Source organism: Syzygium oleosum, unplaced genomic scaffold, assembly GCF_021117445.2.
Source record: "Syzygium oleosum isolate NSW1041296 unplaced genomic scaffold, Sole_v2.1 Sole_v2.14, whole genome shotgun sequence".
NCBI classification, from domain to species: Eukaryota; Viridiplantae; Streptophyta; class Magnoliopsida; order Myrtales; family Myrtaceae; genus Syzygium; species Syzygium oleosum.
Window position 1 is genome coordinate 2,094,154 of NW_026607498.1, and position 142,194 is coordinate 2,236,347.

The following is a 142,194-nucleotide window of genomic DNA, read 5'->3' on the forward strand; positions in this document are numbered from 1 at the left end:
CACCTTCCCTTCTCTCCCAACCCGCAGTATACTAAGGCCTGCCTTGGATCCTTGGTGATAATTATTGAGGATACCTCACCAAAACAGGGGAAGCTATTGCTTCCGACTGGGGCCGCTTCGCTTATCCAGGTTTATATACCTAGCGGGCTGACAGAACTGTATTCCTTATTTTAACATGTCAGTGTCCGCACGGCCAGCCCCCCTAGTTTTCTATATGTTTCTTGAGCCTAGGACCCGGCTCTACCCTCTCTGTGTTTTACGTCCAAGGGGTGTCGACATCCATATGAATCCTCAGATGAAGCAATTTAAGTTCATACTCAAGGACCAAAACAAAATATAAATGTGTATACATACAAGCTTACTTAAGTTATTTGTGAAGAAATTCTAACGAATCAAGATGGTCTGTCTCTACCTCACTGGGATGACATCGTCTTACACATTAATTATGAAAAGTCTAGTCCTTTTTTATGTTCTTATTTTCCAATTACATATGGGTAAATTTTACTATTCGTGTGTAAATTTCGAATAGATTTTCCCTTCGTAGGTTAAATTTCTAAATTTTACACTTATGACCTTGGGACAAAAACTTATCTTCTATTTTTTCTGTTTGGAAAAGTTTGTTTGTTGTCATCAACATCATGTTGTGTCAATCCCGGAAATCATCCTGATTGCTTAAGTATCACGTAACTTAGCTAGGTTCTTATTTTACAAAACGTTTCGCGGCAAATGAATGATTTGGAACATTTTCTTTTAAAATGTCGTTTGAAATAATTAGTCAATAGAAACGATCTCCATTATTGACAACAATATATACGATATAAATATTTTTCGTTTATTCATGTTTGTAAGCGATACAAACGATCATTTTTAGAAAAATATTTCTCAAATTATTCATTTTTTGCAAAACAAACGGAACCTAAATGGTACGAAATTTATATATATAAACTTTTTCAAAACAATATAAGGTCTATTAACTTGCTGGTTTTAAGATGTGTAGCTTATTTGATCTACACTAGAACCGATCTAGTAGGCACTGACTTCAAAAAAATGAAAGTTCTTTTTTGGTCTCACTCCGATCTTCTTTGTATATGTGTGTGCGGTGCTCAAGGCAATCGAATCCTGAACTTGATAATCTCCGACCCCACCCCCTCAGTCCTCTTGCTAACAGGGCCGCGTGCCTATTGACAAGAAAGTTCAATCTTTAGCCCTTGAAAGGAAGGACGAAACCCTAATGCCTAGAGGTTGATTGTGCCTTTATAGTGATATATCCGTCCTTCTGAAGAAGGTGAAACTTGAGTTTTAGTCGTCTTTTCCTATGTTGGATACATTGAAAGCAGAATGACTCGACAGTACATCCAATTAATAAGACAAATTTAGCTACAAATCATATATATGACTTTATCTATCGGGAAACGTTGACTAGACAACTAAATGATGTCGATCCAGTCAGACCAAGTTCATGTAATATTTTTCCAGTTGCTCCATATCGTACCTAATTGAGCGAAAATTGGCGACTCGCTTTGCTAGTTGCCAAAATTAGAGTACGTGGACAAGATAATAGCGACGAAAAATGGAAAGTACAATATAGGGGGATTGAACATTGACTAAAAAGACTTAAGAATCAATATGTTTTTATCATGATGCGCACCATTCATGATGCTCACGTCCGTGTATGAAGACAAGGTGCCTCCTCATAAGTTGATCTCGATGGCTAAGCGTGATCAGCAAGTCTTAATTACTTTCAAATATAAGTAAGCAGATAATTAAACTCTGAAAAATAAATAATTTAAAAAATATTTTTCTAAGAACGAATGTTTGTAGCGATTGAAATAATTGATCGATGGAAAATATTTCCATTATCGATAACAATTTATATCTAACAACATGCACCCTCTTTGCACATATAATGCCCATGATAATTTTTGCTTTCAATCTATATAACAAAAAAAATCTACATGGTTTTCGCTTTCTTCATCTCATTCTCGAAATTCATTTTTTTTCTACAATTTGTTAAACTCCGCGCCACTAGTCCGATGCTAGTGTCGGGTTTGATCCTCTAATTCCTTTGTCACCTGATTTTTTTGCTTGTAATTTTTCAAAGAAAAGAAAACTAGATTATATGTAAGAAAACTGAAGAGGGAAATTTTCCTATATTGATAGACAACATGAGAAGTATAAAAGCATAGTAAATCACCAAAAAAGATTCTTGTATCTAATTTGAGAAAAAAGAAGAAGAAGATGAACGTGTACGGCACTCCAAAATTAAGAGAAGTTATTATTTTCTCTTGTTAATTTACCTATTCCTCGCATATTGGGCTCCACACAATTAACATGTTATAAGGAGTGAAAATTGTATAAACTTTAGTAATCTGGCCAAACTTACTGAACTTATACCTTATTGAAATTAGGTATTTTAGTACAACTTGAGCATTTATGCGATCCGTGATTGATTGGGTAGATTGGCACACGGCTTGAAATTTCCCCCTCCGACTGGAAGATTGGAAGGTTAGCTATACCAACCTGTCGTGCTAATGGAGTGAGAGCTCTGAAATACATCAGCATACCAAAGCTCCGTTTGTTTCGCAAAAAATGAATGATTTGAAAAATATTTTTCTAAAAGTGATCACTTAAAATAATTAGTCAATGAAATATATTTTAATTATCAATAATAATTTATGTCTGGATATTTTCTTGGACAATGAAATTTTTTTCCTTTGTTCAATTTTACATTCATTTTTAGGAAAATATTTTTCAAATTATTCATTTTCCACAAAACAAACGAAGCCCAAGTTAACAAGCACCCAAGCACAATAGTTTCTCATCGCCTAAGTATTTTGAAAGCAATTGTCAATAAAATCATTTTAACTTTTTAACTCTAATAACGTAACAATTTCACTCATTACCAAAAACATTTTAAGAAAAAGAACATGTGAAATGCTTGGTAATGATTTTTTTTTTTTTTTTTTGTGTTTCCAAGTGAAGGTAGCGTGTAAAGTTATAGTGGCATTACTACGTGGAAAAGCATTTTTGTGTTATGCCTACTTTTGGGTCGGAAAGCACTATGTATTCAAATGGAAATGTTTGGTTTGACACGTCTCGAGGCAGCCCTATTTTTCTTTTGTTTTCTTTCGGCCTTCTCTAGGTTTTCCCGTTTGACTCGATCATGTAATGGGAGAGACATAATACGAGAAAACAATGACTTTGAGGCGGCCGAATGAAGAAGTTTGGGTTGATATGATGCTATCAGCATGACGCCTCATCTCATTCATCATTCTAGGGTTTCCCCAGCTAATGTTTTTTTTTTTTTGGTAAGTTAAGTATTGTATAAACTTTTCAAATCCATGCTTACAGGGATGGTAACCGAACACAAAAACCCCGCACATATAGCGACACCTTTATGTGTCCCAACAGGTGCAAAGGTGTTACGGTTAGACAAGGTATGAAAGCAGTACAAGAAGGCTTAAACATCAGCCAACTAACTAAAGAAGTTACAAACAAGGACGCATAAGCAAGTTACGCGAATATGGACGATGAAATGCCCCAATTAGTTTGGATCTTCCTGTTGCGGCGAGTGTCTTGAACAGGTTACATGGATAACTCTCTGTCCCGAACAACCTTTACAAGGTGATTGCACATGGCTGGTAAAAACAGGGGTTGGTTCCTAAAAAAGATATGATTTCGTTCGGACCAAATAATATGACATAAGGCGCCAAGAGAGAACCGAGCAATCCGATGTTGGAAGTTATCACCACTAATGAACTTGCTTGCCCATCGTAGATTATCTATCCATGGTTTATTCCGCCAGGAGAGATTCCAAGAGTTTGCCCAAAACAATGCAAGGGAACCCGTGCATTGGCACCCAAAAAACAAATGATCTATAGAATCCGGTCTACATTTACAGAATGCACAAAGTCCTTCCGGGATTCTGTTGTAGCTGAGTAAGACAACCTGAGTTGGGAGTCTATTTTTCGAGATGAGCCATAGTAAAAAGGCATACCTTGGTGCAATGCTACGGTCCCAGATAAAGGAACTCCAGAACACTTTTGGACTCTTGGTTCTGATCAACTCCCAAGCCGTTGCTGTGGAGAATATCCCAGAAGAATGGCCTTGCCAAACGAACATATCAGGACTATCGGCAATCGTGGGGAGCGGGTCTGTCCATGAATTGAAAATTTCCATGAAAGAGGATTCATCCCATGTAGAGCATAGGAAATCATGGACAGATGCATTTCTCGGGATGTCAGAGGAATAGATTTCTCTATTAGAGAAAAAGTCAGAGAGAGGGCCCTTAGGGTGCCAATTATCAAACCAAAACGATACGGATGAGCCATCACCTATACGCCAACGAAATTGTATTCGAAATTGCATACGGATATCCAGTATTTTCTTCCAAACCCATGAGCAGACAGTGGGCTTCGGCACCAACCAGAAGTTTTTGTTCTTGAGGAAGGTAGAATGGATCCACTTGCACCATAGGGACTCCTTATCTGTGAATAGTATTTTCTTCCCCAGCTAATGTTCTTGCCTTCATTTCTAGGAAACAATGGTTGATCGTGATATGATACTCGTGCTATGTCGTTTAGTGCGCATATATGTCGTGTACCAAACTCATATTTCCCAAAGAGATATGCCGATTTCGTTGTCAAAAATGCACGTTGCATGAAGCATATAATTTGCATATTAGTAATACAACAGTTAAACGAAGGGGCCTAAGAAAGGAATTGAGAAAAGCTGTGCTAGACCCGTTTGGCAATAAGAACGAGTAGAGGCAATACCTTCTCTTGATGGGTTATTCATTTCTTTTCTTAGAGAGTGTGTATCTGCACATGCGCACATATGTGGGCATGTGTGTGCATTCATAAGACAGGTATTGGGTGGCGGATAGCAGACATTGCCGGCCACCTCGGCCGGCATCATCTCAAGCAAGGTCAAAGCAGGCCAAAGTCAAAGAAGTTGATGTGGGGTGCGAAAGTCCTTGTATTATATTCTTCACATTGATTAAGTTTGCATGTGCGTGCATCTGTCTGAGTTATGTCCTTCTCTAGAAATTCTATCACTACACAGTATTGACATGATGCCTTCAATCCCAAAAAAGCAAATACTTTGCTTGGACTTAGCTCACATGATCAGATCAAGAGATCGGGGTCCGAACTAGAAATTAGAAGTTGATCAATAATCGCACGAATCAAGTCAAGGGATGGGGTTACCTAAAAATTGATCAATAATGATAAGAAATGACAAATAGAGGTTAGGTTGGATTACTAGTACAAAAGCATTCGATTCATTTTTCAATTATTGAGCTAGATTGAAGATTTAGTCAAAAGTATGCTTCATTAAGCAAAGTAAACTATATGATGGGAAAAGAAAGAAAGAACTACATTTACTTGGCAGATAAGTCAAGGGAGAGAGAGAGCGGGGACCATAATACGTTGACATATAATATGGTTTTTCCACAAACAATACAATGTGGCTCTAGTCTAGCTGCTTCTGTTAGAGATAGAGATCGATGACGGCGTTGCGACAACTTAGGTAAATAAATTGAAGCTATTTAATAGTGGTAAATATAAAATGTCCATAAAGTTGAGAAGAAAATACAAACAGATCGCGTAAATAGCAGTTAGGCTGGCATACTTGTCCAAACAAATATTTTTTTGACAATATGTAAATAAATAAGCTAAAAATTAAGGTAAAAAAGAAAAGAAAGTATGATTGAAGTAATGCTCGCGCTTTCTTCTATTAAAAAAATTAATGAATATATGTTTTTAATGTGGAGATCAGATTTTTTTTTTTGTCGTTAACGGCGATGTGTTAAGACAAAAATACATTAAAGTTCTGACTATGAAGACAAGGTGTCTCCTCATAAGTTAATCTTGATGGCTAAACGTGATCAGCAAGTCTTAATTACTTTCAAATATAAGTGAGCCGAGACTCCGTTTATTTTGCGAAAAATAAATGATTTGGAAAATATTTTCCTTAAAACGATTGCTTGAAATAATTAGTCAAAGTAAAAAATTTTTATTATCAATAACAATTTTTTTAAATACTTTCGTGAACGATGAAAATATTTTTCATTCATTAATTTTTGTAACAGATCGTTTTTAGGAAAATATTTTCTAAATTGTTTATTTTTTGCAAAACAAACTGGGCTTTTTTTTTTCCACGAGAAAATATCACCCTCTTTGCACGTATAATGCCCATGACAGTATCGTGCTTCCAATCTCTACATGATAAGAACTTTTTCTACATGGTGTTTGATTTCTTCATCTCATTCTCGAAATTCAATTTTTTTCTACAATTTGTAAACTCCGAGTTCCTAGTCCGATGCTAGTGTCAGATTTGATCCTCTAATTCCTTCATCACCTGATTTTTTTCTCATAATTTTAGAGGAAAAGAAAACGAGATTCTATTTAAGAAAACTGAAGAGGGAAATTTTCCTGGGAAAATTACCAAAAAAGTCCTAAACCTTTTGCAATTGTGCCAATTCAGTCCTAAACCTTTTTTTTTGGCCAATTCAGTCCTAAACCTTTTGCAATTGTGCCAATTCAGTCCATCCGGCCACTTTTGAGCTCGGCAAGGCTCGCCTAGCGGCGGCGAGGGTGGAGCTCGCCCAGCCATGGCGAGCTGGGCCCTCGCTGCCGCTGGGCGAGGCTCGCCCAGCTCCGGCGAGGCGGAGCTCGCCCAGTGGTGGTGAGGGCCCAGCTCGCCTCGCCAGAGCTGGGCCCTCACCGGCGAGCCTCCCCCCTGGCTGGACAGGCCAGGGGGGAGAAGGAAAAGAAAAAAGGAAAAAAAACTCGAAAGTAATAAAAAATATATATTAAAATATTGCCACGTGGACACCGGCCGGCGCCACGTCAGCGCCGGCCGGCCAAAAGTGGCTGGATGGACTGAATTGGCACAATTGCAAAAGGTTTAGCACTGAATTGGCCAAAAAAAAAAGTTTAGGACTTTTTTGATAATTTTCCCAAATTTTCCTATATTGATAGATAACATGAGAAGTAAAAAAGTATAGTAAATCACAAAAAAATTCTTGTATTTAAGTTGGGGAAAAATGAGAAGACGAACGTGTCCGGCACTCCAAAATTAAGAGAAGTTATTATTTTCTCTTGTTAGATTAACTATGCAATACCTATCCATCGCATATTGGTCTCCACACAATTAACATGTTATTAGGAGTGAAAATTGTATAAACATTAGTAATCTAGCCAAACTTAATGAACTATACCTTATTGAAATTAGGTATTTTAGTACAACTTGAGCATTTATGCGCTCCGTGATTGATTAGGTAGATTGTCACGCGGCTTGAAATTTCCCCCTCCGATTGGAAGGTTAGCTATACTAACCTGTAATGCTAATGGAGTGCAAGGTCCGAAATACATCAGCATACCAATGCTCCATTTGTTCCACCGAAAATAAATGATTTGCAAAATATTTTTCTAAAAATGATCGCTTGGATTGCTTGAAATAATTAGTCAATGAAATACATTTTAATTATCGATAATAATTTATGTCTAGATATTTTCTTGGATAATGAAAAAAAATTTGTTCGTTCAATTTTTTTAACGATATAAGTGTACATTTTTTGAAAAATATTTTTCAAATTATTCATTTTTTATGAAACAAACGGAGCCCAGTTAACAAGTACCGAAGCACAATACTTTTCCATTGCCTAAGTATTTCAAAAGCACTTGTCGATAAAATCATTTTAATTTCTTAACTCTAATATAGTAACAACTTCACTAGTTACCAAACTTAAAAAAACATATAAAATACGTAGTAATGATTTTTTTTTTTTTGTGTTTCCAAGAGAAGGTGACGTGTAAAGTTACAGTGGCATTATTGGGTGGAAAAGCATTTTTCTGTTATGCTTACTTTTGGATCAGAAAGCACATTGTAGTATGTACTTAGTATTTTTATATTAATTTCTTTTGTCCAAATCTTTTTTCTTAAAAATATGGTTACATTTTTCAAATGGAAATGTTTGGTGTGACACTTCTCGATTTTCCTTTTGTTTTCTCTTTTTTTTGGGTTTTTCTAGGTTTTTCCATTTGACTCGATCATATAATACGAGAAAACAACGACTTTGAGGCGGCCAATAGAAGACTTTGGGTTGATATGATGATATCAGCACAATACCCTGTCTCATTCGTCATGCTAGGGTTTCCCCAGCTAATGTTCTTGCCTTCATTTCTTGGAAACGTTGATTAATTATGATATGATACTCGTGCAATGTCGTTTTGTGCGGATATAAGTCGTGCACGAAAGGCATATTTGCCAAGAGATATGCCAATCTCGTTGTCGAAAATCCACGTTGCATGAGGCATATAATTTGAATATTAGTAATGCATTAGTAAACGAAGGCCTTAAGAAAGGAATTGGAAAATGCTGTGCTAGACCCGTTTCGCAATAAGAACGAGTACAAACAATACCTTCTCTTGATGGGTTTATTCATTTCTTTTCTTATAGAGAGAGTGTGTGTGTCTGCGTGCGCATATGTGTGCATGTCTGTGCATTCATAAGACAAGTGCTAGGTAGCAGATAGCAGACATTGTTGGCCACCTCGACTGGCATCATCTCGAGCAAGTTCGAAGCAGGCAAAAGTCAAAGACGCTGGTGTGGGGTGCAAAAGTCCTTGTGTTATATTCTTCACATAAATGAAGTTTGGACGTGCATGCATCTATCTGAGTTATGTCTCTCTCTAGAAATCATTGCACAGTATTAAGATGATGCCTTCAATCCCGAAAAGGTGAACACTTTGCACGGACGTGGCTCGCATGATCAGATCAAGAGATCGTGTCCAAGCAAGAAATTACCTAGAAGTTGATCAATAATGGCATGAATCAAGTCAAGAGGTGGGGTTACAAAAAAATTGATCGATAATGATAAGAAATGACTGATAGAGGTTAGGTTGGACCACTAGTACAAAGGCATTTGATTCGCTTTTAAAAAATTGACCTAGATTGATAACGTAGTTAAAAGTGTGTTTCATTAAGCAACATTAACTATATGATGGGCAAACGAAACTAAAGAATGGAGTTTTCGCTCCTGCGAGGGCTTTCGCGGCTTGTCCCCATCCTGTGGGGCAGGCACCATGGATGCATTTCTAATTTTAATATGACGGTGTCCGGACGCCTTGCACACTCAATGTCCCATATATCTTTATCTTCCCCAAGAAAAGAAAATACCCTCTACATCCCAGTGATTCCGAGATCCGGACGAGGATAAAATGGAGCATTTTAAGGACCTACTCAGGTCCTAATCAGGTCAAGTGATAAGGTGACCTAATAATCAATCGATAATGATAAGAAATGACTAATAGAGGTTAGGTTGGAATACTAGTACAAAAGCATTGATTTGTTTTTAAAAAATTGAGGTAAATCGATAATGTAGTCAAAAGTATGCTGCTACTAAAGATAGAAATTGATGGCTAAGTTGCAACAGCTTGGCTAAATAAATCAAAGCTATTTGATAGTGGTAAATTTAAAATGTCCATAAAGTTAGTGTTTAGGTTGGCATACATGTTCAAACAAATATTTTTGACAACATATAAATAAATAAGCAAAAAAAATAAGGTAAAAAAAAAGAGAGTATGATCGAAGTAATGCCTGAATACAAGAAGAAGAAGAAGAAGTAATGCTCGCGCTTTCTTCTGTTAAAAAAAATTAATGAATAAATGTTTTTGCAGTGGAGATCAGACATTTTTTTTGGTCGTCAATGGCTACGTGTTAAGACAAAAATACATTAAAATGATTATAGACAAAGATTGTAAGTGTCAGGATTTGATTCTGCCGGACGATCTTCGAGGTAGATTTCGTGTACAAAGCGATCATGCAGTGACAATTATATGTCAAGTACGACACATTTCAATGAACTGTGATTGCATTATTAGATCTATAAGGTCCTAGTCCACGATGAAGAGAAGGACTAGATAAGAGATGGTATATGTTGTATATGTCGCATCACACGTTACATGATAAGCTTCTTGACTCGTATTTATTTAATCAATTTGATTTAGGCTTTTACGAGCGAGAATTATATACTCATAATTGTAAATAAAATTGACCAAAAAATTCTAAATATATTAATTATACAATGGTTAATTCATTTTAAATAATTTAATTTGGCTAAATTAGTCATAAACATTTTGATGGTTTTCCAATAAAATCTTTATGGCCAAATAACGTAGATGCCGTCCATCTCACGTAGAATGCTGACACGATTGACGTTGATGTTGACAGTTTTTTTAAAATTCTTTGAATTTTTTATAATTTTTTTATTTTTTATTGTCTTTTCTTTTTTGTCTTTTTTTTTCCGCTGTTCATCTTCATAGAATGGCCAGCAGGGTTCATCAGGGCTTCGGCAATGGCTGGCCACCCAATAATTTTAACATTACTTATATCACAAACTCGAATTAACATTACGTGGAAAGCCAATTTTGTGGTAAGCTTAACTGTTAGGTCAGAAAGCACTATAATGCTTAGACTAATTTAATTTCTCTTGTCCAAATATATTTTTTCTTGAAAATGTAATTACGTTTTTCAAATGGAAATGTTAGGTGCAACACGTCTCTAGGCGTCCGTCCAAGTTCGAGTTTCACACGTTTTCCTATTTGACTCGATCATATAATGTGACTGTGAGAGATATAATACAAAAGAACAACGACTTTGAGGTGGCCAGTAGAAGAATTTTGGGTTGATTTTGATGATATTGATGTCTTTGATTTCGAGATGACATAAGTATAGTGACAAAAAAACAGAAGGGTCAGCATAATAGATCATCTCGTTCGTCATGCTAGGGTTTTTTCCCAACTAATGTTCTTGCCTACTATTCTTCGAAACAGTGATTTAATTAAGATATGATTGTCAAGCAATGTCGTTTGATGCGCATGTATGTCTTGTGCGAAACGCAAATATTTTTACAAGAGACATGCCGATTTCGCAGTTGAAAATCCATGTTACACGAGATATAAATATATAGTTTCGGGTCATGGGATGATGTCTACACGAGAAATTACCTAGAAATTGATCGATAACGTGATAAGAACCAATGGATAGAGGTTAGGATGGAAGACTCGTGCAAAAGCATTTGATTCGTTTTGAAATATTAAGCTAGATGCAACATGTAAGTTGTTAGAAATATATGTATAGGACATTTTGTGATCTTGTATATTTTTCTTGATTGGTCCCAATTGATTGTACTTAAAATTTTTATTACTTTAGATAGTCGTCGTGTAAAGCCTATAAATAGACTCGTGTGTTCTCCACTTGATATTAAATAGATTATTATATCTTTCTGTTTCACAACTCTCAACTTGGTATAGAGCCATCGGTGTTAATCAATCTAACAACATTAAACAACATTGACTAGATGATGGGCAAAGGAAAAGGAACTGCATTTTCTCGCCAGACAAGTTGCACAACAATGAAACAAAATAAGTAGTGGATAGAACGAATTTCAAAGAGAACTATATGTTTCTTTTTCATGCGCGTGCGTGAGAGAGAGAATGCTTCCACATATAATACGGGGGAAAAATGTCAAAAAAGTCAAACATTTTGTATTAGTGCCAATTGAATCCTAAACCTTTTGTTTTTATGCCAATTCAGTCATTCTAACTAAATTTGGCCGGATTTTTTTGACGTGGACATCGGCTGGCCAGCGATCGGCCACCAACGCTGACGTGTACAACTTTTAATAATATTTTTTAAAATTTTTACTTTTTTCTTTTTTTTTCATTTCTTTTTTTTTCCCTCCCCTCCCTCTTCCTCCAGCCGATCGCCGAACCGGCGACCAGTTAGAGGCTAAAGGCCGGCAAGGTCGCGGCCTTCGCCCTTGTGGCCTCTAGCAAGGGTTGGAGCCTTGCCAGCGGCTGGGCAAGGCACGACCTCGAGGTCGAAGGCCGCGACCTCATGGCCTTTGGCGAGGTCTAGCCTCACCCATGGCCAACGAGGCCCAACCCTCGCCGGATCCAACAAGGGTGAACCTCGCTAGCCCAGCGCAAAGCTACCCTCACGGCCATCCGGTGAGGGCGAGCCTCACTCGTGGCCGGTGTGGCTCGCCAGAGGCCGACAAGGTCGCCTTGTCGGCCTCTAGACTCTGGCCAGTCGCCGGTCCGGCGACCGGCTAGAGGAAGAGGGTGGGGAGGAAAAAAATGGAAAAGATAAGAAAAAAAATAAGTAAAAATTCAAAAAAATATTAAAATATTATTAAAAGTTGTCCACGTCAGCGCCGGTCATGCCACATAGGCGCGCCGGCATCCACGTCAACAAAATCTGTCCAAAATTAGTCGGAAGGACTGAATTGACACATAGACAAAAGGTTTATGACTCAATTAATACCAATACAAAAGGTTTATGACTTTTCTGACACTTTTCCCTATAATACGGTGTGCTCTAGTCTTGTTGTTATTGTTAGAGATAGATGTCAATGACAGCGTTAGGAGCGATCGGTTCCCGATCCAATCCGATCCCACCCAGGAACCGGAAACTTGACTAGAAAGACCGGTTCCGAGTTTTTGAGACCAGGAACAAACCACTTAGTCCTTGGACCGGCCCGGTTCCAGGGCGGTCCAATGGAACAAGTGGAAATGGGAGGGAAGATATTCAATCATTAAGATTGGAAATGGGCTTGCCATCTCTTCCGAAAGAACACTTCATTCGGTATCAGTCGTTACCTTTAGTCAGTTAGTCAAAGAGTATGAATATCAGCTCTAGTAGAATACTAGTACCAGCAGACCCGTTTGCCAAGCAGAGTCTCGCGAAATCTTCCATCGTTGCCTTCAATTACATCCGAAAATGATTTCTGAATAAATAGAAAAAACGTGAAGCGATACAAAAAACCAAACTCTATTCGATTTTTTTTTTAATTTTAAGAATGCAAATGATACAAAAACAACAAAGAAGAGAGATAATCCATATCAAATAAGGAGGAGACTTTACTAGTTTTGGTGGCGTTGCTATTCTCTCTGCTTTACTGATGCAGGCCAGATTGATAATGCCGCCCGCATCGAAGACGAGCTCACTCGACCAAGGAGATCAGCCCGCATCCGAGCTCGACAAGTCGCTCGACCAGTCTTGAAGATATCAAAGGGACGCAATTCGAAGACCAAGAGTCTCATCCGCGAGTCCATGCCACAATAAAGTCCTTGTCTTTCCCTATACATTGGAAGCCTAAAAGATACTTTGGGATGATCAAAAAGACGTTGGACATTTATCTAGTTTCTAGTTTCTAAGTTCTTTAATGTTTTATGCGTTCTAGGGTCTTTAATGCTCTTTAGTCTCTTCATTTGCTTGAGTCTTTTCATTTGTTTTTCTTTGGCTATAAAAGACCATCTACTTTATGTATTCGACAGACGAATTTGATTAATAAAAATTTTGCATCAAGCAATTATCTTGAACCTTGAAGAGTTCATACCCCTGAAAACCTAAAAGAGTTTTCACTCCGTCCTTAAAGAGTCGGAGGTTTTCAAATCTGCATCCTTGAAGAGTTGCAGTCATCGATCTAGAAGAATCGGTGCCCTATCCACTTCCTTGGAGGCCTGGAAGAGCAACTAACGAAGTTCTATCTTTTCCTCTGTTCTGTCCATTTACATCTGTCCACTTCCACACCGATTTCTTCCTTCCTATAGTACTTATTTGAGAAAACTCAAAACAGAGAAATTGTCAATCCAGAAGTCTTTGTTCAATTGGCTTTGGAATCAGGTCATTCCGATCTGTATCGACGAAGTGACATCCATTTTCCCGAGCTTGCGCAGGACTGTAATTACTGTTCGTCCTGTTCCACGTGTGCAAGTCACTCTCCCGATCCTAACGTTCGAGTAGCCTACACCAGGCTGCATCATTTACATTAAGATATTCTACCCCATTGGCTTTTGCGTGTTTCTACCTCGAATCACTTCTCAGCGTCTGGGTCCTTCAGGATCATTTGCTTTATAATGCAGTCCTTTTCTCTTTCTTTTGATTTGCTTTTACCGAGTTTCCTTATCATGCTTACAATTATGCAGCAAGTTTACATGTATTTCCGAGGTAGTGGCAAAGCTGCAGCGACGAAGCGCGAGGCTGCTAGGAGAACCATGATGGCTGTGACATAAGATTGCGGTTCAGAGGATACGGTGTTGTAAAAATAGATTTTGAGCAGATGCCTGTCACATATACTATTAGTACTGACAATCTATGCTCCTGATGAGTTTGTTTCATTTTGTGGATATTTTGATCACCTTCCTTTGAGAAATAAAAGATAAAAAAAATATCCAGTCCGATCCAGGCGGTTCGGTCCCTTCCTGGAACTGGGAACCGTAGCGAAAATCACCGGTTCTTATTTTATAGAAATAGGAATTGGACCGGCATCTCAAGGAACCGCCTAGAACTGGCCAGTTCGGTCCTATCCGGACAATTCCCAATTCGGTCGGTCTATGTTTCTCACCCCTAAACGGCATGGCTTTAGCTTTGGTGAGTATATTGGACCTATTCAAAAGAATAGTGGTGAATTCAAAACATCTATTTACCCATATACAGAGAGGGTGCAATCTTGCATGTTCAAATTTGATTGAAGTTCTTTCATGGAAATCATGCAACCATGCCACACAGCCATGCCACATTGGGAAAATTGTCCAATCAGTTATAAACCTATTGTATGAATGTCAAATCTAATTTTAAACTTTTCAATTTTGTTAAATGAGTAATGAACTTTTGCGTGAAATTTCAATATAGTCATTTCGACCAATTTTAACCATAAAATAGTTGTTGTGGCGGTGTGCCACGTAGGAAGGGGGATGATGATTGGATCGCCACGTAAATAATTTCCGGCAAAAATCGACCGAAAAGATTATATTAAAATTTCGCTCAAAGATTTAGGACTAAATTGATAAAATTGAAAAGCTTAATATTAAGTGGCATCCGTACAACATGTTTAGAATTCATTAGGTAATTTTTCCAATATGTCATTGACTCGACGAGTAACGTGCGCAATAAAATTTTTCCAATACGATCAAAGTAATGCTCGCATAAACATTATTGCTCTACAAAGGGCGCACAGTAGATTGGTGCGTGCTGACACAAAGGTACTTAATTATTTTTCTATTAGGTAAAAGCTGACACTGTGCTCTGTTTTAAAAAAATATAAAAATATATATAAATGTTTATATGTGGAGATCAGACAATTTTTTTTGTCATTAATATCTGCATATTAAGACAAAAATATTAATGTGATTATAGACAAAAAAAAATCATATCCTGACAATATGTTTGTCAATAATCACATTAATATTTTTGTATTTCGCCGTACGAGTTTCATGAGCAATTCCCAGCCCACGTGAGAGGGAGTATTTCTTTTCTTTGAAAAAAAAGGAAAGAAAATAACAGAATTTTTTATATTTTAATAAACTGTGAGTGATTATTACATCTAGCTCCTAGTCCATCATAATATATATATATATATATAGCTTCTGGATGTATAGTTATATAATTAATTTGATTTAGGCTTTTATAAACATACCTCCAGCCGCAGATGTCGGAGAGTGAGTTTTAGATGAGGCACCTATGATTTTACTTTGATTGCATTATTCACTCTTGATCGTCTCTTGAAATCACACTTGAAGTAGATCTCGGTTAGAAATATTTTTCAGAATTCAAAGACCGACCGATACATCAAATACCCCATCTTATAACGTTAATTTTGTTTCGTACTAGGTGAAATGCTGAAGTTTGAAATTAACTAAATCACTCGAAAAATCAAATAAAATCCAAAGTTTGAAAAGGAGAGAAAACTTGTTGAAAAATCTTATAGCCAAACAATATCTTTTCCATTTACTCAAGTTTGGAAGTCAAATTAAAAGGAAAAAATCAACAAATTTCCTAAGAAAGGCGCGTCATAATTTTCCCATTCTCAGCTTAGTATCATTTTTTCTTAAGTTTTCTATGGATATTCACTTAATCTTGCTAAAGCGATCGCCTCACCTGATTCTTTCATAAATTTCTGCTTGTACATAGATATTACGAACCATTATCGTATCAATAAAATCTTGTGATATCGACGTATGCCAATTACTTTTTTACAAAATGAAGAACAGTATAAAAGTACGGAATATTCCTAGTCACTCTTTGACCAATTTTAGATTCAAAGCAATCAATTGAGTACTCGATTTAAGATGATCTAAGTAAATCGTGCACATCTAAGGATTTTCTCTGCGCATAAGAGGACGATAATGTCAGGAATCTTTTGTTTTTAATAACAAGTGGCAGGAATCTTTACAAGGTTTATAAGTAGTAAAACATGTGGGTCGGCCTTCAGTTATTCAAACCCTAAGTATGCAGCTCTCAGTTACTAGTACTTATAGGTCGATTCCCTCAAGACTAGTAAATAAAACAGTATATATATAACATATGGCCAAAAAAAAGAACAGTATATTCAACATATAGGGTTTGCATATAGGAATAGAATATAGCTAACGGGCAAGAATAGCGCTCCAAGCCGTGAACATGTCATGCCCGTTATCACTCTTAGGCACTTAGTTTGGCCATCCGGAAAATTAGAGATCGTTTTGCCTGATAAAAGTTGTGTCGTCTCTTGCAGATCATGCGTCGTCCTTATAGATGTCTCGTAAGGGTCGCGACGGCTAAGATTTTCAACACGGATGTCGCACCTGCCGGCATCAAAGAATCGCGGGATACACAAATCTGTAGATTGGTGTAGAAAACAAGGGCGGCATTTAACTATGTTCAAGGGGTTACGATCAACATGAGTAGAGTGTATGGGTACTTCGAGATTTCTTTCTTCTTTAATAATTTAAAGTCCGCTTCAAGGAATGTTTAACCCAAAAGGAAAAAGGACAGCAGTTGTCAAAAGTGAGTAATCATTGAAGTACACACGTATATCAAATTGCAAAAATTGAGAATGTTGGTGGACCTAACAAAGATTAGTTGTGTGTTAATCACTAATTAATTGAGTCTCCTCTCTTTCCTTTTGTCATCTTCCATGACTAATCAAAGTTAATAGGATTAATACCACAAAAAATCCTAAACTGGCATACATGTGACAAATTTACTCCAGTCATGTGTTAATCACTAACTAAATGACTCTCATCTCTCTCCTTTTGGAAGATAATCAAAGTTAATAAGATTAACCCCAAATTGGTACACCTGTGATAAATTTAACTTCCGTTAATTTCTGTTAAATTTTACCGTGAATTTACTGAATGGGATGACACGTTGCAGTTGAAAGTGTACTAGTTTAGGGTTTTACCTATCTGCTTATCACAAATTTATCCATTGTGGCTTTTCGTGGTATTAATCTAGTTCAACGGAGGATAAATTTGTCACAGGTGTATAAGTTTGAGGTTTTTGGTAGTCAAAAAATTAGTTTTGGGTAAATTTATCACGGGTGTATTAATTTGGAAAAAAATTAATATAGAGTAAATTTATCATAATTATATCAATTTGGAATTTTTTATGATAATAACCCAAGTTAATAACATCATACCTGCCGGGAGTGGCTCGTGGGGGACAAGGACTTTGATGATGGAGACCAGAGAGATTGGAATCACATGGGCCAAAAGAACTGCATTATTCCCTCTTTTTATATGGAGCAATACTATATCTTTTGTGGGTGAAAAGATGGAGGATTTGACGGTCCAAAATGATTGCAGCCAACAATGGCGTTCGAGGCAGCTCCAACTCACTCGAAAAGCCCTTTTGTCTTTCCATGTGGAGCCTTCGTGCAGGAATTCATGTGTGGTGTTCAAAATAGAAACGTGACCTGCTCCTAAAGTAATGATGTTATTATTATGATTTTGCATTGAATAATGGGACTGTAGTTAGGTGAGAAGAAAGTGCTCTGTAAAAGATCCTGGAATTGAGCACCAGCTCGTCTCTCTTCCTGTGCCCACTCAAAGAAACGTGAAGGGAGTTTGGAAAGAGTGATCGGTTTTGAGGTGGATCGATTCTTCATTATAAGGTTCGATCTTGTAATTCTCGATTCTCAAATATTGAAACCAGAAATCGAACTAGTTAGTTTTGAGACTGTCGAATCGGGTTCGGTTTCGAATTCAAGCTGCACAATTTCACTACAAAAAGATATACAAATCAAGTGGTCATGTTATTGCATTTACAACAAAATTAAATTGGACATGTTATTGTTTGTTCAAGCCGATACCAATGTTTTAGTTCTCGATGGTTGTAAATGCATCCTTTATTTCTAAAAGAGGCTTCAAAACCTGTTTAGTGTCGGTTCAATCGGGGAATTGGATTGATTGATTTGAGGGTAGAAGCGAGGTGAACTCGGTCGTTCCAGGTCGATTCGGTCTAGTATTTGAATTGAACTAGACCTAGAGCTCCACCTTGGTAATTGAATTTAAGTATGGGCTTGCGCAATTTATTGGCCCAAACTCTAAAGTTTGGACCTTTGGGCACACCGAGTACCAACCCATCCTTTTTCCCCTCAGACACTCTGAATTATAACTTTGTGCAGCTCATTGAATATCAGTTCACGCCCTCCCTCCTTCAAAGCGCCGATGAGTATAGATCAACGCAACACCAGAATCAATTCCGCAACGAAATATCAACTATTGATGACTAATTTGATTGGACGTTTAATGATAATCTGCGGATAAACAGCGAGAAAGATCAGACTGAACATACTAAACACGCTCAAGCAAGCCTAGCTAAAACCCCAACGAAAGGTGCCGTGTTAACCGTCGCGGGCTCGGCCATCTGATAGTTCGACCTCAAGTCTGTGTACTCGTCTTGCCCGTCCGGGCCCCCAACGAGCGCTCCGACCAATACATTTGGGTTCGGTGCGTTCTTATTAAACCACAAGTCGAATCCTTGGCTGCATGAGACGGGCGTCGGGTCCTGCTTGATTGAGACTATGGAGGCCCCCCTGTGGTGCACTTGGGTCGGATAGTTCGACCCATAGCCGACCATGTAGCTCAGTTTCCTCGGGTTCTCTCCGAGGATATAGTCCGCCTTGAATTGGATCACCAACAAAAGAGAATGATAATTAAAATGATGTATGCTGAAAAAGAAATCCGCCTATTTATATACTAAAGTAATCATCCTAAAGTGGTGTTATCAAATATTTGATAAACGTGAGCTCTCACTCATATGATACTTAGTTGTTAGATTAGTCAGTGAATTCACATCAGTCATGCCAAAGAAAACACTGAATCGAAAGGCAATTTACACATAGGATATATATGATCATATGTACCTGTGACCGGGCAAGGTCGATCAGATCGGAGGATGATGCTATACCGCCGGGGCATTGGACCGAGGCTTGCTTGGGGGCAAGGTAGTCGGCGTACACTGCTGCAATTAACGCAGCAGACGAGGTATACTGGAGGTTGTTCCAGGGCTGAAACCACAGCAATCCACCAGGGGACTTGTGGAAATTGCCGTTGCCTTTCTGGAGGCAATTGCATATGAACTGCTCGGCTTGGCTCTTGTATTGTGCCCATTGCCCTGAGTTCTCAACTTCGCCTTCCAACACTAGCTGTGCAATTCATTTCACGCATAAAATCAAAACGTAGGTCTAGTTTTTTTTTATTTTTTTTGAAATTTTCCTTAGAGCAGATCGAATATTTAATTAGTCCTTTGGCAAAATGTTGGGAATAAGTTTAGTGATAATGCAGTGTGCATCCAAAATATAAGTTCAAGACCTAAACGTAGTACTTTGCTAATGAAACCAAACTGGCATACAAGATGTGATATACCCTGGCAACGAGGACTTGGGCGCCGACGTACTTGTCGTTCCACGAGAACTCGGTCCGACCGCCGCCGGTGTCGCCCGAGCTGCCGAGGTAATCGAGGTACTCTTTGTCCCCGGTAGCACGGTGAAGCCATGCAGCTGCCCACAGTAGTTCATCCTGCGTTGTCATGTGATTAGAGTAGATTAGACATTGCATGCTTGATAATACGATCGAACACACATCTACTTACCAAATTCTACGTTATTTTAAACAGTACCTGATATCCAGAGCTGGAATAGAACTTTCCTGCTACAGGGATGCTATTCTGGTACTGGCCGGGATGATTCCGAGCGAAATCAAAGAGCTGCGCATGCAATAATTTAACACAAAAATTAGTCAAATTAATACATCAATCAATTAATAATAATAAATTTTTGTTAGGCAACAAAGGTACAACCAAATCATCAAAAAACAATAGATCAATTTATGAAGGACGCGACATTTTTAGATTGAAACCAATGTTGCTAGTTGAAGAAGGTCAAAACATTCGGCACATTTAATGTTCGAATCCACCAATTGATAATAAAAGGGCATAAGCTAATAAGCTAAATGCATGCGTGCGACGCGCGCATGATTCATGGAAACTGGTGGCGTAAAGATGAAACTAGGAAGAAGACCTGTTTTGCATGAGTTAGAAGCTGAGCCGAGTATTCAGAATCCTCCGAGGCAAAGGCGACCGAAGCCGCCGCGAATGCTGCCGCGGTTTCCCCGGCAAGATCGGCCCCGGGACTCTGGTCGTTGATCTTGTAGGTGGTGCGGGGGGTGGTCATCTCCTCGGGCCTCATCCAGCACGAGTGGTCGGAGTCGCCGTCGCCAACCTCGCCATAGAGGAGGTCGGGCTCAGGGTGGGCCTTGATCAGGTAGTCCGTGCCCCACCTTACGGCCTCTAGCGCGTGCGAGAGCTCGTGCTTCCCTTTCAGGGCGGCTCTGAACTCCACGACGCTCCAAGAGAGCAAAGAGATCGTGAAGGCCATCGGGAACCCGAACTTGACGTTGTCGCCGGCGTCGTAGTATCCTCCGGTCAGGTCGATCTATCCATCAAAAGGAGAGAGTTTAAACGCATTGCGGAAATAACCGCAAGAGGATATAAACTACTAGCAATCGACAAAAGATCCGATCAATAATTCGGAATATTATTGTAACACGTAGCGAAAAGATTGGTGCGCGGGTTTTTGCATGCAAAATCAAAGCAAGATACGTTTTTGCAATTTTTCTCAGAACGAAATTCTTATACGCAATAACTTCACATCCTTCGCAACATGCATGCGAAAATCAAGAAGATAAAACGTAAATAAATTGCAGTAAAAGCAAATGAAAATTCTCATACTCCGGCGTCCTCGCCGTCTTTGAGCGCGGAATCGCCGCGCCATTGGACTCTCTGATTAGGAGGCAGCTGGCCCGATCGCTGAGCCTCGAAGTACAGCAATGAGTTGGTGAGCGCAGCCCCGTAATCACTCGACCCTTCACCCCGAATTGCTGATTCGGATAACATGAGCAGAAGGGTCGATGAAAAGATCAAGACAGCGTTCATGCAGCAGCTTATTCTAGCCATGATGACTCTCTCAAGAACCAATACGAGGAAGCGGAACACATGTCTGTTGAATATATATGAAGAGAGTCATGACATATCTACGGAAGGTTTTGCTATATATGCATGGAAATATGTAAATTGATTTATTTACATAAGTTTGAAGCTACTTTTAGCGCAAAATCCCATACAGGTTAAGCCTTACAAATTTATATCCAAATCTGTGGAGATTTTTTGGAAATTCTTTTGAGGCTCATGCTTTTTCCATTTCAAATTTAGTCTGCCCTGTCACTGATAGGCCGTCAGATAGAATAGGCGATATTATCCTTAAAAAGCCTTGGGATATGTTGGGAAACTTTTGTAATTTCCAAACCAATGGATTATCTTTTAAACATACTAAAAGAAGAAATACCCTTGCTCGTTTCAAACAGTTTTTTCACCCTCGGTTCGCTTCTCCAACACCCGTTTCCTTTTGATGTTACCTTCATTTTTGTCATCATCTGAACTTATTCTCCGTTGTCCCCTTGCATGAGAGTTTAACCGCTTTTTGTAATCTAAGCAGGCATTAATCGTACGCCGGAGTAAAGAATGGGATTGCTTTATTTGCACATTGGTCGTTTCGTTTGCGCTAGATTGCCCGATCGCTGAGCCTCGAAGTACAGCAATGAGTTGGTGAGCGCAGCCCCATAATCACTCGACCCTTCACCCCGAATTGCTGATTCGTATAACATGAGCAAAAGGGTCGATGAAAAGATCAAGACAGCGTTCATGCAGCAGCTTAGTCTGGCCATGATCACTCTCTCGAGAACCAATACGAGGAAGAAGAACACGTCTGTTGAATATATATGAAGACGGGAGTTATGACATATCTACGGAAGGTTTTGCTATATATGCATGTAAATATGTATATTGATTAATTTCCATAAGTTTGGAGCTACTTTTAGTGCGAAATCCCATATAGGTTAAGCCTTATAATTTATATTCAAATCTGTAAAAATTCTTTTGAAGCTCGTGCTTTTTTAATTCCAAATTCGGTATGCCCTGTCACTGACAGGGATGTCAGTCAAAATGGACAAAAATATCCTTAAAAAGCCATTAGGATATGTTGGGAAATTTTTGTAAATTCTAAACCAATGCATTGTCTTTTAAATATACTAAACGAAGAACTACCCTTGCTTGTTTCAAACAACGTTTTTTCACCCTCGGTTCGCTTCTTTCACACCCGTTTCCTTTTTTGATGTTACCTTCATTTTTGTCATCGTCTGAACTTATTCTCCGTTGTCCCCTTGCATGAGAGTTTAACCGCTTTTTGTAATCTAAGCAGGCATTAACCGTACGCCGGAGCAAAGAAAAGGATTGCTTTATTTGCACATTGTTCGTTTCGTTTGCCCTAGATTCTCCTACTTATCATGAATTTTTCGACTTTGATTCCAGTACAAATCTAAGAGAATTCACTCAAAAATTTGACATTGTGGTTGATGTCTACATCACACGCATTTCATATTCCACTGTATATTCAAAAGACAACCCATTAGTTTCGAAATTACAAAAGTTTCCCAACATATCTCAAAGTCAAAGAGACTTTGATCCTTCTCTGGAGAGTAGTAAGCGAATCTAGCGTGGTCAACCATCTTTCCATAATCGTTTTAGACACTGGTGAGTGATTGGAATCTAGGAGACGATTCAGGTTTAGGAAATTTGGATAATTGGGTCTTCTTGGTATGGAGTTAATCCCAAAATTAAGCTAATAAAAGTCTTAAATCATGCCTATAATAGATAAAAGGAAAATTAAGTTCCTGTGCATACTACGCAATTATGAAGAGCTTAATCAGCAAGGATTTATCATGCCCTAAAAGGATATATAATATTAATATCTAGCAAAAGTCGCGTTAATTCCATACGCCATAGCAACACGTGAAAAAGTAAGTGTTCGCTCGACATAATATTAATGGAGCAAAACTAGAGCCTGCATACAAAATTACGGCAAGATATGTGCACGGGACATTAAATTCTACAGTCCCATTATAGCAATTTTGCCCATACGTCAAAAATTGTCACGACGGCATTTTTTCGTAGGGAAAAAATACGGGATACAAATTCACTAGATAGAAGAATGCCCATATATATTATATCCGGGCAGCAACATAGCATATATGAATGATTTATCATCTTTCGCGACACGTAAAAGTTCAGAAAATCAATCTAAGTATTGACAAGCAATAAATATCAGAGTGGTGATCACTGTCCCAAGAACAATACAAGGAAATAAGAAACAAAATTGAGTGGTGAAGAACTAAAAGACGTTTATGGATGCATAAAGATGAGAGTTATAACGCATGCAAGAGAAGTTCTACGTGTGTTGGGAAAATGCATATTGAATAACTTCCATAAGTTTAGAGCTCATTTAAGTGCAAAACCCCCCCAATTTGGTCAGCCCCTATATAATAAATCCAAATATTTACGGAGATTCTTTTGAGAATAGTATGGGAATATGGTGTGGCCAAGATATATTTTTCGCAATCTTTCTAAATCATTCTTAGACATTAGTTCGTAATTGGACTTTAGGAGACGATTACGATTTAGTAAACTGGTCAATCGGGTCTTCTTTCGGTAAAAAGTCACGTGCATCATGGCTGCAATAGATCAACGGAAAACTAAGTTTCGGTGCTTACTTGATGGCTTTGCACCGATAACGAAGAGCTTCAATCGAGCAAAGATTTCTCTCCGCCTTTGTGACTCAGGGGAAAATTACCAAAGAGAGTCCTGAACCTAATATATTTATACCAATTCAGTTCTAAACCTTTCGATTTAGCCAATTTAGTTATAAACATTTTGATAACAAGCCAATTGAGTCCTTCCGGATTTGCTCGAAAATTGCTTACGTAGATGTCCATTGTTTTTTTTTTGTCGAGGCCTCTAGTGAGGCCCTCCCCGGCCGCTAAGGCCTCGACCAGACTAGGCGAGGGCTGCCTTGCCATAGCCGCGAGGCCGCAAAGGCCCTCATCAGATCTAGGTGAGGCCTTTGCGGCCCAAGCCTAACATGCGGGGCCACCAAGGCCTTGGGTGAGGCCATTGCAACTTCGCCAACTACAAGCAAGGCGGCCCAAGCCCACGTCTGGCCGATTGGCCGGCGAGGCCCCGATGGCCTCCCCCAGGGCCTCACAGCTGCGAGCAAAGCCTCCGTGGCCGGCAAGGGTCACCGACGACCCTCGTTAGCATAATGAATAAAAAATCAAAGAGGAAAAAGAAAACAAAAAATATAAAAATTACAAAAATTGTCCACATCAACGCCGACTGTGCCATGTAGGATAACTAGCATACAAGTCAGTAATTTCCGATCAAAATTGGCTATGACTCAATTGGCTAATTGTAAAAAAATTTAGGACTAAGTTAGCCAAATTGAAAGGTTTAGGACTGAATTGACAAAAATACAATAGTTTTATGACTTTTTTGGTAATTTTCCTTGGACTCAGTTACTATTGAAAAATCCACTCGGTAGGGTAAGAGAAAGATTGCATTGTGATCGTGCTTTCTAAAATGATGGAGGTACTCCATTTCAAAATTTCACCAAAGTATTTTTAAATCTATTCGATCGCGCCCTCAAGATGATGAAAGATTATAAATTTCGATTTTGATATCAAGGTTAGTTCCATAAAATTATACCTTGATATCAAGATTATAAATTTCGATTTTAATTTCACCAAAGTATTTTCCTAAAAATGATCGTTTATATCGCTCATAAAAATGAATAAACATAAAATATTTTCATTGTCTACGAAATATTTTGGACATAAATTGGCATTAATAATGAAAACGTTTTTCATTGACTAATCATTTCAAACGATACAAAAGAGTAGTTTTAAGAAAAAAATTTCAAATCATTTATTTTCGACGAAATAAATGGAGCATAAAATTCAAAACAACCATTTGTCTCATTTTTTACTTTATAAAATTACGCTTACGGAAGTTGCATCCAACAGCGCACGGAAGTTGCTTAGCTATTTTCGGCATAATGCGCAGGTTTGCGAAGCATTTCTCCCCGTGCACATGCTAATAATTGGAAAATATCAACATAAAATTATCTTATGAACAATAATCATCGTAGCTACCTTCAAAATGCGAAAATTAAATATGCTTCAAGAAATAAATATAAAATTCTAAGCGATTCTACGTGTCAACATTTATAGATTTCAAAAGTTTCGTGTGTTTGACACTAGACGAAAATCGAAACACGGGCATCTCAACGTTCGAAGTAAAATGTACTTGCAAAGGAGTTTTACGAAATTCGCTTGCTTGTTTCTAATCTTGGCATACCATTCCAAATATATAGAGATTTGGAGGGATTGTAAGAGATAGCACAAATTACAAATTTGTCTCTCTTCGACGTAATGCCCGTAATGTCGTCTATAAAATAAGTTGCCGATGAAACGGATAAGATAGTCGTACCGTCATAATTCGATTCATTTCCGCTCTATTCTCTTCTTCAACCAAGCATGAAGTTCCCCAATATCCTCCATTTCCTTCCTTTACCTATATGAGCATCCGGACAACAACAGAATCAAATCATTTCCTTTCCTTTCTCTTCTCTAGCCAGCTCATTATCCGGAAACTTTTCATTCCCTTTCACTGCAGATTTAGATGTCTGGAGAGATGGCTTATGATGTTTGATTGCAGATGCAGCCGAGCTGCACATTCAGAAAGATGGATGGGGATTTGAGGAATGAGAAGAAGACCTTAGGAACCCTTCAGAGCTCTGTCTTTGCTCGAAGTTAGAGGTGTGTTTTGCCTCATTCACTGTGCTTCAGGATGCACATTTAGATGTCTGGAAAGCTGGCTTATGATGTTTTCACCTCGCTAATCATAAGAAGTCGTATGATGATCATGACAGAGTTCAGGTTCTTGATATGCCGGGGTTACGTAATTTGCTTGAGGTTTTCCATATCACGGCTAACTTCGATAAATAAGAAGATTTTCACATATTAATTATTCAACAGGTAGCCTCCAATAGGTTGGCTGCGTTGATAAGGGTTTAGGACTTGGGATAACAGGTCTCAAGTTCGAATCGCCTCTACCGCGTAGCCTTATAATACTCTTGACTTATATAGAGATTGACTTATATGGAGGTTAGTTTGTGGGGCCAGATTAGCTCTCCTATTGGTGCCTGGCTGATTGGGCCCTTATAGTGCGGCCGGTGCGGGAGTCCGGATTATCAAAAAAAAAAAAACTATTCAACACGTACATGCGTGGATGAAGATGTGCTTGACCCCGACACTGGCTTATTGGTCTGATAAGTTAGCTATAATCCTTAAAAAAAACGCACATAGTTGACATAACAACATGGGAAAATAATTTTAGCGCAAAAAGATTGACGTTTATGCTATTTTTAAGAACACAAGTTCGAAAACTTGCAATGCAATGGTGATTCAGTTTCTATTTTAGAATCTGAAAGAGTACTCCATCATCCAAGAGAACTGTGGATGATAGAATGCTCTTAGAAAGACACTCGGACTCAGCAGCCGGCGAGTGGAAAAACTCGCTTAGAACCAACTCGTATTCCATGAGAACTGTCAACAGATGAGTTCACAAGCGCCTCGAGTCGATTCCGACCGCAGGCCGATATGGTCGGAGGAGGGACAGAAGGAGAATTTTCTATCAGCAACTAGGAATCTTCCTTCGGCCCTCGAAGAATCGCTTGTCGGTCCTCTTAGATTCATTGGCTCCCGGAGCTCCGGCTTCAGTTTCCTTTCCGAATCCGAGTTCCGACCTGTCTTGCCTCGCCATCAAGGTTCCTGAAGAATGCAAATGCCATCACTCGTGAGCTCAACATGACCTGATCAAAGAAGTTTAGAACACGACGTCCATAAACGGTTAAAAAGGATTTGATGGAGATTATATATTGGGAAACCAATGGTTTAAAGATTTCTTTCAGCTTATTATGGCTTGTTGTCCCCACCAACATTTGCTAGATCAATGAATTCTCCTCCCACTATTCTATGTGACATTATATGTGACATGGTTAATGCTGATATAGATAAATTTTATTAATTTATATATTTTTTCGAAAAAAATTTATATGTTTATTTCATTTATTCTTTTCTTTTCTTTTCTTTATTTTTTTTTCGTCCTTCTTCCTCCGCCCGTCACCGGCAGCGATGGCCAACAATCACCCAAAGGCAACAACCGATGAGGATTGCCCTCACCGTTCGTTCCCTTTGGCCGGCCACCGGCCACCGCTGAGGCCCAACGACCAATGGAGGAAAAAAAAAAGGAAAGAAAAGAGAAAGAAAAAGGAAAAAGAAAGTATACAGAATTAATAAAATTTGTCTACGTCAGCACCGGTCGTGCCATGTAGGAATGATAGTGTCCGCGTTAGCAATTTTTAAGCAAAATTGACCGGTTGAACTACATTGGCAAATTTTCAAAAGGTTTAGAATTAAATTGGCAAAATCGAAAGATTTATGACTGAATTGCCACAAAGCAATAGATTTAGGTTTTTTTTGATAATTTTCCTCTACTTTTGAAATAGCCTCATATCCTAGACCCCAAAAAAAAAAAAGAGCCTCATATCATGATCCTCCAATTCGCTCTTCCTCTCAAGCGCACCTTGTTTATTAACAAAGCTCGCGACCGTTTATAAATAATCTTTTCAATCCTTTCACCCATTCAATTAAAAGAACTTTATGACAAAAAAAAAATTTAAAAGAACTTTTCAAACTTTTTAATTATTAATTAATGAAAATAGGGACTTGGGCCGGGCCGGGCAGGGCCAAGTATGGGTCGCACGCTGGTCTCGCGAATCTGGGATCATGGGCAGTTTGGGCCTGCAGGGCCCTCCCCGCTGCCGCCCTCGCCATCGCCGGAAAGAGCTACGTCGTGCTCGTTCTAGAACCTTCTCGAATGTCCATGCACCCCTTCTAACGCGCGTGTCGTTGCATTAAGTAGACCTTTTTATGCGGGCCTTACTTTCCTCAAAGGCTCCCATATTTTACTCATGAATACGTTTAGCTGATTAAAGAGAGATTTTATTAATTATTATATGTAAATATACATATCTCGTGTCATTGTACTTTCATAAGAAAGCACGCTTGAATTGTCAACAAAAAATTCGGGTGTCGACAAGTATGCTCAAGTGAAATTAGCCAATACACCAACAAGGGGTGCACTGTTAATGGTTGCAGGCTCGGCCATCTTATAATTCGACCTTATGTCGACGTACCCGATCCGAGCTCGTCCGGGCCTCCAACGAGCGCTCCATCCAGTTCGTTCAGGTCGAGGGCATTCCTATTAAACCACAAGTCGTATCCTTAGCTGCACGAGACGGGCATCGAGCCATTCTTGATCGAGACGATGGAGGCTCCCCTGTGGTGCACTTGGGTCGAATACTTTGACCCGTAGCTCACGTTATTCGGGTTCGCCCCAAGGATACAGTCCACCTTGAATTGGATCACCAAAGAAAGAGAATCATAGTTAAAATGATGCGTGTTAAGATATGAACCAGCTAATCTGTTAAAAATGACACGAATGGTGTCGGCAAACTTCAAGGAAAGATCGACGTCATCTCTACTAGCTCTTTTTTCAGGCCAAATATATGACATATCATGGTCAAACGTGGGTAAATTCAAGAACACCCCATCCGGTATAAGAAATTAAACCGCTGATTCTAGCATTCAAGAACTCTTACAATGAAGCACTTTCCAGCTATAAGAAGTGGAAGCAAGGAGAAAAATGGGACTGTAGCCGGCGCTTCAGATCACGAAAGAGATCCCTCGAAAGATGCTTTCGAAAAAAGATGGAACTGAGCTCTCATCACCCGTCCTTCCTTCGAGGTCAATGTTAATCAAGACAGGGAATTTAGAAGAAGAAGAAGAAGAAGAAGAAGAAGATGATGATGACGATGATGATGATGTTACCTGCACTCATTACAAGTTCATACGCAATTGGGCCTAGGAACGTCATGGCCGCATTTTGGGCCTGGTTCGGGTCAGGTCCATGGGCCTTAATGGGCCCAATGCTTTCAACGGTTTTACAAGTCCAACTTTAACGTTTTTACCCGTCTCGTCACCACCCTCTCTCTCTCTCTCTCCGGTTCGCCTCTCTGCTATCTGCTCCTCGGCGCGACGGCGACGGCGGCGCCCACCGGGGAAGCAGTCGGCGAGGCCCGCTCGACGGTGGCGCCACCCAACCGCGAGCAGGTTCCCTCTCTCTCTCATCAAGTCAGAATTTTGAGCCGTTTTTGCAGCTTTGCCGTAAAAGCTCAGATCGGGGAGTCCCGATTGTGCACTGGATCATTGCTAGCCTAATTCCACGTTTCGATCTCGTAAATTTCATCGCCTCGCGTGTTGTTGCGGCAGAAGCTTATTGTCTACTTCATCGAGTGACCTGGGTAGTCCCAGTTGATCAGCGTCGGCCAGAAGGCGAAGTTAGTACATGAACTTGGCTGTACTGTTAGGCAAATGGGCACATTGTGCTGGAGGGATTAGCCCTGAAGGAGAGAAAAAATTGCATGTATGCCTGTATTGTGAAAAGGGTATTTTGCGGTACTAGAGTAACCACGCGTGAGTGCTGATGTGGGTCCATGTGAAAATTACTACCGAAAGATGTCGCTTTTACAATGCGCCCGGAAGCGAGCTTGAATGAAATGTCTAGACCTTAGCAAGAAAGCCACGGGAGTTGATTTGTTGACAGAGTCAAGAAAGAAGTACATTTAGCTGTTGGTTCTCATCGTAGTGTTTGGGCGGATAGTTGGTGCACTGAGGGTTAGCAAGATGGAAGACAGGGAAGGTCGAAGCAGTCGGAACTTCGATTCGACTCATTTCCTGGTTCTCGTGTTGTTGCGAATCTGTCATGGGAAAAGATGTTCCCCTGAATTTTGCACATTTTCCTCTGTTTTTTCTTTTTCTGAATTTGCTGCCTTCTATTCTTGATTCTATATTTTTCGAACATGGAAAACTATATCGTGCTGATGTCATCAGTACTGAACTGGGTACCCCCATCAAAAGTTTTTGAACTTGGGTACAGTTTAAAAACACCGGTCGCGGCTCACCTTAGAGTACAATGACATTCAACATGTGTTATGGTGGGAAAAAGTAGAAATGCCTTTTCCAGTTTGCATTTCCGTCATTTTACATTATATCGTGTCGAGGGATTTATAATTAGAACTTCAAATTGAGGCCAGTCTCTGTATTTTGTGCGTTTCTGTTTCTTCTTTCTTAAAGTTTTCCCAAGTTCACCTGATCTTATGTCAGAGTTTACATGTCCATTTTATTGTCTTTTTTTGCTCCTACTTATCCGGAGTATTGGCACTCTTCGATGCATGAAGAATGAAACTGTGAAAGAAGCCATGGAAGAACCTCATTCAGTTAGCAGTCCAAGAAGAATTCTCAGTCTATCAAAGAAGAAACGAGCAAGCGTTTCCTTTTCAGATCCAGATGATAAAGCTTCTGGCTTTGGATTGTCTGGAGAACATGGTCCCAAACCTTCGGAGGTCTATGGATTTGTAGGATCTATCACAACTGTTGTGGCTACAGGTCCACCACTCGTGCTTCATAAATATAACGTGGCACTTTGCTTTCATTTTCATGTTAGTCTATGAGTCTGCCCATGTGATGAATTCTTTTGGAACACGAATGAGTAGTTTTACTATCATGTTGCTTTTTGTGCTCATTGGCACATCCTCCACTATTCTTTAGATTTTTGGAGTTAGGGATGCCGTCAATCATCATCTGGTTGATAAAGTACATTTTCCATACAAATGCTTTTGGCTATTAAAAGAACAGTTTGTAAGAATTCCTCGATTTGCAGATAGAGGTCTTACAAATTTAATGTATGGACACTTTTCCTTGATAATTTTGGTGATTCTTTTGGGTTGATACTTGATTAACATAACATCTAGTTGCCTATGACAGACCTCGTGGTATTATTATATTGCATGGCTGCATGTGACAAAATGAAGGCAAATTTACAAGGTGGTTGTCGCTTATCTGTTTGATAGGTTGACAAAGGTACTCATAGATACCTATGACATGTTTGTCAAGACAATAGGAGGATCTAGATCTGGGACTGGAATATGGGATCAACTTTGTAAATCCTGAGAATTCCTTACCAAATAAAAGCAGAGAAAATTCCAATTCCGACTGCTAAAATTAGTGCTGTAATTCATTAGAGAGGTCTTCCCTATTTAATTTGGGACAAGATGCCTGTCTGAATGGATTATAAGTATCCTCACTTGTTATGAGTGATTTCACTGGCTTGGAGAGCTCTTTAACTTCTCTCAATTTATGCTTCATGCAGTTATTTTCTTCACATGGGCATACGTTCCTGAGCATTGGCTACATGCTGTTGGGATCTATTACTATCCTAGCAGGTCAGTAAGCCAATCCTTGTGCCTACTTTATATTTGTTGAGCTTCAAGTGTATTGTCCCTTAAATGTGAGATGAGGTTCTCCACATGAGTTATTCCACGAGACAGTTGTGTTCGCGGAAATTTCGATTCATCTTCTGTACAGTTGCAGTGATGGTTGACCTATTTCAACCAGTCATTTTGTTTGAATGTCCTATCAGAACAGTTTCGGATAATTTGGAAACTTTGCTTGTGTAAGCGTTCTATAACAGCTTCATGTGGATGTTTAAATTGGCCCCTTGCAGATATTGGGCTCTGGCTGTGCCAACTTATATCGTCGTGACAGTTGCGTTGGCTTTGGCATTTTATATTGGCCTCAACTTCCTCTCAACCCCTCCTCCAACATCCTTAAATACACTTTTTGGTAAGCCTTACATTGTCTTTTTGGCTGTTTGCAGTACCACCTGATGTTTTTGAACCGAAGTCGCTTCCTCTAGAGAACACTATCAGCCTATCACTGACTCAATTAAAATTGGTTGAGACCGGAATATGTAACGGTGCATCTCTGGTGGCTTTCCCACGTCGTGGTGGTATAACATCATAGGGTTTTCCTTCCACGGTTCCACCAAATCTGCACTTTGCAAAGCTGAAATGTTTTCTCTTACCTTGGACACTGGGTTTAAGAAGTATATGGAATTTTGCTATCGATCCGCTCATAGAGCAAACATGAGAAAGATCAATCAGTATACGTACGCTAACACTTCTGCTCCTGTTTTTTGCAGATGAGTTTACTAGAGATCCATCAACATTCGGTCCTTTGGGAGAGGGAGAGGGAGACGAATTGCCCATAGAACCCATATCTGATATTCCAATCAACGAAATTAATAGGCTAATGTTTGATCTTGTAAATGACGATTAGCACGACTCTGCCTCGGATGTAATGCTCTTTGTTCATTTTGCTTGCAAAAACAGAGCAGTCTGATCAAGAGGATGGAAGATTATTGTGAACCAATGGTAGTCTTATTTGGAAAGATCATGTATTTAACTTAGTATTGCTCGCTATCGCACCAACATTTGCTAGATCGATGAATTTCCCTCCCACTTATCAATGATAATATATGATTTGCTAGGTATAACAACGTGCATCGAAGTGCTGTTGCTCTAAAAATTCTGAATCCACCCCTTCTTTTACTTATGCCACCAATTGTTTCGCTTTTGATGTTGAATAGGGTAACCCTCGACCCGAGATCCATAAGGAAGGCAAGAAAACCGCTGCGAAAATCGATTGATGATTGGTGAACTATCTAAGGCGGACGAACATGTCGAGAAAAGTGAAAGTTCATATACAAAGAGGCAACAGTTGCCAATTATAATTATATAACGAACTCAAACGACTAGGTAGCATAACGCAGTGTTTGGAAATCACGTCATTTATTTCCATGGAAGAATTGACATTAGGAAAGTTTTAGTTGAACTTGTAGAACTAGAAGTTAGCCGACAGAATGAACACAATCAGAAGGACTATATATATCCATTCTCCAATTCGCTCCATATACTTTTCAAATAGCCTCGTGTCGATGTTCTCCTGTTCACTCTCCCCCTCAGTTGCACCTTGTTTGTTATTGATGACGGTCCGACTGTTTATAAACAATCTTTTCAGGCCGACGCTTCCGTCGCCATATAACCAAGCATACATATAGCCTACAAATAACTATGCTAAGTGCTGTTTAATAGAGTGTCAACCGAATGACTGATTGACCTACGCAAGAAGGGGCAGGGAGGAACAGAAGTATCAAATGGAGTGCCCAAAAATGATGTCAATCTGTGGGAGTAAATAGTACCGACAGCACATAAGTAAGAGCCAGAAATGCTCGGTTCTATGCCAAGGCGTTGGAACAAATTAAGAGGGAATGTTTCCAACATACTTCTTTTCATTCTGGACATATAATTTGTTGAAGCAGCATCGGCATATCTTCTCATATTAATTTCCCGTGGTCTGTCCTTTCACTCACTTCTCTACAATTAAGTGCGTATATAGTTACAATTACAACGCGCCAATCAAATATGATTATTATCATGGAATGGCGAGACTTGGATGGGGGTTAATCAGCCAAACAGCGAGACATTTGAGCTGATAACATTGATACATAAGTACGGCGATCCTTAGAGTCGACCTGCCCTGAGATCTGTACACCCCAGCACCGAAATAATGTACAACACACTTCCAGCATGTCCGTCATCAGCTTCCATTGTATGTGTTTAAATGTGGGAAGGATATGAATCAATTGTCCTTGAAAACCAAACATGGGTAGTCTGGGCTCCACATGTTGTTCTGCACAAACTCTGCAATTTCCTCCTGCGGATAGTAGATGTTTCATTGCATGAGTACATAAAAATGCGAATATAAGAAATTCAAGAGTAGGCATTCAAACTCAAATCATCTAAAGTCTACATATCACTCTTCTTCCAAATTCTTGCTACAGATAAATCCATACATACAAGACATTAAATACTCGGTAACACACTCAAACTGTCAGTGCAAGACAAGGAACACATGCCAAAGCTGCAAATACCGTAGATGAATCTTTTGACAACAGAGAATCAGCAGTATGAATTACGTAAATCCATTTTCATAATAAAGTATGTAAAGAGATCATGCCTGACTAAGTTTTTTAAGTTCTCGTGCATCCATGTCACGGTATCCTTCTGCTAGATCCTCTTCTATAGCTTCCTTTAGCACGGCTGTGGCAACCTCCTTTGTGATGTCTCTAATGCTGCATACAGGAGTCAAATAAGCAATGACAGAAAAGTATTAATGAAGCATTCTTTTGGATGCCCAACATGGAGTACTAGTTAAGCATCAAGAAGGTTTATCCAGATAAGAAATCATGACAACCTAGATATTGATGGATATATCACCCCTCTAAGGACCTCCTCTTCAGTCATGTAAGCGGCCAAGCTGCAATTACATTGGAAACACCATAAAAATGCAAAAGAAAAATAAAATATCAGCTTTTCCAACATCTAATTCATATTATTAAATATTTTTTAGTTAATAAATATGAAAGCAAATTTCTTGTTTCCAAAAAAATGCACTCAGAACGCAGAAGGTGGGGCTTCATCGTATCTTTCCCAAGACCATCTTGACCAGACATAATGTAGCTTCTCTTGGGTTTTAAGCAAGCATCCATTGATATCTACACTAATAAGTCAATGGAAAGATGCCCTGATACATTTTTTGGCCTTGAAAAAGAATGATCTTCGTGGGCGAGGCAATACCGGTGAAGCTGGACCTATTATAGGGAAAGTATAGGATATACCATTCTGCAGCAGCCTGTAGCATGCCATCAGAGACAATCCTAGATCCAGAGAGAAGTGTGCCAAGCCCAATGCTACATATACAGCAAATGGATAGAGTAAGAAAATAGTGTGTTAACATAACAAATAGTAAGCCAAAAGGAAAAAAAACTGACAAACAAATAATTCGCACAATCAGAAAACTTTTCAAATCCATGGAGTCGGATGGAATTCCTTGAAGAGATTGTGACTGAAAAACTTACCCCGGAAAAAGATACATGTTATTTCCCTGGTTACAGTGCCCGATATGACCATTGCCTGGGGAAAAAGAAGTAATCTGAATTATCAATTGAACAAGATTCTACTACAAACTGTAAATCCAGGTAAAATCTGCATCTTACACTCTAAAATCTGAAATGGAGGAGCATAAGGAGAACCCAGACAGCAAATTAAACTCATGGAGTTGGCCTCGTGGTCCAGGAACGAACTTGTATATATGATTAGGCACATAACACAAGTTCGATCCTCACACCACAAAGTGTAGACAATCTCATGTTTAGGCCACTCACCCAACAGTCAAGTCGACGTCTTACCTGGCCCATTAGTTTAATGCAGGTATACCAAGAACCCGAGTTAATCCACCTCGGTTAGAGTTCCACGTCATAAAGAAGAAGAAGAAGAAGAAGAAGAAGCAGCCACAAGCAAGCAAGCAAATTGTAACATCATAGGAAAGTAAAACATAAAACAATTCGAGACTTCCCGTACATCAATTGGGCCAAAATGTGGATCACAGATGCTTGTCTATTTAGTTTCTTTTCCCAAAAAAAAAAACTCTTCCCTTTCTTTAACTATTCCCAATGATACTTCCTTGAGTAAGAAAGTTCTAATGTGCTCAACTTTGTATATATATAAGGAGTTGTAGCCAAATTCAAAAGCGTGAAGTATGTGGCAGAACCCCATAAGGATTCATGTTGAATTCCTTGAAAACCATCAGCAGAAATTATGAATACCACAAGAGCTCATAATCAGTATGTATTATTCTACATGAAAGAATACCAGAGAAGCATGGATAAAAAGTGTCTTTCCTCCCAACAAAGCAAACTCCCCTCCCCCCCCACCCCCAAAAAAAAAAAAAAAAACGAAATCCTCCTTCCAAGAAAAAAAAAAGGAACTATCTGATATTAACTTAAAGAATAAAAGGAAACAAGCTTCTATCCATATATGAACATGGTGCGAATTAGAGGCAGGTCTGTGGAAAATTTGAAAGAGAGAAAGCATGAAATAGAGTGCTAGAAGTAAATATAACTGATTAATCAGTATCATTTAGTACCCACCGAGATCTACATCTTTGAAAGGACTTCCACTTGCAAATATAACATTCTCCCCAATGATAGAGAATGCTTCTTCAGGAGTACACTCGGCTAAGAGAAGAGAGAGGAATTAAAGTCTTGAAAAGCAATGGTGTGACAACTTTTCCATGCAAGAGAATATGAAAACACAGAAAGCTCCATACCATTTTTTGTAGGGTTTGACATAGCAAAAACAGCTGGTCTAGTGGATGTTGACCGTTTCATAGCCTCTAATACCTGATGAAAGGTGAATGCATCATGACATGGATCGCATTCAAAATATGTAGCAATTAAATATCTTAACTCCTGTCAATAGAATTCTTCGAAAACTAGGTAGTTGCCTAACAGCAGCTTGATGACATTAAAATTGGGAAAAATTCCAAAAAGGGGTCCGAAGTGGAGTCATTTTCTCAAATAAGGGCCTGAAGTGGCCAAATCGTCTCAAATAAGGACCTTTGGCTGGCCGGTGACTATTCCGTCACCGGAGAAGGGGTATTTTAGTAAAAAAAAATTATAAGTATACTTTTTTTTTTTTTTACTTTCTTTTTCTTTTCCTTTTCTTTTCCTTTTTCTTTTTTCTTTTTCCTTTTTTCTTCTTCCCTCCCCAGCCGTCACTGTGCCTGGCCGGCAACCTCCGCTGGCCTCAGGCAAGGGCCGCCCTCGCCTGGGATGGCAAGGGCAAGGGCAACCCCTTGCCAAATCTAGCGAGGGTCGCCCTAGCCCGCCGGACCCAGGCGAGCCGACCCTCACCCGACGCCGGGGAGGGCGACCTAGGCGAGGGCAAGGGTTGCCCTCGCCTGGGCTGGGCTGGGCGGGCAAGGGCGACCCTCGCGCGACGCTGGCAGGGGCAAGTCGCCCGCCTAGGCAAGGGCGGCCTCCGCCTGAGGCCGGCAGAGGGAAGAGAGGAAAAAAAAAAAAAGAAGAGGAAAAGGAAAAAAACAGAAAAAGGGAAAAAGAAAGAAAAAAATAAAAGACAAAAATACCCTTTGGCTAGTGAGGTCAAGTCCTTATTTGAGACTGATATGGCCACTTCATGCCCTTATTTGAGACAAGATTCACTTCAAGCCCTTATTTGAGAAAATGAGAGCACTTCAGGCCCTTATTTGAGAAAATGACTCCACTTCGGGGCCCTTTTTGGAATTTTCCCTTAAAATTGTTGAGTGAAGAACATTCTTCTATTCACAAAATGATTTTCCTCATATTTATGCACCACATACAATGGTGGAACATAATAGTGGTAGGTTCCTCCACTGTAGAGGGCCATGGGTTAAAGCCATGCAGATTTTTTGTACCAAGGGAACTGGTTAAGCAGAATTTATCATGAACAGCAGGTTAATGCAGCCATTGACGGTATAAGCTTTTACATGACCTTTTTAGCTCATAGTATCATCATTTTTTTTAATTAATAAAGTTCTAGCCAACCGTTTTTAGACAGTACTTTTCATCTGCTGGAAGAGAAAAACCTATCATGTTTGCAATGGCAGGCATAGAATTTTAGGTCCAGGGCTTGTGTTCAAAATTTTCACATAATAAGAAAACAGATATACTTACTAAACTTCAAGGGAACACCTAGTGACTAGGGGGTATGGGCCCACCAAAATTGCACCCCACAACCATGCAGTCAGCCAGTGCATGTTTGTAAAAACTAACAGCTTCTTCATTGGTTAAATTTTTTTTATTCTAGGATGTTCTAGTCGAACTCCCCTAGGTTAATTCCAGACATACCAAACACAAACCTGAAAAACTAATCTATAAGGCAAAAAGTTATGTACCTCTTTTGAAAAAAGGCCCCCAACTGCAGATAATCCAAGTAGCACATCAGGCTTGACTTCTCGCACCTGGCAAGCACAAGGTACCCAGGATCTTGAGAAGAACAGTCACTATAACGCAAATCAATTGTCAAAAGATAGATATTTTCATGAAGGGAAAATCCATATGTATGAGAATTGCAATCTTTATGATGGACAATCTCCTGTAATGTTAAAGGACGATGTTGACATAGAACTTTGGCAGAAAGTAGGAAATTTCCAACAGGAAAGCAGAATTGGCCCTGAAAGATACAATAAGGGTGATCTTGCTTGATATCCTCCATTGCTCAATCTCAATCATCTTCCAGGCATGTCAAAGCTAGGAAGAAGTACCAGGACAAGGATAATTTCAATGAAAGATAAAGGACAAAGAGAAACATTTGAATGGAGAATAATCTGAACATCATTGTGAGGATGTAAAAAGCAGATAAAACTTCGACACGGTGTATCATGCTTATCGTAAAATTATACAAAGTAAATGATACAAACCACTTCTACAAGGGATGCGCCTTCCCTCAAACCTTGACGATGAACTTCTTTAACCTTTCTTCCAAATGGCCTAGCCTCTGGATCAATATTCTCACGCTCCTCCGTGATTAGACCCTACATGCACATAGAAGAGAAAAGTAATAAACGTATCTTATCCTGAAATGTGGAATGACAAAGTCAAATTGGAGAAAAAGATGCATTCACCAATAATGCTATAACAACTACCACGGGAGCAGTCATTCTGCAACAAGTAATTAATGGATATAAAAAGAATACAAAACCAGAAGTAAAGAGACCAAAAGTTGAGAAAGTAAATATACAACAGAAAAATTCTTAGATCAGCATAGATATGTCCAGTCAGATTAAATAGGTCAACATCCCTGTGAGTTTACACTCCACAACATTATCATGTATACCAACAAAGAACCATGGATAAGAGCAGGGGGAACTTAGCAGGGCCAATTGTTAGGCATAGTAAAAAGTCTAGATGCTTTCTAAGTAAACTGAAAATTCTGATCCGAATTGTTAATACTAAATGATGTGAGTGCATGCTTTACTTTCAACGTTCACATACTGGGTTAGAAAATAGTGAGAAAGCTCCTTAAATTTCTCACATTTACAAGTACAATCAGTAATAACATCTACTTCACAATTCAGTCTACAATGTCAACTAAATCTTCAAACAATATCTTAAGAGGTTTCATAGCCATTAGGGTACATAAATTCCCTTCTCCATGATCAAATGCTCCTAAGATGAATGGACAACAATGGATTAAACTAAGCACATACATATGGCATTGATGCCCTAATACACTCCATTTCTCAGAGGCTATTCTTTTGATCTTGCAACTGGATCTTGTTAAGAAAAAATGTACTGTATACACCTATTTATTCCCTTTCACGGTTTCTTGCAATTTAATCTTCAATAAACCAAAAGATTTTTCTATAAAGAGTGTAAATAACGACTACAAATTTATTTCAACCCTCATAATAGAAAAACTATCACAGAAGTAATCTATCATCTGCTAAATAGCACACAGACTCTGCCAAACGAGACCTGTCAAACTATCATTTATTTGTTGCTGTAGAATTCCATGCCCCATTTTTTCATTTGTCAATTTCTATATCAAGAAATGCAACTGTAGCCTTGTCCAGAACTATCAAATTCCAATTATTACAAAGATAAATGCAACCACTAACCTTGGCATCAACCACCCAAAATTGACTACTTGCACTGTCAAAAGCAGTTTCATTATTTCCCAACATCCTTGCCATGGTTTTTCTAGCAGCATTAAGAACACCTATTCCAGCGCTGCACCAACATGAAGATTTGATAACTCGTGTTAAACATGCAGCAAAAGAGTCTTTTTCAAGAATCCAAATATGTGTATATCTTCAAGAAGCATCAGTATTCACATTGAGCAATGGTCTAACCACAATGGCCATGAATACAAAAGACAACCACCTAAAAAAAGTTGGCAGCTCAAAGATTGCAAAAGATTTTATGCCCCCAGAAAGGGTGGTAAATTATTTAGCTAATGAAAAGGAATCATGTCGAGAATGTAACTAAAATGTTCAACATAGTACCAATGTGCAAAAGGAAGATAGCCCCAGAATCCTACAAATGACTTAATAAGTTAGTGTCTTCTCCTCGATTTGCAAGTTTAACGCTCTCCTTAAGCTTTTCTTTAATGGGATAAGTGCATTTGATGTCCAAAAACTTACATGTGAAGTGCAATAAAATGCTAAAACTTTCAAATGATTTATTACTAATTTGAAAGAGGGTGAGGGGTTCCACAACAGCAGTGGCCATCCAGACACTGGCATAGGTCCATTGGAAGAGCATGGCTCGTGGCTCAGCAGCGGCTATCATTGCTCAACCCCTCTGCCTCTCCCTCTGTTTTCCCCCTTCCTTCTCGCAGCTTTTCAATTAGGAACTTCTAAAACATTGAAATGCCGGTGACACTAATTCCAAGAGAGCATAGATTTTCATCTCTCTCTCCTTGCACTAATCACGATTATCTGAAAAACGTCATCTTTTTTCTGTCAATTCTATTATTAGTCAGTCCTGGGACTGGGTTACCGAAGGATTTCTGGCTGCATACTCAACTTTCAAGATATTCGAGAAGTAAAAGATATTAACAAAATAGATTCAAAAAAGTAGTGAACCCCTCCAATACAAGAGAATATGTGGGCTGATTAAAGTGAAATCTGGTCCCTTTTCTTAGCTTTTCACCTGAAAGAGAAAGCAATACGACTCCAATTCCACTGACTTGATAACAAAAGAGCATTGAGTACTAAAACAAGAAACATGTCCTCAAAACTAGACCTTAGGATAGAGAAAATAATAAAAAATTTCATATCAGGTTTTTTGGTCATCTAAAAACTAATGGACTTAATGGAGATACTTGATTGCGCAATTTATGCAAGTTTTAGGACTCAATTGAAAGATTTGAAAGTTCTAGGACTTCATTGCACTTGGGGAATAAGTTTTATGACTTATGATGCATCAATTCCTTTTTTAAATTCGATTGTATATCGTTCCAGGGGTGCTGAGTGCTTTGAGAGCCATTCATAGGAAGTCCAACTACTAATGAATGTTATTTGTAAGCTTGTAAACCGGCTGCTGGCTTAAGTAATTATAGCCACTTCACCATTAAGACACTAGAAAACTCACTTCTGCACAGAGCTACAGAAGTTACTAGCCCCTACCGGATTTTCTAACTGCCAAGATGAAGATAAGTTATTTTCATCAAAAAATGATGGAAAAGCAAACTTCAGAATCTTCTCAGTTTGCAGAATGGAGATATAAACTGCCACCGAAATACACAGGACAATGTCAACACGAGCCCTCATAGCACTTATTGAGCAACATTTCATGAGCCATGAAATTGAATTCTGGATATTTTATTTTCTTGTTATTCAAGAAATTACTGCACTTTACTCATTAGCAATCGAAATACACAGGACAATGTCAACACGAGCCCTCATAGCACTTATTGAGCAACATTTCATGAGCCATGAAATTGAATTCTGGATATTTTATTTTCTTGTTATTCAAGAAATTACTGCACTTTACTCGATACTCATTAGCAATCCCTTGAAAAGAAATATTATATTTTGTAATACTCAACAGAACCCAAATATATACTGTTGCATCCAAGGTCAGATAGTCCTTATAAGTGAAAGCTATTTACAAAACTCAGAAAAGGGTTGAGACTGACCTTCCAGCACCAGCAACAACAATTTTCATTTTTGGAAAGTCAATCATTGACCTTCCTTGAGCTCTAACTGCTCCTAAAAGACCAGCAAGTGCAACTCCTGCTGTTCCCTGCCATTACAATTTTCTCGAGACTATAAGCAAGGATGGAAGAGGGTCCCAACAGCAAAGCAGAAAAGATGCCCAGGCACAGGAATCAATGCATATCTTCTCTTCTCTAACTTTGTATAGAAGCAGGTTGCAAATGTGAATCGCGATAATTTGGAATAGGTACAAAGAAAATGTCAAATGGAAATTAATTGAGTCTACATTTTACTGTAGTTGAACTGAACCTATTGGCCTGTCAACCAAAGTTTCCATAGGACAAAGTACTGGTGCTTTTTTTAAGTTTTTGTTAAGAGCTACCTTAAGACCCACAGATTTCACTTGACCTGCGACTCCATTTCAATAATATCTTGCAACCCGTTAATGCTTTAAAGTGAAATTTTCTCTGAAAAAGAGAGCTCATCAAATTTAACTCCAGGGATGAATTTACTGGAGTCTCATAGACTATGCAATCAATCGCAACCTTTTGTATAGTGTTAGAATTGGCATCTCGATTCCCAGAAACAAATCATTATAAAGATTAGCATCTCATCCCACAGAACCAAATCGTTTTATCTTACATCAGCCTTTCTTTTGTTAAACTCATGGGCCTAAAGCATGTGACCAATATGATAAAGTTACACTCTTTGACCTGCTTGATATTAGTGCATGAACTTCTCAAGCTTTCTTGAGTCTCTTCCTCTTTAAACTCATGTTTCATAAAAATTGGAGAACCAGTATCTCTTTCCCAAAAATAAGATCATCCCATACAGACCAGAAAATACATTGTGCAACAAAACTTGATAGAGTGGGAGCACCGGCAAAGTAGGAAAACTTTTTAATTGGTAAGTACTGTAAATTTTACGAAAAGGAAGGGAATGATCAGCAAAAATGATCAGAAACTATTCCCCAACTCAAAATTCATGCCGTTTTTAAATAGATATCGAACCTGTGCTCTCTAAATCCTTGGAAGCTCCTCACCAATTGGTGGCACGAAGGATAAATAATCAAAATTCAATCAGGCACATGGAAAGTGAAAAGAGGACCAGAGTAAATGCTCGACCACACAAGCTTTTGCAAACTAACTTCACCCTAATGACCATGCACAAGCTTGACTCAGCCTCCAGATTGCCCAGTGCCACTTTAATTTGGAGGTTGTGATATATTGAGCACATATATTATTAAGCAGAATTGGATTGCTATCCAATATTTAATATCCATTTGATATATGAAGCAAGGTGATGTCAGCACTGTGACTATACAGATAAGGAGTGGTGAAATACCTGGACATCATCATTGAACATTCTGTAGGAGTTTCGATAGCGCTGCAATAACTTGAAAGCCCACTTGCTTTGAAAATCTTCGAACTACATAAAAAGTTATTTCTTCAGAAAGAAAGTATAATGAATTTGTTTCTTTCACTAGCTTCTATATATTTGGATAAGTACACATAGTACCTGTACAACCACATTGGGCCAGCGAGTAAACACAGCTTCCATAAATTCATCAATTACCGCGATATATTCATCACCATCAAGACGATGCTGTTGGAGTCCCAAGTCTATTTAAATAAAACAAAAGTAATCATGTTGGTTCTTCACATGGAAACTGAACCAAAAGTACATGTACTTAAATACAGAAGCAGAAATCCAAAAGGGGTAACAAATATTAATCGACACAAAAACAATTGAAGACAATACTAAATAAATAGAATGAAGTGGCAGAATACCATGTGACCATGCATATGGACAGACTTGGAAACCTCATACAAAATGTATACAAGTTTTTTCTTGGCCAATCATTAAATGTATCGATCTGCTCAAATTGTTTTCAGCAAACTTCAGAATTTGCAACCAAAAAAAACGAGAAATCAAAATCCAGTAAGCTTCAAAAAGAAAAGAGCATGTAGTTTCAGAAAAAATGCAGCTTCAGCCAGAGCTTCAGCAACAACCATTACAATACATGGAGCCTCCTAAATAGGTCAATATTGAGCATCATGCATAATTTGCTGAAAACTATCCACATATCTTTCTTCTTAGCAAAAGCCATGATCGTAGCCCATAACAATGCATTGTATGATTTGATGCTTTTGGAGGAGGAATTAAGTGTCCAAGTACAGTTAACAATTTAAAATCCAAGACTGAAATGGAAGGGTCTTCAACTTTATTTTATTTTTTTTGGTAATTAGGGAAATTGGATGCCTTCAGGTGTCAAGTTGTGACATGCATTCTATATGCGCCATTATAGCAAAAGACTGAGATGGTCTCTTTTGCTCCCAATTTTTTGTATAAGGGAGACTTCCCCTCTTAAGTCGTTTTGTGTAGGGGCAATAACCACCTTAGTACCTCTATATATATAATTTTGTTTATCCTTGAAAGTTAAAAAAACCCAAGGCAGCTCAACAGGAGATAATTTGCTGCAAGAACTTATTTTCATTGTCTCATAACTACTTTCTTCATCCTGATATATACTGTCACACTTCAGAAACTAATAGCAGCATATCTTTCCCAAAGATTAAATGAGCCAATGTCAGCTTTTCTCTCAAACGCCTAGAAAAACAAGTCTGAATCATAGTTACCCAAGGAATTAGGTGCTGCAGACAAATTATGCTCACTCATTGTCTCAACAACAGCATCAAAGAATACGCATGGGAGCTTTTTTCTTCATTTCAACAGTAAGAAGTCAGTTTGCTTAGTCTACATTGAATGCTTATCATAAAAAGGAACCTCACACCACTTATTTAATGCTTTATCTGCATGAAATATGATAGAGACACAACGCGCACAATCTTCTCCCACACTGACAAAGCATGACATAAAACATGAAAGCCTAATCGAATTCATGAATGATAAATTTAGGATAAGTCTAATGGAAGAGCCGCATGCCTCGTTTGGAAACAAATAAAAATTTTATTGAGCGCTTGCAACATCTTGCAGCGTGAACAATAATATTTTAATTTATCAATGATATTCTATAAAGATCCAGTGAAGTGACAACAGAACTTACAAATTGGATCTTCAAGTAGCTTCTCATTATTAGTTCCAACATCAATCATTACAGGAAGTACCTGCAGTCAGAAAAGAATGTCAAAAGGGTATATTTCAAGCATGAAATCTCACCAAGTTCATCATGTAAAGCAGTCAGTTAAAATGTGTTGAAAACCAGATCCAGATATTTTAGTTAGCAGCAGAAGTTCGGTTATTTTGTTTCCAGATTTTCAGGTTTTTGTTTGTTAGCTTTTAGGAATTTGTTTCCTATGTTTTAGGGTGCTGATAATTTTTTTTCAACCAGCAGATACTAACCAGATTTATGGCTAGTATATCTGGCTTTTTGCTTCGGTAGTTAGCACAAAATAATTAGCAGGACGAACAGCTATAAAAGGCCAGAGGCCTCATGTAATTTAGTAGTCCTTTCTGGAGAATAAAAACTTAGAACAATTTCTCCTAAATTTCTACATGGTATCAGAGCTCGATTTGGACCATTCTTTTCTACCATATCTCTGAGTGTTTCCACCATGACAAAATACCCTAGAGCCACCATGGCAAACGAGGTTGAGAGTGAAACCTCAGACCCTAAAGCTCAGAACTCTCCTTTGATTACCCAACCTATCAATGTATCCGAAGGGGGAACTCTTCTCATCACCGGTCATAAACTTACCGGTCACAACTTCAATCAATGGTCCCATTCTGTCATGATTTTCGTTTGCGGAAAAGGTAAAGAAGATTACCTAACTGGAGTTGCCGTACAACCTGAGGAGACGAGCCCAAACTATCGAACATGGAAGGTGGAAAATAACATGGTGATGTCCTGGCTGCTGAATTCAATGAAACAGGGGAGAATTTCATGTACTACCAGACAGCGAAGGAGATTTGGGATGCTGTTCATGAAACTTATTCCAACAAAGATAACACCTCAGCCATCTTCGAAATCAAGGGCATTCTTCATGATCTAAGGCAAGGGGAATCTTCGGTCACTGATTATTTTAACCAATTCATGCGTCATTGGCAGCAACTCGACATGCTGGCAGATATGATGTGGAGTTGTCCTGAAGATAGCAAGCGGTACAAGCATATTCAAGATCGAGAACGCATCTATAAATTTCTGTTAGGCTTGAATCAAGAGCTTGATGAGGTACGTGAACGAGTTCTGAGCATAAAGCCCCTACCTAATGTACGAGAAGTTTTTGCGGAGGTTAGGAGAGAAGAGACTCGACGAAAGGTGATGCTTGGTTGTTCAAAAAACCAGACCAATCCAGAAAATTCTGCCTTAATAGCCTGAGGATCTCAACCATCCTACAGTCGAGGCACTCAGTCAAACAACAACAACCAGCGAAAGGGTGGTCGTCCGTGGTGTGATCATTGCAAACGGACAGGTCACACAAAAGACATTGGTTTCGCAGTAAGTATGGTTAGTAGATACATGAACCAACCAACAGAGAAGCACCTGCAGGCAGTTTTTCGAATCTTACAGTACCTGAAGAGAAGTCCTGGAAGAGGGCTTTACTTTAAGAAAACAGAGGAGAGAAACGTGGAGATTTTCACGGATGCAGATTGGGTTGGATCTCTCACGGACCGAAGGTTGACAACAGGGTATTGTACCTTCGTGTGGGGCAACATGGTTACTTGGAGAAGCAAGAAGCAACCCGTTGTTGCTAGGAGTAGCGCTGAAGCGGAGTTTAGAGCAATGTGTCAAGGAATATGTGAAGGCATGTGGCTGACAAGAGTCTTAAATGAACTAGGATTCACTAATACCAATCCTATGTTATTATTATGTGACAACAAAGCTGCTATTGAGATTCCCAAGAACCCGGTTCATCATGATAGAACAAAACATGTGGAGATCGATCGACATTTCATCAAAGAAAAACTCGATGAAGGAATATTGAAGCTCTTGTATGTTCCAACCAATCATCAAACAGCGGATATACTGACCAAGGTTTTATCCAGAAATAGTTTTGAGACTCTAAGGTGCAAGCTGGGTATGATAGACATTCATAACCCAGCTTGAGGGGGAGTGTTGAAAACCAGATCCAGATATTTTAGTTAGCAGCAGAAGTTCGGTTATTTTGTTTCCAGATTTTCAGGTTTTTGTTTGTTAGCTTTTAGGAATTTGTTTCCTAAGTTTTAGGGTGCCGATAATTTTTTTCAACCAGCAGATACTAACCAGATTTATGGCTAGCATATCTGGCTTTTTGCTTCGGTAGTTAGCACAAAATAATTAGCTGGACGAACAGCTATAAAAGGCCAAAGGCCTCATGTAATTTAGTAGTCCTTTCTGGAGAATAAAAACTTAGAACAATTTCTCCTAAATTTCTACAAAATGTTAACCGAGAATGACAAGGTGATGAATAGTAAATCTTGAAAACTACATTGAAGCAAAAAGATGGCGATTCACGACTCATCAGCAACTAAGCAAGTACTAGCATATTAACTATTAACAGTACTACTTTACCAACAAGAACTATCAGTAGTGCAACAAGAGGGATAAGAGGATTGAGAAGAATTTATGCCAACAGGATATTCAAGCTCTCCATATGAATGCCATGACTTTTGCTGGAGTCATCAATTTTTGATTCTTTGAAAGAAAGAATATATAAATTAACTCATACATCTCACATTCTAAGAGAAAACATTTGCAGCACACTAACAAGAGGGTCACTAATCTTTTCTCAAGAAAAATCAGAGTAAGACAGATTCTTGAAGGATGAATATTGGATCTCCAAGACCCAATATCCTGCTCTGCATAAAGGACCTTTTTAGCACTTGTGGTGGTGATATTACCCCATTTAACCTGATAAAAACCAAGAGTCTCAAAAACCTAACAATGATATTTTGAAGGACGACCCAATATTCTGCTCTGCAAAGGACCTTTTTACCACTTGTAGTGGTGACATTACCCTATTTAACCTCAGAAAAACCAAGAGTCTCAAAAGCCTAACTAGAATATTTTTAAGAATGAAAAGTGTTTCTAAATTCCAGATTTTTCTCATTGCTTAGGTGAGTAGTGCTAATTTAGATTCGGACATAATATTTGTTATCTTGGGCATGGAAGCAGTATGCACATACCCTTTGAGGGTTTATTCCAGCAGCAGCAACATACAGATCTAGCTTCCCTATTGCAATTCCAATTCCCTGAACTCCAAGATCTCCAAGACCCAATATTCTGCTCCCATCTGTGACAACAATCATGTCAACCTGCATAAAGGACATTTTTAGCACTCGTAGTGGTGATGTTACCCTTTTTAACCTGATAAAAGCCAAGCGTCTCAAAAACTAACATGAAAGAAAAGTAAATACTGATCTATGCTACCTAATTACAGCATGAAGGAACGTAAAAACGTTTTATATACATCTGAGATTCATTTCTAACTTCATTCTTCGATTCTTGATCACAAGAAAACCCGACAAAGGTTAAAACCTTTTCAAAAGAAAACGTCCTAAAAGTGATATAGGATTGATCAAGTGGAGGTCCGACTCTAATTCCACTGCAACTACTCACCCCGAATCCATGTGGACTAACTCTTACAAATAAGAGAAGGAAATACCATGTGGGAGTGGGACCTGGGGTGTCATAACAAGAGTTCTATCTTCTCATGATTATTTTCAGTCTCAAGGTCTCTTCGTTACAACTTATGAAGAGAGAGAGAAAGAGAGAGAGAAAGAGAGAGAGAGAGAGAGAGCTTGTGTAAAAGTACATTCAGGAAAAGTATAGTAGATTATATCATAACTTTAATAAACCTACTTGTGCAGATTACTCCATGATAGAGCAATTTTCATATGGCAACAGCAAGAGAACCATAAATGAATAGGGCAAAGAAAAGGTGACATTCTTCAAAGAGATGGGGCTGAGACATGGCCTATGAACAACTGAATGCTAGGCAACATTGACTTATAAAATTGAATAAAAGGAATATTCAATAAAATGATTAGAAAATGCCACAGACCTGCTCAGCTGACCAGTTGTACACCATCGACATCATTTCACCCCGATCTTCAGCACTGAAGTACATTCCCCTTGGCCGTCTAAACAAGCCACCATAGTTTTGGCAAACAAGACCAACAGTGGGTGTATACACGATAGGTGCATATTCCTCAATATTTGCTATTAAAACCTGTTTGAAGAGTATGTTGCTAGATCATCAGTCTAAGTGCAGTCTCACAAGAGTGTCTTCACCCATGTCAAATTCTATTTGAAAAATGCTAAATGACAAAATAGTAAAGCAAAATAGCTTGAAGGGAGTATTTCATTAGAGAATGATATAATTTAAAGTACCAGAGCAAGTTAGACTAGGACCATTAAATTGGATGCTCTAATCCAAAGCAGTGAGATGCACTGAAACCTTATTTGTGGTGGAGTACCTTGACGAGTTGTCAATTCATTGATTGTTCTTAACCCTGGAATTCATTTAAGACCCAGTGCAAGCAGTGAATGGACACCAAACATACTCAATCACACTAAATTGCCAAATTTGCAATAATTTGTACAATGGAGCTTGTCCCTACTATCAGCTCCAGCCTCTTCAAGCAAAAAGGAAAGAACAGTGTAAATTAACTAATTAAGGGAAAATTCCAGTAAAAATTTTCAGTGGCTTTATACACAATTAAAACCAGGTTGCCCATGCTCCCATCGACTAGATCAGTTGTTTTCTCTACAATAAGCTGTAGTAAATCTACATTCTATTTATTGGTATGCCATTGCAAACCAGAGTCTCATTTTCAACAATGCAGGACAATCATTGAACTACAGTGATTTGATGAATGCCAAGGAGCCAGGTCATCAGAGATGCTACCTTTTGACCTCCCACGTGATGAAATGTGTTATTGTCTAAGTGCTATAATACTGAACAATTTCCTCCACTTGATTTCAGTAAATCAATAACTTCCAATGGGTTTGATATAGAAAATTCAATCCTATTGAACTGTTTATCACTCTTGAGGTCAAAAGAATGATGAACGGGGGGGGAGGGGAGGCAGAAGGACAGTAGCTGAATACATGTAAGAACTAAGAAGTGATAGAAGATGCACAGTCGAAAGTGTCAATCACAGTCTTAGATAAATGGAAAGAGTCGCAAGCTTTTAAATGAACAAGATAGAGAGCTTAAACTGAGAAACTCACATTCTCCATCTAAACACATACAGTCAAAAAAAACAGAATGTCATATCATTACCTAAACACATACTCCGGAAATCTTAATGGAGTCCATCTATATTGTGCAAGAGAATACTTGCTACTTCCAGTACACCACTAAAAAAAGCAAAACAATTTAAAAGATTCAACCAGCTAAATCAGCAGATAATGAAATTTTGGCCAACAACGTGCAAGTACATCAACTTTGTCTTCATGACACCATATGAAGAATGTATCATCTTAGATATTGTTGTCTACATGGACACCAGCAAACAGCATAAATTGGTCGCAGTGTTCAACTCAATTGATTTCTTAAGGCTTAGACAAAGAGTATCAACAATTTCCTAGGAACATGACAATGCCTACACAACAATAGCAGAGAAAATTGCCTCGTGAATGGAATTTAGCCAGCTTTTAGATGATCACCTGAATGCTTTAATCATCTTTGCTCAATGGTGGGAAGAAAGACCACAAACAAGGTATATCTAGAAACAGTCTCTAACTTTAGTAACTAAAATCTATTACGTATTCAACTGTGGAAAATAGATCATTCTAACCATCAACAGGCCAAATCCCAGATAGAAAACCTATCCAGATGACAGATCCATAAGGCGTGCTACTAGATGCTAAAACCAAGTTGGAGAGGTGGCCAAAAACCTAAAAGCTAGAGGCATGTCCAGATAGATTTTTGCTTTTTGCTTGATCTAAATCTTGCAACGCACGCAGTTAAATTTTTTTAAATCCTAAACACTTGAAACGTTCATAATATGAAATATTGATACATAGATTTTTTCATAGCTTTTCTATATTTGGATATTATTTTAAATTTTGGCAGGAAAGCAAAAAAGTACTATTTTAATTAAACATAATTCCAAACAAACCAGCCCTAAAACTGTGAATTTTGAGCTATTTCTCTTAGCTAAAGCTAAAACTGTAAATTGCGAGTTAATTCTCCGAGATAGTTAAAGATCAAAATAACAATGTTCACCCACGACAACCACTATTGCTAATTTCCTTCTCGTTAGCCAATTCCATAGAAGGGCAATTTGCGAGAGAAGTTTACAGTTCTAATCAAGAAAAATGAATTTGGCCAAAAGGTCAATCGAGATAAATGAAGGCTCACTTTAATACCTTGTTCACCTGAGCTTTGTATCATGAGCTCAATAATGCATGATCCCGGTTAGATGCAATATCTTGGACAATGCCATGATAAAGACTACCAATAACTATGGAAACAACTCCTTTTTGGAGGCTAAAGATCACCAATCAAGTTATACTCTATGTACAAGATGTGACTTCAATCTAATAGGGTCAAGATCCAAAGTGAGACAGACAGCAAGGCTTAAGCTTCGTCATCAAGGGAACAGTCAGTTCGTGCTTAAGATTTCACAATGTCTTTTCAGATCCTAATTGTATAAATCCAGTCACATAAAAGCACTAAACTTCAATGCTGAGACCTCTTTAGATTAATATTTAATGACCCAGTAACTCTATAATACAAAGTCATGATCAGATTTGACATTACACCCCCCCACCCCAACCCCCGCACACACGCGCCCTGTTTAGTTGGCTAATCCACCTTCATCCATCATCAATCATCTATACATTTTGTCAAATAGAAGGTGCAATATCTACGAGGCAGGAAGAAAGTGAATCTACGTCACATCAAACATTAATTGCTAGTAAAATATACAACACCAACATTGTGACATAGGCAATCCAGTTATTAAATCACCTTATAGTACATTGTCTCATTTCTGTCGTGCAGTCTGTTAAGAATCCGCCACTTTGCCAGAGCATTTGGATCCAATGGTCCGTCTCTTGCTTGCACTTCGAGCCTCTTCAAATCAACCACTGTTGATGGACAGTTTTCAATCAATGTGGCAATGTAATATAAGCAAAGCACGAGCTGGAAAGATGTAATATCCAATTACAGTAGGACTTGCTAAACTTAAGCTTATGACTTAAATTAATTTATCTACATGGTTTACACAGTTAGCCATCCACCTTATCATGCCAGCTACATTGATGGGGATGCCAAACTAATGGAGAGCCTCTCCAATACCCTACTCCCAATTTCCATACCTCAAGCAATGGAATTTTTGCCAAAACCTGGACTCTCCTAAGATAGGAATATTACATAGCAGCTAGAACATCCTTTCAAAGTATGAGCAAGGAATTCAAGTTTATGTTCACCACTGCATCAGAGATTTCAAACCATATAATAACAGGAAATGAATTAATAGCCGTTTCAATGTACCAACATGGAATACAAGCATATTGTTTTCAAACAATGTATCAGAGAATTTAATCCACCCAACAATCAACTTCTAAAGGTAGCAAACATTTTCTAGCTTTTCAATCTATATGGCACCACACTTATCTCTTAGACAAGCCGACAAGCGAAGCGGAATATAACTAGTCATCATGCCTGAAACCCCAGCTTCACAGCCAAAAAAATTTTGCCACTTTTGCCCCTTCCACATTTTAAACCATCGGAACTCTCATCAGTCCACTCAAACAAGCGTCTATGGTTGAAGCGCTGGTAAAACGGAATTGAGAATTTACAGTCTGGATTTCGGGGGAAGAGTTATCCAGTCGGAAAGGTTAATATTAAGGAGAAAAATCATCAGTGCACATTCAAGATTATAATCAATGCTCAGATATGGCTCATTTTCACTATCCTCCAATCAATTATATCTTCATTCTTAATTAGTCAATAAAGTTTCCTTTCTCAAGAATGTAAGAAGAACATAAAAGAAACTGCTTCCCACAAGGAGATTCCAGTATTAATAGAATAATAGGTATCAAAGCAAACTTCGTATCTTTCATGAAGTCAAGTGGCCAAGAACTCAGTGCTGAAGTGGAACTCTTGTGCTTTAATGGTGGATAGTGAATGAATAGAATCTAAAAGGATGTTCCCAAAAGCTCTTTATTTTATTTTCTTAGACAAATAGGTAATCTTGCCATGTGGATATAATATCCACGACAAGTGCTGCTTGGAGAAAATAGCCATGGCAACACATTCACGAAGTCAGCAAGCCAAGAACTCAGTGTTGAAGTGGACCTCTTGCACTTTTACAGTGGATGGTGAGTGGAGCAGAATCTAAAAGGATGTGCGCAAAAGCTCTTTTATTAGACTTTCTCAGACAAAAAGGTGATCTTGCCATGTTGATATAATTTCCACAAAACAGCTGCTTGGAGCAAACAGGCTTGTGGTGAAGCTATATGCAATATTTCATTTATGATAGGTGCCTAGCCACTCAAGTCCTTAAGCATCTCCTTCATGTACATGCGACGTACCATAACACCCATCTGAAGTCAACATCTAAAGCTTCTATGTAGAGGGTTACTTTGCCCTTGAGGATCATTACGCCTGAGAAGATTCCTCGATTGCGTAAGAATAAATAATGCCTAACTCTGGAGATGAGCAGCAAGCTTTTTCCATAATGCATTTGTAGTATGACAGATTTTGGATCAGATAAATAAGCCCTATCTTAAAATGTAGGAAAAACCACAAGAAACTACAGATTGATTACATGTTCCCCTAGAGAACAGATTACTTGGACGCTAGTAGCATCGACAGCTAAATTTAACCACAATTCCAACATAATTGCACCGACAACAAGGAGAAGCATTCAGTAAGGTGCTTCAAATCATAAACAAGTAGAATATGCTCCAATAGCCTTGTTATACTTTTGTGTCATCTACATTCTACAGATATTCTCGATAAAACTGAGAGGGAGCCACTATGTAACATAGCTTTCAGTAGCTCAGATACAACAGAGCCCAATCTGCTATTGGACTCTCTACCGGGCATAATTCGTTAGATCATCAGGTTCTACCGGAGATGGCCTCCTCATCTAATTTGCATTATTTAACGTGGAACGCCCATCAGAAAACTTGAATATCAAAGTAACTTGAGAAATGTAAATATGGTTTTACAAGAATAGGTACAGCGACAGATGCTTATCAGTCTAAGTGAATCAAAGCAGTTTCTGAAAGGGAAGCCCGAGTAACAGAACATACTAAAGCGTTCAATTTGCTGCTCGGAAGACATAACGCTGGGAGGGAGAAGACCCCGAAGATCAAGACGATCTCGTTCTGTCATAGAGAATGCTGTTCCCTAGAAATGCAAAAGGGGTCAGCCACATACGCAGTTGAAATACCAAGTCCACTAACTAAATCAACCTGAAATCTAGAATATATATATATAAATGCCGATGAAAATGTTAACTTGGAAAACCAGAAGAACAAAAATTTAACCCTTCCAAGCCAAACTTAAAAATGGAAAGGAAAGTTTTATCATCTACAAACAGAAAATTTGAGTAATTGCCACTCCAGCTGACCATCTGATTAACAGTGCCAGTGCCACAGTACATCGTCGTATCGGTTCACTTGAAAAAACTGAACGACCAGAATTTTTAACCCTTGGATGGAAAAACTTAGAATTGTAAGAGAATGCAATCATCATCGAAATGAAAATACGAGCAACTACAGCCCCCTGACCATCCAATGAACAAATCCGTGTCAGTCGTTGAATTTTAGCAAGTCGCCGACGCAGTATTCCTTCCCAACGGCAAAAGGAGATTCGAACTAACTAGACAACCTAACACGATACTAAAACCAACCAAAGGAAGGCAAAAAGGCCAAGATCGAAATCATCAGCCGAACATTCCTTCATGAACAAGGACAGTCGGAGCAACTTCGGCGTCGGCGAGACAAACACACGGGAACATCGAGACGCCACCGAATACTATATTCCAGCGATTCCAAGCTCCACGTAATCCGCCTTGCGCTACCGACGAACCGCCTCCGGCGCAACCGTCTCGGGCCCCGAGCGCTCTAGCATTGAGGCCGAACGAACTCGATCGGAGATTACCTTGTTGAACCAGGGATCGTGGAGGATGTCGATGCTGCGCTTGTGCACCATGGTGGGGCGGTGCCCCTCGGTCGTGGTGAAGCACCGGGCGGCGGGGCTCGCGAGCCGACGGTGCCGGAGGAGCATCCGCCGCCCGATCAGCGACGAGGACGCCACGATCTGGCTCGGCAGGTTCGGCATCGCGGGGCGCGCGGGGGGGTCGAGGAGGAGGAGGAGATGCGGGAGCAGGCGGAGATCGATCGGGAGAGATCGCGCGCGCGAGAGAGAGAGAGAGAGAGAGAGAGAGAGGGGGCTAGTTCAGGTCAGGAGGATAGTGTAGCGAGGGGAGTGAAGTGAACGGGAGCAGGAAGACGGGTCCCGTGTGATTGGCGGCCGCCGTGGTGTTGGAGGGGAGGTTGATGACGACACGATGGTCAAAGTCAAAGTTTGCGGGTGTGTCGTGTGGTGGGGATGAAATGCCGTTGCTGCATCATCCAATGAGGAAAAGCTCGCGAGGGGATATTACTATTGCTTCCCTCCTTTCGACAATTGACGTCGTGGATCTTTGTCTTACGTTTTTTCCCCCCCTCGGACCGAATCGGATCGGATCGGCCGGAGTCGCGGATCATTTGCGTGCAAATAGGCCCATCATGGGCCGGGAAAGCACTCTCCTCCTTTGCATCTTGGCTTTTTATCCGGAAAAAAAACCAAAAGCGGACCTCTTTTCTAAAGCGTTACAACATGCATGGCAATTTTAGCGTCGTGGCGGAATTTAAAAGTATTTGTCAATCTGGAAATGAGCCCGTGAAATCGATATAAGGGTCGGAAGTGGACTGTACTTGAGGTTGAGGAATGTGAAAGTAGTCGCGACTCGAATGGATCGGAAAATGTTATGTGTCCCGGTGGTAAAAAGTTGTGCGCTTGTTTGGTATGTTTAAAGGGTCGTGTTAAAATTTGTCGCTACGGTAAAAAGATTGTGCATTCCTTGGGTAATTGCCCCAGCATTTATTTTGAAAATCAAAAGGTGCTGGTAAAAGGACTAGTAGTGTTTTTCCATAACACCAACTGAGAGAGATTAATTGCTAATGATCAACTTACTTAACATCAAAGGATAATGACACAAATAATATCTAAATTTTGACCTAATATGCAATGTAATCCTTAAATTTTGGCCTAATTTCAACGTGGTCCCTAAATTTTTAATTTGTTCAAGATGATCCATGAATTTTTTACACATGTTTAATAGAGTCTCTGAACTATATGAAAATATTCGATGTAGTGCTTAAACTTGAATTAAAAGAAAGAACTACATTAAACATCTTCATATAATTCAAAGACCAATTTAAATATGTACCAAAAATTCAAAGACAATATTGAACAAATTAAAAATTCAAGGATCACATTGCACATTGAGTTAAAGTTTTGGGATTATATTGAACAAATTAAAAGGTCATAGACCACATTGCACGTTAGGCTAAAATTCATGGACTATTTGTGTCATTTTCTCTAACATCGGTTAACAAGTAGATAATCTTCATTTCAATTTCATTTTTAGATTGGAAAAAAGGAAATCGAAGACATTTTCAAGACCCAAACGGGCCTCAGCTCTCAAAACTACTAAATATTGGCCCCATTTGGTTCAGCTTTGGGAAGGGGCTTTCGGCCTCGAAAGCCCCTTCCCAAAATGCTGAACCGTTTGATTTAGCTTTTCGAGTCCGGAAAGCCAAAAGCTAGCATTCCACAAATGCTGAAGCCTATTTTTCCCTTCCTAAATTGCCCTCACTCAAATTTCAATATTTCGGTTTTGCCCGTTACTGTTCATCTTCTTCACCGCGAGGGTGGCCGGCGAGGTCACCTGACCCAGGCGACGGCCGCCTGGTGTCGAGCAACCGCCAGGCGCCATTGCCTGGGTCGCGTGACTCCAAGCGATGGCCGCCTGGGTCGCGACCCAGGCCGACATCGCCTGAGGTCGCGCGACCCAGGCGACGATGCCTGGGCGATCGCTTGACCCCAGGCGGCCATTGCCTGGGTCGGGCGACCTCGCCGGCCCTTCGCCGGCCACCCTCACGGTGAAGAAGATAAACAGTAATAGGGGCAAAATCGGAATATTAAAAATAAAAATTGCCAAAGCCCTTTGCAAAAAAAAATTTACCGAACACTACTTAAGTCAAAGTAGCTTCACAAATTTTTTTTTACCAAACACTACTTGCATTTTCCCAAGTGACTTTCACCTAAAGGTATTTGCATTCTCCCAAATACCATTTGAAAAGCCGAACGAAACGGCCCATTACCTTGAGCAGCATGGTCCCCTGCGCAACAGCACCATGAACTCAGTAAAGCATAATCCTGATAAGGTGCAAATGATCGCGAGCAATGCCATTGTAACAACACCAATCACCGATATTTATGCTTAAACGACTCCTTTTTGGAGGCTAACGGCAGCCAAGCCAAATTGCTACTCTGCATTCCACATATATGATTTCCATCTGATGAGAATCAAGATCCAAAGTAAGACAACAAGGTCTGAAGCTTCATCATCCAGAGGAAACAAGCTCTGCTTGAGAATTCAATGTACTTTCAGATGATTTATAATAATGCCCAGCCAGTCGGATAAATAACCCAGTATCTGTATTCAATGCAAAAGCATAAGATCGCTTTTTAAGTATAGAAGACATTGGCGAGCTCACCCGTCGAACTGATCTTAGAATTGGCTATCGTATAAACTCGATGCTAGTTTAAAAGACCATGGTCACTGCGAATGAGAGAACATCAAGGAACGGTGCAAGGAAGTAGAAGGAAGTGGTCTGATCACAATTTTACCTGGTAAAACGGAATCTTTCCACCTGTAGGAGGTATTACAGCAACCATGAAAAGATCAATCAGAGTAACGGTTGTGCCTAAACATCGGGGCTCCTAATGCCTCTAACAGGCATTCGCCGCATCCCCACGATAAGCAACAATTCAACCCATCATCGAAGGCTCAAACGAGGGGGAAATGCAAAGAAACAGTCGGATAGGAGTCTGCAGCTAATTCGAGATGTGAGCACACAAAGAATTTGTTATGCAGGTTACTTCTCAGAGACACTGTCCAGCAACCTTGGCAAAAGGACATCAGCAAGTTGCCCGCAGACATAAGGCTAGAACAACTACATTCGAGTAGAGCGAAAGAACATAATACTTTAATGAGGCTAACCACAAGAAAGTACACAAAGATGAGCAAAAACAGCATTAACTCACATAGAGAAGGCTATGTTCTACATAATCAAATCAAATAAGCAAAAGTAAAACCAAACTTCTTATCCTGCATCAGCAGCTAAAAGTATGAGCGCGAACACTACATCATATACGCTCCGCAAGCTTTCAAAAAGCATTCCCCTACCACAGAGTTGTCTTGCACATGCTTCCGCAACGACTCGGTAGAATGGGAATGATACCAGAACGCAATCACCTCTTCCTTTTCTTATTTCCTGAGGCATTACTTTGCTTGATGCCTTTCAAGTCATTGGTAGTCTCGGCAGTGTTTTGCTTCTTCATGCCTTTCCTCCCCCCGAACCCGAATTTGGAGTCTCGCGTTTCCCTCTTCTTCACCTTCTTGTCCATTCCCTTCCTTCCCTTGCCGCCACCGCCACCCTGCCTCGATCTCCCTCCGGACCGATCTCCCGGGGCCACACCAGGCCTCTTCTTTCCGGACCTCTCGAAAGCCTTCCCGTCCTCGAAATCGAAAGGCGGTTCGCCGTCCTTATCGCCTCCCGCGAATCCACTCTGCTGCCTCTGCTTCCTCCACTTCTTCACGGCCTCTATCCCCTCTTTCTTCTGCTTAGCCCTCTCTTTCTGCTTCTGGGCTTGAACCTCCTTCGCCAGCTTCTTCGCCTCCCTCGCCTTCTTTCTCTCCTCCGCCTCCTCCATCTCCCTCTTCTCGGCCAAAAGCCTGCCCTTCACCTTCGCCATGTGCGAATCCGTCTTCACCATCTCGGCGTAATAGTCCGAGGACCTGAGAAAGGGAAGCCCCATCGACTGGAGCTTCCCGAAGGCTTCCCTCGTCCCCTCGAGCGCCTGCGTATAGAAAGAGAGCTCCCGCGCGAGGTCGTCGTTCACGTCGACCTCTTGCTCCTGCTGGCGATCGACGTCGACGGCGAGCCGGTGTATCCAGGGCACGTCCTGCGGCCAGCTCATGTCTCCAAGCTTATCCATGATGCCGTCCCTGTCGTACACGGCGTTCTCCTTAGCCTCCGGCAACTTCACATCTTCTTCTTCTTCCTCTGCGTCCGATTCTTCCGATTCGGAATCAACAGTTTCATCGCCGACATCATTCATCTCATCCTCCGACATTTCGTCCTCGTCAAACACGCCGGTCCGTCTCGGACTCACGGCCATCCCAGCACAAACTAATCAAGAAAGATGAACGCAGCTACTTTCGATCAGAACGCGCAGTCGGAAAACTCGCTCCCCACCGAATTCTTTTCTAGCGGGTCGCGCGGAAGGGGGAACGGAGACTCACCTCGGTTCCAACGGCGAAGGGGCGAGATAGGGGGCGGCGGCGGCGAAGATTGGCGGCGGGTCGGAGGCGGCGAGCTGCGAGGAAACGAGAGAAGCGGAGCCGGGTCGCTGCCGAGGGAGGCGGAGCTGGGTTGCTGGGCGGACGAGCGGAGGCCGGAGACGGAGAGAGGAGAGGCGGCGGCGAGAGGTTGCGACTTTGCCAGCGAGAGCTTAGAGGAAGAGGGGAGACCGAGGGACAGACTGCGGCCGGCCGGGGTTAGAGGAGAGGAGAGAAGGCATGTTGGGGTTTAGGGTTTCACTTTCTCGCTTCAGATTTTAGAACGAGACTATTAATTTTTCTGTTTTTCATTATGTATTTTGTCGGGCTTGTTAAATACCCAAAAAAAATAAAAATTTGCTATTTTCAAAGCTCTTTTTATCTCATGGTACACATAATTAGTGGATTAAAAATAAAAATATTTCTTTTTATTACGCATGAGTTAGGGGTGAGCATAGTTCCAACATAGAACTTATAACCTGAGAATCGGACTAGTGAGAACCTGTCGGTTCCATGTTCCAATGTATGCAGGATAGATTTCAGGTTTCAAAAATTGGAAAACCTTTTTCGACGAATAAGTTCCAAGTTCTAGGTAGATGGAACTTGAAACCTGAAACCTTAAATAAGTTTTTTATGTTTTTTGTCGGTCTATGTCTTCACGTGATCCTACGGCATTTCATAGTGTTAGATGATGTGTGTATAATATGGACCCGTCTATCTAAGTTTTCATTTTATGACTTGTTAATGTTTCATATTCTTCGTGTCTTTAAATATAAGTTGTAGTCAGTGGATCGTAACAGCAAGTGATAATCATTAAGGATGATGATTCACTGCAATTGTTCAATTAATAGTACAGGTAAAACCTGGACAGACCTGGAATCGACCTGCAACCTCTAACAGGGTAAGTTCCAAGTTCTAATGTATGTAGGGCAAATTTCACGTTCCAAAAAATAGGAACCTGTTCTTATAGGTAGGTCTAAGGTGGAACCATGTAACTTGGAACCGCTCGCCCCTAGTATGATTAGTAAGTGTCCTAAAAGCACTTGCACTAAAACCTAAATTGACAATGCATTGAAAGTGATAAAATTTCTCTATTAAACGTGTTTAATAAGTCCCTTAGAAGAGATTCGTCGCGAAAGTCAAAATGTAATTTTCTCACTTTTCCATTAAAATCTAAAACATTGTGCGAATTATAAAAACCTATGGAAAAACTACGTTTAAATATGCGAGTTGACATTTAGATATTGTAAAAATTTTGAGGGTTTAAGCAAAGTGTGTGCGTCATGAGATTTGTAAAAAATAAATAAATCGAATGCTTTTGTTTTATACTTAAGTATCACAAAAAAGGTACAATCCAAAAATAAATAGACGATGTTTATGATAATCGGTAGATTTTTTTTCTATAATTAGAGTTTTTAGGTGCAAAAAACTCATTGCTAGTCTATTTCAAATATATTCGACCAAAAAAAAGTCTATTTCAAATATCATTGACAAAAATAAATATTGATTAAATAGTGCTTGATCACCATACGCACACACGTGAGGGTGGAGGAAACAATGATTTTCTTCTATAAAACACAAAAGCCGCTTTCTCTTTCCACAAATCTAAAAAAAAAAATTATATCGAAAACTCTTTTATGAGCCTTCTTACCCAGAGGTGGTAAATGGATCGAGAATTCTTTTTGCACTTCTATTTAATGAGTCAAGTGATAAAATAGATCGCCTAAAATTTAAAAAAGGGCTAAAGTGGATTTTGGAGACCAAAGCTTAACAGGACGTGGGTTGAAGTGGGTTGAGGTAAGGGTAATTTGTCCAAACAGTCCTAAACCTATTGCACTTTTGTCAATTCAGCTTTAAACCCTTAAATTTTGTTAATTGAGTCATAAACATTTTCGCGCTGTGCTAATTAAGTCCATTCGACCAATTTTTGCCGGAAATTGGTGATGTGGGTGCCGGCCGTGGCCATCCTATTTAGCACGGCCAACGCTAATTTTGACTTTTTTTAATAATATTTTTTTGAATTTTTTTATTTTTTATTATATATTTTTCTTTTTCCTCTTTTTCTTTTCTTTTCTTTTGTTTGTTTTTTCAACACTTCTGACCGGCCGACCATCACTAGCCATAGGCAAGGCCCGGCAACCCTCACTTTGTCTGGGCAAGGGCGTCGCGGCCTTCGCCCTTCACCTAGTCTGGCCATGGTTTCGTAGCCCTCGCTGGCTCACCTCGCCTAAATCTGGACAAAGGCCCAACGCCCTCACTTGTGGCCAACAATGGTCAGATGGCGAGGCCAACCAAAGGTGTAAAACAAAAAACAAAAGAAAAAAAGAAAAAAATAATAATAATAATATGAAAAAAATTTAAAATATTATTTAAAATATGCATATTAGGCTTATTAGCGCCGATCGAGTTATGTAAGATAGCCGGTGTCCACGTCATTAATTTCTGGTCAAAATTGGTAGAATGAACTCAATTGTTAAAAGTGCAATAGGTTTAGAACTTTTTGGATAACTTTTTTATTGAGGAATGCCCATTTCAAACTCATTTTACTTGAACATATTTCAATTATAAGTACAATTATTTTACGATAAAAAAGGAAAAGGAAACAAAGCAAAGTAAACGGAGGTACGAAAAGAGAGGGAGGCCACCATTGACGGTGACGATAGCGGCCAACGACAATGTTGCCCACGGCAATGGATCTCGAAAACGACATCACTTGAGGTCGGGGTGGTCTCACCTATCACCAGTGACCTCCACCCAAAGACCCCCCCCCCCCCTCTCTCTCTCTCTTTGCATGGTCTCGCCTATTGCTAGGGACCTCCACTTGAAGTCCTCTCTCTCTCTCTCTCGGCGCGGGTGTGTACACACTAAGCATCATAGATCTAATCGAAAGAGCGGCGTGATTGTTTGATCAAGCTCGGCCTCCATCCAAACTGAGCTTGCGACCGCTTGAGCGCGACACCTCAAGCATGCCTCCAACTTGTGACCTCATGGTGAGGTTGTGCTCGAGCATCGCAACTTCGATTCAATCGGTCGGTCCACGATGCGCTACCAGTTACGGTCCAGTTTCAACATTGCCGATTTGAATTCCTTACTAATAGCACCTCAAATGGCGATTATTTGATTAATTAATCTATGTTTAAGATGTACGGTTGAGCTCTACGAGGATGGGATTTGGTCATCCTAATAATAGAGTCACTCATCTATAAATTCTCTTCTAATTTTCGTTCAAGTTTCCTTTTTGACCTTTTTAGTGGGTGTCTCTAGGTTTAAGTTAGGTCTAACAATACTAATAAGTAGGGCAATAACATTCCCAACCCCATGCAAAAGATGAAAGGACACGACCAAATGCATGCACCATGCACGATTAAAGTAGCTAAGGAACCATATTCCATGCCATATATTAAACGAACAAAAGTAATTCGATTCTCTGCACCATCAAGTCTAAAAAAAAAAAAATTCATTTTTCTCATCTTACTTCATAAGATTAGTACGATACTTTATTTGTCTCAAGGTTTACTTGTTATAAAAATTCAAATTATATTAGTGAAAACCTCTCTAACATTATCCTCATTATACAATATATTTCCAAATATTACTATAAAAAGCAAATTGTCGAGCACATTAAAACGGGTGGCAATAATTTCCATTTTTAACTCTAAGCTACTTATTAAACGATTTTGCCTGGATCTGGGTGAGGGCCCGACGCCCTCTCGCCTGTGGCTGGTAATGATCAGACGACGAGGCCGACCAGAGGTGTAAAAAAAAAAGAAAAGGAAAAAGGAAAGAAAAAAATTAATAAAATATTCCAAAAAAAAAATTAAATTGTCATCGAAAATATCTAGGTCAACGTCGACTATGCCACGTAGGACGACCAGTATATATGTCATCAATTTTCGATGAAAATTGGCCAAATGGACTCAATTGACAAAACATGAAAAGGTTTATAACTCAATTAATAACATTAAAAAGCTTAGAACTAAATTGACAAAGGTATAATAAATTAGGACTGTTTGGATAATTTTCTCGTTGAGGCAATACCCATTTCGAACTCATTTTAGTTGAACATATTTCAATTATAAGTACATTTACTATATGAAAAAAAAATGGAAAAGAAAAAGGAAACATAGAAAAGTAACGGAGGTACGAAAAGAGAGGGAGGCCACCACTGATGGTGGCAATAGCGGCCATTGGCAATGTTGCGCACGGAAATGGATCTCGACAACGACGTCGCTTGAGGTCGAGGTGGTCTCACCTATCGCCCGCAACCTCCGCCTAGAACCCCCCCCCCCCCCCCTCCTCTCTCTCTCTCTGCATGCGTGCGTGTACACACTAAATAAACAGATGTGTCTATGATGATCGATACATTATTTTTCTATAATTAGAGTTTCTAAGTGCGAAAAACTCGTTACCAATCTATTTCAAATATCACTGATACAAATAAATATTAATTAAATAGTGCTTGATCACCATACGTACGCATTTGAGGGTGGAGGAGATAATGATTTTCTTCTATAAAAACTAGGAAAAGTACTAAAAAAGTCATAAACTTATTGATACCAATTTAGCATAAACCTTTTCGGTTGGGCTCATTTATTCATAAACATTTTGACGTTGGTACCAATTCATTTAAAGTGTAAATCGTTGATGTGACACCGCCTTCCTATGCGTGGCTACTTCTGGCGCTAAAATGAGCATTTTTATTTTTTATTTTTTTTTCTTTTCCTTTCTTTTTTGCTTTTCCTTTTCTTTTGCCGGTGGCTGGCCCTGGCCACAAGCCATGGTCGGCGAGGCCCCCTTGCCATATCAAAACCATGTTAGAGCTGCCATGCCACGTAGACGCTAACATTCACGTAGCTATATACGGGCTAAATTGTAGAAAAGACTAAAGTAGCATTAATGTGAAAATGTTTAGAACTAAATTGGTCTAATTGAAAGGTTTAGGACTGAATTGGTATCAATGTAACAATTTTAGGACTTTTTTGGTACTTTTCCCAAAACTACGAAAACCGCTTTCTCTTTCCACAAATCTAAAAAAATCACAAAAAATATATGTCGAAAACCCCTTTCATGTCTCTCTTCTTACTTAGAGTTGGCAAAATAGATTTATAAGTCTTTTTGCAACTCATATCCAATGGGTCAAGTGATAAAATGGATCGCCTAAGATTTAAAAACTGAGCCGAAATGGATTTCAATGACCAATTTCTGTATGAAAAGAAAGGACAAGGAAACCAAAGAAAGTAAACGAAGGTACGAAAAGAGAGGGAGGCCACCACTGACGGTGACAATAGTGGCGATTAGCAATGTTGCCCACGGCAATGGATCTCGACCACGACGTCGCTTGAGGTCAATATTTTTTTTCTTTTCTGTTCTTTTTTTGCTTTTCCTTTTCTTTTTGCCGGTGGCTGGCCACTAGCCACAAGCCATGGTCGTAAATATGCGAGGCCCCCTTGCCAGTATTAGAACCGAATGTTAGGCGGCCGTCATGCGTGAGGATGGGGCCGCATTCACGTAGCGTAAATATATACGGGCTAAATTGGCCGAAAGGAAATTAAAGTGGTATTAATGCGAAAAGGTTTAGAACTAAATTGAATTATTAGGTTTAAGTGCATGAGAAGATATGGTACCAATGTAACAATTTTGTGACTTTTTTTTTGGTACTTTTCCCAAAACTACGAAAACCGCTTTCTCTTTCCACAAATCTAAAAAAATCACAAAAAATATATGTCGAAAACCCCTTTCATGTCTCTCTTCTTACTTAGAGTTGGCAAAATAGATTTATAAATCTTTTGGCAACTCATATCCAATGGGTCAAGTGATAAAACGGATCGCCTAAAATTTAAAAACTGAGCCGAAATGGACTTCAAAGACCAATTTCTGTATGAAAAGAAAGGACAAGGAAACCAAGAAAGTAAACGAAGGTACGAAAAGAGAGGGAGGCCACCACTGACGGTGACAATAGTGGCCATTAGCTATGTTGCCCACGGCAATGGATCTCGACCACGACGTCGCTTGAGGTCGGGGTGATCTCACCTATCGCTAGTGACCCACCCAAGTTCTCTCTCTCTCTCTCTTCTCGTGTTGCACACACTAAGCATCATAGATCTAATCGAAACAGTAGCGTGATTGTTTGATCAAGCTCAGCTTCCATCCACAATGAGCTTGCGATCGCTTGAGCACAGCACCTCGAGCATGCCTCCAACTTGTGATCTCATGGTGAGGCTGCGCTTGGGCATCGCAACTTTGATTCAATCAGCCGGTCCGCAATGCGCAACTGATTACGATCTGGTTTCAACATTGCCGATTTGAATTTCTTACTAACGGCACCTCATATGCCATTATTTGCTCAATTAACCGATGTTTGAGATGCATGGCTGCACCCTACTACGATTTGATCTGGTCATCCTAATAGAGTCTCTCATCTATAAATGCTCTTCTAATTTTCGTTCAAGTTTACTTTTTGACCTTTTTGTTGGGTATCTCTAGGTTCAAGTTAGGTCCAACCATACTAATAAGTACGGCAATAACATTCCCAACCCTATGCAAAACAGAAAAGGACACAACCTAATGCATGCACCATGCACGATTAAAGTAGCTATGGAACCATATTCCATGCCATGGATTAAACATACAAAAGTAATTCGATTCTCTGCACCATCAAATCTAAAAAAAAATTCATTTTTCTCATCTTACTTCATAAGATTAGTACGATACTTTATTTGTCTCAAGGTTTACATGTTATAAAAATTCAAAATATATTAGTGAAAACCTCTCTAACATTATCCTCACTATACAATATATTTCCAAATATTACTATAAAAAGCAAATTGTCGAGCACATTAAAACGGGTGGCAATAATTTCCATTTTTAACTCTAAGCTACTTATTAAATGATTTTGCCTAGATCTGGGTGAGGGCTTGACGCCCTCTCGCCTGTGGCTGGCAATGGTTGGACGACGAGGCCGACCAGAGGTGTAAAAAAAAAAACAAAAAAAAGGAAAAAGGAAAGACAAATAAATAAAAAATATTCCAAAAAATTAAATTATTATTAAAAATGTCTAGGTCAACGTCGACTATATCACGTAGGACGATCAGTGTCTACGTCATCAATTTTCGATAAAAACGGATCGGATGGACTCAATTGGCAAAGCATGAAAATTTTTATGAATCAATCAACAACATTAAAAAGCTTAAAACTAAATTGAGAAATGTACAATAAATTATAACCATTTGGACAATTTTCTCGTTAAGGTAATACCCATTTCGAACTCATTTTAGTTGAACATATATCAATTATAAGTACATTTACTATATGAAAAAAATAAGGAAAAGGAAACCGAAAAAAGTAAACGGTACGAAAAGAGAGGGAGGCCACCACTGACGGTGACAATAGTGGCCATTAGCAATGTGGCCCACGGCAATGGATCTCGGCCACGGCGTCGCTTGAGGTCGAGGTGGTCTCACCTATCGCCAGTGACCCACCCAAGCTCTCTCTCTCTCTCTCTTCACGTGTTGTACACACTAAGCATCATAGATCTAATCAAAATAGCGGCGTGATTGTTTGATCAAGCTCAACCTCCATCCACAATGAGCTTGCGACCGCTTGAGCACGACACCTCGAGCATGCCTCCAACGTATGACCTCATGGTGAGGCTGCGCTCGGGCATTGCAACTTCGATTCAATTGACCGGTCCGCGATGCGCAACTAATTACAATCCGGTTTCAACATTGCCGATTTGAATTTCTTAGTAATGACACTCATATGGCAATTATTTGCTCAATTAACCGATGATCTCTGGAGCAAAATTTGGAGGCTAAAAACACTTCCAAAAGTCATACTTTTCCTGTGGAACGTCTGCCAAGATACATTACCTACAAGAGTAAACTTGTTCAAGAGAAGGGTATTATCTGAACCATTTTGCCCCTTGTGTCGAACAAAGCCCGAGACAGTCGAGCATCTATTCCTTCTTTGTGACAAGACAAAGCAGGTTTGGTCAAATCCCGAATTCAACATCCACTTTTCTCACCAACAAGTCACTAGATTTGAGGAATGGTTGCTAATCTATAATGATATGACCTAGAAGAACATACCGTTCGAGATCATCTCACTCACCCTCTAGAAAATCTGCTTAATGCATAACTCCCTTGTCTTCCATCATGAGCAAACGGACCCAATCAGCATAATCGACTCAGCTCTAAACATGCATTGCAATTACGCGAAGTAGAATAGAAGCAACTTAAGGCACAAAGCAGTATCGCTGAACTTACAGTCGAGATGGAGACCACCAGACCCTAGTTTACTGAAGATAAATATCGATGGATCTCACCTCTCGGGGACCAAGGAAGGGGCAATTGCATGCGTATGCCGCGATTCAGAAGGAAGATTGATGGAAGGCCTCGCACGACCAGTCTGAGCATCTTTCGCCCTTCAAGCCAAAGCCCTTGCTTGTCTCTATGCCCTCCAACACTTTGTTGATCGGCCTCATCTAAAACTAACGATGGAGTCTGACTATTAAACTTTGATAAGCTGTTTGAAAGATTCTTCCCTCTGTCCTTGGGATGTTGAGCCACTTATCACTAATTGTATTGGCCTCTTGGCTTTTTCTGAGAGTTTAGGATTGGTCCTCTACACCCGTGATTCAAATAGATGAGTAGATTGGGTTATAGAGGCGTTAAGGTGTAAGACCTTTCCCCGAAACTGGGTTTCTAACCCACCCCCCTTCCCCTTTTTGAGAATCATGTATTTTGATGCCCCTTACTCTTGTAGGTGGGCTCGGGTTTAATGAAATGATATCTCTATTTCGACCAAAAAAACAAACCGATGATTGAGATGTACGGCTACGCTCTACCACGATTTGACTTGGTCATCCTAAGAGTAGAGTCACTCATCTGTAAATGCTCTTCTAATTTTCGTTCGAGTTTCCTGTTTTTTTCCCCTTTTTGGTGGTTATCTCTAGGTTCAAGTAAGTTCCAACAATACTAATAAGTACGGCAATAACATTCCCTACCCATGCAAAACTGAAAAGGACACAACCTGATGCATGCACGATTAAAGTTGCTAAAGGAATCATATTCAATGCCATGCATCAAATGTACGAAAGTAATTCGATTCTTCGCACCATCATATTTTTAAAAAAAACCATTGTTCTCATCTTACTCTATAAGATTAGTACGGCACTGTATTGATCCCAAGGTTTACTTGTCATAAAAGTTCAAAAGATATTAGTGAAAACTACTCTAACATTATCCTCATCATATAATATATTTCCAAATATTCGCTATTAAAATTAAATTGTCAAGCACATCAAAATGGGTGGTACTCGTGCCCATTTGAGAATATAATTTCCTATTTTTAACTCTAAACTACTTATTACTCGATTTTGACTTCGAAATCTAAGAAAATTAGGGCTCGATTTCAAGGATCGATAAATCTTTAGGCTGTAGTAATCCATAGAATTTTAAAGCAGCTTTTATTTTTGACATTTCATTTATGCTTTTAGTATTTAGAGTTTACATATACTTAGTTTCGAACGTTTGGAAATATTTTTAAAAAAATTTAGATGTGATCACATTTCAAGTCATTTTAATCTTCATAAATACTATAGATTTAAATTCTGACTAGTAAATAACTCAAAGTAAGAGCCCTAATTAAGCAAAAAAGGCAAAAGTAGAAAACCCAAATGAAAGAACCCTCATTTTAGGTAAGAAATCTTATTTTGTTAATTGCTGGGTCATGCAAATCGTACACAAAACCCACAAAACTGAAAGAGAAAGTCAACGCACAAAAGTCACATCGTCTACTGGCCAAAAGATTTGACCAGAAAAAAAAATTGCCAAAAGAAAAAAACAAACAAATAAATAGAAAAATTGTCACTCAACCTATGATCGCCATCATTGAATTTATTTCAAAGTAAATAAAGTAAGACCCATTTGCTAAATGCTTCCAAATTTAGCACTTCAATTCAAATTTTACTCAACAAACTGAAGAAGAAATCCTAATACGAACCCGGTATGTACGCGCAAAATTTTACTCGTCTCGGCCTAAATCCGACAATGCTAATAAGTGCGATAGTAACATTCCCAATCATATTCAAAAGAGAAAACGACACAACCTAATACATGCACAATTAAAGTGGCTGATGTGCCATATTCCATGCCATGAATCACACGCACGGAAGTAATTCGATTCTCAACACCATCAAATGTAAAAAAAAAAAACCATTTTTTCTTAGCGCAGTACTTTATTAGTCTCAAGGTTTACTTGTCATAAAAATTCAAGAGATATTAGTGAAAACCTCTCTAACATTTCGCATGGTGCTTATTAACCAGGGATACTGGATCAGCAAGCGATTTTTTTTTTTTTTACCCAAGGATCAGCAAGCGGTTAATATTCTCATTTACAATACATCTCCAAGTAATTACTATCGAAATTAAGTTGTCGAGCATATTAAAAAGGATGGTTACTCATGCCCATTTGAAAATATAATTCCCCATTATTTAACTCTAAGCTACTTCTTACTCAATTTTGACTTCGAAATCACTTTTATCTACAAATTCTAGCAAACTGAGCCGACAGAGTGTAAGAAAATTACGGCTCAATTTCGAGGATCGACGATTTTTATGCTACAGAAATTCACAACATCTTAAATCAAAATTTTCTTTTATGTTTGACTTTCCCTTTATGCTTTTAGTATTTGGTGTTGACCAATATTTAGTATCCAACATTTGGAGATATTTTTATAAAAAAAAATTTGGACGAGATCACATTCAAAGTCAATTTAATCTTCACAAGTGTTGTAGATTGATGATGTCCTGAGCAGTAAATAACTAAAAGTAAGAGCCCCCAATCGAGCAAAAAATGCAAAAGTTGAAAACCCAATTGAGAGAACCCTCACTTTAAATGTGATCTCGTCTAATTGCTGGGTCATCCAATCAACCTCAAAAAAACCCACAAAACCGAAAGAGAAAGTCAACGCACACAAGTCACATCGTCAACTTGCCGACAAAAACAAAACCGAAACAAATGAATAGAAAAATCATCAACTCAGCCTAAGGTCGCCATCATTCAATTTATTTCATGGTAAATATAGTAAGACCCATTTGCCAAATGCTCCCATACGTAGCTCATCAATTCAAATTTCACTCACCCAAAATTACTAAAACGAAACCCCGACCCGTACTCGCGAAAGTTCATCCCGGCTTCAGGCCGGCTCATTACCCAACTCGTCACCGACGGCAGCTCGCCACATATGCACGGTAACAGATACTGACGGGCTTCAAAGACGAGACGAATTCGAAACGTATCGGCCGTTTCGCGACTCATTGAGCAAAAAAGTTGACTTGGATTCGCGACCCGAGCGCAGGGAACGAGCATGAGCCGGGTCGTCCCGAACGTCGCGGTCGAACACGACCGGGGGGTCTCGCTAAGGATCGAATAGTGCGAACGGGCTATATACAAGCATATGTCGAAATGTAATGAATAAATTTATCAAGAAAACAAACCAAAGTTGAGCCTAATGTTACTTCTTCTTCCTCATCTCTCTCTCTCTCTCTCTCTCTATCTCTACAATTAAATCAAAGAAGAAGAGACCACCAATCCCTCCCCAACACGCAGACGGCAGCCCAAAGCGCATAAAGATATCTCTCTCTCTCTCTCTCTCTTTCGGAGACCTTCGTTTTCGTTTTGTCGGAGGGCGGCGGAGCTCGCGGTGGTCGCGCAGCCATGGCGGGGCGGCGGAGCTTCTAGAAGGCCGCGGCTGCATGTCGGTGGCGGAGGAATGAAGTGTAGGAAGCACCCCGTCGACCCGAGCAGCGCCGTCGGCGTCTGCGCCACCTGCCTCCGGGAGCGCCTCTTCGCCCTCATCGCCGCCCAGGCCCAGGCCGAGGCCCTCGGCCACGCCCGCCCCTGCGCCGACGACGATCGACGGAAGCCCGACGACCCCCCGCAGCAGCAGCAGCAGCAGCCGCCCCCCCGGCGGCCGCCGCAGCACCCGGCGTTCCCCCGCTCCGTGTCCCCCTACATCAGCCGCCGGAAGTCCGACGCAGGCGGCGGCCGCCACCAGCGGTTCTACAGCACCCCGCAGGTGGGCCCGGCTTACAGGTACAGCGACGCCGCGGGAGGGTTCGTCCCGAGCGAGCCGCGGAAGAAGAAGAAGCGGGGGAGGTTCTCCCTGTTCGCCAGCCTGTTCGGCAAGTCCAGATCGGAGAAGTTCGATTGGGAATCGGATCCTCGATTCTCCTCGAATTCGGATCCCGCCCTCTTTCGCCATCGCGATTCGTGCCGGGCGACGCCGTCGTGGTGGTCCTCGTCGTCGGCGTCGTCGTCGTCGTCGTGGTTCTCGTTCCTCCTCCACCGCCGCGGGAAGGGCCGGCCGCCGGTAGGAGGATTCCCCGCCGAGGAGGAGGCCGTCTCCGCCTTCGACGCCCGGCGGCCCCGCCCGGTGTCGAACCGCGGAATGTCGCCGGAGCGAGGGGATGAGGAGTCCGACGACGAGGACCGCGAGAACCGGTCGCCGCCGGGGAGCGGGTACGCGTCGGAGTCCTCCCGCGGGCGGCGCAGGACCCCGCCCGCCGGGCCGGCGCTCCGGGGGCCGCGGCCGGGGCTGCAGTCGCGGAACGTCTCCGGGCTGAGCTTCTGCCTGAGCCCCCTGGTGAGGCCCAGCCCCGCGCGGCAATGGAACAACCACCACCACCCCCACCTCCCGAAGTGCGGGCTCCAGCATCCGGACGCGGGCTACTCCGGCGAGATCAGGGCCCCGGGGCACCCGCACCCGCACCTGTCGACGGCGGCGTCGTACCTCGGCAACCGGTCCCGGAAGCTCGCCGACTTCGGGAGGGCCAACCCGAACCGCTAGGACACGCGCCGCCGCCGCCGCCGCCGCGGCTGCCGACGTTGACCCTCCCCCCTCCTCCCCCTCCGGCGACGACGGCGGCGGCGGCGGCGGCGATCTCTGACCCGGAGTTTTTTACTGCGGTTTTTTTAACCCCCCCTCCCGGTCTTTTCACACGAGTAGCGCGAAGGAGGAAGAAGAACGGTAAATTCTTGGGATTTTGGCGTTTTTCCTCTCATGTACAGTAAAATCGTTCCCGTTAACCGGCTACACGCCCCTTGTTGTGTGATGATTTCTTCCACCTCTTTCTTTTCTTCCTTACTTTTTTTCCTTTTCGCTTTGTTTTTTTTACTGTTACATGTACGAGGTATAGAAAATTAATAGGATTTTACCCATTTCTTTCTCTCCCGCGTATTTAAATTTTTTTCTTACAATATATATATATATATATATATATATATATATATATATATTACATGAGTAATTACTGCATTTAATTGTCGGAACGTCGTGGTGGTCGCACCAATTTTCTGCATTTCGTTGACGAATTTTGGGCGCTGGTTCGAGACCATCGGAAACCTTCCGAGGGACACGTGTCAGGTGATCGATCCCCCGTGTTCAGTTTTCCTATGAGGACCCTTTTTTTTTTGTTTTTTTTTTTTTGTGGGGGTCGATCCTATTAGGACATTCGCTCGTTAAATTACACAGAGGAACGTCTCAATTTCTCTCAAAAATGAAGTTTTTATGCAAAAAAATGGGGTTTATTAAAACCGTAATTTTTGTTTCCGTTTGAAATTACTTAACGAGAGCTCCAAAAGAGTGCTTTATATAAGCTAACTCCTCTGTAATGTCGCTCGTTCCGAAAACTTGTATAATGGTATGACTTTTGGTGGGTCTTTTCCGGGTTGAATAGCTTTTTGAAATTTGCGGTAGGAAGATCGACCACATCCACTATGCATGCTGCTTCCCACTTAAAGGAGGGTGGTTGAAGGCTTCCTTGACCGGAGCACGGTGGCGGGTCGGGGTCGCGGTCGGGGTCGGGGGGCCGGTCGCGGTCGGGGGGGGGGGGGCCCGGGCCGAATTTAAGGGGGAGGCGCTCTGCAAGCTTGAGTGGGTGTGGGGGAGGGAGTCAATGCGCTCCTCCTCCGATCGTATTGAATGCCTTTTTTCGCCATCGGTCGTTCTTCCTGTTTTTGGGGGCGACTGTTGATGGTGGCGAGCATGGGCCCTCGAAGACTAGAGATGCTGTCGACCATTTATTGTCCTGCCGTGATGACACGCCGCCCGCGCACGCCGCGCTGACGTCACCGGCGGTGGTGGGGGTGGGCCGGGGGCCGGGGCCGGGGGGGGGGGGGACCCCGCGGCCGGACGGTTTAGGTTTTGTGGGGTTTTAGAGTTTGATTGGTGCAGTAGGCTCGGCGCGTGCCTTGACCTTTTCCCCCCCCACCGATTAATATCGGCCGAGGTTTCCATTGGTGCTGTGCATAACAACCCGCCCGGACCCGGGTTGGTAACTCGGTACGGATCGAAGATTCAATCTCCACCGTCGATCATTCGAGCTGCGCGCGGAGTTGCCGTGGGGCTCGCGCGATCGCATCGACGTTAATTTACGTGTCACGAGAGATGCTCTTTGGTCCCCCCCTTTTTTTTTCTTTTAAATCCCTGCTTCTTCTTCTTCTTTTTTTTTGGTGGGCGAGGACGATGTTAAGGAAAAAGGAGGAGGGATTGGATTTTGGATCATAGAAGAGAGCCTTGCCTTTGGCGTTAGATCTTGCCGAGGAAAAGGAGGTCCACCCTCGATGCGCGCTAGATTTCTTTCCCATGATGATCCTTATATTTTTCTTCCACATTCCGTGCACATCTTCTTTTCTTTCTTGGTGTTTTTTTCGGGTTTAAGAATGTCCCGGAAGGCTGATTTCTGTATATATTAATCGGCGGGTTTTCGATGCGCCGATGATTCTCGTGTTACATGCGTCTCCTCATCGCTCGCTCGAGTAAAATGCCATTTCGAATTTGTAACGATTGTCCCGAGAGTCGCTCGTGACGGGGCCTTTCGAGATGTTACTCTCGGGACAGCAAAAAGGTCGTCGGGATTTACGCATATCGAGAAGGAATTAGTATGCTTGAGAAATTTATCGCCGTCTCTTGGTATTCCTGTGTCCCTCGCGGGCCGTAGACGTATCTAGCTGCCCCCGCGACATCGGATTTTAGAAAATGTCTTCGTACCAATCGAATTTTAGTTGTGGTTCCCCCCGGCTCGTGGTGTTTTCACAATTCGGTCATCTCGCTTTTTATCGTGCACTGGGAACTGCCGCCAACGCCCGATTCGTCGAGCCGGGGCCCGTAAAACCTCGTCCGAGCCACTAGCCAAAGGGCTGTCGAGCCTCGCTCCGACCGAAAGGATCATCGAGGGCGACATGGAGAGAGAGAGACGAGAGGAGAGATCGTCGTCGATGCAACTAGCGTCGCACCATTCCTTTTTCCCTCGCTCTATAAAAGTTCTCTTGCAACCCTCGTCATTGCCAAAGATGGCTAAGGTGGTACCCCCATGTGAAGCGTTGGTTGTCGAATGTAACAAGTTTCTTGACTTCATCACGCTTATACTATAACGCTAGGAGACATTCGGCGGAAAAATCGTCTTTGCGCGAGCGATCTCATACGCCATTGATTCGAACGAGCGGGTAATTATAATCATCAAATTAAGGACGGAAAATGCCAACAACGCGAAATTTGCTTTACGCCGGCGGCGTATGCTCCGACTTTTTCGGAGCATTTTCGTCGTTTCTTCTCGAGAGACAAAAAGCGTACGAGATTCTCCCATTTTGCAGCATAGATTCTCTCATTCTTTCGAGTCGTGGTGTGGTCGTGTAGAATGACGAAATGTATTGTCAAAACGCGATCTTGCCATCACCATCATGCCCCTCGGAGGGTCAACTTCGCCGGTTGAGATTTTCTCTTCACCAGTTGAAAGTGCTACGATACATTTGATATACAATGTGCCAAAAGAAAATAAAAAATGAAGGGTGCATTTTGGTGATATATGGAGGAAGAATATGCTCAACTAATGCTGCAATTAAGGCGGAATTGAAGTCCCAATCATATGTTTCGTGCCATGGTTGTTGGACCATCCTAAACAAACGTGTCTTGTCGATTTTGAAATGATTAGGTCGCTATGCACCCTCTTTAGCATAGGAGATTAGGGAGTTCCTGTGGAGTCTAATGAGACAATGAACCAACCTTCTTCGCTTGATTGTAATTTATGATTGCGCCCCTCGGCTATTATCAGAGTAATTAAATACTAAGCCGCGTTTGCTTTCGATAGGTCGAACTGGCAGATGATTGGTAGCGATCCCACGTAAAGTGTCACGGCTACCATATCTTTCAAAGTTTGTGGACAACTTCTTTTGTTTCGAGGAAAATTAAGCCGATCGATCCTAAACCTATTGTGCAGATACTGGTTCGGTCATAAACTCATCGATTTTGTCAATTTAGTCCTGAACCTGCGGGTGGAATTCCAATTCCTTCCGGCTGATTTCCGCCGTAAACAGCCGACGTGGCGACCCGGTCATCGCCGGCCGTCCGACGTGACACAACCGCCACGTCGGCGATCCCCGCCGGAAATTGACCGGGAGGACCGCATTGGGAATTTCGCAACGAAAGTTTTGGACTACATCGGAAAAATCGATAAATTTAGGTCCAAATTGGCATTTGTACAGTGAATTTAGGACTGATCGGATGATTTCCTTCACCTAATTTGATCCCGCGTGTTGTGCACTTTCGGTACATTTTTTTGTGCAACTAAAGCCCGAAGAGTGAACCACCCATTTTTTCATTGACTTTCTAGGTACAATAACTTCTTGCGAGTGCCCAAAAAAAAAAAAAATGTAATTCGTGGTGGCTAATGCCATAATTTTATATTAAACCCACCGAATCAATTTTATGGTGGGAAAGACAGGACCACATCCTTATAGCGTAAGCCTTGAAACCCTAAAATAATAATAAGAACAACATTCAAACCATCATCATCACACGGCCCTCATCTTGTGGGTCGTTTGAATTATTATCATTTTTTTTTCCTCTTTTTCCCCTACCCCTAAGTCGGCGGCGCGTCGCGGCGCCGCCGCCACGTCTCGCCGGTGGCGGATCCGCTGGGAGTGGCGGTGCCGCCAGTCCCCCGCCCCACCACCGCCACCACCACCCACAATTAAAAAAGGGGTTGGTGGGAGGTTAAGAGCGGGGGGGGGGAGTTTTAATGGCGGGGAACCGGAATTTTTTTTTGTAATTTTTTTTTCTTCCGGTGGGTATTATAATGCGAGAAATAAAATAAAGCAAATGAGACAGCATCCACCACCATATTTGTTGAAAAGATTTAAGTGGGTAGGTGTGTGATTTTAGTGCACGATGTCTGGCTTCCTCGCTTGAATAGCCAAAAGAAAAATGGGTTACATCGAAGGACCGATGTGGATTGCATTGAATAAATTGAAAATTCCCGGGAGGCCAAATCGCACGTTTCGCATCAGTTCGGGGGCTCGTGGCGACTCCCTCCATCGTTGTTCGATCGAACGAAAGGTAGGGGTAAGTGTGGTCCGGGCGGGCGGTTCCCGACATGGAATCGGGAACCTCCCACAGATTATGGATTTTATGGTTTTCATTTTTCTAAACATGTTTTTTTCTTTTTTTTGTTGGTCAAAATTTTCCTAAAAAATTATATATATGTATATATATTACCGGTCCGGTCCGGAGGGCGGGTGGGCGGTTTCACGCCTAGAACCGAGACGGGACCGGTACTCACCTGGCTTCTAGTAAATTAGAATCTGGAACTGGGACGGCTCCTCGTGAACTGTCTGAAATTGGCCGGTCCGGTCCGGGCACCCGACGGTCCGAGCAGTTTTGCCTTTGTACACTCCTAACCGAAAGGACCGTGCTGTGCATTTAGAAGCACTTCAAAGATCGCATTGAACGAATCAAAAGTCAAAAGACAACATTACTCATTGGCCAGAGTCACTGTTGTGTGTTGAATTCGGAAGGCGCAATGATTTTCTTTTTTTGGGCCTTTTTGCTTGGCTATAAAGAGAAATGCACCGTGCGAAGTAAGTGCAATCCACGCTGCCCAAAGCTTATAATGACCTCCTCCGTTTTGGAAGGTGAACGAAAAGTTTGACTTTTGTTTTGTGGTTTTCCTCTTTTGTTGCCCCATGTTGGGTCGAGAGGCTCACCATCTTTTTTTATCACCTTTCACTACTGACTCCTGAGCACGCTTGCAATGATTCTAGATGGGGAAAAAGGCATGAGTTGAATCCGTGACTGCTTGACACAGAAGTTCAAACAAGGGTGTGTGCCGTGATCGATTTAGCCTTCGCCCGTGTGCTAGATTGAACTTATGTCCGTGAATGGACGAGTACCCGAATCACGACGCGAGGGGGGTAATGCCCGATGGGCGAGTCGGTCCTTGTAAACAGAAAGCCGGCGGCGTGTCGAGGTGCGACGAGAAGAGAATTTAGATGGACTCGTTCGGCGGATGATACGGTGAACGGAATCGATGACGGTGCGATACAGTGCTCGTCGCGTATTTTCAGTGAAACTCGATATGAATCTCACTGTTTCTTGACGCCGGATTAACATAATCATCGGATCAGTTTTAAGTGGGAACTTGTTCGCGCTGTCAGCTCTTAATTGATAACCATTGAAGATGGAAATCTTGCACTGCAAGTAGATTTCAAACCTAATCATGAAAGTCATGACCTCCTCAAATCATAGACAAGGAAAAATCCCATGAAGCATATCCGTAACTTTGCAACCTATACAAGATAGCAACGACAGCCACTAGTCTTTGCTGCTTGAACATTGGTCCCAAAAACCCATCTTTAATGGCAACATGGGTGAACCAACAGTAGCTACAACTTCTATCATTAATGATAACCACTCGGAATCCTTTCCACCAAAACACCGAAGCAATCCAACGACGGACATAATGACACACCAATAATTTGTTGGAAAATTCCATTTTGCTATCATGCGGGGTCGTGGGCCAACGTTAGTGCGCCCCGTACTAAGTCAACCTTTCTGATCCGATCGAAGGCACGCCATCCAAGTTAGGACAGTAGTAAGTCCAAAGGAATTTCTTTCTCGTGACTTGATCCAAATGATCGCATTGAGCGTAGATTGAATCGTGAGGTTGCACAGACTTTCCAAGCTCCATATGTCCTCCCCTTCATCAATTGTTTTGCAGTCTTTCCATGAGTCTTGGCTTCGTCCAACTTTCATTAAGATTGGATATGGTACTATGTGCTCATCAGTTCAGAACAGAGATCTTGTCAAACTCAGATGTGCGAGACTCCGAAAGAGTTCGACGATCATCCGAGACGGCTTCCATGCATCTTGAATTGCCTTTTTGTCAGTGAACAATCGTCACACACATTTCCATACACAAACGGTCAGTAATCAAACGATGAAACGACACAGAATCTCTACTCAAAATTACACCTTCATAGCAAGAGCCCACATCAAAATTTCTGCAGAAGCAAAAACATATGAAGTAAGAACCGAACGTAGGTGATCGATCTGCCGGTAAGCCGATGCTTGCCCATCTTGGATCACCATGTCTGTTCTTCAGTCCCCCAACCATCAGTTTTCCACTAGAATGGTAATTGGACTACAAATAACCACATGGTTATTAAAGGGGTCTTCACTAAGAATAACCTGAATAGATACAGAACCTAGAGCTTCATCAGAACAACAACCATCTCTTTCACAACCGAAATAAGCATATATATGATTCTGCTTTCGAGAGACATAAAACATTCCAACGGCCACTTCAATGCATAATAGCTATCCCAGTATACATTATAAAAGGCAGCACTTCAACTAGATACTCCACAGCAAAAGGAAGGAACCCTGTAAGAGTCATAATCTAATGACGCCAACCCATGTCGATGGCAACAAATTGTTTTCATTTCTTATAAGGTCACTAAAGTTAATATAACTGGGCAATCTTGCCAAGAGGAAAGAGAGCCCACTGTGAAGTGCAGACAATAGCAGAATTACATAATGAGAGCTCATCATGAATTTCAAAATGGCTGCAGATCATTATTTCTGCAGACAAAATGCTCGAAACTAAGAAGGTTGCTAACCACAACTGACAACTAGTAATGAGGATCCATCCAATACACGAAAGAGTTATTTACAAATTCAATCAACAGGAAGATCAGCAGACAGAATCATTACGAGTTTCGTCCACTTCCAACAGCATTCTCCTTGCTTTAGAATCATCGAGATAGTTTTGATATATGTATGATGCGAAACCCCAAAGAGCCAGAAGCATGGCAACCACCTTGACACCGTTCATCTTGTCGTGAAAGACCATCACTGAAGCAATCGGAGTAACGACCAAACCAACAGTACTGATGACATTGGAAAACAGAGAAGACACGATGAATATCAATCCCACAACGCCCACTGAACAGACCTGCCAACACACGGCTGTGAAAACCACAGTAAGCACATAAGAAGCTCTTCCCTCTCCAAAACTCTCCATCTCTCCATGCAGGGTCTTCCATTCGCCACTCGCAAACAGACCCACAGCAGAAACACAAGTAGCAACAAGGCATGTATATATTTGCATCTCCAAAACTACAGAGAACGTTTCCTTCTTAAGGACCTTCTGGAAAGAGAGTTGCATGAGGGAAAGCAAAAGAGAGTAGAGTGCAGAAGCTCCAAGGGTGCATAAGAAGCCAAGGATATACTTCCCCTTAGAAACTCCAGCTGGTCCTTCCGAATCATCATTGACAGCAACGAGGGCAGTAGATAAGGTAAGAACAACCACAGAGTTCAGAATGAGCGCAGTAAACTTCTGTGAGTTCAAATAATATGAGAAAACTGCATTGAATGCCAACTGGGAAGCACAGATAAGGGAGTATGTAGAGGCGGTGAGGTATAATAGGCCTGTGGAATATAACATGTTATCACCAGCTAAGAGCACTCCTAGGAAGAAGTAGACCGAAGCGAGAATTCTGAAAGAAGGTGCACTAGGAGAAACTGAAGCCTCCTGTGATGATGGCATAAGGTATAATGGGATGAATAGGATCGGAAAACCAGCCGTCTGAACAAGTGTCGCCAACCACTTACTATTTCCACCCTGGTCATAATAAAATCTTCCAAGAAGAACAGCAGCAGCTTGTCCTGCTATGAGGAAGAAAATATTACCGACGACTAAAATCCACCACTGCCAGCGTCCAAGCTTCAATAAATGTAATTCATTAGCGAGTGGTCCATCATCGCTCATGATTGATTCCTCGTGATCTGACAACAAACAATTACACTTATTATATACATTAGTGAAGAAATGACGCAAACGTCTTACTTGATGCAGTATTCATAACGTAAAAATATCATTTGCCTTCTCCAGAAAAATGAAGATTGAACATACAGGAGATCTAGATGTAGATCTCACTACAATCTAAAGTACAAGATATCCCACTAGTTAGCCAGAAAAACAAAATTTATAATCACATAATCCCCGAGTGGATAAAATTGTGCATAAAGTACAAACGGAAATCTGTGATCTTGAATGACGCATTGGAATTTTTGCAGCAGCCTATGATAATGTGCACTATATATAGTCCATGGAATATTATGTATACTAATACTGTAAAAGGAAGTCAATCAACAATATTTGGGGACTGCCTTCATGGAAAACACCAAGAAGCCCATAGAACTTTTGAGAGGAAATTCCAAGCAACTAGATGAAACTGTATTCTTGAAATCGATTCATTTAATTGAATCCACTGAAGGAAATGACTGCCCATAGTTCATGAATCTTGAATTTAGAAGCCGATTCAACGTTACCATTTCATGTATTCTTGATCACGTTGACAAAATTTTCCCATAGTTCACATGATCAGAGAGACTTGTTGATGGTAATTTCAGGATTGGTGTAGAAACTATAACAGATTATGGAGGCTTTTATACGGAAATGCAATTTTTGTGAATGTGATAAATGCCATAGGTGAGGGGATGAAAGATTCTCCGCTAAAATGTATAAATAACCTTGGGGAAAATGCAAACGTCAAAAAGTGCGGTGAAGACTGTGAAGATGTCAACAGAAATGTCGGTAAAATATGAACAGTCAACATGCATTCAAGCCCAATAGATTTATCTTAAAAGGGAAAATCAGTTTTTTTAAAAATATTTATGCACTCATACATATACCCTTGATTTTTTTACAAAAATGAATCTCAGAAACACTTTTAGAAATCACATGATTTACGAAGAGCACACAGAACACTAATTTCCAGTTTCCAGAATCGATTTTCTTTCGTTTTTTCGGAAACTGATCATTGACCATGCATGAGCTAATCTTCATCTGCATGACAAAAGAACTGTCATGCCCTGTGATATCTATTAGTAGAAATGAGACGCTTAAAGAGACTCTGGGATAGTTAGTGACAGTATGCCTTTACACTGTATTTTCCGTGGTAAACTTGACCTAAGCTTCTTTAAAAGTCACTGTATTCGCACTTAGTACCTCCAATTTTTGAATATCCTGCACCAGTGACTTCTGCTGTTGAAAATGCACTCTGCATACTTGCAGAAAATTCCATCGATTCTGTAAGGATAAAAAAGAAAAAAAGAAAAGGTCTATAATACTAACAGTTCACAGTTCAAACCGCTTCTAATGGGTGTAAACTTCTATAATTCTCAATCTTTAGACTCGGGACCAATAGTAAAAAAGACGCATAATTGCTTAAAAAAGTTTCATAATCACAGGCAAATACACTAAAGGAGAAAGCAGTGCACAATTAAATTGGGCTCGATAAATTTACACAAACTAGCTTCAACCGAATCTTACAGTATTATTTACAAAAATTATTTTGCTCTCCAATCTGGTAATGTACTAGGGGACCATAACCTCATGAGGACTATTAACAATATATTTCACTGCTTTAGCTTATCAAATCCGCTAGAGGAATCCTGATGAAAGGGCCTAAGACCAAATTGCACAAGACTTCTAATTACCGGACCGTTAGTTGATTTTTATTTCTCTTCCTTCAAAAATGTAATTAAAGTGTATCCTCAGCACGGTCTTCTACAAAGAGCTGAACACAGATCCTCCATTATCATACAAAGCTTAACCTGATTTTTATTTCTCTTCCTTCAAAAATGTAATTAAAGTGTCTCCTCAGCACGGCCTTCTACAAAGAGCTGAACACAGATCCTCCATTATCATACAAAGCTTAACCTGATTCCCCTCACTTTGAGACCGTGACCTCCAAAAACAACCCTACTCCACCTCTCGCATCAAACCTTAGCAGACACCAAATTCCTGGTTTCAGTAAGTTTTGACCGGCAAGAATTCGTTGCGAGTTTCACCTCGGGATTGCTCTCAACGGTTAATTCATCATTCATCATTCATTCTCGCAGCAAGCCTATAGCCTGAAGATATGTATTTAGCACCATGCCCGATCATATTTGAAAGGCTTTGTTACAATTTTAGGTTGAGACTTTTGCTCTACATCACCCTTTTCTTTTTGTTTTGTTTGGGGGAGGTAGGAGGGCTCTACATCGCTTGAAAGAGAAAAGTACGAGCTTCACAGAGAAGAAAACAATGCAAGTTCCTCGAGATAAACCCACGCAAGAACACATTCCCTTCAGTTCCTTTCTACGTGCGAACTAGAAAAACCCCCGGTACTCAGTCCAAAACTCTTCCTTTCGACCACATCATCAAACGTAGCTAAGGTTCATTCCCCGCTCCGAAGACGACCCTACGCACCAATTTCCATCCACGAGAAGCAAAACCACATCGGACAAATGAAAACCCGAATCGAATTCGGCCAACGGGATCCCGAAAAACCCAACAAACGGACGGTGCGTTCGCGTCGAAAGCGCTCAAGCAAGCGCCGGAAGCGTCGCGGACCGTTGAACTCTCCACGTTTCGGGCACCGCCGGGCGGAAGCAAGGAGCAGAGAAACGCGAAAGGGGGAATGAAGACGATGCTCTTACCTCCCGCGGGAGCTGGACTTGGCGATGAACACCGAGGGCTGGCGGCGGCGGCGGTGGCGGCGGTGGCGAGCTCGGTCGGCGACGGCGTAATCTCGACGCCCGTGTAACGTCGGGCGAAGAGGCGTCTGATTTCCTTTAGCGGGACCTCGCGATGCTATTCAACTTTTTACTGTTTCTTCACAGGATTTCTGGGAAATTGCAATCCATGCCCCTCGACTTTCGGAGAATTGCGCTCGCTGCCCCTGAACTTTGGAAAATTTCGCTTGCTCTTTCGCTAATTTAGGAAGTCTAAGATTAGCTTGACGACAGCTGGAATGACTTGTCAGCCGTTTACGACTACCGGTTAAAATCGAAGTTGAGATAACATTTGATGGTTATGCTTATCGACTACCACATCTATCTCGATCATTGAGGTTTTGATTTACATGTAAACCCGTCAAAATGGGTCGTAGAACAATCTCTTGACTCCATATATGATGAATTGAGTTGTTGTATGGGTTAGTTATAAATGGATTTAAACATAATATGAGTAATTAAATGGATTATAAATAGACGACGAATGGATTTACAAATTACTTAGACCCAAACCCGCTTCTAAGACTTTTTCTTTGTTCTCTCTCGCCCTCATTCGATCTCATGCTCACTCCGCATTCTTACCGCGGTTTAAGTATGAGTTTTCCTAAATTTGATTAAATATGGAAGTGGTTTAGCGATATAAATATGATCAAGTATGTGTTGGGCATGATTAAATCGTGTATAGGTCACTAAATTTGTATTGCATGAATTAGGTCAAAAACAAGTTAAATTGAATTTATTTGGGTTGAACAATTTTCGACCCGATCGAACCCACATGTTTAACGGGTCTACTCACATGGTAAGAGAATTTGCTTCCTTCATTGCGGTAATGAGTAGAATCTCGAATGCACTACCCCAATGTGGGGGGAGTATGCTGCTCCGGGGAGGTGAACCGAGCAAAGGTGCATGAAAACTCGCCGGACATCGCCTCACCGCTTAAAAAAAATACCTATCTCGCAATAAAGTTTTCAATGCAACCGACCATGACAAAATTCTCCCTTCTAACTTAGTGTGACCTCATGATAGAGATTACACTAATTGATTTCATTCAAATAAATATACTTAATTAATATATTATAAAGAGTTAGAGCCTGAGTCGAGAGAATATTTATGGCTATACTCGTCACTTGTCACTTCCCTTTGCGCGTCAATACTTTATTTTGATCTAAATACTATATACGCTATTTGAACATAACTTTTGATAATACGGTTATGCCTTGAATAGTTTATGTTTATGTTATGTGAATAATACATATGAAATTTTACGTACATTACTTATAGCTTGAAGTCTATCTTATTCGAATAGGCAAACGAATTTTGCTAAATAAATAGATTAACTTAGTTAAAATAAAAATGATTATGAGAAATATATAGAATGATATCTTACAAATATAATCCAAATAAATTAATAATTAAAAGTATAGTATATTTCGAGTCAATTAAACTGAATAAAGAAATTCGTGTAACTTAAATGACACGTCTTATTCAAAATACAACGATGTGCTATTTCACAGTTTCCCAATCCACTTGATGTAAATTTACAATGAATAGGAATTAATTAAACGTAGGCTTTTTAGAGATAATTTCTTCGTAGTTTTACAAATTCGATTTCCTATTTCTGAATTCACATTATAAGGTTGTTTTCCTTCAAGCTATTTAACAAAGAATATATCCAAATAAATTAATTTATAAGTACACTTAAGAATTTAAAATTTATGATTGATATTACCAGAAAAATTAAATAATCAAGAAAAGAATTAACCCGTCACAACCGACAACTCTTTGTTTAGAGGCAGAAGGTTTTAATAGATATCTATAAACAGATCAAAACCGTAACTTTTCGCAATAATTTAGATCAATACATAATAATATTATTCAAAATTAGCTTTTTTCCGTTTATGCTTCGCCAACTTATTAAAATAGAGTGTCTTTCTATCTTGAAAAATATATAGAAATAACACAGGCATAGCGCGGATCAAATAACTAATTAAATAAATAACTAGCCCCTTCCATACGGAACAAATTAAGAGCATTTAACTCTTTTGTTTAATCACAATATTTTGACTCACAAAGTTTGACATCTAATTAGATAAATAAATACTTCCTTACTTTTTACTTAATCAAAAGTCATAAAGTTCACAAACTTTTTTCTAAATTTGTGAGGCCGGAAACTTTCACAAGATCTAATTGTTGATGCGGAGATTCATGTATTTCATAATTTATGGAAATCCAAATAATATTTTGAATTTTGGCAGGAAAGTAATAAATTACGCTTTATTTTTTCTTTTGCTCAGTGCCAAACAAGCATAACCTTAATCGAGTCTTTTACCCAAAAACTCGTTATTATAGAAAAGTTTGCTAAATTTTATTAAGGATTTTTGTTAGGACCAATGCATGTGTAAGAAATGATTTACATGCTAAAAAATGGATGGCATGTGCAAGAATTCGATTGCAAAGCTAACTCCAAACATATATGATAACCATCCAATCATAAATGTTTAATTTTTCTTAAACTAACTGTGGACCTAACCTTTTCCTTTTGTTAAAAAGATAAATTTCCAATTTTTAATCTGTTGGATAAATCTCGCTTTTTCAGGTTTAAAATATTTAATCGAGTTAAAAATTCACTCAAGTAAGGAAAAGTTATTCGATTCATTTGATTTTGTGAAAATGACACAAATAATCTATAAATTTGGCCCAATAGAAAATATGGTTTCTGAACTTTTAATTTATTCGATGTGGTAATTGAATTTTAGCTCAATGTGAAATGCGGTTCCTGAACTTTTAATTTGTTCAATATGATCTCCAAACTTTTTGTACATGTTCAATCTAGCATGTACCAAAAATTCGGGAATCACATTGAATAAAGTAAAAGTTCAGGAATTATATTAAATATTGAATTAAAATTCAGAAATCACGTTACATATTGAGTCAAAGTTTAGAAACTGTTTGTATCATTTTCTCCTAAAGAAAATTATCATAATGTCCGCTTCGTGTATTTCCTTTAAAGAAAAAAAAAATCATTTTTCGATTTTATTTATTTATTTTTTTCTGCTGCTGCTGCTGCTGCTGCTGCATACACTCTCCAACCTCCTACTCCTTCCGCCGCTGCCGCCGTCACAGAGAGAGAGATCGAGAGAGAGAGATGGCGATGAGAGCCGCGATCCTCCGCCACATCCGCCTCCCGGCGACGGCCCGAACCCTAGCCGTTCCGAGATCGCTGCCACGGGGCCTCCTCGGGAGCTCCGCGTCGCGCTCCATGTCGTCGCACGGCGACGACCACCTCACCAAGGAGGAGGTCGTCGAGAGGGTCCTCTCCGTCGTCAAGAGCTTCCCCAAAGTCGATCCCGCCACGGTCAGCTTTTCCGTTCCCTGGTTTTTTCCCCTCCCGAACTGGCTCGATTTCTCCCGTAGCGATTAGGTTGTGGGGGACGTGTATCGATTTGCGTAGTTAGCTTTCTTTCGCTTTAACGGTTGAATTGATGGCGCGTCGTTGCTGGATTGGAGTGAGGGAAGTGATGAGACGACTGTTCGATGGGCTATTTTGGCCTGGGTGATACTTAAGAGGTTGGCTGGCGGGATTCGCATTGCCTTTCTGATGCGTAAGATGCTGCGGGCGAATGCTGTGGCGTTATTCTTTTTTTTTGGTTCTCTCGATCTCGGTGAAGCTAAGGTTCCAATTCTCTAGCGGGCAGTCGCGTTTCCTTAGCTCAGAGGAGCTGCAATTTGCGTTCTCATTGCCGTCTCGGTAGATAACTAGAATGTTGATGGAATTCTGGGGGATCGTGATTTTACCATTTTCGTGGCGAATTTGAAAAGTCTGCCGTGTCTTTGGTGTTTTCGTTTTGCTTTGTGTGTGAATTGTAGGTGAGGACGTCATTTCGTTCATTCAAATTGCTTTTGAGATATATCACTCAGGGAGAAAGAAAGTTTTCACCAAAGAACTGAAGAAGTAATTTCCCAGAAAAGCAATTTGGAGGAAAGAATTGGGTTTTTTTATTGACAAGCTTCCCTCATGTGATCCTTCATCAGCTTCTACCAGTAGCTTTTTCGCCGAAGCTTGATTATTGATCTTGTCTCCAAAGTCCTGTGAGGGTAGCTTGTTTCCTTTGTAGCATTTTGGGAGTCGGTAAGCATCACCCGACTCTGATCCTGCTCGATACTATCCTAGGGTAAGCTAGCTCTAGAAGCTAGCCTCGTGGTGACAAAGTCTGGGTATGCTCGCAGAGCTAATTGCATAACTAAATGTGGGAATTGTTTCCACAAAATAGGATTATTTTCATCCTCTTTGTCTCTTTGGAAAGAGAGGGGTAGCACGTGAAATGAAAGTTCAGAACAGTTGCATGATGCAGCAGAGAGCTTCGAGAGAAATTGTCAATGCTCTTTAGCCCTAATTTTTCTTTCTCTTGGGTGCGTTTAGAAGGAGGGAGAATGGAGGGAGGGGTGGTGTACAGTGTGACGTCATCTAGGAGAAGGCAATGCCACTTAATTGGCATGAATTGAGGTGTTGGAATGCTCCTTTCAGACCCAATTGTTGGATGTTTCCTCTTGCTAGACAGAGAGAAGTCATGAAGGACATGGTCTGTGATAGATTGATGGAAAGTGAAGCTTTTCCATGCCTCTTGATTAATTATACTGGAACACCAAATTAGACAAATCAAATACATTAGATTTGATTGGATGGCTGTATGCTTGTGAAACCTATTGACTTAAATACATTTTCTTTAAAGAGATTCTCAATCGATTTATTCCTTAGGTCGTTTTGCTTTGTTGGGGATCAACATGATAAGGCTCCTTATCTCAGATAACCTTCAAAAGAGAAGGGGGCCATAAGATAGTGAGTTTATGCAATCTGCCTTTGATATCCCCCCTAAAAAATCCAAGTCCCATCTCGGAAACTTGCATTAGAAACTTTCCTTTTCGTGCATCTCGATTGCAAGACAGCTGACGAGACATTAGCAGGGTATTGTGCTCTGTGAGAACCTATGGCTAGTTGCACTGCATTACCATCTGTCAAATTTGTTGCTGTTTTAAAATGAATTGTCATTTCAGGTATTATAAATTTAATTAATAGGATGTTCATCTGGTTTCTTGGTACGTGTTCACAACTTCACATTGCCTTAGAGCCTTTCTATGCTTTTTTTTTTTTTTTTGCTTTTATAATGTTCAATATGCTTTTTGTTCCTCGAGGATTACCTCTTATAATACAATAAAGAGGCAATACAGCCAAACCTCTTCCCACATAGTGTAAGCTCTTGCAACTATGACATCTATGGCAACCCTAAAAAATGTTGACCATTGGACCTGGTTTCTTGCATAAGTTATCTTGCCTCACTTCTTCAAAGGCTCTCCTTGTCCCCAATGCAAACCCAACCAAGCAATTCTTTTGCCTGATGATAAGCTTTCTTGGCAATTGCCACCAGTACTGAAGTTTATTGCAAATATGGAAGTGATGTGCCCCTTATTAATACCCCATGTCTTAGGTAAACAAGCAGAAACAGACAGATCTGTCGTGATTATGTTTATAGCATCTTCGATCTCATGTTAAGCATACTTGGCGCTTCTGGCTAATATTTTGAGATCTGAAGTTAGATTTTCTCTGTGTTTGTGCCTTCAAACTGAAGAGGGACCGAGTGCTTCCCCTTCCAATACTTCTACAGCTATCCTCCTTTCTTTTGGTGCTGATTTTCTCATCCATGATAACAGTAGCGTCAAGAATCTCTGCGTTAAAGACCAGCAGCATAAGTTGCTTCTTTGTTTTTGATGCTTTTATCAAAGTCCCAGAGGTCCTTGTCGCGTTGGACATTAATGACTCAGCCTTAATTATATCGACTGTCCAGCAATTGAAAAGATCACCTGTTTTTCCTGTTCCTTGGAGATGGCATTTTGTTAAAATTGCCCTCCTTTTTTATATAAGATCTATCAGTAAAGTCAAATATATTTTCGTACTTACACACAGTATACAAGAGAAACTACAGAAAGAACTAAAATGAGGAAGAGAAAAGAACCTAATATCATCTATGTAACGTGTTGGACTGGATGTCCTTTAAACTGCATCAGTACAGATGGATGCTTATGGAATTTTGAATAAGATCAGATCTGATAGATAATCATTTGTATTTCCAAGGGAAATATGTGTGATTTGCTACTTTAAAGATGTTGGAGTTCCACTGAAAATGCAAAGATCCGCTTTTTGCCATCAGATTCTGAAGTTTGTTTAATTAATTTCTGAAAAGGATTTACACATGGAATTTAAAGAGCCTTTGATTGATTCAGTTGCAATCGACTTTCTAATTTCTTTTGTCATAACTCTATTTCTGGTGAATGTTAGTTGATTTTCATCTTTCAATTGTCATGTACTGCTGCTGAGGATATGTTTTCATTATCTATCTCTTTCTTTTCCCCTCGTCATTTCTTTATGTTCATGTTTTCTCATTTCCTTGAGTGCTTGGTCAGTTTCTGTATTATCAATATATTTGCTTCCTCATATATCTCACTCACTGACGGTGGAGTTCGAGCACACTATAAAGGTGAAGTTTCTCATTTGTTTCCTCTTGTTAAAGAGGTTTTGTGCTTGATTGGTATCATCCCTTTCTCCACACAAAGCTGTTGTTTTGGGGCACCAAAAGGGTGCTGAAGTGTAAATGGAAAATCTTGTACGAGAAAAGAAGTGTTGGCTGTATGTAGAACTTCGAGTTCTTCCAATCTTGTTTGATGATTAATGAAAGAATGACATTGCAAATTGGCAACGATTTCATGATGGGTTTCTCTCTGTTTTTGCAGGTGACTCCTGATGTTCATTTCCAAAATGATTTGGGTCTAGATAGCTTGGACAACGTCGAGATTGTAATGGCACTGGAAGAAGAATTTAAGCTCGAAATCCCGGATTTGGAAGCTGATAAAATAGACTCCTGTCGTCTTGCTATTGAGTACATCCACAACCATCCTATGGCTGGTTAATTCGAGCTAATGCATCTTTTGACTATCCTGTATTGTGTAGACAATGAGCTGCTCAGCTTCCTCTTCGCGTGCTTTGTTTTTGAAGGTGAAGTAGAGGATGGAAAATAATCTCAACTTTTGTGATAAAAGATTGGCCACCAAAAAACCAAAATCCGTTTGCCTTTGTGCAAACTTTCAATCTTTCACTGGACATAGATGATGATGAATAACTTAATCATTTGTCTTCACTAGCAATTTTAGATTGGTTTTTATTTTCCTTTTAACCAATTTGCATGCGAATGTCCTTGCATAATGTTAGATTTTCTTTTTCTGTTATTTGCATAGCTTTCCCATCAGCTGAGCATAACTGCTGGATCGGTGTGGTTAACACAGCCTAACGAGGAGCCCATTTTGCACGGCGTTCTTGTTTCTGTGTCTATTCTTGGATTCTTTGACCTGGCTGTAAAACTAACTGACCGGAGTTGGAGGGCTCGAATCTAAAAAGATAAGATTTAAATGGCTTTGCATGTGTTTTATTGTTTGGGTTCTCTTTTCTGTTTGTGAATGTGTTATATTAATGGTGTTTTCATTTTAGATTGTGCCCAAATGCTGCGTGCTGGTGTTCTTTCATCAAGTAGGGTTGTGTGCTTATGAAGTTTTGAGGATCCGCCATCTTAAACCACTTAAAAATATGTGGTAAGAGGAGATACGGGACTCTTTAAGTATGATGCTGCTTAAGGTTCAAGTTTTGAAGCTGCTCATCACGTCTCATGAGATGAGCCGCATCAAACCTCGGACCTTCCGCATCCACTATTACAATAACAGTGAGTTGACATGATGCTTGCAATCGAGATTTTCACTCCTTTGTGTCAAAAAGTTTAGGATGACTGAGCCCTCCTGGGGTTAGCTCTCTCTTATTTTGGCTAGAAAAAAAACCACTTTGAGAAGAATTAGGTTTTTTCGCCTCGGGATTGTGGATACGAAAACCAAGGATGCATTATTGTACTCTTAGTGAATTCAACATGGTTTCATTGTTACCTTTAGAGTTCCATTTTTATCTCACTCTCGAGCAACGATGGATGAGTCGATACGTACCATTACCTTCGGTTAGACATGAAGTCATCACTCCCATGTTGGTTGAATTGTTGTAGAAAAATGCAAGAGGAACACATGCTAGCGATAGAGGTGGGGAACGATGAGACATGGACTACTTTTGACCTTTTCGCTCGGATCTCCATACTCCGAAGTTGGTCAAGTTACTCTGAAATTTGCTAGTGTTGTTTTAATATGTTCCGCTTTGGCTACTTTTTCGACAGTAATGTGAATGTGTATGCTTAGGTAGATGAGTTTTTTTTTTTTAATGGTTTTTTCCTTCAGAGAGGGAGGGAGAGAGAGATGAAGTGCCGACATTCCAGGACCGTTCGACCGTAATGGTTTTTTTTAATGGTTTTTTCCTTCGGTACACCGGTTATAGATGATTGAGGGCGGCTTTCGCGACGTTCATGGTTTATGTTCCGTTTGGGCTCTATTCTATCCAGGAACGACATTTTGCTGGAAGAAATCTCGACCCAAATCGAACGTACGGAGTAGCAAAACCCGAAACAAGCAATGACCCTTGATGATGGCTTCAAATCGTAAACGTCATGCACATACGCCAAATAGAAGCTCAACGAGATGGGAAGAGATGCTCTTTCCAAGGGATCCTTCTCCTTCGTTTCTTCACTTCACTAGGGATCCCCTACAACTTGATTCCAAAATACTAACGTGAGTATAGATGCGTAGATTGTCGTGTTTTCAATTAGCACTGTTCCATGTCAAATTAGACCAATCCATTCAATTCGTGAACGCCATATTACTTCCCATCGTATTACATCGAAAATTTTACGCCTGCGAATAGCCACGATTTTTACTTGCACGGCATGGAATCTAGTAATTTTTAGTTTTTTGCCCATTTTCATACTCACGATGATTCTAAAATTTTCATAATTTTCCACCCACATTTCCAGTATTCACATCATCCCAAGTTTCCCAAACAAAATTAAACCAATCATTCATAATATAACGGGAGGCGTGGTTCTATCGTTCATATAATGAAAGTAGGAAAAAGCCACGGTTATAACTTGTCGTTTCGTTTATCCTAAAAGGAGAAAGAAAATTGAGTTTTTACGTTCAGATTATCTGTACTTAACATGCTTCAAATAAGAAAAATATTTCATTTTCGAAACGTGAGAGGTAGGGGTGAGCAACTTGGACCGCCCAAACCGGGACCGGACCGGACCGATGGGTTTGGTCCTGTTCTCGGGACTATCGGTCCGGTTCCCGTTTCCTAAAAGCGGAACCGGTTTCCGGGCGGTCCGGTTCCCGGTTCCAGGGGGGAACCGGACCGACCGGACCAGACCGACTATTTAATATATATATTTTATTATTTTTTTCTTTAAAAAAATTAATAAAATGTGAACTAAATTCTAAGTGAACTTCATTATCATAAATTCATTGATAAAAATTAGTAAAATGTGAATTAAACCCTAAGTGAACTTTATTAACATAAATTCATTGATAAAAATTAGTAAAATGTGAACCAAACCTTAAGTATTTAACCAAAAAAAAAAAACTAAACTCTAAGTAACAGGTTCTATTGAACCGGACCAGAACCGGATTGGACTAGCGGTCCAGTCCGGTTCCTAGTCCTAGAACCAACCGGTTCGATACGCGGTTCCCAAAATTGAGAACCGGTTCTCTCGATCCGGTTCCACCTTGAAATCGGATCGGACCGGAAACCGATCATCCCCGGTGGAAGGGACACGGCATCGCCCCTCCAACATCGGGATCACCTTTTGCAGCGAACGGAATGATGAAATGTTCTGGCCCTGGCCCTGGCCCTGGTCCTGTCGTCGTGGGGGCCCCACCCGGGGGCAATTTTCAAACCTCGGAATTCGCTCCAAATTTCCTTTCCTTTCGGGACAAAAAAGCGTCCCACGCTTTCCCTGTTAACGGCTACTAGGGACCACCACCACCTTCCCTCCGCCTTTTTGGGTACACTCTCTTCTGCAACCCAAAGAAAAACTCAAATCAATCATGCGCTCCTCATGTCCTGTAATGCCAATCCCGTGTTAAACAAAACCCCTAAAATCAAAATCCTCAGCCTATCGCTCTGTTTCTTTTGCATATTCTCTCCTCTAGAGCTCTGAGGGTCTCCACTCTCTTCACCTTTGTCGTCGTCGCCCCCCTCCTCCCTGCATCGTCTCCGCTTCACAGACCCCAGCCTTCTTCTCGAGTAAAAGGGGGGGCCGTTTCCGCGTTCCTCTGTTTTGATGGGGCGGGTTTTGGGGCGGCAAATGGCGACGAAGCCGAGTCGCGGCGCGGGCGTGTGGGCCGTGCTTTGTCATTCGCTGCTCGCCGCGGCTCTGGTCCGCTCCAAGAATCACGGTGAGCTCCCTCCCCCCCTCCCACGCTTTGTTACTTTGGGCACGTTTGATGGATTCTGTCGCGGCGTTCGTTCGTTCTTTGTTTCGACTCTGCGTATCGGCCGATCGGGGTTCTCGATGCTCGGGTGAATTTGCCTCCGTTGCTTTGTACTGGTGTGATTGTGAAGAGGGTGTGGAGTGGATTGCGCGCCGTTCGGGGGGGGGAAACAAGATGGCGAACGAATGCGCTTTAAATAAGCTAGCGCTCACCGGTTATTGGGAGGAAGTAAAAGGGTAAGTATCTCGATAGTGTTATCTTTGGAGACATGAGACCAAAGCGATTGGTGGGTTTTTCCCAGGAAGAAAAGTGGGCACCTGTTTTGTCAATTGCTAGGTAAACTTCGATATCTTAGATTTCCGCCATCTAAGGCGATACAGCGCTGGTGTGTCCGCACCGGCGCGCAGCGTATGCGAGAAATGGAGAGTAGAAATGTGCTTCTCGTCGCGGAAGGAATGGAAATAAATCCTCGCGACCGAAAATTAAACCGTGAGGATGCTTCGACAAGTAGCCTTGTGCTGGCACTATCTATATACTGTTGTTGGCAGCGGAGAGCGGCTTCGCTATTGGGAGTTGCTGGCCGCGAGTTCAGGGGGCCTTTTCTGGGACTGCAACCGACCTTTCGTTTAGTTGATCTTATGGAAACCGGGTGTAGAGGACTGTAGCATGAACTGGGAGAGTGAACATAATCGAGTCGAGTGTCCTTGGCGTTTTGGCGTTGCGTAGATGAATGCGCCATGTCTGAAGAGATGGAGTTGCTTTAATTGGCTTATATAGTGTCCGCACTTATTTTCTTCGCTGGTGGAGAGATTCATTCTCGTAAACAATGACCTGTGAAGTTCACCGCCATGGATGGACAACCTACCTCACAACTCCATAATCTATATCCCCAGTTGCATCAGATGAAGCGTCTGAGACCAGTTGAAAGTGGCTTCAGGGGTCATATGATTTCTATTCATCCCAAAAGCAATCGTGCCGTGATTATTTAGCATGTCGATTAATGGTTCATCTTCTCTGCTTAAAGATAAGAGAACATGATCCTTAAATGTTAGGCTGCTCAAGTCAACAAGGATTTTTGTTGTCGTATGCAGGCGAACTCTTGAGGCTTGCCTCCATTTTCAGAAAGTGGAACTTCCCAAGTTTTTTTCCCCCGAAAGCACTTGGACATCGAAACCATTTCCTATTTGCTTTCTGTTATTTTCACAACATTAGCCGTTTGGCAAAGAATTAAGTAGAGGAATCTGACATTTGACGAGAAGCTACCGAGGTTCATGAGCGCCGCGACTAGTTCAGGGCATTAGTACCTGAATGAGGAGTGGGGATCAATGATAAGATAAATATTCGACGGCTGACCAGAGCATTGCTAAAACTGTATCTATAGTGTTTCAGATGGACATCGTTGATTAGATTGTATGCTCAGTCTCAGATTAGTTATTTAATAGAGTTCACTTCGGCAATTGTTAAAATTGCTCATCCCTAACATGTCTAGCTTTGAGAAAACTAAGAACAGCGTTCTAGATCTCTGCATCAGTCTAAATGCATGACACAGTTTGAAAGCATCTCTTCTTCTGTAAGTAGTCAAGACTTCCTTCTATCTACTTCATCACACGCATGTTAGCACATGTAATTCCAATCATCTCCGAGAAACATGTATGTGTGTTTCTGAAAATCTGGAGGCCATTGGTGTCTGTGAGTGGCTTAGTATAGACATTGTCTATTAGACAATTTGCAACTACTGATCGAATCAGGCAATGCCAGGTACTTTAAAGAAGTATAAAAGAAGGGAAAGAGATATTCAGTGTATTGATTTTGTTCAGGATTTCGCCAAACGAAAAACAAAAGCTGGATAAGGTTTGAAGTTGGGTGATTGTGCAGGCGATACCGGAAGTCCTTATGCCGCTCTAGCAAAATGAACGAGTACACTGGAAGATAGACAATGGACTTTTATATTATCGAGCTTTTTTATACATCTTCCTCAGTTTTCTAAAGGTGGAGATCCTTGCAGGAAACCCGGCGAACGATCTTGTGGACATGATGAACAAGAACAGGACGGCCCTCAAGCTTCCAGCGCTGAACGACAGCCCGGGTATAGGGTGCATGGCCTTGCAATACATCGAGCTATGCAAGGGAAACTGCACTAACAACATTCCACACTGCAAAGTACCGGAAGACGACTTCACCGAGATTTTCGCTCCGAATTGCGGCGTCGAGCTACCGACTTTGGGTACCTTAACTGGCCAAATCGTGGGTTGTCATTCCAAGTACCTCGAGCCGTCACTGGCCTTCTCACAGGTTCTCGTGAAAGACAACACGAGCCTCTCTCTCCTGAGAAACAAGTCGCACACGGAGGTCGGGGTCGGCTTAGTCAGAGCTCATAAGGGCCCCTTCTTCTGGTGCGTCTTGTTCAGCAGCGACCGTGCGAACTCCACGTTCGTTCTCGAAGATCAAGGCGTCGGGATCAAACAAAAGAAGGGCTGCTTTAGCGGGAGCAGCAATCCTTGCAGCAGTGGTCCGAAGAGAACCGCGATGCTCACGAGCACTTTGACGACGACGCTCTACTGTTTATGCATTCTTTTGTTTCATATGTAATGCTGATGCCTCGTATTCTCTCTGCTTACAGACAGGACCGGGGGAATGCTCAAGAAGAGGGAATGTGCAAATTTTGGTATGAAATGGGACGAAATCGATTTTGTACTTTCAATGTTGTTTGATGTTGAGATGGACAGTGAAAAGGACGCACACGACAGACCCCAGATCTTATCCTAGAGACCTTTGAGAATTTGCAGTTAGCTGATGATCGAACCACTGTCTAGCCACATAAAGTTATAACCGGCCATGACCATGATCTCGATACGGCGTCTATGTTCTCTACTCAATTGCTCAAGAATCAGTCCACACGTCACCCTTAATCGTAACCGATTTCGTTCCGAGTTTAATTAATGGTTTGAGGCTTCTCGTCTAATTATAGAGGCTTCATCTTTGTCCTAACCGTTTCGAGGAGCTCAAAGTCGAGAACGAGAGCCGTGTCTTCGCAGGGTCCAAAGCGGACTTACGAGAAGCGCTCCCGCATCAGCGCCCCCATCATCGGACCAGGACCAACCGAACACACAAGGTTTCAAGCTCGCGCCATCGGTTTTCCTTTTGAACTCTTCCAAACTTTTTTTCCACTCGGCAGTGAATTTGCGAGGAGGAGGAAGCCCCGCGAAACATCGGCCCCTCCATACGGATTCTCAGGTCGAACCCGGCGTGCTGAAAAAGACATCGGCACACCAGCCACCCAAGCGCAATACGCGAAATCCTCGGGTCGTGCTAAGAACAAGGAGCGTAACGCAACTAAAACCGGGAAGGCATCATCAGCCGTATGCACCGAGGCACTTCGAACGACAGATAATAACAAGGGCTTCTCGATCCGGTCCGAGACTTAAATTAAAACTGTCCATCTGCAAGGTTTCGGACAGCCTATTTTTGGGACTACCTGCCGACCTGTGTGGCTCGAGCTCGAGACCAATAGCACGGCGAGATCTCGTCGCGGGGCATCATCATCACACGCAAGCTCGTGCCGTTTTTTTTCTTGACTTTTGTTTCTTTCCTTCCTTCCTTTCCTTTTCTTTCTGTTGTTAAAAAAAGCGAAAGAAAGAGAAGGACCCGAAGCAGACAGAATCGCGGGGATTGGAACCCCCGTGACTTTTGGTCCTAAGTTCGACCGTACAGGGGGAAAAACCGTAACACCTTATGCAAGAAGACATCTTCCACAGCAGCGTAACTTCCTCCCCTCAATCCAAGTACAGGTCGAACCCGCACAAGACACGACACGGCAAGATGGGTAAGCACGAATCAGTCCGGAGGTCGTTCGGGCCCGCGTTTCTCCCGCCCCGTATTCGACTTCCGTTCGACATGCTAACATTCTGCAACGACTTAAGCTTTGGCTCAACTAAATCAAAGGACAAGGGCTCCATTGCCGCCCACCCATTGCTACCCGTTTGCCAATGTGTTTTTTTTTTTTCCTTGGGTGGCACAATAGATTCAGTAGTTAGAATCAAATATCTAATAAGCCCCGAGCAAGTGAGTACAGGTGTCTCGTTTCCATGCCCCCCTCGAAGCAAGAAATGGTGACCTAAATTTGTACCGATTTGGTTTTGTTTTGTTCAACAAATTGAGCAAAGTACTAAATAAAGAACAACCCATCTCCTCCCCCTCCCCCCTGAATGCGGCATCTACCAATCAATTCCAAAGCCAATTCCGATTTCGATTTCGATTCCAATTCCAATTCCCATTCCTTTCTATATTCGCCATATAATGTCGGGCAATATAAAAACCCACCCCAAAATTCGCCCCGAAACTAGAATATAGCAACAGAGGTGTAGGGACCAAATTGCAGGAAATGTTAAAAGAATCCGGACGGGAATCGTTATTACGGAATTTAATAGGGGGGCGGTCGTGCGGTTTTTAAGTTGGTTGGTGACCTATCCCGATGCACACATATCCATTAATGCCCCACCGCTGTCGTCCTTCGTTCGCGCGACACGACCCCCCGAGGCCATTCCGGTAATTTCCGGGCGGCAGCAAAGGTCGTGCCACGTCATCCCTTCTCCATCTGATCTCAGCCGTCCAAACCCCCTCCCTCAATGGAAGCGGGACGATCTCGACCCTTCGTTCGGGGAGAAAAAATGTTTTTTTTATAGCGTGGGGAAAAAAAAAGACAGAGGGGGAGGAGGGGGGGGATATATTGACAAGAGAAAAAAAAATATTAAAAAAGAATTAATTTTCCGGGGAGCTCGTGCGTCACGAGCGCCCCCCCCCTGGCCCTGTTTCTGCTATCGCCGCTCCGAGTTTTTCTTTGCTACGCGCGCTCCGAGTGTGGAGCGGGAGTGGAGGTAGCAAGTGTGTGCGGTGCGGGGAGAGAGATTTCGTGTTTGCTTGCTTCCGTCGTCTTACCGTTACCGGTCATACCCCTGAGACCCATCGGAAGAGCTCGCTGATCTCTTCTCCGACGCGGCTGGCCTCCAGGTCCCAGTCGCCGACACCGGAGGCCTCGCTCCGGCGGCTGCTCCCGGTGAAGAACCTCCTCGAGCTCCGGAAGGACGCGGTCCGCGACGAGAGCGAGGCGGAGAGCCGGTCCATGTACTCCCCGAGCCAGCTCCGCCCCCCCGCGGCGACGTCCGCGGCGAGGCTGGCGTCCGCCGCGCCGTCCTCCTTGTCCGAGACGCTCCTCCGGTGACGATCGCCGGCGACCGCGACCTCCGAGTCCGCTTCCACGACGTAGTCGAAGGAGCCGATGGAGTAGGACCGCCGCGCCTCGGCCCCGCTGCCGCCGTCGACGGAGGACCGGCGCAGGCTGACGGAGCCGATCTCGAGCCTGAAGCTCCCTCCGCCTCCGCCGCCGTCGCCCGCGCCGATTCTCGCCGACGACTGGAGCAGGGCCTCGAGGTCGGCCTCGCTGGCGTGGACGTTGGAGCGGCAGAGCGGGCACGTGCGGTTCGTCTGGAGCCACGTGTCGATGCACTCGGCGTGGAAGGCGTGGCAGCACAGGGGGAGCAGCCGGAGCAGGTCGTGGGGCTTGAACTTGCAGAGGCAGACGGCGCAGTCCCCGTCGGATGCCGCGGAGGAGCGGCGCGTGACGGAGGAGAAGGAGAAGAGAGGGAGCGAGTCGATGAAGGAGTCGTCACGGACGGTGTCTGGATGAGGAGGAGGAGCAGCAGCGGCGGCGGCGGCGGAGGAGCGGAGAGGCGGCGGAGGCGACGAGGAGGAGGCCGAGGAGGAGAGGTGGCGGTGACGGTGGTGGAGGAGGAGGAGGCAGCGAGGGAGGGGGAGGCGGTGGAGGTGACGGAAGAGGAGGCAGGCGCAGGTGGCGACGATGATGGCCAGGGACAGGACCATGAGCGTGATGATGACGCTCGGGCTCAGGCTCGACAGCGAAGACGTCGGCGGGAATGAAGGCGGCGGCGGCGGCGATCGCATCTCCGCGCCGAGGAAGAACGGCGACGCGGTGGACATCTTCCAGAGAGAGAGAGAGAGAGAGGAAGTCAGTTCAGTCTATACGAGAGAGAGAATGCGGAAACAACGACCAAACATCAACAAGGCGAGAGAGCGAGAGCGAGCGATAGATGTACATCAACATACAACGACGACGGCAGCGGATCACGTGAGCGGCGCGCGGCGGCGGCGGGTGGCCGCAGCGGGTGGCCGGAGCGGGCGGAGAGAGAGAGAGAGAGGGAGGGGTGGTGGCGGCGACGAGAATTCCGAGAGGAGTTTCAATGAATGGCGTCGAACGAGAGGGAGAGGGAGAGGGAGTAAAATGCAGCTAAGCGAACTCGAAGCGGAGAAATGAAGCGCGAGGGGGTGCCTGGTCGGGACGGGACGGGCGGGGCTAACGTGCGCGGGGGTTGCGCACGTGGCAGCGCCCCCCACCTCCCCCCGGGTCCCTTCGCGACTGTGAAAAACACGGTGTGTGTCGTTTTTTTTTTTTGATGTCCGGATGACTTGAGTGGTAAGTTTTGTTCCGGTTGTCGTCCGAACCAAAAAGGGGGGCCGAAAAACCAAAAACACGCGCCGACGTACAAAAAAAAAGGGGGGAAATTCCGAGTTCGTTACATCTTTCGCTTTTTCTCCCACTTCCATCCCATCCCCATTCTGGCCGCGAATCTCTCGACCGAAACCGCCGTAAAAATATCCCCACCCCCCGCCCCGGGGAACCGGCCAGCTGCTCCGGCGACCCGGGCCGGTTAAGCATGTGGCGTGGGTCATGGGAACTCGTTAACACGACCCCCCCGCCTTCTCCCGGTAATTTTTTTCCCGGCGCGTTCGGGTTTTAGCCGGAGAGAAGAGATGAAAAGGACCCGGCTACCGGACACTTCGTGTTCTGGATACGCTTTCATTCACGGGTGGCGGTCCTCGTTTCGCGAACGATTCGCCCACTTTCAACTTGAAATATCGTTATGGGTTTCTAGAAGGTGGTGCACCGCCGTTCCGTCGGTATTAAAGCCGTGTTTTTTGACCACGGGCATTCATGAAAATGGGAAACTCTCATCTACCGACCGACGGAACAAATAGGGCCGTCGAAATTAAAAACTGCGTATACGTGCCGGCGCTCGAACCGCGTTTGCGTAACGAGTCTTTATGGACCGCCAGGTACGACGCAAGTGTCCCCCCCGAATTTATGTACATGTTCAGTTCGGAACCTGTCTTTTAACATTTTCGCCGGATTCCCTCCGATGTCGAGCGAGATCGGGCACACCAGCAGTGGCTCGGCACGAGTGCGGGGGGTAACTATCCAAACGATCCCCACTACATTGGGTAAGGAAGAGGGGAAAAAGAGAGAGAACAGAAAGAAAGGGAAAAGAACAAAAAGAAAAGACAGCGCCCCAAGACCGAGATGCCCACCCCGACCATGGCTTGAAAAGTGGCACGTGACCCACACATGCTCACAGGCCAGCGAAGATCCGTCCCCGCCGGTGAGTGGGTGAGGACCTTATTTGAGATAAAGTCTACTCCGAAACCCCTTTTAAGAGAAAAAAAGGAACATCACCACTTCAGGTCCCTATTTGAGATCTTTCCCTCGATACAGTGCCGGGCGATCGGATAAGATCCTTACGGCTCTCGCCGCGTACCATTCGTCAGCCTAGGAAGCTCGAGGGGTGGGTTTCTACTAGGGGTCGTTGCAAGAATTATTTGCCAACCCAAATCATATGTACTTGTGTGTGTGCTGGGATGGCGAAACTTCAGGTCCTCCCCCTTTTCGATTTCAGGGCACCGAAATTGTTCGTTCATGTCCTGCGCATAATGATGCTTGGGGAAAGAAAACATTGGCCCAGCCTCAAAGCCTTACCCTACAATCAGTCCTACTACACACACACACACAGATAAAAGCAGTGTCCCCTTCTTTTGCGACGGGCTAGGTTGGCTTGTGTATTATTTCGTACCGTCCTACAAAGGCCAATGAAAGATTGATAGATCGTGAACGAATAATTTCTTTTCTTTTCTTTTCTTTTCTTCTTTTCGGTCCCGGATTTTCTTTTTCCGGGTCCGTACAGGTCCCCGGGCCGATCCCGCTCTTTTTTTTTTTTTTCCTTTCTTTTTAATGTTCACGTGGGTCGTTTGTCGAATACAAGGACGGAAGTATTGATGGGAAGGATCGTGTTAATGCGACGTCGGCGAAAAAAATAAATAAACTCGAGAACATGAAAAAAAACAAAAAGATTAGAGTTCGGAGAGGGAGTGAGGGGGCGGAAGGAGGGGAGGGGAAGTGAAGGCAGAGGCTAGGTGACGCGGCGGTGTGGCCACCCGACCGCCTGGTAAGGGTCTCGCCGGTGTTCAAGGACCCTTGCCAATCTTTGGATTCGCTTCGCTTTCAATTGGACAAAGAAAAGTTCGAGGGTTAAACCGAATAGATCGAGAAAGTTCGTGGATTATTGGCGCCTCAATTCAATCATGAAATTCATCGGAATACTTAAAACAATCAAAGTCCGAATTATTTTTTGGAATTGTCATCGTGCCATTGCGTTATGAAATTCTAATTTAGAGACCAAAAGAGCAAAGTTCCAAATGGAAGATTCGTGCAAGAATGAACCTTGTAAACAAGCATAACCGTGAGGTTGTCTTAGTAGCACACATGATTGAAGAGATAATGGCATGTAGGATGATATATTATACTCGACCATAACATTATCTTATGTTGCATTTGCAATTTAAGTATTAAAAATAAGCTCATTGTTCAATTCTCTCGTTGTTCTTCCTTTCGATCACTTGCCCTTTTGGCTGTGAAGGAGAGATTTCGAGTTTTCAACCCATCTTCATTCACCAAATTATCAACTTTTCATTCATAAGGGATCCAACCTCGGACCGTCTCATCGTGCTACAAGAACTCGAGCTCTTTTTGACTATCGACTATGAGTTCAATCGCGAAAAGGGGCTGTATTTCCCTTTCATTCTTGATCGGAGAAACATCCGATGGATGGGTTACGAATTCAAACATCACCCGCATGCAGACATGAACGTGGGTTACTTCCAATGTATAATGTGACATAACATTGAAGTTATAGAAGATACAAGTCCTCTCATATACTCTTCCTTCCTGCATGTGTTGGATTGAACACATTTCAGGCTTTTATCATTTAAATTACTAAACAATCAGATGGACACTCCTATCAAGAATGAAATCAAAAGGAAAAAAAGACATGCTTGGTGAAACGAAAGTGCCCAAAAATGTAATATAAAATACGGATGATCATGTAATTATGTCCCGAATAATTGAATCAGGATTGGGATATAATGCATAGTTTTTTATAATGCCAGGCTACTCAGGGCTAGGGACATGTGAATTAACAAAAAATTTGGTGGAAATGAGACGGTCAAACCCACCTCCTAAAGCTTCTAAAAAGTCAAACTTCTTCGGAAGACACAGTAGATACGTAGCTATACTTGCTGGATGATGAGGATAATGCTATTTTTTTACGGTCAAAGAGGAATGATTTCTGTTCCATATCAATACCATAATGTTTTTTTTTTAATTTCCAAGTGTAATTACTAAAACAACAGGCATAGCTTAAAGCTAGGAAAAGATAGAATATGCACGACAGCCTCATTATGTATACTTTATAAGTCTGGAGTCTGCGTTATTATCGCATGATCACATGATTTCCAGCACTTTGGGTTGCACATATGTAGCACGCCCTATGCTCGAGGTGTATATATTATTGCGGTTGACCTCTCAAACCCTCTTTTGAATCTTGGCATCTAGGGTTTGCATTTGTCATCGAATGTGGTCGTGTTTAATGGTGGGTTGTGATCCGCTTTGACGAGATAAATCGAATTCTGATGCGTCGTCTTCGTCGGGTTGGATCAGGGTGAATAAGATTTTCGGGCTTTTGTTAATGAGTGCTTTAAAAGCGTTTGATAAGAATGTGATAATGTTTAAATAATTGGTTATGATATGCTTTGACAAAGAGATTGAGAAAAGAAGAAGATATATTGGGGAAAGATAGATCGAATTCTAATGTGTTTATCTTTATGTGATTGAGAGGGTGAATGAGATTTTCGGGATTTTATTTATGGGTATTCCCGTAGCACTCGTTAAGTTTTGATGATGCGTGTAATCGATATCTTATGCATTATCTTTATTAAACATACATAACAAGTGTCTCGAGATCTATTAACATGGATTCAAAACAAAATCGTTTTCCCTATTAGGGTTTCGATGGTCCTTGAAAGTTTTGTGTCCACATGATGTGGATCATCCGAATACTCTAGTAAATTGATATTGGAAAGGTTATCTAGATTTTTTTGGGGTAGACTACATGTAAGGTATGACCCATTTTATTCTATTAGTTTAGAATGTAGTCTAAAAGACATGGCCACGTTACCAAATAGTCAAAATTGAACCAATATAGATGATTCGAGGACCAAATAAAACAAAGGGTGAAAAAACCGTCAATTATGCTCACTGTGACATAAATACCCCAAAAAATTTTCTATGTCATAAAAACCTTGAATTTATACCGATATGAAAAATATACCCTAGATGAAACTGTAAAGATAGTACATATGCCATGCATGTATAAATTTAAATTTTTTCGTGACATAAATATTTTTTGGGTATTTGAACTTCAGGGTTATTCGTGACACAAAAATAATTTGGAACATTTGTATCACGGTAGATATAATTTGACGTTTTGGTTAATATTTACCCGAACAAATGAAGTTCATATTGAAAGATAAGATAAAAAGGAAAACTAGAAAAAACTAACCGTGAACTTTTTGAAGGAGTCAGAGAGGGCTTTCGGGGATTAAATGCACCTGTAAAAAGCAGGTGGAAGTATAATTGCTTTCTCTGTCCAAGGAAGACAGCATTTGCAGACACTGAGACTGTCTTGCACAAAATGTCATGAATGACACTCAGAGAGAGAGAGATAGATAGAGAGAGAGAGAGAGAGATGATATCAGGTCATCTGCAAGTTGGAATGGTGCAGGCTCTCTCGCAGAGTCCTCCTTTGCTTTCCTTTTACTCTTGGCGTGCTCCTTCAATGCACAAACCATGTGTGTGCATTCTTTGTTGGTGAACGTGTATGTGAATGTCAATTGATAAAGAATACGTTCTTGGGTTTGAGTGTGCATCAGCTTTTTGACATTTCTTCTTTTCATTCAGTCCTATAATGTCTTCTCTCTTGCTCTGAAGCGTGAGGAGGAGGAACAGAAACTGGCCATGTCCCCTGTATCAGAAGCTTTTCACAAATTTCTATTAAGTTCAGATTAAGTTAATCAAGTCATTAGGGTTTTTTTTTTAAACTTTAAATGGACTCAAAAGAGGAGATTTAAATCACACTCGTATGCTTAGCAAGCATTTGGTCTGACCATGCTTTACTCCCAATTAAGTTCTTCTCTGGGATGGAAGAAATCTGTGAAGAGATAATCCGGATCTTTTTCGCGAGTTAAATGGTTAATACACACTCCAGATTTAGAGAATCCAAGTTAATTGCACGAGTCGTGCTCATCGAGACTCCGATGTTTTTCTGGAGCCCGTCCTTAAGACATGTTTTACCAATTATTCAACTGCACAATCATGCATAATGATGTCTTGCTTGCTAACTTGCTAGGCTTTTCTCATATTCATCGTCGAACTTACGACTGATGAATACCTCCTTAACTGAATGCGAAAAAACAAGACAAATGAATAAAAAAAGCACTCTTTTGATTAGCCAATTCTTGAATAATTTTCTTAGAACAAAATAACATCATATCATGTTCACTAAATTCACAAGCAACTTCATAGAGAAGTCACTGACTTTCTAACAGATAATGAAACCACAAATTAAGGTGGTGGTTTTTCTGCCGATTCATCCCTTGCAGGAGCACCAAGCTTCTAATCCAGTCAAATGCATTACGGATGTGGCAAAGCAGCCTTTCCATTCTCATTCAATTGGGAGTTGCACTATTAGATCAATACAACAAAGAGTTCCTCAAGATAAGAGAAGCACAAAATTTGGAAGACTTAATGCTATCAGTTAGAACATCTGATAATTGATCTCAGTTGCCAAATCCATGAGTACATGATGCCGAATGCACAATATACGGATATCATCATCAGGGGCACGAAAGGAAGCTTATTGCCGAGAATGTAAGGATGCAAGAACTGACCCCATAACTCGACAAGTAAAATACCGAACAAATAAAACTTTGTGATCCAACCAATGGTAAACCCTCCTTCCTTGGTCAGACCCAAGCTTCTCTTCTCTCTGGATTGATCTCCTTTTCTTGACTCAGAAGCAGTTGCTTTCGCTCTTGCACTCCCATCGAATAGCGCAGAGAAGCTGAGGAACATCGCCATGCAATGCAATAGCAGCAGCAACACTTTTATGGGATACTCTTGGGCTTCGAAGAGAAGTGGGAAGAGTGAATAGCAGGATACTGCATGGCAAAGACGCAAGAATGTTAGAACAGGGCATTTGAGAGGTTTGGCTAATTAATAAAAGACATTAGATACATCTATCCTTTGTCGACATCAAGAAGTATTTGATTATTCACAAGTGATGCAGAATCGAGAAATCGGACATTGAAGGGCTTGCAAACTTGAAGACAATAGAACATCTCAACCGGATAGTACATGTCATGACTAAAAGAAATTATTCAGTGGAGCGCAATAATAACACTGCACAAGCAAAATTATTGCGAAATTGACATAATAACAGTATTTGACCCATTTAGGTTACACTATCCACATTGTCTAAGCTTCTATATTCTAAAATTTGAGGGAAATAAGTAGAAAAATGTATCACAGTACATGAATTTACTGTCCAACAGTCTGATTAGTGTTCTAACAAATTTTCTTGGGGTGATATGAATTAGTGTCTAGCTTTGAATCCTCAAAATTTGCACAAAAAGTATGTATACGTAAAAAAAAGTATGCATATGTATGTATGAATGTACGTATCGAGTATTATGCACAATCTAAGGATACTAAAGAGAAAATCGCGGACATTAGCCAGGAACTTCTCTCAATGCTCCTCATTATAAATTGTTCTTTAATTCTTCTATTGCCTTTCCTCTTCTTCTTCAAGAGATTAAGAAATGGCCAGAATGTGGGATAGCACACCAGATATACTTAGCTCCATAATCTATAGTTGATTGAGAACTTGCTTTACACCATGCATTGGGCAATAAGACACCCAAAGAGGGGATTTTGACAAAATCTTGAATCTTCCTTCCTGCCTCTCTCTCTCTATCTCACACACACACACAGATTGAAAGCTGAAATTTAACTCATCAAACCAAATAAGGCTATGATAGCAACGAGCAACAAGCACACTATGCAATAAGTGTAGTATCAAAAGAGAATATACAAGATTGGACATAAGCTATATAACTTGATTAGGCAATGCAAAATTATCCTGAAGAGCATACCTATTGATAGCCAGAAATAATGCTTTGCGTAACCCGGACTTTGTACTGCAGTGAGTGCTAGGGGGATGACAAAATGGAGAGATGCTTTTTCATGAACATGCCACCCAAACAGGAATCCGCTTGTGTAGGAATATGCTATCCATCTTGCAGCATCTTTTGGTTGGGGATTTCTCCAGGCCTTGATAAGACAAGGAGACAAGGCTAGCAGAACCATGATAAAGGTTGTCAAGGGGGTGATCTGTAGTTAACATATATATGCAACATCAGATGGCAATGCTACAGGGAAATTACAGGACATCTGTAAACTCAAAAGATCAATGACTCCAGTCCCCACAATGTGTGCTAAATGCATCGTATTTTTGTCAAATATTGCATTCCCAAGTATAAAAATGTGGGAGACATGGAATTAAGAATATCATTTGGCCAACTCTCTGCCAGAATATGCTTTTACAGAGAAAATAATAAATCAACTGAACTGCTTAGCGCATTACCAGGAAATTACAAATCAACAAAGCGACTTAACTAACTCCCCGTTGACTATACAAGTCATTTGATTGGAAGAGCCTTAAGTACCAGATTAATTGCAAATTTAAGAAATTACCTGTGGAAGTACAGCAAATGGCGATGAATTTCCCACGAGCCCACCAGTGAACGATGCTGCAGGCATTTGAATGTCAAACCCCAATCTTCTTAGCACAAAAGACAGCACCTTGTCCATTACGATGTAGAAAACCCAAAAATTTGGTGCCCAGTAAGCATGACAAAGCCCCCTGCCAAATGGAAACATACGGCGAATGACTTGTTGCATCTGCACAGATAGAGTTCAATACTTATGCACTAATCAACTGCATTAACAAACACAAGCACGACATCAGTCGTCAAATATGCGAGGCACCTGTAAAGTTGGCAGGTGAAAAGCACATCTATTTGGTAAAAGCTATCTAGAGTCTCCAAGAAGGGTCGAATTTATTGATGCCAAATAAGCTTTAGGAAGATATGATTGAGGCCTGTCTTAAAGCAGATTACACAGACCACATGCATCTAGCATCTGCTTATGAGATCATCCAAGGAGTTAAAGTTGATAAAAAGAGGAGGCTCCTAAATTGAATGGATAAACAATTCTATCCTGACTGTTCTAAGAACAACTTTACCAGACATAAAAGTAAGCTTTAAGTCTGCATAAGCAAGCTTCGGTCAGCACAGTGTCCGCAATGTAATTTACTATAATCTAAACCAGAAGCAAGCTCTGCATAAGTAAGCTTCCAAGTTTTCCATATGGAATCTTGGGAGCAACTGCACTTGTAACATCATAATCTGGGAAACATAGTTGCATAGACAACCAGATATTGCTGTACCCACAGGCGGAAGAGAAAAGGCTCCGTTTTAACGAGTAATACAAATCCTAACACACAAGTAGATCTTGTCACCGTGACTTTTAGGAAGTAAAGTAAAAAGAGTAAATACAAAGCTCAAGCCCCATAGACATGTTAAAACTTAAAAGTCAAAAGAATGATAGGTGCTCTACAATCAGGCTCAAATGACCCTGAGAACCAAAGATTGCCACATTCCCGTATCCCTTTCAATTTTTCTGGATAAAACTGCAGTTGCTGCGAAACACAGTGGCGACTTTCTGGATAAGTTCTCCATTTTCCTACTTCAATATTCACGAGCATACTCAAGAGAAATCCATGTTCCACCGTCAGAAACGGTAAAGTTATGCACTTTCATAACCAGAACACCAAGTAAAGGCCAATAAACACTCAAAACGGAAAAACAAAAGGCCCTTCATCCGAAAAATCCTCAAAGAACCTGTCCTTCCCACTAAATGAATAGCCCACAGCAGCAACATCATCGGAACCCATCACGTCTAAATAAAACTGTTGCACCAATTTTACCAATTCTAATAGATGAAGAAAGCATCTAAAACTTCTGATAATTAGCTAGTGATCTCTGCGACCACATTACACAAGAAGTTGTCCCCAAATAAAAGAACAGAAATAAAGCAGCATTGCACAACAACTTCAGCACTTTTGAAAACAGAGCAGGCACTAACCTGGCCATGATAAATGAACGGACCATATGCCGCCGCAAAAGTCGCGATGACCGCCGCCCCTAGAGCCGAAAGCCGACCAAAACCTCTCACAAACGTGCCTCGGAAGCACCGCCTCAACAGGTACACAAAGTAAACCGGCGCAGCCACAGCAAACAAGTGCTTAAAGCACAACAAGATCGCGAACAAGCACCCACCCGCCAAGTCCTTCCCTTCGCTCAAGTACGAAATGGACAGCAGCAAAATCCCCAGCAAGAACCCATTATACTGAAAATGCACGTGGTCCACGATCAGCAGCATCGGCGACCAGATCACCAGGACCCAGATCAACCTCCCCTTGCCCGGCTCCCACCTCCTCGTCAGGCGGTGCGCCGCGTAGACGAGGCACGAGTCGGTGGCGACCACGGTGGCCCTCTGGAAGAGGACGACGGAGCCGGAGCCGTAGCCGAGGCCGCGGTGCAGGTGGACGATGACGGGGTCGGCGGCGCGGGCGGCGTAGGAGAGGAGGAGCTCGAAGAAGGCGAAGAAGGGAGGGTAGTCGAGGGTCCAGGGGCTGGTCTCGTCGGAGTACCAGCGGGAGATGGGGAGGGAGTGGGTGAGGGCGAGCCAGTGGCGGTGGACCTCGAAGTCGGTGCTCCGGTAGGAGGGGATCAGGAGGAGCTTGAGGCAGGCGGCGGCGGCCGCGTGCCACAGGAGGCCGGAGACTGGCGGCGGCGGCGGCGCCTTCGCCATGGGGGGCGGCGAGCTTGTGGATCGCCGGCGAGAGGCTAGGTCGAGTCTGGTGTGCAGAAGCAGCAGCTCACGGAGCGGTCGTTGGGAAAATGGCCGAAAGAAAACTTAGATTTTTATTTTCTTAAAAACGAAAAAATATTTTTCATCTTAAACTTAAATTGCTATTGATATTAAAAATATTTTTAATAAATTAATTATTTTAAGCGATATAAAAAATTATTTTTTTTAAAATATTTTCCAAATTCAACATTATCTGGGAAATAAATCGAGTTTTGAATTTTATTTAAAAATATCTGAATTTGGATTTTATCTTAGATTATAAGTTATAAACTTGTTTAATGTACATTTAACTAGAATTTAAAGTAGATAATGCTTGTATTTGTAACCCACTGACAAGAGACACGATCATAAGGAAATATTGTAATTTTTAATTCACTGACTATACTCGTTTTGAGAACATTCGTTGATGAAAATTTTAATTTAACAAGCCAAAAAAGTTTTAAACCCTTGTGTAAATGAAGGAGACATTCTCGACGTGACGCTTATTTTGTACCAAAAAATAAGGATGAAATTGAGTGATTTATTCGCGAATAATTCGGGCTTTGCTCGATGATCACTTGAGTCGATATTGATTCGCTCGATTTCTAACCCAATCCAAGGTCGAGCTCATTAATCTACATATTTCGAAATTAACTTATACAACTCGTTCGACTGCATAAATTTTAAATTAGATTTGCGGTAATTTGATTCTCTATAAATTATTTATACATCTCATAATTATGACACGCGAAGGCATCATATTATGCCATAAAAAATGATATTACCCATAATTCAAATACGCCCCATTAATTTTCCAACTCTTCCCAAGTCTCTATTTTTTTTTATCTTATATGAAAATCCATATCGAAAGATCGATATAAAAGAAAAAAAGGATAACAATATCATCAACCCTTGCTAAAAACATATGCCAAAAACATTTTCAGACAACATAAGATTATATGCTACACGAAAATAAGCTTTATTTATCTTGCTATTTTTTTATTATTTTTTTCAGATATTCAATAGAATATAATTTCGATAAAGAAATAAAATAAATACCGAGTCAGAGGAACGGTAAATCCCCCAGTAAGAACAGCCAAAATCACGGCGGCCTCCCTCTCAGATCGCTCCCCTTCTCCGTCTTCCTCCGACCTCGGGACAGCCGAGCGAAGCCCCCACCCTCGATCCGCCGCCATGTTCCGGCGGGCCGCGAGGAATCTGCTCCGCCGGCCCGTCCCGTCCTCCTCCGCCACCGCCGCCGCCGCCGCCGCCGCCGCGAGGGGGGCCCCGTCCCGCCCCTTCTCCGCGGACGCCCCGGCGGCGACGGTGGCGGAGACGGCCGGCGCGGCGTTCGTGGAGGCGTGGAAGAAGGCGGTCCCCAACATCGACCCGCCCAAGACCCCTCTCTCCTTCATGCAGCGGAGGCCCCCCGCGCCGCCGTCGATCCCGTCCAAGCTCACCGTCAACTTCGTCCTCCCATACGCGTCGGAGCTGTCCCATAAGGAGGTCCGTCCCTCGATCGGCTGAATCTGTAGTCGTGTATGTTTTCGGACGCCTTGCTCGTATATGTTTGATTGGGGATTGGTTGTGTAGCGCATGATTGCGTGATATGAGGATGAGTTGAGCTTCTGGTGTCTGTTCTAGGGTGGAGTTCGTTCTGTAGTGTTTCCGATGCCCACAGTCATGGCATTGCAATGCGTTCTTCGTGTTGGTCGTGGGATACTGAGGCGTTTGAAGGTTGAGTTGCATCCCGTGTTTGGCGAATCCATTGGCTGTTTGGTGTATCCATAGTTGTTCCCCTGTCAATCGTGTAAATGATCCAATCCCGAAAGCTGCCCCCGCGGCCAATTTCTACGAGACCAATTATTCAGTTCTCTGTGTGTTTGAGATGGTTCTCTCTTGTGTTGTGCTTTGCTCTCCCGGGGGAAAAGGTGGGTGGTGGAGGGGTATGGTTTGATAGTGTGAAGTAGAAGTACAAGCATTGAGAGTTTGCAGAGTGATTTAGTATAAGTAATCGAGTCGAATTTATCTTTTCCCCTGCTCGAGAACTTGCTAATCTGGTCTAGGATAAGCAGTTTACTACCAGAGAGGTAGTGCTGCATTGAAGTTTCAATTCGAGATTGTACACCTATTGCTTGACTGTAGATTTGATTACAAGTGGTGCTTTTTGTAGTTCCGGTTTCTTTTTCTATGATTGATTTTGTGCCATTTCTTCGACATGCTGATCCTTGTTCTGTCTGCTTGTTGTCCATTAAGAGCTAAGTGAAAAAAAAAATTCACTATGGCGGAGCCAAGGAATGCAAACCCACATATAAGTAGAGATCAAGCCCTGGAAAGAGATGATTAACTAGAGAGAGAATATGTAATGCCATCAAAGCATTGATAGCCATAAAATTTTTTAAAGTGTGCTGAACTTAATGAAGTTTCAAACTATCCATCTCTGAAAATATTAATACAAGTGCTGTTCCTGTCGAAAGCCCTTCTATTATTTTCTTTGAAAAATGGCATTATATCAACATAAATCCATCAAAGACGGACTTGCTTGAAGCCGAGGGGGACACTGGTTTAACTCTCTCATACTCTACCAACATTCCATGTTCCAGTAGTTCGTCATAGAATCTTAAAAAGTTGTAGAATCAGCATGTCCAAGGTTAGTGTAAAACTAGATAAAAGCAGTTTCCTCTTCATGTACAAAAAAGGTGCTCTTTCTGAAACTCTATTCCTTTTTTGGAGGAGTCCGGGGTGAGAATGTGTCCCGCACTTTATCAAACAGTGAAAGAAAATTATGCTGGAAAGTTCCTTTCCCAAGTTGCCCTTCTAGGGAAAATGTGAGTGGCATTGCTTCTTCAACCCAAACCAAGGAATCCATTTGATAACATATTTAATAGTTAGGGTCCAACTTGTCCTAGACTTTGGCTTTTCTGACTCATTTGGTTTTTATGTTCTTCAATCTAAGTAGTTCACAGACAAAGTGAGTGAGAATCGTGATTTCATGATAATATTAAGGTTCTACAGAAGTAGTTCACTGTGAACACCCTTGATTTACTACATTTTCATATATGACGTCATATTCTTTTCAAATTGAATGATTCTGATATTGCTTATAAAAGGTTTAGGGAATAGTCAATGGTTCTAATTCCCAAGCATGCTTTATCTTGGAAAAACTAATGAACCAGAATATTATACTGGCTACTGAAAAAGCTTAATTTGGTAATAAGGAATAAATCGTGGAATTGATTTCTTAGAAGTGCGATACCACACCCATCTTGGAATATAAGTATGTTCCACTTTCCCCCCATCTCAAGTGCCATATTGAATTGTGGAAGTCCGTCCAGCCTTCTCTTTCCATCCCCAAGCCCTTGGTCTTGAGACATCTTTCCATTTTTGGGATGTATCCAACTCCTGAGCCGAATTTAGCTGCCACCACCTTTAACCAAAGTGATTTGCCCGAATTTCATTGGAAGCCTTTGATTTTTCAAAGCAAAAAAAGTTGTCCATGTCAAGTGCTTTGCAAGCTGTCAAAAAGGTCAGTTTAAGTGTCGTGTAGATTTTGGACTATAATTTGCATTGTTTGATTTTGATCCAGTGACTCTTGAAAAATTCCCTAATTCATTTGGGTTCTATCAATTGCTGGTATTGGTGATACGAGCATGTTTATGTAAGAGATGCAAATTCAGGAAACTGCTGCTTTGAAGGTGCACATATAAGTGATGAAAAAGGTGAAAGAGAAATTAGCTTTTGGACAGAAATATCTGTACAAAAGAAACGATTGCTGCTATCGGTGATCAAAAGAAATTGCAACAGCAGTACAGGTTATTAGTCTTTAGTTATTGATGGATTTAAACTAGCTAAAGTGGATTTTTGGTATTCTGATGTTAGTTTCTAGTATTTTCAACCTCGGGCAATTCTAATGAACCAAAGAATAATCCCTAAAGTTATAGCCCAAGTCTACGGGCTGTTAGCAGTTTTGAAGTCTAGAATTTCTAGTGACCTCATGGGTTTCTTATGGTTGTGGCAGACTTGGTAGTTGATTCCAGATTTGTTTTGGTCAGGTAGAATCCTTTACGAGAATTTGTTTTCTGTGATATCGGTATATTTCTCCCCATTGATTGTAGTTACTACTTTAAACCTGACACTGTTCATGCTCTGCAAAGATAGACCTTGTATTCTCTCCTGTCTCATTTTTTGGTTGGTCATGCTCATTTAATCTGCTTTCAATCCCACGACATGTTATTGCTAGTGAGGAGAATGGAGATTGGAAGCTTGAAGTGGCAATACAAGTAGGGATAATCGAAGGAGTGTGATAGCTATTTTTAGTTTGGAGTACTAGGAGGAAGAAATTCGACTTTCATTGCTACATATATCATATTATCTTGCCACAACCTTTTAATTCATTTTTCGAGCACAAAATTAAAGCACTACTTGGATCAATAAAGCTTCTGTTGCTGCTGCGGGCATGAACATGCTATCCTTGCATTTGCTGTTGTGGATAATCGCCCTTTCCTCTCTTTCAGGTGGACATGGTCATAGTACCAGCAACAACAGGACAACTTGGTGTTCTTCCTGGGCATGTGGCCTCTATTGCAGAACTAAAACCTGGAGTTATGTCGGTTCACGATGGAAATGAAGTGACAAAGTACTTTGTTAGCAGCGGCTTTGCATTCGTCCATGCAAACTCATATGCAGATATTATTGCTGTTGAGGCTGTGCCGCTTGATCAAATTGATGCAAGCCTGGTCCAGAAGGGGCTTGCTGATTTCACCCAGAAGTTGAACTCGGCCTCCACGGACTTGGAAAAAGCCGAAGCACAAATCGGAGTGGATGTGCACAGTGCTCTCAACTCAGCTCTAACCAGCTAAGCCTTCACACCCTGCGGCTGTTCTTGGTTGGTCAGTTTCAGCATCACCCATTTTCTTTTCTTTAATGTGCTTGATTGACATCTTGAACCGACGTGACAAGAGATGTCTCCGGCATTCTGTGCTGGTCAATCCTGCATGGCAATTTCTTCGATAAAATAATCCTCAAGTAAAATTCTTTCAGCTTTCTGAATGAAAAATGGACATCTTTGAAGCTCTTTCTCTCTCTCTCTCTCTCACACGCACACACACAAGCACACGTGCACGCAAGTGGATGTGTACTTTATGTTGAATGGTGTAAACGGTAGCAAGGGAGATGCTGGCTTCTTATGATTGAAGGATGTCAACTAGGAAATGGGACAGAACCTCTTTACACCATTGCTAATCAAATTCTAATAAGAGGATAGTCCTGTTTCATTGTTTTTCAGCATTCAAGGTACAAAGAAAAGTGAATGAGAGCTGGTAGTGATATTTACTTTAAGAGTTAAAAAATTTCCTGGATTACATGAGACGTAACCTGGATAGTCCTGTTTCATTGTTTTTAGGCAATGCAACACGAGCCATTCAAAAGTTTGCTCACTACGTGAATCGAACTTGTGATCTCGTCGAAAATAGAAGACCCTTTATTACTAAACTAACCATCTTGGTGGTTTCACCTGATTAATGCTATGCCATCGACTTTGACCTGATAATAGACCGTTGGTGCAAAGGCTTAGATGCGAAATTGAACACAATGCCTATATGTTGGCCTGTACATATCTACTATAACTCAGCTCCCCGATACAACTTACTTTAGACATTTGATTCACTAGGTATAATCTCTGATACAGCCTCATTCTATGTGTTTATCTAATTTTCGCCAGCCCTAAGATACAATTTTTATGTCATCCCACGTCTTGTCCATCTCCTTCTCTACTTAAGATTTTGGTGCCGGTTCCGGCTCCTCATCTCCTAATTGCTCCTGAACTTCTTAGCAACACGTTCGAAATATTTGAATTCTTTCGATTTTCCGGATCTCTCCCAGCGAATATGATGGTCGCGGGTGCTCCTACCATCTTTTTTCACTTCCGCTTGATGCGCCCCAACATCCTCTTCGCTCGGTTTAGTCAGGATTCCACACTCCGTGCTTCCCTTTCTCTCTTCCTTCACGGTACTGTCACCAGCACACTGTTTCTCTTTCTCCGCGATTTCCTTCTCTGTATCATCTTTAAGAAGCTCATCCTCACCCCATAGGCAATCGGCGAGTTCGAAGAACTTATTTAACCAGGGTTCCCTAGCTCTCTCCCTCCTAGTTCCAGATTCCCAATTGGCCCTACAATCATTCTCGGCAATTTCATTCGGAAGTGCTTTCTTGCCGCTGCATTCCTCATGCTTCCTCTTCTTGTGCAGTTGTTGGCTGCTACAGGACTTGCCCAAAACCCTCTCTTTTCGACCTTCTACCTTCGATGAAGTCGCATATCGAATGACAGGATCAGAGTCTGACTGTACATGCTTTCCATATCTTTTCTCCTCCATTCTTCTGTCAACTCCAGAAACCTTGTTCTGGGAAGTCGACTTCTCTCGGCTTTGATTGAGTAGTTCCTCTTCCGGTGCTCTAAAGTTTCTTCTTTCTTCCATCTCCCCCGTCTTTCCCTTAGTATTCACTCTTGCTGCTTTGCCTTTCTCCTGCAACCGTTCATCATCACCTTCACCCCTGCGTCCTGTTTCTTCCGTTTCCCTCAACCCTCCGCGCTCCGACACGTTAAAGCTTCTGCCTTCCTCCGTCTGCCCACTATTTCTATTGTCATCATTGGAAGGACAGTCGATTTTTGCATTTAATCGATCAACATTAATCGCTTTTTCCTCTTTTTCCTCCTTCACATCATCAAGCAACCATTCATTGACCCAGGAATCTCTATGTTCCGTGTTCTCTTTCCTTCCTCCATCGTCCATCATCGGATCATCTATGCTGTCAATAGCAAGCTTCTTATTATTCTTCCTTGCACTGTAGAAACTGCACGATTGGCCTTTGTCCTCGCATTTTCTTTTTTTCCTTCTCTCCAGAATTTCGTCAGGCTCACTCCCCGACACATACTCTTCTGTGCTCAAGCTTTCCGACATGTACGCAACGAAACCCTCATCACTGCTATCATCAGCCTCAGTTGAGGTCTCGGTCGAAGAGGACAAATCAGGATCTTCGGTCCCTGATGGAATGTTCTTACCTTTAAGAAAATTTCGGTTAGGCTCGAACCTGCACTCTGTCTGAAGTCTGTCATCGCAAGGCTCATCTTCCTCCTCAACACTCCCACTCACCGAAATAACTTCGTCACTGCCGTCTTCATCGTCGGTAATGACGATGACCCCATGGTCGTCATCACCTGCCACGCCCCCTGCTCCCAAACCACCCGAAACAGAGGAGGCTCTTGGTCGAGCTCCCCTGCCACTGACCTCCGCTCCCGAACCGCCTTTCCTTCTTCCAGGCTCTGCCTTGGAGAGACATCCGGCAAAGGGATCTTCTCTCTTCGTTCGAGCTCTGGTTCTTGCCGCCACAGGAAACCGAGGAGCCATGATGAACAGCAAGAACCACTAAGAGGGTGTGGATGGAAAAACAGAGAGAAGAACTTTTCTTTTGTCCAGGAATGGAGGATGCTCCTCTGGCAAGAGGGGAAGAAGACAGAGACTTTAAAGAGCAACGAAGCAACTGATGCTTAGTCAGAGAGGGAGTGAGAGAGAGAGACAGAGGAGAGAAAATCGGCCGAGAGAGATGAGAGGGAATGTGTAGGTGTAGCGATGAAACAGGCACATGGTTAGTCCCAGAAACAGAGGAGACGTAACAAAAGCGAGCTCTAGCCAGAATCTTTCCATTCTGGGCTGCAAATTATGTTCAGACTGCTTTTAAGGTTTTACGACGAAGTTTCTTCTTCTTTTCCTTGCCGATGTTGTCCTCCTGATTTATCTTTTGTTGTACGTTTAATTGGAATTATGGAAATTAAGTTACATTACTCTTCGATGAGCCGTAGGACAAGTTCATTTACTTGTATGGACTTAGACTTCGTCCGACGAACTCTTGTTTTGTTGTCGATTAAATTTCGATGTGCATGAAGGGAAAATCAGTATGATCGGTATCGAGGAAAGATCTGATTCTTAAGCCAAAAAAGGAAATAACCAAAAAGCAGATATCACCTGTTCTATACAGTCAGTATTTTAGTTTTGTGAGGAAAGTTATCAATTAAGTCTATTGTGCTTGTGCCAATTTTCTCAACCTTTCAATTTGTCCAATTAGGTCTTAAACCTTTTAACGATTTGTCAATATAGTTTCATTCGGCCAATTTTGGATGGAAATCCCTTACATGGATAATTTTAATAATTTTCAAATAATTAAAAAAAATATCTTTTTTCTTTCTTTGTTTCTCCCTTTTCTTTTCGCCAACTGCCGGTCCCCGGCCACAGGCGAGGGTTGGCCTCACTGAGCCTTGCTTGGGCAAGGGTGAGCGTCGATGAGGGCCCCGCTCACCAGATCTCACCCAGGCAAGGTCGGCTCTCGTCGGTCATCACCTGTGGCTAGCGACCGGCCACTGACAAAAGGAAAAAAAGGAAAGAAACAAGAAAAGAAAAGGAAAAACAAAAAAAAAAATCTAAAAATTATCTACGTTAGTGCTAGTTGTGTCTCGTAAGACGGTCTGCATCCACGTTGGCAGCCAAAATTGACTGGATAGACGACATTAATAAATCATCAAAAGATTTACGATTAAATTGGCTAAATCTAAAAGTCTATGACTATGACTAGTACTTTTAGGTAATTTTTCCTAGTTTTGCGCTGGAGGCAGGTGAAGTGGTCTTGGTCCCAGCAGACGACCCATTTGCTAAGCATTAGGGTCAAACCTTGCTTTTGAAGTAAAAAAAAGGAGGGATGGCAGTCAAACAAAAAACCAAACCGATTTGAAAATTTGATCTTGGTATAGCTCGAGGATGAGATAGGAATCAATGAAACTTTTTACGTTGGTATTTCTACATCATTCTATCAATATGTGTTTCGACTTATCGATCTAATTTCGCGAGCTCGAACGGAGTTCGAATTGTACGTAAGTGCCAATGTGTCGAAGAATTGAAGTCTTAAAGTGTATGCGTATGCATCACCGTGTATTGAACAGATTTCTTTACACATTGTGTATCTGTCATATGCAACATTGCTTCATTATTTCGCAACCTTTCATTCTCGATCGATCAGCGTCCCTCGCTATGTTTATTGTATGGCGACCCTCGTGATGCACTTTTCTTGCCATCCGCTCAATAGGAAAGCGAGCGGCGAGAGACGGTCGAGCAAATTGCAATGCCGACCCGATATTATGATTCGCGAAAGCGGCCTTCAGAACTCTCTAATCGGCTAAGTCCGCAGCTTCAGCGAAGAAGAGATCGACCTTTTCCAACTCATGCTGAGTGGCTGACATTATTTTTTTGTGTTGATTGAATTTTACAGCAGAAATAATGAGCTCTTTTTTCCTTTGCTCTTTGTTCTTCTTTTGGGTTTTTCCAAATTTGCTGCTGAGATTGTAAATATAATAGTTGAACAAAGAAGCATGGTGCATGAAAAGATGAAAGATTGTATAAACAGGCAATGTGTTGGCCATGCTCATAATTACTGTGGATACAGATTTCCATATCTTCATTTAATACACATTTCCGTACCAGCAGATATCAATAAATTGCAGGTCTGGTCAGAAATGTTCAGTCATAAAACTGGGTTGCACGTTAATTCACTGATAATTATTTGAGATTTTAAGGAAAATTAAAAGATTTCGAGAAATCGCTGTCGATAAGAGAATTCGACCACGTTCCAAATGGTTTATAAGATTTACCCGAATCATTCTTAAAAGCGCATGCTTCACCTGAGGGGTGCTACGCGCAGCTAAAAGTCATAGAGGATTAGTCTTTGTTAAACTCACATTTCTTTTCGATTATGCACGTGAGCACCGATTTATTGAATTAGATGCGGTTGCAATGTTGATCAAACTCATTGACCTCGCATAAATATCATAACTTGGAGGTACAAGTCTGTAGGCATTCGTGTTAAACCGAATAATCACGACTCAATTCTGAGATGATTGGCGAATTGCACAAACTTCGCATAAGGATAATAGTTAATGCCGTTTATCGAATTTTCAAGCTTGATACTAAACATTTAAAAGCCTACATTTAAGCAACCGAAGTAAATTGTACGTTATGATCACACCGATCATTGCAAATCTTTGATTAGTTGTCGAATTAAGAGAAAATTCACCATCATTTGAATTTGGGTGTTCTTTGGTCGAAATAATTTATGCAAAAGCACCGTCCATGTCACGAATTTGTGCGAATCACTTCATTAGAGTGGAAAATAGAGTTGCGTTGCATATCAATGAAGGCACTCTAATTGGAATTACCATTCCTTATCTTTTTTGAAGACGAACTTTTTGCATAATATCGAGGAAAGCTCTCTCACACAAATAATACTCAAAATGACTGGCTCGCGTACGATTTTACATAAGATACACGAAACTCGAACCTATCGACCGTTTAACTTGTTCCCATGTTCTCTTCCCTAGTGATTTCCTGAGGAGGGAGAACGGCAGCTTGCCACCATGAGACAAAAGCACTCCATGCAGACAACGGCAAGGAACCTAAGACAGTGCTCATGGCAACTCCCTCATGCATGGCTTCCCACGTGCTTGGCCACAGAGGATGACGGGTATAGCGACTTCCTGCGACTAGAACGGAATCTACGATATCGTCCAGCAACAAAGCAGCACTACCTATCGACGGAGACTTCACTTCTGCAAGATCTCTCTGCCAATCCCCCGCCATCTCTGCGACTCACGCTGTTGTCATTCAGAAAAAAGAAAACCAGGACATCAGAATCATCATTCAAGTTCAAGATCGAGATCGAGATCGAGGGAGATATCTTACCAAGAACGAAGCATTCTTTCTGGTAAATCATTGATCCGACGCTTATTTACATGCGAGGTCGGAGCATGTACGCGAGACATGATCGTTAGATGCACGTCAAAGGAGCTTTTCGAAGACGACGAGTGAGATATGATGCTTGATGCTGTGTTTCGCGGGCATCACTAGGGCTTTGCTTTGAAGCTTGAGAAAGGATCCGTAAGAAACGAAGAAGAAGAAGTTCCGTTGGCTTAAGGCGAGAAGCACCAAAGGTGAAGGGCTCTATAAATAGGTAAATACTTAGGCATGCTCATTATTGCGGTGGATAGACTCGCACGATTTGCATTTAACACATTCCCATACCAAGGAATGTCAATCCATGGCAGGTTTTGCTACGATTGAACTTCTCTAGAAACGTGGCCATGTGCACCCCCCTCGTGATTACTTAACTATTTGAGAGAACTCGAATCTAGACCGTTAGATTATTGATCGTTGTGATGGATGGGAGCATCTGACGGCAGTTTCACGATATCGGAAGTACCTATTACCCGCGTGTGATAAAATCTCAAAGTACATAGATAATCCGCTATTTATCATCGACTCCAACTAGGGTTAAACTCATTATGCACGTGAAAATTACGCTTTGCATATTTAACGACTACCATTGAAAGAAAATATGCGACTCTTATATGAATGGATATACCGTTTCGCTATTAAATATTACCCTTTAACAAGAAAATACAATAATATTAATTAACTTTGAAACGCATGAGTTTATAAATGCAAAAGATGTAGAGATATAAATCTGTCTTTGTAATTGATTAATAGGTAACCACCTTGTACACTCGTTACCTGAGCAATGTCGAAATTTTAAAAAATCGATACAAACCCTGCGTTGTACGTGCATAGTACATTTTTATTCTATTTATATTAAAGAGTGATGAAATATTTTATGAGTTGTTTTTATTTTTTCGCAGAATATCGATGATGTAATAGTATTTCAAATTAGATTTGTTGTATGAGTGAAATATTGAATGCATCGCATCGCTCTTTTTTCTATTTTACGCACATAAGTACTTAAATCTAATTGCGAAAAACAAACCAACTTTTGTATAATAAGACCAGAGCTTCTCACTAAGATATTTATTTGAGATTTTTGTCAATACATATATATAGGCAAAATTAAACTTCTTTTTAAATAAAATTAAACGAGACTAATAACTAGATAATATTTTTTTTAAATAGTATACTCTCTTGTATTCTTCATAGGAATGTGTACAGATTAACAAACAATATATTAATTTTAGAAATTAGTGTTTTAATATGAAATGCAAGTACATTGATATTGCCTTAATAAAATTATGGCTAATATTTGACATATCCAACAAATCTCTTTTAAAACCCTTTTAGTTATAAATATTTTAAAAACATACATTTTTTTCCCTTTATGACAATAAGTTTTTATCTCAATAGTGTTTGATATGTCATCTTTCATGTAAAAAGCATGTCTTTTTTCCATATTTTCTTGCTATTTACCTATGCTGATATTTTTTAATCATGAAAATAATTTGTTTGTAGAGTATATTGTGCTTGCTCTGGCAAAGCTTCCCCTGCTTTGCTTGCTTCATAGAAATATAATTATATTTGCAAATTAAATTTCAAATTTCAGTTTTAAGTTAATCAAAATAATCAATGAGTTGTGCTTTATTGCCCACAATAATTATTCATTTGTAACATGTTGCTCATTGGGGTCGCCATATAACACTATATTTAATTTTCGGATCATATCATTGATAATTAACAATGCAATCGAATGCAACACAAATTTTTTTTTTCTATCTTGCAAATATGAGCTCCATCTAATTATAAACAACAATTTACTTATACAAAATAGAAGAGAGCTTTCTACTTTTACGGGTCCAATTTCCCTAAAAGGCAACAATTTTAAGGCCGAGTCCAAATTCTGGCCCGAATTCTTTTTATCTCTCGAAAAAGCATTAATTTTTTTTGGGAAAAAACCATCAAAAACCCCAAACTTTGCCATCTGTGACACATTTACCCCGAACTTTTTTTTGTGACATCAAAAACCCCGAACTTTGCTTTTTGTGACATATTTACCCCAATGTATTTAGTTCATGGCCATTTTCGTCTTTTTTGCTTTTTTTTTTTTCTTTTTTTTTCCTTTCCGGCGAGCCTCGCTGGCGTCGAGCGAGGGTGACCTTCGCCGGCGTCGGGCGAGGTCCACCCTCGCCTGGGCGAGCGAGGGCGGCCCTCGCCCGATCTGGCGAGGTCGACCCTCGCCGCGGCCGAGCGGCGTCCCTCGCCGGCGTCGGGCGAGGGTCGCCCTCGCCCTGGGCGAGCGAGGGCGGCCTCGCCCGACGCCGGCGAGGGCGGCCCTCGCCCGATCGGGCGAGGGCGACCCTCGCTCGCCGCCACGCCCTCGCCCGGCGTCGGGCGAGGGCCGCCCTCGCTCGCCCAGCGGGGCGACCCTCGCCCGGCTTGGCGAGGGCCGCCGCTCACGGCGTCCGAGGGGCGAGGGCGCCGCTCCTTCGACCCTCGCCCGAGCGGCGAGGGCGACCTCGCCCCGGCCGGTGAGGTCGACCTCGCCCGAGATCGGGGGCGAGGGCCGCCCTCGCTCGCCCGGCGAGGCGAGGTCGACCTGCGCGACCGGGCGAAGCCCGCGCGGCCGCCTCGCTCGGACGCCGGCGAGGGCCCCTCGCCCAGATCCGGCGATGGGCGCCTCACCCGGACAGCCGGCGAGGCCCCCTCACGGAAAGGAAAAAAAAAAAAAAAAAGAAAAAGCAAAAAGACGAAAATGCCCATGGACTAAATACATTTGGGTAAATGTGTCACAAAAAGCAAAGTTCGGGGTTTTTGGTGTCACAAAAAAAAGTTTGGGATAAATGTGTCACAGATGACAAAATTTGGGATTTTTGGTGGTTTTTTCCCTTTTTTTTTTTGACAATTAAATCCGACCTCGTCGAATTTTTGTTCAATGACGCCGTTAATCTCTCTCCCTTCGCGTGTCATTCTTCGTGGTCTTTTTAGATTTTTCTCCATTTCTCGATTTTCTCTTTACTCTCTTTTGTCTCCCTTTCCCTTTTATATGTACAAGGCACGAGATAATACATATCCAATTATTCGAGCAACGGCTCTTCTCAATCTACATAGCCCAACTTAGTTTCGGGACGATTGGCGTATCGCACGAACTTCGAACCTAAAGAAAAATTATCTGCTTTCCTTCTATCTACCAAAGTTTGTATGTACGGACATTTCAAACGGCCAAAGATGGCGGCGACCGTATTACTGTTAGCCCTTCCCGCCGTTAACTAACCCTAAACCAGCATTCCTCCCTCCGCCGATGACCCCGCGAGAGACCAGCGAGCCTCCGATCCAGCTCCGCCATGCTCTGGCGAGCGACGAGGCCGCTCCGCCGGCCCACCCCGACGACGTCCGCCGCCGCCGCCGCCGCCGGGGCCTCATCCCGGCCCCGTTCTCCGCGGATCTCCTGGCGGCGCGGACGGCGGGCGTGCTCGATCCCGTCCAAGCTCACCGTCAATTTCGTCCTTCCTTTACGCCTCGGGGTTGTCCCACGAGGAGGTTCGTCTCTCGGATCGATTCTCGAGCTCGATCAGCTGAATTCTTGATCAATTTCGGTTTGCTTCGCTTCGTTTGCTTGTTGCGTGCGGATGATCGCGGGGTTTGTATACGAGTCGAGTTTCCAGTGTGAAGTTTGTTGTGGAGTGTTTTCCGATGCATGTGGTCGTGCTTTTTCAATGCATTGTTAGTGTAGAATGATACGACATGCGCTCGAGTAGCACAAATTTGAGAGTTTGCAGATTGGTTTTGTGCAAGTAATCAACTTGAAATTATTATTTTTTTATGTTGAAGTGCTTGCCATTGTGGTCTAGGATAAGCAATATACTGGGATGTATAGTTCTACATCGATGGTTCGCTTCAAAATATTGAACATCTGTCGTTCGGCTAAAGACTCGACTATTGGAATTCCACTTCTAGATCGAACATCTGTTGCTTGGATGAAGACTCGACTACGGGTGATGCTTTCTTGTAGTTGTAGTTCTTCCCTTTCATGTTTGAGTGTGTGCCTTCTCCACATGCCGATCCTCATTGTCTCGGCTGTTCGCTAAGAGCAAAGAGAAAGGAAATTTACCGGAATCATGCTTAACAGCGCATGCTTCACCTGAGGGGTGCTACGCGCAGCTAAGGGTCATAGAGGATTAGTCTTCGTTAAAGTCGGATTTCTTTTCGATTATGTACATGAGCACCGGTTTATTGAATTAGATGCGTTTGTAACGTCGATCAAACTCATTAATGTCGCAACCATCAATATCATAACTTGGAGTTACGAGTCTAACTGTGTAGGCGTTCATGTTAAACCAAACAATCACGACTTAATTCCGAGATAGTTGGGGAATCGCACGAACTTCGCATAAGGATAATAGTTAATCTCGTTTATCCAATTTTCAAACTCGATACTAAACATTTAAAAGTTCACATCTAAGCAACTGAATTATATTGTACGTTATGATCACACCGATCATTGCAAATCTTTGATTAGTTGTCGAATGACGAGAAAATTCACCATCATTCGAATTTCAGTGTTCTTTGGTCGAAATAATTTATGCAAAAGCACCGTCATGTCGCGAATTTTGTGCGAATTCCTTCATTAGAGCGGAAAATAGAGTTGCGTTGCATATCATTGGAGGCACCCTAATTGGAATTACCATTGCTAAGATGAACTTTTTTGCATAATATCGAGGAAAGCTCTCTCTCTCTCGCGCACACACAATACTCAAAATAACTGGTCCTCGTACGATTGTACATAAGATACACGAGACGTCGAACCTAGCGAGTCGCGACCATTTAACTTGTTCCCATGTTCTCTTCCCTTGTGATCTCCTGAGGAGGGAGAACGGTAGCTTGCCACCATGAGACAAAGGTGTTCCATGCAGACAAGAGCAAGAAAAGTTAGATAGGGCTCATGGCATCTCCCTCATGCGTGGCTTCTTAAGCAGTCGGCCACAGAGGATGGCGGGTGTAGCGACTTCCTGCGACTGGATCGAAATCTACGATGTCGTCCAGCAACAAAGCGGCCCTTCCTATCGACGGAGACTTTGCTTCCGCAAGATCTCTCAGCGAATCCCCCGCCATCTTTGCGACTCCTGCTGTCATTCAGAAAAAAAGAAAGCCAGGACATCAGAATCATCATTCGAGATCGATATCAAGATCGAGATCGAGATCGAGGGAGAGATATCTTACCTAGAACGAAGCATTCTTTCTGGTAAATCATTGATCCGACGCTTACTTACGGGCATGGTCGGAGTATTCTAGACATGATCATTGGATGCAGAAGAAGGACCGGTAAGAAAGGAAGAAGAAGAAGTTCCGTTGGCTTAAGGCGAGGAGCACCAAAGGTGAAGGGCTCTATAAATAGGTAAATACTTAGGCATGCTCATTATTGCGGTGGATAGACTCGCGCGATTTGCATTTAACACATTCCCATACCAAGGAATATCAATCCATGGCAGGTTTTGCTAGGATTGAACTTCTCTAGAAACGTGACCATGTGCACCCCCCTCGTGATTACTTAACTATTTGAGAGAACTCGAAGCTGGACCGTTAGATTGTTGATCGCTGTGATGGATGGGAGCATCCGACGGCAGTTTCACGATATCGGAAGTACCTATTACCCGTGTGTGATAAAATCTTAAAGTACGTAGATAATCCGTTATTTATCGTTAATATCGTAGTTGTATTTATCATTGATTGGAAAGATCTCCAACTAGGGTTAAACTCATTATGCACATGAAAATTACGCTTTGCATATTTAACAACTGCCTTTACAAGAAAATATGCGTCTCTTATATGAATGGACATACTGTTTCACTGTTAAATATTAGGGATAAATGCATTAGAAGTCCTAAAATTTTTTATGAAAGTGCAATTGAATCCTAAAATTTTTAAAAAGTGCAATTGACTCCTAAAACTTGTTACGAAATACAATTGAGTCCTAACACTTTAAAAAAATGCAATTAAGTCTTAAAACTTGTCAAATTGGTTCAATCGAGTTCTTCCACTGATTGCAATTTTTGAAAATTTTAGGATTCGATTGCACTTTCGTGATAAGTTTTAGGACTTGATTGCACTTTTTGAAAATTTTAGGATTTAATTGCACTTTCCTGACAAGTTTTAGGACTTCATTGCACTTTTTGAAAGTTTTAGGATTTAATTGCACTTTCATGACAAATCTTAGGGTTTCCAGTGCATTTATCCCTAAATATTATCCTTAACAAGAAGATGAATAAATATTGATTAACTTTGAAACGCATTAGTTTATAAATGCAAGAGATGCAGAGATATAAATCTGTCTTTGTAATTAATTAATAGGTAACTACCTCGTACACTCTTTACCTAGCAATGTTGAATTATTAAAAAAATCAAAACAAACCCTACTTTGTACGTGCATTAGTACATTTTTATTCTATTTATATTAACGAGTGATGAAATATTTATGAGCTGTTTTTATTTGTTTAACAAAATATCGATGATGTAATTGTATTTCTCAAATCAGATTTGTTGTGCGAGTAAAATATTGAATGCATCGCTCTTTTTTCTATTGTGCGCACATAACTTCAATCTAATTGCGAAAAACAAACTAACTTTTGTATAATACGACCAGAGCTTCCTACTAAGATATATATAGGCAATATTAAACTTCTTTTTGAATAAGATTAAACAAGGCTAATAACTAAATAATATTTTTTTTAATAGTACACTCTCTTGTTTTCTTCATAGGGGTGTGTACAGATTCATAACAATGTATAAATTTTAGAAATTAGTGTTTTAATATGAAAATGCAAGTACATTGGTATTACCTTATTAAAAATTATGGCTAATAAACCGACGTATCCAACAAAAATCTTTTAAAACCCTTTGAGTTATAAACAGTCGAAAAACACGCATTATTTTTTTACTTTATGACAGTAATTTTTATCTCAATAGTGTCAAGATACGTCATCTTTTTATGTACGAGCCATAAGGTAAACAGTTCTCGAATTACTCTTTTCTTAATCTACATAGCCTAATCATATCGAGATTCATATTGAATCGAATAAACATGACCTTTTTCTTATTCTGAAAAGTCAAACCCGACCTAATTTCGAGACGATTGGCGAACGGCGCGAACTTTGAACGTAAAGAAAAATTATCTACTTTCCGTGTATCTAGTATCTACCGAAGTTTATATTTACGGACATTTCAAACGGCCAAAGACGACGGCGACCGTATTACTGTTAGCCCTTCCCGCCGTTAACTAACCCTAGGACAGCATTCCTCCCTCCGCCGCCGGCCCCGCGAGAGCCCGGCGAGCCTCCGATCCAGCTGCGCCATGCTCCGGCGAGCGACGAGGCCGCTCCGCCGGCCCACCCCGACGACGTCCGCCGCCGCCGTCGCCAGGGCCTCGTCCCGGCGCCGTTCTCCGCGGATCTCCCGGCGGCGCGGACGGCGGGCGTCCTCGATCCCGTCCAAGCTCGCCGTCAATTTCGTCCTTCCTTGACGCCTCGGGGTTGTCCCACAGTGAGGTTCGTCTCTCGGATCGATTCTCGAGCTCGATCAGCTGAATTCTTAATCAATTTCGGTTTGCCGCGCTTCGTTCGCTTGTTGATCGTAGATTAGTTGCGTGTGGATGATCGCGGGGTTTCTAGACGAGTCGAGTTTCCAGTGTCAGTTCTCCGGTGTGAAGTTTGTTATGGAGTGTTTTCCGATGGACGTGGTCGTGCTTTTTCAATGCATTGTTAGTGTAGAATGATACGACATGCGCGCGAGTAGCACAAATTTGAGAGTTTGCAGATTGGTTTTGTGCAAGTAATTGGCTTGAGATTGTTTTTGCCTGTTGAAGTACTTGCGACTGTGGTCCAGGATAAGCAATTTACTGGGATGTATAGTGCTACGTTGAAGGTTCGCTTCAAAATATTGAACATCTGTCGTTCGGCTAAAGACTCGACTATTGGAATTCCACTTCTAGATTGAACATCTGTTGCTTGGATGAAGACTCGACTACGGGTAATGCTTTCTTGTAGTTGTAGTTCTTCCCTTTCATGTTTGAGTGTGTGCCTTCTCCACATGCCAATCCTCATTGTCTCGGCTGTTCGCTAAGAGCATAGTGAAAGGAAACTGCTCTCCAAAGGTGATGGGGAATGCAAACACACATACGAGTAGAAATCAAGCCCAGAAAACAGCCCATTTCTGGAGATATTAATGGAAGCACTTTTCATCCAGAAAATTTTTTCGGGTATACCAAAGTTTTTAAGTTTCCAACGATAGTACTAATGGAAGCATCTTTCCCATGGAAAGCCCTTTTAGTCTTTTCTTTTGAATCTAGCAATAACACAGACAGAGGTCCAGCAACTACAGACCTTTAAACCGAAGGGGACACTGTTACAACTCTCTTACTCTACCTAAACTTTTATGACCCAATTAATCTGCATAGAATCTTAAAATTTTGTAGAATTAGCACATCCTACCCCTAGTTGGCATCTAGGGAAAATGTGAGTGATATTCCTTCTTTGGCCCAGACAAAGGATTCACTTAGATATCATTGTCCTAAGTTTTTTCTTTTTGAACACAAGTAATTCATGCATGAAGTGAGTGAGGGTCATGTGATTCGACATTGAATATCAAGGTTCTACGAAAGTACTTCACTGTGAAAACACCTTGATTGGCTCCATTTTCTTAGACGTTTGTTGTGTCCTTTTTGAATTAATTCACTCTCATATAGCTTAGATAAGGTCTAGTGAAAGGTCAATGGTTCTAATTCCCGATCATGGCTTGTCTGGAAAAATTAGTGGACCAAAATGTCCTACTCTCGCATGGTGGTATATTACAGCAAAAAAAAGCTTTTTTTCTTGTTCTGGCAATACATAATAAATCAGGGAATTGATTTCTTAAAAGTGCAATACCACTCCAATCTTGGAACATTAGTGTGTTACCACTTTCCCCCAACTTAAGTGTCATTTTTAATTGTGGAAGTCCTTCCAGCCTTCTCTAACCCATCTTCCACCCCCTGGTCGTGAGGCATCTTTTTATTTTTGAGATGCATCCAACTCCTGAGTCGAATTTAGCTGCCACCATCTTTCACCTATGTGATTTGTCTGAAATTCATTGAAGGCATTTACTTTTTTATTGTCAAAAAGAAAAATCCAATTAAAATGCTTAGCAAGCAACAAAAAAAGTCAGATTTCTCGGAATATCAGCATACCTATTGCTTTCAAAGCGGATCACGAGATATTGTTAAGTTGGGCCCCTGCAACTTTACCTTCCCTGTTTTAGTCACCCTTCTTCTAATGATAAATGAAAGTAACTCTCTTATCAGAATTTTCATTTGGATTCCATAACTGCTGGTGTTGCTGATACGTGCATGCCTTGTGTAAGAGATGCAAGTTCAGAAAGCTGCAACTTGGAAGGTGCTTATATAGTGATGGAAAAGGTGAGTGAGAGATTAGTTTTTGAACAGAAGTTGGAGTACACAAGAGAGTCAACTAGTTGTGGGGTGAGGAAAATAGCTCCAATTTAGTTTTTTTGTTTCTAAAGGGATCCATGTATCTGTTACATATTTGTAATATTTGTTGGTTTTTTACTTAGACTTACAATTCAGCAATGGTTTGCAAGTCACACATTCAACTGTTTGTAACAGGGCATGTTGCGGTAGGTCAGTTTATGGATGGATGCTGCCTTGTCTAGAAGCTGAATCTGCTTCCACTGTATTTTCACCTTAGCAGTTTACTGTATCACTTTAAAAGCCAATGAGAGCTATGAAAGAAATTTGATTCTATCTCCTCTGCATACTCTTTTGAGCTTCTGTAGAATGATGCCCGAACTTATAGTCCCAGGAATAGCCATTAGCAGCTTTACTTTTTTGAGTTCTAATGACTTCGTGGGTTTCTCTCATGGCTGTGACAGACTTGATAGTTGATTCCATATTTATTTTGGTCAGCTGGGATCCTTTAGAAGAATGTTTTCTGTGTATATTGGTATGCTTTTGCCAATTGTTTGTATTGTAGCTACTCCTTTAAACCTGCTAATAATCATGATCTGCAAAGATAGAGCTTATATTCTCGGCTGTCCCATTCTTGAGATGTCATGGTCATCTAATCTGCTTTGAATCCCATGACATCATACTGAGGATAGTGAAGATGTGAAGCTTGGAGTGGCAATCCAAGTAGGGGGTATTGTCGAAGGAGTGTGATTCTAGGATGAAAAATATGAATGATGTTGAATGCTATACGCTTCTCAATGCTTGCTGCAAGCTGTTACTGCATTTTTGAAACACAATCACAGAAACACTGCTTTCAAAGCTTTTATTGCTGCCGCATGCGTGAAGGCTCTTATGTTGCATTAGCTGTTCTAATAATCTCCCATTCCCCTTTTTTTTTCAGGTGGACATGGTGATAGTACCGGCAACAACAGGACAACTTGGTGTTCTTCCTGGACATATGGCAACCATTGCAGAACTAAAACCTGGAGTTCTGTTGGTTCACAAGGGAAACGAAGTGACAAAATACTTTTTTAGCAGTGGCTTTGCATTCGTTCATGCGAACTCCTATCCGGATATTATCGCCGTTGAGGCTGTACCGCTTGATCGAGTTGATGCAAGCCTGGTCCAGAAGGAGCTTGCCGAGTTCACCCAGAAGCTGAGCTCCGCTTCCACTGACTTGGAAAAAGCTGAAGCACAGATTGGAGTGGATGTGCATAGTGCTCTCAACTCAGCTCTAACCGGCTAGGGCTTCAGTCCTCAGAGCCGTTCTAGGTTCTCAATATATTAGCTTGATTGGCATCTTGGTCCGACTTAAGGTGAGCTGTCTGACATTTTGTACTGGTTAATCTTCAATTCTTCAATAGAATATTCTTTTGGCTTTCATAGTTGAAATAAGGACATCTTGCATCTTAAAATTTGTGGCATACTTGGTGTAACCTGAGTGCAATGTAATAAAAAGAAATTCTTCGCCATGGAGCATTTTCGCAGCCGGTTTGCTTGCCATCAATAAAACTACATGACGTTCACCGTGTTGGCAACAACTCCAAGAGCAATTGCCTGACTCGATGCTACCTCAAATGCGTGGTGTGTCGACACAACCATTGTTATAGATCGACCGACGACCACCATGCTGACAAAAGAAAGTCATCGGTATGCGATCGCCACTACTTAGAATATGGGGATGGATAGCTAAGTATCATCGTCATTGTTGCCTGTCAGCCTTTTGTCACCTCATTCCTTGAAGACTAGTGTAATGCAAGATGACTCTTTTTCTTCATTTCTTATCGCACTAATCTTTGGGGGAGAGATTCTGGCATTCCCACCATTGCGTCGGTGTGATTATCTCGAGTTTCTCAATGAACAACCACTTAATTAGCAGCATGTTTACGATAATTCAAATCATAGAAATGAGACAACTAAATGACCCAAACAGAAGGAAATAAGGAAAACAAAGAAAACCAAAGTTTGCTGGATGTCAATTTAGTCCCGAAATTTTGTATCTGTTCAATTCCGTTTTTATACTCGTATAAGCAAGCGCAATTTGGCCTTTCTATTGTACTTTTTAGCGGCGGCATAAACCCAATCGACTAATGAGACGTCGGTGGCATCATCGCAACGCGGGTTAGCTGGACGGGCCGCATCGACCTGGGATCTCTACCGCCGCGATCAGATCGACGGAAGGACCAAATCGCAAACATTGTAAAAAGAGTAGAAGGACGAAATTGAACAAAAATGAAAAAATTAGGGCCGTAATCGAATATCGGCAAGAGTATGAGGGCCATTTCTACGTTGTACCCAAACGAAAATCACTGCGACCTCTTCCCCTCTTTCTCTCTCTCTCCCACTCCCAAATCGCACTTCTTCTTCTTCTTCTTCTCCTGCTTCTCCTCCTCCTCCTCCTCCTCCGACCCTGCGAGAGCCGAGCGAACTCCGACCTTCCGCCGCCATGTTCCGGCACGCCGCCAAGCTCCTCCACCGTCCCGTCCCGGCCGCCGCCGCCGCCGCCGCGAGGGGGGCCCCGTCCCGCCCCTTCTCCGCGGATCTCCCTGCGGCGGAGGCTGCGGCGGCGGACGCCGCGTTCGTGGAGGCGTGGAAGAAGGTGGTCCCCAACATCGACCCGCCCAAGACCCCTCTCTCCTTCATGCAGCCGAGGCCCGCCACTCCGTCCGCGATCCCGTCCAAGCTCACGGTCAATTTCGTCCTCCCGTACGCCTCGGAGTTGTCCGCAAAGGAGGTCCGTCTCTCCGATCGGTTCGCGAGCTCGTCTTTCTTTAGCCGGATCTGTTGCCGTTTCTGTTTGTCGCGATTTCTTTCTCTGTCGATTGGAGATTAGTTGTGTGCGCGGATGATTGCGGGATTGTCGATGAGTAGAGGTTTCCGGTGTTAGTTCTACGGCGGGGTTTGTCACGTAGTGATTTCCGATGCCCAAAGTCGGGGTCATGCTTTTACGATGCGTTCTATGTGTTGATTGCAGTGTATCGAGGTGATTTAAGGGTTGGATTGCATTCGTGTTTGGCGAATCGAATTGCCGCCGCGATTTACGTGTGCTTTTGGGAGGTTTTTACATCTTTCCCTTTGCTTTCGGAGCGAAATGATTGGATGGTCTGTGGATTAGAAGTACATGATTTGCATTACAGAGTGATTTAGTGTAAGTGATCGAGTCGAAATTTTTTTTCCCCCCGGCTGAAGAACTTCCCATTGTGGTCTAGGGTAAACATACTCGAGATGTGGGTCTTAGATTGAAGTCAGGTCTTAGATTGAAGTCATACTTCAAGATTGAACATCTATTGTTTGGCTGGAGACTTGATTATAGATGATGGTTTCTCTTGTTGTAGTTCTGATTTGTTCTTCTATGGTTGTTTTTGTGCATCTCTTCGCCATGTTGGTCCTTGTTTCATTCTGTTTCTTGTTCACTAAGTGCAAAGTGAAAGGAAACTTGACTATGGAGGTGCTGAAGAATGTAACCGGTATAAAAGTAGAGATCAAGTCCGGGAAAAAAGCTCATTTACTAGAGAGAGAATCTCCTATGTCTGTCAAAGCATTGACATCCCTGGGATTATTTCAAGGATGCCAAACGCATTAAAGTTTTAAAGCATCCGTCTCTGAAAATGTTAGTAGAAGCACTTTTATATTCAAAAGCCCATGTATTCGTTTCTTCTTAACTAGTTATAAGACTGGGAGGTCCAGCAAGACAGACTTTCTCTATGGCGGAGGGGACACTGATTTAACTCTCTTGCTTTCCCTAACCTTCTGTGATCCAATGAATTCCAGAATCTTGTGAAGTTGTAGAATTGGCACATCCAAGGGCAACATTGATGGAGATGATTAGCAGTTTCCTCTTCATGCACGATGAACTCTACTTTCCAAAAATCTACACCTTTCTTGGAGGAGCTCAGAGTGAGAATGTGTCGCCACACAGTTTGAAACAATGAAAGTAACTTATGCTGGAAAATTTCTGACCCAAGTTGCCTTCTAGAAAAAATATGAGTGACATTGTTTCTTTGGCCCAAACCAAGGATTCATCTAGATGTCGCATTTAATAGTTATGGCCCAATTTGTCGTAAGTTTTCGCTTTTGTGAATGGTAAGCTGCATTTTGTTTTTTGATTTTGTAATATAAGTAGTTCACGGGCGAAGTGAGTGAGCATCATGATTAGACACTAAACATCAAGCTACTGCCGAAGTAATGCATTGTGAAAACCCTTAATTTACTCTGTTTCGTAGAAGTATGTCATCTCTTTTTCCAATCAATGGATTCTTTTATAGCTTAGAAAGATCCAATGAAAATAAGTAATGAAAACGGTGAGTGAGAGATAAGGTTTTGAACAGAAGTATGAATACACAAACAACACAACTAGTTGTGGTGGTGAGGAAATAGCTTTTTTCCCCCCTATTTTTTTCTAAAAGCATGCATGTGCTGTTGCTTGTTTAGTGGTTTCTAACTCAGCCGTATCATTCAGTAGTTGTTTGCATGCCACTCTTACCATTTTTTCTGAGCGGGTACATTGTGGTAGGTCAGTTTATAGATGCCTGCTCCCTTGTATAGAAGCTTAGAAGCTTCTTCTACTTTATTTTCGCCATTACTGTATTACTTATCTCTGAACAATCAATGAATTATTTCTTCACTTACTTTGTATATGGTAGAGGTGATTAGAAATAATTACTAGACAAAAGTACAGAAGGGAGATGGAGGGATTCAAGTATTAATTTGTTTGGAGGCTAGTAAGGGAAAAGAATAGAAACAACTGCATTGTAACCTAAATGTCCTTATATGTATTTAAGAATAGAGATAATATAAGGGTATAAGCGAGAAAAAAGAAAAGTTTTGTTCATCCACTACATCTATCCCAATCCTCCATATATGGATGGAGTTGTAGGGATTTAAAAACTACGTGAGAATGTGTTGTTCGCCGCATCAAATCCCAATCACTTTTAAAATCCTCTCTTCCTTCCTAATCAAATCCTCCGCACTGTCATATAAATATATATATATATCTTCCCTGGGTTCTATTTGCTCATCTTGGGTTCTATTTGCTCATCTTAAGTAGAATAATCCCCAAACTCATAGGCTGTGGACAAGCCATTAGCACTTAATTTTTCAGAGTTCTAGGGACTTTGTGGGTTTCTCATGATTGTGACAGACTTGATAGTTGATTCTATTTTTATTTTGGTCAGTCTGGACCCTTAGAACAACTTATTTTCTGTGATATTGGTATTTTTTTCCCATTGTTTGTCTTGTAGTGACTACATTAAACCTGCTACTAAACATGGTCTGCAAAGATGGACCACCTTATCTTCTCTGTTGCCCATACTTTGAGAGGTCATGGTCGTAGTAATTGAATCTGCTCAATCTTGTGACATCTTTACTGAGGAAAATAAAGATGTGAAGCTTGGAGTGGCAATCCAAGTAGGGATTATCAAAGGAGAGGGATAGCTCCTATTCTAGGGTTCTAGGATGACAAATTGAACTAACTTTGAATGCTGTGCACATTATCTTGCGTTGCTGTGAGCTGTTAATGCATTTTTGAAGTGCGAAATTAAAGCACTAGTTGAATCAACAAAGTTTCTGTTGCTGCCACGCACATACACGCTACTAACATGGACGTGGTTGTGAATGAGCTCTCTTCCCCCTTTTTTTCAGGTGGACATGGTCATAGTGCCAGCAACAACAGGACAACTTGGTGTTCTTCCTGGACACGTGCCAACTATTGCTGAACTAAGGCCTGGACTTATGTCGGTTCATGATGGAAATGATGTGACAAAGTACTTTGTTAGCAGTGGCTTCGCATTCATCCATGCAAACTCATATGCAGATATTATCGCTGTTGAGGCTGTGCCGATTGATAGAATTGATGCAAACCTGGTCCAGAAGGGGCTTGCCGAGTTCACCCAAAAAGTGAACTCAGCCTCGACTGACTTGGAAAAGGCTGAAGCACAAATTGGAGTGGATGTGCATAGCGCTCTCAACTTGGCTCTAACCAGTTAGGGCTTCGAACCTTAGGGCCGCTCTCGGTTGGTCATTTTCAGCATTACCCTTCTTTTGTTTAATGTGATCTGGCTTGAGGAGAGATGTTTCTGACATTTTGTACTGGTTAAATCCCGCATGAAAATTCCTTTGATGAAATAATCCTCAAGTAAATTGTTTTTTTGGCTTTCGGAATTTAAAAAAAAGGGCATTTTTGGGTCTCTCTCTCTCTCTCTCTCTCATGCGTGCGTGCACACATGCAAACGCACAAAGTCACGCTCGCACTATGGACGGGTGCATATGCACATTCGCAAAAATATATCCAGGGAAAGTACTTAGGAGATCAAGTCCGACTGATGGAGCAGTGTTTTAGGTTGAATGATGTAGGCAATTGATCGAACTGTCGCCTATGGTAACTAAGAGGTGAAGTTATCATATGTTTCTGATGGTTGAAGCATGTCAACTAGGAAATGATGATTATTAAGACAGAAGCTCTTTGCACCACCATTATGAATCAAATGCTGTAAGAGGGTATTTTTACTTTGCCCTTTTTTCCTGTAGTACGATAGAATTTCCCGTTGTTTTTGTGATCTTCTTTTCATGTTACCCCGTCCTCATTTGCCATAACACCAACTTTTTTTACGGAACTGGCTCTACAGTTTGAATTCACCATGTAAATACTAAGTTCACGAGCACTAAGCTGTTCTTTGTTGCGTCAAAACCATCTAAAACTCCAAGTGTAAGTTTGAACGAAGAGAGTTCAAGTGGACCTCTTGTGGGGTGTGATTAGGCCCGTTGGACGGGTGGACTGAGTCGAAAATGGGTCTGACCCAAATTGACCTAATTCTATGTAGCACAAATTTAGTGATACATATCTGACTTGACCATTCCCAAAACATTCCCAGCTCGTCAAGGAATCCAATTCTTAGCTACTTTTGTCTCCCTTAAATAAGGAAAATAGCATACTTAAAAAATATATATAATCAATACTGTTGCCGTATTTGCACAATTTAATTAGTTTTTGATCATTGTTTTTAATTACACGCCTCGAGTTTGTACGATTTAAAATGCCGTGTTCTTACAAAGTCTGATTGAGGGAGAGAGTATCTGACTTAGTAACCAAATTATATGCACTCAATTCTAACATGCAACAATCAATACTGCTGAGAAGTGCCCACCATTTTGCAAGAGCTATTATCTATATTTCATTTGAAACAATCTCTGTTTATATTTCCTAACCAAGCATCGCCCATTGGTTCTCTACAGTTGCGTGACGACTTCTTCCAACGTGTGCTCAAATGCTACCATGCTCTGAATCTCCTCTGAGGAAGATGAAAACCTCGTTCGGAGCACAAAATGGATAAAGGACGGTCCCACGGTGAGTTGTGCTTGGTTACCTTAAACCTATTCCAACCTATATTTCGAATCTTAGACAACGACACATCGCCCAACTCGTTAAAATTATGGGTCGATAACCCATTTTGCCACCTCTAGTTATAATAGTTCAAATTGAAATCTTTGGTAGATCTCCGACCACAAAAAGAAACCCAGTTGGCAATAGATCGCTACGAATTAATGCGTGAACTTAAATCGACAAGATGAAATCTACCTAACATCATGTCCCTTGTGAAGAAAAGCCATGAAAATCTACAATGGCCAGACGTAAATGGTTTGCTCTATACTGTCAATCCCAGTGCACCATAAGTTTTAAACATGTAACCTCTGCAAACTTGTAACGCAAGATAAAAAATCTTGACTTTATGTCCTTGCATTATGAGTCTCCTAACCCAAGAAAGAGGGATCTTTCTGTGCAATAACAAAGAAAGGCTACGTAATTGGATTCTCTAAATAGATTGCATATCCGCATAACATCGAGAAGTTCTAGAATTGTTCGATCTATTACTTGCCTTTGCCTGTAGTACGGTTGCCATCTTCATTGACTCTAGATGTAGGTAGAGATTGGAACTCCTTCCTTCCGCGAAAAAGTTAGATGTTAGGTAAGCAATTTCGTTCGCGATGTTGGGTCCAAGCGTTGTTTATGCTTATGCCTCATTTCATGTCAAGTTAAGTGGAGTAATTGAGAACTCAAAATAGGTCTTGTTTTTTATTTATCCTTCTTGTATAAGGAGACTTGGCTTTTGCGTGTAATATGATAGATTGAAATGTTCATGTTCCCACTTCAAATTATGTTTAATGAGATCTTCGAGTTTTCAAAACTTTCGATCAGCTAATTATGCTTTGAAATGATTCGAATCAAATTACGCCTTCGACTAGTTAAGAGATTAGTAAAATACGGATCAAGACACGGCATGCCACATCGCGAGTGGATAAATTGCCACGTCAACTTCCACCATTGCTATATGAATTCCATGGATGATTCACCGAGTGATGTGATTGGGAAACACAAAAGTCGAACAACTTGATTAAAAAGTTTTAAAAGTTCACTTAATTGAAATTAGTCCTCAAAGTGAATGATGGATCATGTAATTTACTAAAAAAGTGAGCAAGTAGAACTGTGATTTGATTGAAGCCTTATCAAAATCAACCAAATTGTTTAACTGAATTTAGATCATTATCATCGTCATTATTATTGTTGACAATTGAACTTTCTTATTTTTTTGTGGTATTATGTAAGACTAGCGGGCCCATCCATGATTGCCAATTGCTGAACCACACTTCTAGAATCCATAGGAAAACCAGGTTCGACGTATTAATAATACAAGTTGCATTTAGTCTTGACAATTACCTTCGATCTCTTTCTCATTTTTGTGGGCATATTTGTTTACCCTTTAAAATAGGCAAAAAAAAATGTCTTCTTATTTTCACCGTAAAAAATTTAAGATACCATTCAAATTTCTAAGTATTAAGAAAAAAAATTACATTTGGATATACATATCGATATTTAGGTACTGTGAAAGTTTTAAGAGACATTTGTAGACTTATTCTATATTCGTTTTCTTTATTTAAATAACTAAAAAATCGTCCAAAAGGTGAAAATGAAGATGAGTGATCAAATATCATGAAAATGTAAATTTGGACCTACTCTCAATTCTTTCATAAATAGCTCGATCGAACTTAATAGCAATTTGATATAATGATTTTCAATTGGGCTATCAAGAAAGTGCACCACATACGTGAATTGGATTTAACATCTCTTGTAGTTTCCTTTTTTTTCGGAATTGAATAAACTACATATTCTCATAAAGTGCTCCTTAAGAAAAAAAAATATATTGCCGTTGATTCAAAACGTTGGCTTGACTTCTAATGGGAATAAGTGATCTCATCAGATTCTATTTTAGTGGAACTGATTTTGCCAAGAATTCCAAGAATAATTCTATTTAGTGCACTTAAACTTGGTGGGTATCGTTTGTGTACGAAGAGAATAATCAGTAGGTCATATAAAAAAACAAAAAAAAAATTGATTTTGAAGAAATCGAGAGGTAGACCGTTTACTTTGAAAAGGTCAAGTTAGGAAATTAGTAAACAAATGAATAAATGAGAGAGAGAGAGAGAGAGTAAATGATAGGGAAATGAAATGACTGGTGATCATTGACTCTTTGCCTTTGTGATTTTCTTGGGCTAACATAAAAATAAGATAAGAAAAATATAAATATCTAGAATTTCAAAGTTACCTAATTCTTCTATACTCTTTTGTATTGATGAATAATTCAAATGTAACATAAATTTGGGAGCCTATGTCCCTTCAACTTATGGCTTCTCTCCAAATCAAATGTTTGGCAAGAGAAGTTATGCAAAAGCATTGATTCAAACAAGTCTTAAACTTACGAGTCAGTTTATACGTAAATATATGTATGCTTTAAAAATTTGAATCGTTCCAAATAGTCGCTTAATTTAACAAAAGATAGAAGGTATAATTAAGGTTCTGGAACAAAATTTAAGATTCCCGAATCTCATATATTTACGCAATGGAGTTAGATCCTTTGTTTCAATAATAAGGTGTTTAGAGCTCTTTAAGCACTCGAAGAATTTTCACCGAGCGCGTGACATATTCCCATCCCACATTGGGAAGCTAGATTCCAATCACACACGCAACACTAGTCAATACATTGCTTCTTTGCCACCTTTCCATTGTCTTCTCTTCTTGAATTATCGATTCAAAGATCATACATAAATACATTAATGTACTCAACTTGCCCCGTATATGTAAGTAATTGTGTAAATTCACCCACGAGAGGGTAAGGATTGCAACACCTTCTCATCGTGTTTTTTTTTTTTTGGGAGGGGGGGTTAGAAAACGCAAATTTTCTTTTAATTACTTGGAAATGTAAGAAAAGTATATGAGAAATGTGCCAAACTCAATAGCCAACTCCAAAAGAGGGGTAGACTATTAGAATTTTGCCAATAATTCACTAAACAATTAGGTGGCCCGACACATATTTTCTCTCACATGTGATATGGATCACTCTCATGTCGTAGCACTATATTCATGTGAGAGAAGAAAGTATATCTCAAAATGTGTACCGATTTCTCTAATGATACATAGCTTCGTATACCTTTACAATCTGGAATTATTTGATTCATAAGAATAGAACTTTGTACTTTCTACGTATGTAGAGATGAGGAAAAAAAAAAGAAAACTAAATAAAACATGATGACGTAATTTAGAAATTTTCACAACCTCTCTCCTCTTCTCTAGCCCAACCTCCTAACCCGCCTCTCTCCTAATCTTGGCTTGCCCAACCTGCTTCCATTTCTTTTTCACCTTTACCGTCCCTCCCTTCAATTCCACTCATTGTGTCCCAACCTGACTCCTCTTTCGACCTAATTCCTCCCACAATAGACCCGCAAATCCTCTCTGCATCTTTATTCAGCTCCTCCACTTCCGTTTCTTCTCTTCACTCATCCTATGCAAACTCGTGTCAAATCTGGAATTTCTATACTCAAAGAAAATTTTTTAATCTCTCTCACTCTTTTCATGAAGAGACACCGACTTGCAACTCTAAGGTCATTCTTGAACCATGTTGGAAAGCGGCCATGGCATATGAATTTAATGCCTCGGCTACCAATCACATGTGGGATATTGTACCACTTGATCCTTCAAAAAAAATTTAGCCGGTTGCAAATAGGTTTTAAAGTCAAGGAAAACTTCATAAGCTCGCCTTGTTGCACAGGAATTTAAGTAGAAGATTGGACTCGATTATGACGAGACTGTTAGCCCAGTTGTTAAAATTCACTACAATTTGGGCTGTGCTCTCTGTGGCGATTTCTTTAGGATGGGTCACACTTCAATTTGACGTTGAGAATGTCTTCTTACATGGCATCCTTCGTGAGGAAATTTACATGTGCCAACCTCTCGGTTTCTCTCAATTTGAGTTCCTGAATCACGTGTGGCGTCTTTGGAAAGCAATCTATGGTTAAAAATAAGCTCCATGTGCATGGTTTTATCGTTGCAATGGCTTTTTATTATCTTAGGTTTCATGGCAAGTAAAGCCGATTCTTCATTATTTGTCTATGCTTCTTCTTAGGGCCTCATGTATCTTATGTTGTATGTCGATGATGTCTTTGTCAGTTGTGATACTCCTCATTTATTAAGGTCTTTGGTTACTCGACTCTCACAGGATTTTGCTATAAAGGATCTTGGACCATTTCACTATTTCTTTGGCATTGCAGCACATCATCGCTCCGATGATACACTTTTATTTCAATCCAAGTATGTTGAGAACCTTTTGCGCAAGTTTGACCTCGTTAAGGTCAAGCCTATGTTTACTCCCTTGGCCTCGAAGACTCTCTTGTCTGTTAACAAGGATGAGCTTCTCGCTTCTTCGACGTTGTATCGACAGATGCTTGGTGCATTACAGTATGCGTCCATAACCAAATATTAATTTCATTGTGAACTTGGTTAGTCAATTCATACATAAACCCATATTACCTCATCTCGAGGCTGTCAAATATATATACCGATATTTAGCGGGCACATCCACCCACAGAGTGCTCATTGATCATTGTTCTCCTACTCCATTGACGGCTTATGCTGATACAGACTGGGTCGGGTGTTCCGATACTCAATGCTCCACCTTG

General features: G+C 41.2%; 13 protein-coding genes across 15 annotated transcripts; 7 read left to right on the top strand and 6 right to left on the bottom strand.

Moving 5' to 3' along the window:
• Positions 1-18,635: 18,635 nt before the first annotated feature.
• LOC115684470 (endoglucanase 13-like) lies at positions 18,636-21,287 on the bottom strand. Its single transcript, XM_030609211.2, has 6 exons — positions 21,063-21,287; positions 20,353-20,766; positions 19,953-20,039; positions 19,700-19,852; positions 19,198-19,479; positions 18,636-18,953 (listed from the first exon to the last, which is right to left on the bottom strand). The coding sequence occupies exons 1-6, from the start codon at positions 21,285-21,287 to the stop codon at positions 18,636-18,638; spliced, it is 1,479 nt and encodes a 492-aa protein (XP_030465071.2).
• An 8,082-nt stretch (positions 21,288-29,369) lies between these two features.
• LOC115684498 (phosphatidylinositol N-acetylglucosaminyltransferase subunit P) lies at positions 29,370-32,633 on the top strand. The gene is made up of 5 exons (XM_056317622.1): positions 29,370-29,454; positions 30,555-30,790; positions 31,554-31,626; positions 31,908-32,026; positions 32,385-32,633. Exons 2-5 carry the CDS (start codon positions 30,577-30,579, stop codon positions 32,519-32,521), a joined length of 543 nt encoding a protein of 180 aa, XP_056173597.1. The 5' UTR covers positions 29,370-29,454; positions 30,555-30,576; the 3' UTR covers positions 32,522-32,633.
• LOC115684440 (NAD-dependent malic enzyme 62 kDa isoform, mitochondrial) lies at positions 32,384-55,101 on the bottom strand. The gene is made up of 19 exons (XM_056317620.1): positions 54,859-55,101; positions 54,006-54,102; positions 51,712-51,830; positions 48,793-48,960; positions 47,915-48,043; positions 44,856-44,916; positions 43,307-43,410; positions 43,133-43,216; positions 41,770-41,876; positions 39,746-39,857; positions 38,546-38,659; positions 38,021-38,086; positions 36,413-36,485; positions 36,234-36,320; positions 35,163-35,217; positions 34,923-34,994; positions 34,499-34,561; positions 34,262-34,376; positions 32,384-33,958 (listed from the first exon to the last, which is right to left on the bottom strand). Exons 1-19 carry the CDS (start codon positions 55,036-55,038, stop codon positions 33,884-33,886), a joined length of 1,881 nt encoding a protein of 626 aa, XP_056173595.1. The 5' UTR covers positions 55,039-55,101; the 3' UTR covers positions 32,384-33,883.
• A 2,949-nt stretch (positions 55,102-58,050) lies between these two features.
• Positions 58,051-59,628, bottom strand: LOC115684487 (probable rRNA-processing protein EBP2 homolog). The gene is made up of 2 exons (XM_030609228.2): positions 59,336-59,628; positions 58,051-59,222 (listed from the first exon to the last, which is right to left on the bottom strand). Exon 2 carries the CDS (start codon positions 59,209-59,211, stop codon positions 58,282-58,284), a length of 930 nt encoding a protein of 309 aa, XP_030465088.2. The 5' UTR covers positions 59,212-59,222; positions 59,336-59,628; the 3' UTR covers positions 58,051-58,281.
• An 11,318-nt stretch (positions 59,629-70,946) lies between these two features.
• Positions 70,947-72,298, top strand: LOC130139833 (uncharacterized). The gene has a single exon (XM_056317591.1). It carries the CDS (start codon positions 71,145-71,147, stop codon positions 72,219-72,221), a length of 1,077 nt encoding a protein of 358 aa, XP_056173566.1. The 5' UTR covers positions 70,947-71,144; the 3' UTR covers positions 72,222-72,298.
• Positions 72,299-79,126: 6,828 nt separating this feature from the next.
• LOC115684484 (probable purine permease 11) lies at positions 79,127-83,340 on the bottom strand. Of its 3 annotated transcripts, XM_056318046.1 has the most exons (3): positions 82,435-83,122; positions 81,721-82,328; positions 79,127-80,495 (listed from the first exon to the last, which is right to left on the bottom strand). In XM_056318046.1, the coding sequence occupies exons 2-3, from the start codon at positions 81,794-81,796 to the stop codon at positions 79,402-79,404; spliced, it is 1,170 nt and encodes a 389-aa protein (XP_056174021.1). In that variant the 5' UTR covers positions 81,797-82,328; positions 82,435-83,122; the 3' UTR covers positions 79,127-79,401. The 3 variants fall into 3 exon arrangements, with proteins under 3 accessions (XP_056174021.1, XP_056174022.1, XP_056174023.1); XM_056318047.1 differs by lacking the exons at positions 81,721-82,328; positions 82,435-83,122 and adding an exon at positions 83,196-83,340; XM_056318048.1 differs by lacking the exon at positions 82,435-83,122 and having other exon boundaries at positions 81,656-81,743.
• A 2,994-nt stretch (positions 83,341-86,334) lies between these two features.
• LOC115667015 (acyl carrier protein 1, mitochondrial) lies at positions 86,335-90,464 on the top strand. The gene is made up of 2 exons (XM_056318101.1): positions 86,335-86,625; positions 90,054-90,464. Exons 1-2 carry the CDS (start codon positions 86,416-86,418, stop codon positions 90,228-90,230), a joined length of 387 nt encoding a protein of 128 aa, XP_056174076.1. The 5' UTR covers positions 86,335-86,415; the 3' UTR covers positions 90,231-90,464.
• Positions 90,465-93,484: 3,020 nt separating this feature from the next.
• On the top strand, positions 93,485-95,913 carry LOC115684421 (uncharacterized). Its single transcript, XM_030609149.2, is given in 3 exon segments — positions 93,485-93,635; positions 95,677-95,867; positions 95,869-95,913. Coding segments are annotated over 3 exon segments (342 nt in total). The 5' UTR covers positions 93,485-93,520; the 3' UTR covers positions 95,905-95,913.
• A 2,484-nt stretch (positions 95,914-98,397) lies between these two features.
• LOC115684431 (E3 ubiquitin-protein ligase ATL4) lies at positions 98,398-99,904 on the bottom strand. The gene is made up of 2 exons (XM_030609161.2): positions 99,782-99,904; positions 98,398-99,665 (listed from the first exon to the last, which is right to left on the bottom strand). Exon 2 carries the CDS (start codon positions 99,663-99,665, stop codon positions 98,616-98,618), a length of 1,050 nt encoding a protein of 349 aa, XP_030465021.2. The 5' UTR covers positions 99,782-99,904; the 3' UTR covers positions 98,398-98,615.
• A 5,646-nt stretch (positions 99,905-105,550) lies between these two features.
• LOC115684495 (probable dolichyl pyrophosphate Glc1Man9GlcNAc2 alpha-1,3-glucosyltransferase) lies at positions 105,551-109,924 on the bottom strand. The gene is made up of 4 exons (XM_030609237.2): positions 109,117-109,924; positions 107,665-107,871; positions 107,064-107,301; positions 105,551-106,070 (listed from the first exon to the last, which is right to left on the bottom strand). The coding sequence occupies exons 1-4, from the start codon at positions 109,843-109,845 to the stop codon at positions 105,664-105,666; spliced, it is 1,581 nt and encodes a 526-aa protein (XP_030465097.1). The 5' UTR covers positions 109,846-109,924; the 3' UTR covers positions 105,551-105,663.
• A 1,036-nt stretch (positions 109,925-110,960) lies between these two features.
• Positions 110,961-114,956, top strand: LOC115668134 (ATP synthase subunit delta', mitochondrial-like). Its single transcript, XM_030589639.2, has 2 exons — positions 110,961-111,390; positions 114,399-114,956. The coding sequence occupies exons 1-2, from the start codon at positions 111,079-111,081 to the stop codon at positions 114,741-114,743; spliced, it is 657 nt and encodes a 218-aa protein (XP_030445499.2). The 5' UTR covers positions 110,961-111,078; the 3' UTR covers positions 114,744-114,956.
• Positions 114,957-127,974: 13,018 nt separating this feature from the next.
• LOC115684494 (ATP synthase subunit delta', mitochondrial-like) lies at positions 127,975-131,513 on the top strand. The gene is made up of 3 exons (XM_056317623.1): positions 127,975-128,239; positions 130,089-130,206; positions 131,093-131,513. The coding sequence occupies exons 2-3, from the start codon at positions 130,135-130,137 to the stop codon at positions 131,435-131,437; spliced, it is 417 nt and encodes a 138-aa protein (XP_056173598.1). The 5' UTR covers positions 127,975-128,239; positions 130,089-130,134; the 3' UTR covers positions 131,438-131,513.
• A 1,021-nt stretch (positions 131,514-132,534) lies between these two features.
• LOC115684473 (ATP synthase subunit delta', mitochondrial-like) lies at positions 132,535-136,350 on the top strand. Its single transcript, XM_030609212.2, has 2 exons — positions 132,535-132,925; positions 135,832-136,350. The coding sequence occupies exons 1-2, from the start codon at positions 132,638-132,640 to the stop codon at positions 136,174-136,176; spliced, it is 633 nt and encodes a 210-aa protein (XP_030465072.1). The 5' UTR covers positions 132,535-132,637; the 3' UTR covers positions 136,177-136,350.
• The last annotated feature ends 5,844 nt before the right edge of the window (positions 136,351-142,194 follow it).

Bases quoted from the DNA above. Each gene is read 5' to 3' on its own strand.
- LOC115684470 (XM_030609211.2), bottom strand. From the start codon at position 21,287: ATGGCTAGAATAAGCTGCTGCATGAACGCTGTCTTGATCTTTTCATCG. The intron at 19,853-19,952 runs GTACTGTTTAAA...ATGACAACGCAG, and splicing joins ATTCCAGCTCTGGATATCAG to GATGAACTACTGTGGGCAGC. The intron at 19,480-19,699 runs GTATATCACATC...TGAATTGCACAG, and splicing joins CCCAAGTCCTCGTTGCCAGG to CTAGTGTTGGAAGGCGAAGT.
- LOC115684498 (XM_056317622.1), top strand. From the start codon at position 30,577: ATGAAGAATGAAACTGTGAAAGAAGCCATGGAAGAACCTCATTCAGTT. The intron at 31,627-31,907 runs GTCAGTAAGCCA...GGCCCCTTGCAG, and splicing joins ATCTATTACTATCCTAGCAG to ATATTGGGCTCTGGCTGTGC. The intron at 32,027-32,384 runs GTAAGCCTTACA...TGTTTTTTGCAG, and splicing joins ATCCTTAAATACACTTTTTG to ATGAGTTTACTAGAGATCCA.
- LOC115684440 (XM_056317620.1), bottom strand. From the start codon at position 55,038: ATGCCGAACCTGCCGAGCCAGATCGTGGCGTCCTCGTCGCTGATCGGG. The intron at 44,917-47,914 runs GTATGTGCATAC...TTCTGACTGCAG, and splicing joins CTGGAATAAACCCTCAAAGG to GTACTTCCTGTAATGATTGA. The intron at 35,218-36,233 runs GTGGGTACTAAA...CTTTTTCCCCAG, and splicing joins TTTCAAAGATGTAGATCTCG to GCAATGGTCATATCGGGCAC.
- LOC115684487 (XM_030609228.2), bottom strand. From the start codon at position 59,211: ATGGCCGTGAGTCCGAGACGGACCGGCGTGTTTGACGAGGACGAAATG.
- LOC130139833 (XM_056317591.1), top strand. From the start codon at position 71,145: ATGAAGTGTAGGAAGCACCCCGTCGACCCGAGCAGCGCCGTCGGCGTC.
- LOC115684484 (XM_056318046.1), bottom strand. From the start codon at position 81,796: ATGGAATTTTCTGCAAGTATGCAGAGTGCATTTTCAACAGCAGAAGTC. The intron at 80,496-81,720 runs GTACTAAGTGCG...GTTTGTTGTCAG, and splicing joins AGGATATTCAAAAATTGGAG to ATCACGAGGAATCAATCATG.
- LOC115667015 (XM_056318101.1), top strand. From the start codon at position 86,416: ATGGCGATGAGAGCCGCGATCCTCCGCCACATCCGCCTCCCGGCGACG. The intron at 86,626-90,053 runs GTCAGCTTTTCC...CTGTTTTTGCAG, and splicing joins CCAAAGTCGATCCCGCCACG to GTGACTCCTGATGTTCATTT.
- LOC115684431 (XM_030609161.2), bottom strand. From the start codon at position 99,665: ATGTCCACCGCGTCGCCGTTCTTCCTCGGCGCGGAGATGCGATCGCCG.
- LOC115684495 (XM_030609237.2), bottom strand. From the start codon at position 109,845: ATGGCGAAGGCGCCGCCGCCGCCGCCAGTCTCCGGCCTCCTGTGGCAC. The intron at 107,872-109,116 runs GTTAGTGCCTGC...CTATCTGTGCAG, and splicing joins CGTTCATTTATCATGGCCAG to ATGCAACAAGTCATTCGCCG. The intron at 106,071-107,063 runs GTATGCTCTTCA...TTTGCCATGCAG, and splicing joins TTATTTCTGGCTATCAATAG to TATCCTGCTATTCACTCTTC.
- LOC115668134 (XM_030589639.2), top strand. From the start codon at position 111,079: ATGTTCCGGCGGGCCGCGAGGAATCTGCTCCGCCGGCCCGTCCCGTCC. The intron at 111,391-114,398 runs GTCCGTCCCTCG...CCTCTCTTTCAG, and splicing joins CGGAGCTGTCCCATAAGGAG to GTGGACATGGTCATAGTACC.
- LOC115684494 (XM_056317623.1), top strand. From the start codon at position 130,135: ATGGAAAAGGTGAGTGAGAGATTAGTTTTTGAACAGAAGTTGGAGTAC. The intron at 130,207-131,092 runs GTGAGGAAAATA...TTTTTTTTTCAG, and splicing joins GAGAGTCAACTAGTTGTGGG to GTGGACATGGTGATAGTACC.
- LOC115684473 (XM_030609212.2), top strand. From the start codon at position 132,638: ATGTTCCGGCACGCCGCCAAGCTCCTCCACCGTCCCGTCCCGGCCGCC. The intron at 132,926-135,831 runs GTCCGTCTCTCC...CCTTTTTTTCAG, and splicing joins CGGAGTTGTCCGCAAAGGAG to GTGGACATGGTCATAGTGCC.